Source organism: Boleophthalmus pectinirostris, unplaced genomic scaffold, assembly GCF_026225935.1.
Source record: "Boleophthalmus pectinirostris isolate CB_2022bp ecotype Guang Dong unplaced genomic scaffold, ASM2622593v1 HiC_scaffold_22, whole genome shotgun sequence".
NCBI classification, from domain to species: domain Eukaryota; kingdom Metazoa; phylum Chordata; class Actinopteri; order Gobiiformes; family Gobiidae; genus Boleophthalmus; species Boleophthalmus pectinirostris.
Genome location: NW_026571190.1, coordinates 31,076,605 through 31,220,783, shown reverse-complemented (window position 1 = coordinate 31,220,783; position 144,179 = coordinate 31,076,605). Strand labels below are relative to the sequence as shown.

At 38.1% G+C, this 144,179-nt stretch overlaps 6 protein-coding genes and 1 long non-coding RNA gene across 7 annotated transcripts; 2 read left to right on the top strand and 5 right to left on the bottom strand.

The window, feature by feature from the left end:
• Window positions 1–28,770: 28,770 nt before the first annotated feature.
• cdkn2a/b (cyclin-dependent kinase inhibitor 2A/B (p15, inhibits CDK4)) lies at window positions 28,771–32,653 on the top strand. Its single transcript, XM_020930500.2, has 2 exons — window positions 28,771–29,177; window positions 30,174–32,653. Exons 1-2 carry the CDS (start codon window positions 29,052–29,054, stop codon window positions 30,423–30,425), a joined length of 378 nt encoding a protein of 125 aa, XP_020786159.1. The 5' UTR covers window positions 28,771–29,051; the 3' UTR covers window positions 30,426–32,653.
• On the bottom strand, window positions 30,826–52,122 carry mtap (methylthioadenosine phosphorylase). The gene is made up of 8 exons (XM_020930499.2): window positions 51,975–52,122; window positions 48,381–48,467; window positions 48,231–48,289; window positions 46,669–46,836; window positions 39,330–39,432; window positions 36,798–37,037; window positions 31,238–31,360; window positions 30,826–31,156 (listed from the first exon to the last, which is right to left on the bottom strand). The coding sequence occupies exons 1-8, from the start codon at window positions 51,996–51,998 to the stop codon at window positions 31,118–31,120; spliced, it is 843 nt and encodes a 280-aa protein (XP_020786158.1). The 5' UTR covers window positions 51,999–52,122; the 3' UTR covers window positions 30,826–31,117.
• A 236-nt stretch (window positions 52,123–52,358) lies between these two features.
• toporsa (topoisomerase I binding, arginine/serine-rich a) lies at window positions 52,359–55,997 on the bottom strand. The gene is made up of 2 exons (XM_020930537.2): window positions 55,811–55,997; window positions 52,359–55,401 (listed from the first exon to the last, which is right to left on the bottom strand). The coding sequence occupies exons 1-2, from the start codon at window positions 55,823–55,825 to the stop codon at window positions 53,200–53,202; spliced, it is 2,217 nt and encodes a 738-aa protein (XP_020786196.2). The 5' UTR covers window positions 55,826–55,997; the 3' UTR covers window positions 52,359–53,199.
• Window positions 55,998–56,753: 756 nt separating this feature from the next.
• ndufb6 (NADH:ubiquinone oxidoreductase subunit B) lies at window positions 56,754–59,711 on the bottom strand. Its single transcript, XM_020930593.2, has 4 exons — window positions 59,427–59,711; window positions 58,177–58,269; window positions 57,008–57,052; window positions 56,754–56,896 (listed from the first exon to the last, which is right to left on the bottom strand). Exons 1-4 carry the CDS (start codon window positions 59,604–59,606, stop codon window positions 56,831–56,833), a joined length of 384 nt encoding a protein of 127 aa, XP_020786252.2. The 5' UTR covers window positions 59,607–59,711; the 3' UTR covers window positions 56,754–56,830.
• A 922-nt stretch (window positions 59,712–60,633) lies between these two features.
• Window positions 60,634–62,059, bottom strand: LOC129410329 (uncharacterized). The gene is made up of 2 exons (XR_008632829.1): window positions 61,827–62,059; window positions 60,634–61,744 (listed from the first exon to the last, which is right to left on the bottom strand). It is a non-coding gene; the product is annotated as an uncharacterized LOC129410329 (long non-coding RNA).
• On the top strand, window positions 60,784–70,623 carry prelid1b (PRELI domain containing 1b). The gene is made up of 6 exons (XM_020930551.2): window positions 60,784–60,941; window positions 61,304–61,508; window positions 62,059–62,284; window positions 62,816–62,929; window positions 63,442–63,520; window positions 68,412–70,623. Exons 2-6 carry the CDS (start codon window positions 61,417–61,419, stop codon window positions 68,531–68,533), a joined length of 633 nt encoding a protein of 210 aa, XP_020786210.1. The 5' UTR covers window positions 60,784–60,941; window positions 61,304–61,416; the 3' UTR covers window positions 68,534–70,623.
• Window positions 70,624–72,439: 1,816 nt separating this feature from the next.
• Window positions 72,440–115,573, bottom strand: mxd4 (MAX dimerization protein 4). Its single transcript, XM_020930511.2, has 6 exons — window positions 115,354–115,573; window positions 114,703–114,802; window positions 107,702–107,731; window positions 85,777–85,891; window positions 83,685–83,847; window positions 72,440–77,979 (listed from the first exon to the last, which is right to left on the bottom strand). The coding sequence occupies exons 1-6, from the start codon at window positions 115,418–115,420 to the stop codon at window positions 77,804–77,806; spliced, it is 651 nt and encodes a 216-aa protein (XP_020786170.1). The 5' UTR covers window positions 115,421–115,573; the 3' UTR covers window positions 72,440–77,803.
• Window positions 115,574–144,179: the final 28,606 nt, after the last annotated feature.

Below are 144,179 nucleotides of genomic sequence, written 5' to 3'. Positions count from 1 at the left end.
ATTCTGTGTGAAAGTGGAAAACTCTGTAGTTATATCTTAACAAACATGTTCTGAAATGTCTCTGTGTGTCAGATGCCCTCCCTGTGTGTCAGATGCCCTCCCTGTGTGTCAGATGCCCTCCCTGTGTGTCAGATGCCCTCCCTGTGTGTCAGATGCCCTCCTGTGTGTCAGATGCCCTCCCTGTGTGTCAGATGCCCTCCCTGTGTGTCAGATGCCCTCCCTGTGTGCCAGATGCCCTCCCTGTGTGTCAAATGCCCTGTGTGAAAACACTTTTGATTTTAAATGCAACCAAAATGTTCGACTAGCTTTATCATCAAGTATAAAACCTGTTAATGGTGTCAGTTGCCTGTAGCTTGCTGTGGTGCTTTGTCTCCACACCTTAATCAAAAATATGTGTTAGGCTCAGATTGACACGTTCACACGGTAACCAGATATACTTCATATTTTCACCACGTCAAACTTGTCTCTCCGGACCAGTGATTCACCAGGACGTTTAATTCGCTCCAGTAGCTTTCCTCTCACAAATGTTCACCTCACCAGTACAAACCTGATATTATAGCAAATTAAAGCACAAGTACACACTCAGACACACACGCACACTCACACACATACACACGCACACACACACACACACACACACACACATATATATGATTTGTATACATTTTTTAAAATTTTTTTTTATGATAGTTATTTTAAGCCATTATAAAGAAAAAAAAGTGTAAAATGTATTATCTAAAAATGCTAAAAACTACATAACATTTTTAGAGATTAACCAGGAGCAAACATTTGTTGATGTGCAGACAGACTCTTGGGTGTGCTGACTCTAGTAATAGTTCAGTTTTGAAAGCATTGTAAGTTTTTGCACAGGGGCTAAAAAAAATCACACTCAGAGTCTTGCGACCCTAAGGGACCTGTCACTTTAGACCATGGCAACTCAGGCTACTCAAGACCTACACGCAGATGTACATTTTTATATATTCTGAGGGAAAGAATTTACATTTTTGTGAATCGAAAGAAAAAATGTCACATATTGATCTGTGACCTGACATAGTGCCCAGCTGCATACGACATAAAATATAATGATTACCTCTTTTGGCTGAAATGTTGTTTAGCTCCTCAAAAACACTTGTCCAGTGTGTCATTTTTGTATTTTCATAAAAAATATGCAAACTGTTTTGGCTGAATATTGAATAATATGACCTCATTTGCATAACACAATGTGACTAAAATTTGAGTTTATGAACATATTTGAACTATGATCACCTAAAACAATGTATGACCACATGTGTTTCAGCATCAGTGAAAGAACAAAGTAGAAATTATGTTGGAATGAATAGATAAATTATACCATTAACTGGTAACCTCAAGGATAAGCTAACGCAATCCCGCCTGTCTCGTCTAGAAAGTTTTCAGACAGGATCTTCAAAGCCCTGAGTGAGGGTGTGTGTGTGTGTGTGTGTGTGTGTGTGTGTGTGTGTGTGTGTGTGTGTGTGTGTGTGTGTGTGTGTGTGTGTGCGTGTGCGTGTGCGTGTGTGTGTGTGTGTGTGTGTGTGTGTGTGTGTGTGTCATAGTCTCTGGGTCTTTGAAGTGAGGAACAGAGGTGGATGAAGTATTTTTGATACAGATACCAGAGCAAAGATATACTCAAGTAAAAGTAGAAGTATCACATGGAAAAAAATCTAGTTATATAAAAGTATTAAAGTACCTGTTTAAAAATGTACTTCATGAATAAAGAGTAAAAAGTAAACTATTTTGTGCTGATTTTGAGACATAATAAAACTTCAAAAGTGATTTTTGCTAAAGATTAAGGCTGAATTTTGTTCAACAAAAACAACTAAATACATTTTTCCCTGGCTGCTTTTATTTGTATATTGTTGTTTGCTCAAAGTACAAATGACAGACTTTTTAGCAATTCTGAAACAGTCATAAAACATACTTTTATTTTTCAGTCCTGTTCAAAAATGTAGTGGAGTAGAAAATACAGATACCTACTGTCAAATGTAGTGAAGTAAAAGTAAAAATTATCTACTTGAAAATGTAATTATGTAAAGTACAGATACCTAAGATGTACAGTATACTTAAGTACAGTACTACTACTTGTACTTTGTTATGTTCCACCACTTGTGAGGAATAACAATGTCAGGGCAAACACTTAAGAAGCAAAGGTCTTCTGGGGTCATGTGACGCTGATCAAAGCTCGATCTGTAACAAATAAAACATGAAAGAAAAAGTAATATATCACAATTTCCTTATAGCTAGACACAACCCTGATTAAGGCCACTTCAGGATATGGTGGTGGTCAGACCAAATGTGTTCTTATTTTGTTCCTGCATTTTCAAGTATAGAATTTAGATTTACATTTTTGTTGAAATTTAGCAAAATTTTTAATGCTTAAAGGACCCGTACACTATTTTCTGATCTATGTTATAATGTTTCCTCATTTGTTACATTCACACATGTTTAACTCACAAACCCTGCATATTTAGACAAACAGGTGACACTCTGTTCAACTTTGTGATGTCATGTGGTAATACAGGAAGTGCTCCAATGTGTTTTTAAACTCCATAAACACAAACTAGAATCATCTGGATAATCTCAAACCTGGAATTGCACATCTCAGTTGAACAAAAGGTAAAAGGTAGCTGTTGACTTGAAAATTTCCACTTCATGGCATCACAAGGTGGAACGGAGCATTTTGAGTTTTGGTGATGTGGGCAGACTAATGTAACGGACTAGGGCTAGGATATGGCAGCGATCTGTGCAATCAGAAAAAGGTTCAGCAGGAGGGAAGGTGTGTGAATAAAACAGAACACAAAATTAGTTCAAAGGTATGTATTAATTATATAAATTCAGACTATAAATATATAAGGGTATAAATAATAGAAACTTATTTATATTATATTATTAGTATTATTGCTATGTATATATAGGCATGATTTAACAAAAACAAAATAACACACAAAAAAAAAAGACAAAACCAATAATTGTCTTTTCAAGTCAAGAGTCCAGTTCATAGGCAGGGGTAGAGGGTGATATAGTTCATTAAAGTTATTGTAATCCAAAGAGAAGAGTTATTGTAATTCAAAAGAGAATGTGGGTCCGTTGCTATGGAAAGGTTATTTGTATCCTACCGCCATTTCATGCAGCGTTCTGTAGCTCGCCATCCAGTGTAGTGGTGTTGATGTTCAAGAGAATGATCCAGTGTGGGGAAAAAACCTGACCGTTGAGATATGTTCTGAGGGGAAGGAAGGAGAATGTAGTGGTGCCAGTAAATCTTTATCAGATCCGTGGTGAGGCGTCCATTTCTAACAGTTAGCAGCAGTGCTGTAGCACCGGAGGGGAGGAGCAGGAAGGTAGTGTGTGTGTGTGGCGCCGGAACTTAAAGAGGGTTATCCCGCCACAGTAAGGGTGCCACCGGACGTGGTGTTACGTAATGTGGGTTACACCTTCCCCCCCTGATCCCATGTTCGTCCTCGGACATAGACCAGGCTGGTAACAAATAGTTGGCTGACTGGAGTATGGAAACACATTATCTTCGTCCTCCTGAACAGCAAAGGTGAAGGCAGTGCTTAAGCCATGAAGCAGGGTCTGAATGCTTTTTAAAAGTGGATGACCAGGCCTTGTGTACTGCAGTCGCTCAGGTGGGTTTCTTGTGCGGGCAGAACGTCGTAAGGTTGGCTCAGATTCGGGGCTAGACGGTTCTAATACAGCAGGTGAATTAGGTTCTGGATCAATGCTAGAAGACATGGGAGATGGGGAAGGATTACTTTCTTCCATGACTGAGTCTTCAGCAGGGTTAACTGGTTCAGGTTCAAAGTCAGGTTCAGGTTCTTCTGTGCCTTCAGCAGCCTGAACTTCCCCTTCAGCAACTGGAGGCCCTTCATCCACAGGCTCATAAACCACAGATTCATGATGCTCTGAAGTGGTAGAGGCTTGGGGTGCAGGAGGGACAACAGGTAAGGTAGCAGAGGGAACAGGCAACCGGGCAACAGGTAGGTCAATAACAGTAGAAAACTTTACAGGTTCGTTTGTGGAGGGAATGTACACAGGTAAGATTTCATCTTCTGATTCTTCTTCAACAGGTACTGGAAGAGGTGACGCTGGAGGAGGTGGCACTTTCTTTACAGGTAGGTCTTTGACTTGAGCAGGTAGGTACCCACAGGGCAGGAGAAGATCTCTGTGCAAAGTTCTCAGAGGCTTAGTTTTGCCCTCAGGTTTCACTGTGTACACGGGGAGATTGCCGGCTTTCTTCACCACAATATACACGTCGGATTCCCACTTATCCGCCAGCTTGTGTTTACCTCGCAAACGTACATTCCTCACAAGAACTCGGTCTCCAACGTTCAATGTAGCGGTAGTGACATGGCGGTCAAATCTGATTTTGTTTCGGTCCATCAGTTTTTGGGCATTCTCGATGGCCAATTTGTAACTGTCTTCCAGGTGGGATTTCAACTTCTGGACATACTGCAGGTGAGAGGTTGGTTTGTCCTCACTGAGTGGCAGTCCAAAGGCTAGGTCTACAGGAAGTCTTGGTTGGCGGCCAAACATGAGTTCATAGGGTGAGAATCCCGTGGCGTCATTCTTTGTGCAGTTGTAGGCATGCACAAGAGGTTTAACATGATCTTTCCAATGTCTTTTTTCTTGTTCGCTCAGTGTTCCCAACATGTCCAATAGCGTCCTGTTAAATCGCTCTACAGGGTTGCCTCTTGGATGGTAGGGTGTTGTTCTTATCTTGTGGATGCCAGCCATTTCACAAAGCTCTCTGATAGTGCGAGACTCAAAGTCAGTGCCTTGGTCACTGTGAAGCTTTTCTGGAATGCCATAATGCACTAGGAAATTGTCCCAAAGACACTTGGCAACAGTCTTGGCCTTTTGGTTGGGAGTTGGCACAGCGATGGCATATTTCGTGAAATGGTCTGTCATAACAAGAATGTCCTTGGTTCTGCCATTTGTTTCCACAGACAAGAAATCCATACAGACCAGCTCGAGGGGACGTGACGTCTGGATGTTGACAAGAGGTGCAGCATGTTCAGGTAAGGACTTGCGTCTCACACACCTTTCACAGGTCTTGATTTTATTGACTACATCCACAGACATCCGTGACCAGTAGAAGCGGGAGCGGGTCAAATCCAGAGTCCTTTCGATTCCCATGTGGCCCATCCGGTTGTGGAGTTGGTGTAGCACATCAGCTCGGTACTCTTCCAGTAGCACAAGTTGGTATGTGTGCTCACTTCCCACCTGTCTCCTCCTGACGAGAAGGTTGTTACGGAGCTCCAATTTGTTTGCTTCTCTCAGTAACAGAGGCAAGTCAGGTAGCTGTTCTCTCAGCAGTGGTGGCGGTGACTCTCCACGCTGGAGCTGTGCAATAACGTGCTGGATGGTGGGGTCAGCCCGCTGCTTGGTGGCAATGTCAGTAGTTGAGAGTTGAGGGAGTACAGAGGAGGCGAACTGTGTATCATCCAAAAAACTATCTGGTACACTGTCAGCGTGGATGGACATGGATAAGACAAGGGCTCTGATGGGATCAGCAGTTTCTGGATTGAACACTAGGTGGCGGTCAGAAATGGCTTTAACGGTGAGCTGGTCAATAGAAGCATATTCTGGATCTTGGAGGTGTTGCTGGGCAAATTTCAGTATTCGCTCTTGTTCTTTGCGGGAGAGGGGGTCATCAGACAGCTCCCCATGGGGACGGCGTGACAGCCCATCAGCGTCTGCGTTCTGCTTGCCTGCCCGGTAGGTGATTTTGAAGTTGAAGGTGGACAGGGCGGACAACCATCTATAGCTGGTGGTGTCAAGCTTGGCTGATGTCAGAAGATAAGTTAGTGGATTGCTGTCTGTGACAACGGTAAACTGGGCACCGTAGAGATAATCAGTGAACTTTTCAGAGACGGCCCACTTGAGAGCGAGGAACTCGAGCTTATGAGCGGGGTACTTTGCTTCGCTCCGGGAGAGACCTCGACTGGTGTAAGCCACAACTCTGTTCTTTCCATCTTGTTCTTGATAGAGCACGGCACCTAAGCCGGTGGAACTTGTGTCGGTGTGGAGAGTATAGGGCTTTCGAGGATCAGCAAAGGCGAGGACTGGAGCGGAGGTAAGTTTATCAATGACTGTTTAAAATGCTTTCTGGCACTCTAGTGACCAGCGTCCTCCAAATGGCTCTTTTGGATTCAGGTAGGGTTGTGGTGTGACTTTAGACTTAAACCTTTTCTGTGATGGAGGGTAACCAGCAGTGAGGTTATGGAGTGGCTTCGTAATGGTAGAGTACCCCTGGACAAACCGGCGGTAATACCCAGCGAACCCAAGGAAGGATCTCAGCTCCTTTAAGTTGGTTGGGACTGGCCATGTCGTAAGGGTCTTGATCTTATCTGGGTCGGTCTTTACACCATCCTGGGAAACAACATGCCCAAGATACTTCACAGAGGTCTGGAAGAACATACATTTTTCAACGGACAGTTTCAGTCCAAACTCTTTCAACCTCTTCAAGACTTTTAGTAGTCGTTCCTCATGCTCCTCAAGAGTTGGCGCAAAGACAATTAGGTCATCAATAAAAACAAGGACCTCCTTTAAGTTTTGCTCTCCCATACATTTCTCCATCAACCGTTGGAAAGTGCTTGGAGCGTTGGTCACACCCTGTGGCATCCTGTTAAATTCAAAGAATCCCAATGGGCACACAAAAGCAGTTTTAGCTTTGTCGGCTTCTTCCATCTGAATCTGGTAGTAACCTGACTTTAGATCAAGCACTGAAAACCATTTAGATCCAGACAAGGCAGAGAATGCATCTTCCAGCTTAGGAAGGGCGTAAGCGTCTTTGATGGTCTGCAGGTTGAGTTTGCGATAGTCGATGCATAAACGCACACTCCCATTATTTTTGCGAACCACCACAATTGGGGAAGCGAATGGTGACTCAGACTCGCGGATCACTCCAGATTCCAACAACTCCTGCAGGTGCTTCCTCACAGCGTCGACATCCTGAGGGTGGATTGGTCTGGGCCTTAGCTTGAATGGACTGGGATCAGACAGTTTGATCTGGTGTTTGACTTTGTCTGGCCGGCCAAAATCCAAGTCATGCTTGGTGAAGACTTCAGGTATGCCATTTAGCTGGTTGATGATGCGTTGTTTCCACTGCGGAGGGAGTGGCGAGTCTCCAAAGTCATACTGCAGCTGGGAGGGTGGTTCTGTAGACTGGACTTGGTGATGAATGTTTTGTTCTTTGGAATGGATTGTCTGGAAGGCACTTATCTCCGCGATGACTGCTTTTGCGGGGATGGTAATGGCATGGTCGGACTCATTGGTGACAATGACTGGCAGATGGCATGGCCGTTGTTGGGGAAGGTCAGCAAGACAGGATTTGACAATGAGCCCACCAGGGAGAGATGCAGGGTGTTCAATAACAACTGCCCTTTCAGCTTGCAGCAACCGGGTGGCGAGGAGTCCCTCGACGACACTGGTTTGGCCAGCAGAGATGGTGTATGACTGGTCAGACTGCAGGGGGACTGTGATATACTGTTCATCCATATTTTGATGGTGGCGGTGCTGTAGAATTTTGACGACAGCTTGATAACCACAGGCAGTAGGCTGGAAGGACTGGTGAGGGTGCATGTCAGCATATTTGTTGTAGGCTATGTCAAGAGTGTTAGTGCCAACGAGTATCAGAGGGAGAGACTGCTTCACGTCGGGGACAACAAGAGCCAGAGTGTCCAGGTCAACAGAAGTACCCAGAAAATCAGGTGGGAAGGTCAGGGTCAGTTCAATGTATCCCAGGTATGGCACAAATTGTCCGTTTGCCCCCTCTATTTCCAGTAGATCATTTAGCGGCTTGATCTCATGGTCTGATAGGTAAGTATTGTAAAATGAATGCGGGATTGTGGTAACCTGGGAGCCAGTATCGAGGAGACAGTTGAAATGATTATCATTGATTTGAATTTGACCAGTGCTCTTTGTTCCCACGAGACCTTTTGGCAATGTTGACATGTATGGATGTTTCTTGGGACTGTTCATGGTGGCAGCTTCTGGGCGTCCCTTCACAAAAGCTGCTTCTAGTTTAATTGAGTGTTCTGAGTGTTCTTGTTGGTCCATGCTTGTTGCTTTTGGCGTAACAGTTTTTTCTTTTGCTCAACCAGAGTGGGGTTGGCTGTATTAGTGCAGGAGGAGGAAATGTGCCCATCTTCACCACAGTTGAAGCAGTACCATGGCTTTGGCTTTGCTGCGGACTGAGGCTAGGGGCGGCTGGACTGGCGTGGTGCAGGCTTAGACTCAGTGGGCTTTGTTTTTGACAGAAGGGCAGACATTTGGCGTTGTAGCTGTTGCATTTGTTTTTTCAATTCTTTGAGCTCCTCATTAGAACTTGAGGAATGGCCACATGCACAGGTGCTATGGGACTGGATGTTGACTTTTTGCTTTGAAGAACTGGCATTGATGTGTCTTTTCATTAATGACTCTTTGGCTTGTTGTCTGTCTTCTTCTGTGCGTAATAATAGTAGGAGTTCTGAGAATGAAGGTGGGTTGTTTTTTTTCTGCTCAAGTTGTAGCTTTGTTATTACAGTGTTGTCCCAGCATCCACGCACAAATTGCTTGACAAGATGTTTGTTCATGTCCACTGCCTTGATTCTTCCCCTCTTGACAACTGTATTGAGCATAAGTTGCAGCCGCTGGAGGTATGAAGATGGTTGTTCTCCTGAGTTTTGTAAGATGTTGAGGTATTGGGCATACAACTCCTCTCCGTCCTGTATGGTGCCGAAAGCTGAATCCAGTACACGAAGCAGAACAGTGGGTAATGTCTCTGGGCCCAACCCTTTGACCAGGTCAGCAACGGGTGACAGCAGGCTCTCCATAACGCGTCTGGTGACATGTCGTGCAGATAGACTCGGGTCAGCGAGCAATAACTCAAATTTGTACGCCATGATTCAAAATCCGCTTCATTGCTTGGCTTTGGAATGCGTCCGGAAAATGAGCGGAGTCGAAGTGAACTGGGAACACTCAGATCTGTATTGCGGACCACATGTTCAACAACCACTCTCTGTATTTCTGGGGGGTTGAGGTCATTGGCAGAGAGTGACACTCTTTGGGTGAATCCGGTTTCAGAGGGTCTCGATTGGTGGCTTTGTCGTAGTCGGGCCCCCTGGTGGTCAGTGGTGGAAAGATCAGGGGGTGGAAAAGAGATTTCAGGCACAGGCAGCAGTGGCACTTGAGGTGTATTAATCATGTCCACTGTGGAATCCTCTTCTTCCTCTCCATCATTATTTCCATCATAATCATCATCATCATCATCATCATCATCATCATCATCATTTGCTCCTCTTGTGTTCAGATGTTGACTGATTTGGCTCATCACTGTCTTGAGCATGACTTCAAAACGTATGCCTCTTTGATCGGCCATTTGTTTGAGTCCTTGGAGGTAGTCGGGGGTGGGATTACTGCTTCCCGCTGTGGCTGAGTATTCGTCTGTGAGAGCAGTGACACGGAACTCACGGTTAGCATCAATAGAGGTGTATGTGTATGGTAGAAGCGGCTTTATTGCGATAAAAGCTGTTGCTTCTTCAACAATCAGGTTTTTATGAAAACTGCTAGTGGGATCATTAACAGGCAAAACGTTTTTTAGCGTACCGTATGCGTGCAAGCAATCAAGTATTTCATCATCAGAACTAGAATTAGTTACACCGGAAATCATCACAGACTGTGATATATTAACACCTGATTGCGCAACAAAGTCCATACTGACTTTTTTTTTTTCTTTCACCCAATATACAAATGGATATTTGGATATTCACACACGTTGACTCCTGGCTAGCTCGCCAATTGTAACAGACTAGGGCTAGGATATGGCAGCGATCTGTGCAATCAGAAAAAGGTTCAGCAGGAGTGAAGGTGTGTGAATAAAACAGAACACAAAATTAGTTCAAAGGTATGTATTAATTATATAAATTCAGACTATAAATATATAAGGGTATAAATAATAGAAACGTATTTATATTATATTATTAGTATTATTGCTATGTATATATAGGCATGATTTAACAAAAACAAAATAAAACACACAAAAAAAAGACAAAACCAATAATTGTCTTTTCAAGTCAAGAGTCCAGTTCATAGGCAGGGGTAGAGGGTGATATAGTTCATTAAAGTTCTTGTAATCCAAAGAGAAGAGTTATTGTAATTCAAAAGAGAATGTGGGTCCGTTGCTATGAAAGGGTTATTTGTATCCTACCGCGATTTAATGCGGCATTCTGTAGCTCGCCATCCAGTGTAGTGGTGTTGATGTTCAAGAGAATGATCCAGTGTGGGGAAAAAACCTGACCGTTGAGATATGTTCTGAGGGGGAGGAAGAAGAATGTAGTGGTGCCAGTAAATCTTTATCAGATCCGTGGTGAGGCGTCCATTTCCAACAGTTAGCAGCAGCGCTGTAGCACCGGAGGGGAGGAGCAGGAAGGTAGTGTGTGTGTGTGGCGCCGGAACTTAAAGAGGGTGTGGCGGGGCTCTATTAAAAACTTAGGCAAGATTGAAATTCCAAGTGCAGGTGGTTTATTGTGCCAGTGTCCAAAGTGCAAAAATCCCCAAAACAGTGCAAAAATATTTACAGTGAGCAAAACAGTCCAAAAAGTATTTACAGCAAAGAAACAGGGTCGAGTTCAGCATTAACTGTCCCCTTTCATATCCTTGTTCAGCACACCGACGTTACCTGCTCTGTAACCGGTGGCAGACTGATTAACAGCCAGGAACGGCTCCCCTTTATACCCCCCTGGCTCCTCCCACTGAGCAATACATCAAAATCATTCTAGAGACAAACAATTTCACAATAAACCTACCTTGTCTATGCTATGTTGAGCACACAGTAATACTATACATTTAATGTCAAAAATAATAGTTGAATAACGTGAGGAAAATCATATTACATAACGCGCGTCACATGGTCAGCACCACAGCACGAACAGCGCCTATTTCAACTATCAGGAAATAGTGGCTCGGTTTGGCAGAGGCGCCGCGTCGGAGGAGAGAGAGACTGCGTCATCGGACAGGTAAGAGACAAGTATGAAATAAATTACTCTAACGCGCTCAAGTGTGCACCCTTGGCGAATTAGTAACGGAGGAAAGAGGGGAAAAGGCGATAACAGTAAATACGGCGCAGATGAATGAAACAGCGGGGAAACGGGGAGTGAACTCGCGTGTGCGGGATGAATCAGCGTATGTGTGCGCGGGCACGTCAGTGCAGACCGCGGTTACGTGTAGGGGGAAAACGCCACCTAAAATCATAGACGGACTAGCTCCGTTATCCCACCACAGTAAGGGTGCCACCGGACATGGTGTTACGTAATGTGGGTTACACTAATAATAAAGCGTTACTCAAACATGTGTGAATGAAACAAAACACTCCAGGTATGTCTTAATGAGGTAACAACATTATAACCTGGTTTAAAGTTCACAATAATAAATTTTGCATATTATAGGACCTTAAAATATTGCCAAATTATATATAAAATCATTGTATTATAGTTGTAGTATAGTTCTTAGAACCCCTAATTTACACCAAACATAAGAGCGTGTAAACGGAGCAGCACAGCACACGGGCAGGTTTGAATTTCCATTTTAACCGGTCGGACAGTTTCCACCAGCAGTGGCATAAATGTGTCCAACGGCCGTCATGACGCTGCGCACCGTTCAAAATAGGTTGGAGTTCAAATTTTGCAGCGTCAACAGAGTGTCTCCAGGCTTTTATCTGGAGCAAGACACAGAGCCTCTGCCTCTGGGATTTTAAAAGTATGTGTGTATGCAGCTCTGCCCACATCACATGCTGTTGACATTCCTGGTGTGAATTCTAGGTGACTCACAAGTTTTACAGCAATTGAGGGACTGTTACACCCTCAGGTCTGCAGTTCTTAAATTTTTGTGTGTGTTTTAATTCCATTACTGTCTGCATGGATTCCTACTGTGGGAGCCAGTGCTCATGATTGGTGGGGCATGTCTACACCCACCACACCTGCAGCCACCGCCCCTATTTAAGAACACTGCCAGCATGTGTCTTTGTGGCTAGTGTGCTGTTTTGTGTTTGTGTGTGTAGTTCTGTAGGTTAGTTCTGTTTTAATTAATTCTGTTTTAAGTTAATTTGGTCACTCAATTCTGTCTGTGGGCTTATGTGGTTTAATTTGGTTGTGTTAACTTGTGTTTTAGTTTTGTGTGTGTCCCTTAGTTAATCACTCGTTTTGTGTAAGCCTGCGTCGCCCGTTTTGTGGCACAAAACTTGTCTGTTAATTCTGTTTTGTTTCTTAGTTTAGGTTATTTTCTCTATATATTTTGGTCTGTTTTGTTGATTTACATTTACTTTCCTGTTAATTAAACATTACTTCATTTATTCAATTTTTACACCTTGGTTAATTTTTGTTACTTCCCTGATCCCAACAAGCTGAGTCGTAACAGGGACCCAAAAAAATGGACAACAGACCAACTAAAAAAAAAACTGAAAAAGGAGAATTTATTTTATAAAAAGTAGGATGCAGGCTGGACCAGGTAAGTATCAGGCTGGAGAAGGCTGGGATCGCTGGAGAGCAGAAAAACAGGTAAGTAAAAAATATTCAGTTGATAAAGTAGGGAGCAAAAGACTGAGAAGCCAAGAGGTTCACCGTGTGTATGACGAAAACAATCTGGCAGAGTCTCCTGTATCATTCGTTCATTCGTTTTTCAATATAAAACTATAAATAAGAAAATGAAAAAACAACAGTTTTCTTCGTTATTTGTCTCCAAAACCAAAATGAAAAAACGGATAACGATTCATTTTTTCAGTTTTCGATTTTGTGTTTAAATGAAGAATAGAAAAAACGGATTATGACCGTTTCCCGTTTGCGTGACTTCCGTGACTGCGATGCCAAACTTTTACACTGCATACGGACTGAACCAGGACTGATCCAGGCCCGAGACCAGAGCGGGACTGAGACCGGGACAGACTGAGACCAGACCGGGACCAGAGCGGGACTGAGACCGGGACTAGACCGGGACCAGACCGGGACTGAGACCGGGACTGAAACCGGGACTGAGACCGGAACTGAGACCGAGACCAGGCCGGGACCAGGCCAGGACCAGACGGGGACCAGACGGGGACCAGGGGACCAGACGGGGACCAGGCTGGGACCAGACCGGACCAGACCGGACCAGACCGGGACCAGACCGGGACCAGACCGGGACCAGACCGGGACCAGACCGGAGGCTCAGATCCCACGGCAGAGCTCCCGTGGAGGCTCGGAGTCAAAGCTCGGAGTCCGCCCCGGTCCTCCTCTGGTCCCGCTCTGATCCCAGTGTGGTCTGGGACCTGGATCAGTCCTGGTTCAGTCCGTATGCAGTGTAAAAGTCCGGCATCGCAGTCACAGTTGTCACGTAAACGGAAAATGGCCATTATTCGTTTTTTCCATTCTTCATTTAAACACAAAATCGAAAACTGAAAAAACGAATCGTTATTCGTTTTTTCATTTTGGTTTTAGAGACAAATAACGAAGAAAACAGTTGTTTTTTCATTTTCTTATTTTTAGTTTTATATTGAAAAACAAATGACCGAATGACACACGGATTTCGGTGTGTCATTCGCCCCCCCCCCCCCCCCCCACCCACCCCACACACACACGTACACGTACACGCACACACACACACACACACACACACACACACACACACACACACACACACACACACACATACACAGGGGAAAGGAGCAAGGGGAGCACAAGTTATGACATGCCTGCCCTGCTCCCAGATGTAAATTTTCTTTTCATTTTTCCCACAGAAAAGTGTCAGTCGAAAAAGCACAGTTAAAACACAAGATTCAGTGAAATGCTTTAATAATTTAGCAGATTATGACATTTCAGAAACAGATTTTAAATAAAGTTGTAGGTATTGTGGCCATTAGTCACCATAGAGCTGATTAGATATGGGCAAGCTTTCAAAGTTTAATTTATTATTATTATTATTATTATTATTATTATTATTATTATTATTTATTTATTTTTTTTCCAGGAAAATCTATGAAAAAGAATAAGAAATTTAGCCCCTGGGTCTGAAGGCTGGGCAGTCACTGTTGAGCTCCATAGACCACAGTGGGTGTCTCCTGTTTTCCTGAGTCATCACAAGAATCAGAACACAAATGCTGACTCAAAAAGTAATCTAGCAATATTCAGTTTTTAAAGTCAATCAGAGAAAATCACTAGCACAGCACTAAGGATTATAAGCCCCTGGCCTCAAATGAATGTACAGTGGGTTTCAGCAGTCTGTACGGTCAAAGGGGATTTCAAAGTGCTATATAAGGCAGTTTCATTTGATAACATCATAGGTATTCCCCCATGTGTAACTAGCGGTTTACAAAAACAATGTGGGTGAATACGATTTTACTCGCATATCTTTAGCCACAAACTAAGAAAAAAAAAACCCGTAAATTGACAGCATATTTTCCGTTATTCTTCTGAGCACTTCGTAAAAATTAGATGCTGCGAATTTATGGTGTATATTCTGGTAAATTATGAAACACTTTTCAGTCTAAAATGATGTAAAATTACACTTCTGTATTTAACATATTACAGACATTTCCTTGATGTAAAACATGACTCAGTATTCGTCAGACAAAGAGCACAGACGTGTATTCACAAGTGTCCAACACAAAGCACAGCATAAACAATAGACTGTATATTGAAATGGACGTAACTAACCATGGACATAGGTAACTCGCTCACCGCCGTGCTCCAAGTGAGCATGGACTCACTTCCTTTGATTGTTGTGATACTCATGGTTAGAAATCCAAAGTCACTTCCTTTAAGTGCAACCCTCGACAAGCTTCATTTGACTAGAGTCGAACACTTTGGTTGACATCACACTTACTTAGTTCATTTTTTTAAACAATCTTTGGTGTAAAAGGTAAAAATAAACTAAAGCCATTTTACCTTCAGGTTAATGGAGTTTGTTCAAACTAATCTGGAGTCTTGAAACTTCCTGATAGAAATGTATTGGGGAATTATTATTAAAACATAATAACAACAAAAAGACTGGGCAGGATATTATAAATTATTATTTGTCCTTATCTCTAAGAATCTCACACTATTGGATGTTGAGCATTGAACATCTCCAGTGGAGAAGGACGTTCTCACACAGGAGTTGGCGTTCACCTGAAGCAGTTCTGGACACGTCCAGGAATGAGCTCTTATCATGAAGTTGAGTCAAAACAACTGGACTTTTTCGGCCCACAGTTTCGCTGCCAACCAAGTAGCCTCGTCACGACCCGGTGCCAGTGATTCCAGCAGATGCAGAAATGAAGCCAACAGGTGTCAGGCCCAGGTGATTCAGTTGATTCCAGGGGTGGACTGGTAATCTGTTTGTTCTGAACGGGGTCGCCCCCACCTCCCCGTTCCTCACTTTCCACCGTGGACCAATTTGGCTCCACTGCTGGATCTGCTGGAATCACTAACACGGGGTCCTGACAAAGCTACTTGGTTGGTAGCGAAACTGTGGACCGTAAAAGTCCATTTGTTTTGGTTCAACTTTGTGATAAGAGCTAATTTTCTCAATACTTCGTCCAGAGCTATTGTCCTGAAAATAATGTAAACATATCGCAATTAGATGAAATGACATGTCAGCATGAGCGTGTTTATTCAAATCCATTGCAACATTAGGATATTTCACCACTGCCCTGTGCTGTGGAAAGCTAAACCCATAAAAATTATGGCAACTTTGGTTCCTGAAATCATCATTTCATTTTTTTTTTTTTTTTTTTTTTTAATAATTTTTATTTGCAAACTACATAGATTACAACAAATAGGAACCAAACGACATACAAGATACAAGACAGACATTACATACAAAAAGGAACAAAGATGACAGGGATTGGTGACAGTGTGAACCTTATGTGCGTGTCTGTGTGTGTGTGCGTGTCTGTGTGTGTATATGCGTGCGTGTGTGTATGTGTGTGTGTATGTGTGTGCATACGCGTGTGTATGTATGTGTGCCGGGGGGGGATAGACAGGCTATGCGGATGATTTAATGTTGACCTGTATTATTGTTATTTAATTTGAGTATTGAAAATTTGTTAAGTGTGTGTTGGCATTTTGCCTCAGATCCCCACTGAAGTGGGAGCAGGCCAAGCCACACTCATGCCCCCCAAGGCGGGTGCGGGGGCCACCCCCAGGGCTCCGCATGTGGTCGCCCATCGACCAGGCCGGCCCACCCCCCAATGAACCACCTCCCGGTCTGAAATGCTCCCCCTCCCTGATATATATGTACATGTGCATACATTCACACGCACACATGCATGCACGCACCTGCCTGCACAGGAATGTGCACGCACATCCACATACACACAAGCCTACACACATACTCACACAATTCACACACATGAAACACATTCATCCCTGGTTGACTTGTGATGCATTAAAAAAAAATTGGGTGTGATGCATTAAAAGTATCAGGGAGGTAAGGAGCTTGGGGGTCGACCAGAGAGTGAAGCCAGCACAGAGGGGAGACCCTGAGGGGACGGGAGAGCACGCAACCGGGCACCCGTAGGAGGACCCCCACACCCAACACCCAGGTGACAGCAGAGAGGGCCCAGCCCGCTAGGGACCTGAGGCAGACAACTTCGTGCTGTGTTCCTAAGTCTGTTAAAGTTCTATTTTATATAGCCTGTCTATCCCATCCCTGTTTCTTTATAAAATTAAGCGGTGTGTATGGCATTGTGTGTGTTTGTACAGGTGTGTGTGAGTGTGTATGGGTGTGTTATGTGTGTGTGCATGTGTGCATGTGTATGTACTCTCAGGACTTCATCTATTTTAATGCCAAGCAAAAGGTGATAGGCAACCAGACAAAGAAAAGTGTTAAAGAACGAGGAGGAGAAGAGTAATCAAATATGAAATTACATTTGTAGAAAATGGAGGAAGGTGGACCAGGGTGAGTGTGGTGCTGTTGTGCTGACGGGGGTAGTAGATGTGTATTCCAGAGAGATATGGTCAATGAGTAGGTTTTTTTTTCCAGTGTGTCAGATGTATGATTGTGTCTTGATTTCCAGTTCATGAGGATAGTTTTCTTGGCGATAGTTAGGGCCACAAGGAGAGGTTTATGGTTTTTATTATCTATTCAGATTATTGAAAGGTCTCCTAGAAGACAGAGTGAGGGGGACATGGGGATGCGACAACCCATGAAGTGGGATAGTGAGTCCGTGATTCCTTCCCAGAAGTGCCTGATGGGTGTGCAATGCCAGAAGGCGTGAATATAAGTGTCGGGGAGGTTTTGTGTGCAATTTGTGCAGTTAATTTCTGATGTGAAACCCATTTTCAGCATTTTTTGACCAGTGTAGTGAGTTCTGTGGAGTACCTTATATTGTATGAGTTGTAGATTTGCATTTTTTGTCATGAGATAAATGTTTTTTACAGATCTGGGTCCAGAAGTTGGCATCACGAGTGAGGGAGAGATCTTGTTCCCATTTTATTGACGGTAATGATATAGTTTGGTCGGAGTGAGATATTATTTTATAAATCTTTGAAAGGAGTTTTTTGGGGTTGGGGATATTGCTTAATTCTGAGATTGCAGGGGAAAGGCATAGATTTGCTGTACTAGAATTAATTTTTGACTGTATCGAGGATTTGAGTTGTGAATATTCCAGAAACTGATTACTTGTGATGCCAAACTCCTGGACCAGGTATGGGAATGATACCAGGGTGTTATTATGGAAGATGTGTTTTAAATGTGTGATGCCCTTTTGCACCCAGGAGTGAAAATTAAGTGTTTTTTTGTTGCTAAGAAAATCAGGGTTATTCCAGATGGGGGTGAAGTTAGATAGTGAGATAGTTGAACATGTGATTTTGTGGAATTTCCACCAGGCTGTCAGAGCGGATGCTATGGTTGTTACTTTGAAACATGGATGTCGTTTGATTGATTGGCTGAGAAAAGGGATATCTGAAATCTGAATGTCCTTACAGAGTGTTTCTTCTATGTCTAGCCAGGTGTAATCTGAGTGACTGGGGTGTGTCCACTTGTATATGTACTGTAACTGATTTGACAGAAAGTAATGATAGAAGTGTGGTGCATCTAATCCGCCTGTTGCTTTGGGTTTTTGAAGTGTTGTCAGTTTGATCCTTGGTGGCTTATTTTTCCAGTAGAACTTGGTGATTATTGAGTCGAGGGAGCTGAACCAGGTGCTGTTGGGTTGGATTGGAATCATTGAAAAGAGGTGATTTATTTTGGGAAGTATTTTCATTTTGATTATTGCTATTCTGCCCAGAATGGATAGTGGTAGATTCCTCCAGTGGTATAGATCGTTGTCTATTGTTTTGAGAAGTGGAGTGAAGTTGAGTCCAGTCAGCTCTGACAGCCTGGAGGAAATGTTAATGCCCAAGTATGTGATGTGACCGGTGCATAAAGGAATATGTGATGTATGAGCTGTCGCATCCCATTTGGTGTTGTGTAATGGGAGAATGGAGGATTTTGTCCAGTTTATTGAGTAGTCAGAGATTTTAGAGAATGATTCAGTGAGGGTAATTGTTTCCTGTAGAGATGATTGTGGTGTCTGGAGTGTAAGCAGGATGTCATCGGCATAGAGATTTATTTTATGTTGCATATGAGCTGTTTGAAATCCTTGTATGCGGGGGTTCCGCAAATCATCATTTCATTTACAGGAAAACATCTTGTTACATATCTTAAAAAGTGCATTGCATAATCTTTTATAATCATACTTTCGGGAAAGAAAAAAAAAACACTACTAAATGTTTAATTAAATTTTTTTATTTAAATTTTTTCAACTTTTGACTTCGACTGTCATAGTGACTTCTATTATATTCTAGCTGTCAATAAGTACACTGTTAAGAACATACTAAAATCAAGCTTTCCATACAAGCTTAATAAAAAAAATATATATATATCAGATATTTATAACAAAAAATATCTACAACCACTATTTACATAACTGAAATCGTGCCATTAGAGTTACAAAGAGATCACTGTTTCCACACCACCACTCCACACACTGTCAGAAACACAGAGCTGTTGTTCAGCAGAAACAGCTACAACAGGCTACACCCACTTCAGGTCCTCACTGAATCCTTTAGATTATAGTTTACTACACATTTCGACAAGCTAAGTTACTCACTGTTAGAAAAGTTGCTAAGCGTGACATGGCCGAGCTGACATCAGTTCATCGACTCTCTCCTATGTGGAACGTGACTCAACTTCTCAATACACACTGTATAATAATTAATCCAATCAGCTTTAAAATAATAAAGCTTTATTTAACTCCACTAGTCCTTGTTAAGATAATAAAACAGTCAAATTAAATAAGCAAACATATCAATAAATAAAAAGGTAATTAAAGTACTGTACACAGCCAGTTAGAAAAACCATCTGGGCTACTTCACTACTTTTCATGAGTGAGATTTCAGAGTTGTCTTGCACAGTCAACATATGGCTGGAGCATACAGACGTAATATAACAGAATAAAATGACAGCTATTTCTGCTCTGAATTGGCTGTTTTACACTTGAGCTCTGTTGGGTTTTTTTTTCTCTTTGGAAACCAAACTGTGGTACAGTTAAAATAGTGAAAAAAAATGTATAAACAGAACTCACTTTTCAAAATGAAAACAATTCATTTTAAGGTAGTTTTGTGTCACTGGTGAAGGGCTGACAAAGTTTACTCCATATTAAATTAATAGGAGCACAAACTACGTCCCTGAATCAAATTTCACTTTTATATTATAATACTGAGAGGAGAGTAGAATGTAATGTAATGTTTTTCTTTTTTTTTTTTTTTTTTTTGTCAATATGTACATGCCAGTATTGATTCTACTCAGTACTCAAGTAAAAGTATCACATGAAAAAATCTTCTTATGTAAAAATATAATACAGCATAGTAGTATAAGTACCTGTTCAAATTTTTTTTCAAAGAGTGAAAAGTAAAAGCATTTTGCACAGATTTTGAGATCTTAAAAGGCTTCAAATTTAGTGATTTTGATTCATTTTTGTGCTGAATTTTGTTCAACAGAAACAACTGAACAATTTTTTCATATTTGTTTTTATTTGTATAATTTTGCTTGTTCAAACTATGAACATGTTAAAAATAAAAAGAAATACAGATACCTGCTGTCAAATGTAGTGAAGTAAAAAACTCCCACAGCATATTAAATTAATAGAAGCGCAAACTACATCCCTGAATCAAATTTCACTTTTTTAATATAATATTGAAAGGAGAATATAATGTAATGTAATGTAATTTTTGGTTGTCAGTACTTACACCAGTATTGATTCATAAACTAATACTCTTTATTTACACTGTACAATAAACTGATTTTATAATACTTGTGTTTTTCAGATTATAGATGTGATTAGGGCTGGGTATCATTAAGAAGTTGCCGATACGATACATATCTCGATACATAGACCACGATATGATACATATCTCGATACATAGGCCACAATACGATACATACCTCGATACACAGGCCATGACATGATACATATTTCGATACATAGGCCACAATATGTTACATATCTCGATACATAGACCACGATGCGATACATATCTCGATACAAAGGCCACAATACGATACATATCTCAATACATAGGCCACGGTACAACACATAGTTCGATACAATATATTTCAAATTGATTCAATATGGTTCAATAAAAAATAAAGGTTAAATCATGGCTGTGATACTAAAAGTCTTTGTTAAATCACTTCTTGTGCAAAGTGTATATGAAACACATACATTTTAATCATCAAAAGAGTGAAAATGTCAAATGTGTCACATAAATGAGTTGTCTTCCTCTAAACAAGCAACAAAATTGTAGCACTGTAACAAATAATTTAACGAAATATACAAAAAAATACTCTTGGCGATATATCGATACAGCAGCCTATGATATCAATACTGTATCATCAGATTAAATGATACAATATATATCGATTTCAGTATTTTTGCACAGCCCTAGATGTGATGGTGTCATATTCTCAGATGGAGGTAGTTTTCCCTGTTGCTAGGTTTCATAACATTTTATAGACCAATATTATTTGATCCAGAATGGGCTCAGCTAAAATGAATATAGTGGAATGCAGTTTGTGTTGTGATAAAGTGAGTTCTTGAGTATATTTAGTGACAAAGTACAATATCATCAGTAGGAAAAACTGACTGCTGCCTACCATCTGACAGTATGACATCATCCCATTCGCGAATCTGAAAACCACTGATATCATATTGTATATTCATGTGAAATATCTGAAAGGTAAATTTACAAATATTGAACCTGATCATATTAGTGACTAGACCCAAGAACTTACTGTATCACAACTTAAATCTGTATTTTTACAATATTAATTTTAGCTGCACCCCCATCTGTATTAAATATGATTCATTAAAATAAACTTCTATTTTTCATTCATTTTTCATATATTTTGTGTCAACATAACATATTTGTTTTTTTATTATGATTATGAGGTCTTTTATTAGTTCAGATAAAGACTAAAACATCAAAAACATCCCAGGAAATGTTTTTTAGTTTTATTTAGAATATTCCCTTTCAGAACTTTCAGATACTTGCTCAAATAAGCAGGACGTCTATTTGATTCTATTCTAATTGTCGACAATGTAGAGTTAAAAACATAGTACACTTTCATTTTAAATTTCACATAGTTTCTTGTATAAATATTGAACAAAAAAAAATCCATATTTAGGTGTATTATTTTTGAAGTATAGATCAAATCAATATTAGGTATTTACTGTATATATATCAGATATGCTTATAAAATACAAGAGCCACACAGGGAAATCTTGAATCATAATTTTACTGTGAAACTCATGATACATTATAAATCATGACTTCCATTTGCAGTGGTTCCCTTTACTTCCACCTTTTTCAATCAAATGTCTATATTAACCAGTTCACGTTCTGCGTGGGCTGTATTTTGTCATAATTCATTTTCGTTTTGTCCAGCTTCTGATAAAAGGGAACAGTCACTTCCATGGACATGAAAAATGTTAATGGAAATCTGTGACTCACTTCTTTTCAGTCAAATCAAACATTCCGAGAAGAATCGGGAATTTGTACTCCAAACAAATAAAATAAATAACCCAAAAATTCTAAATAAATAAATTTATTTATTATTATTATTATTATTATTATTATTATTATTATTATTATTATTATTATTATTATTATTATTATTATATGGATTTTTTTGCCTCATTACAAGTCCCTAAATCTCATGTTTAGTGATATCTGCTTCTAGCTTGATTCATCAGCCAGTTTCACTTCGTAGAAACTGTCTGAACTCGCAGTGTTAGAATTTGTTCGCTCAACGGTCGGTGGATACCAATCGTTGCTATTTGATCGTGACGTATGTTTTTTTTTTTTTTTTTTTTATTTATTTATTTCATTCATAAAGCATAAAAAGACATCTACAGTGTCACAACATCAAACACACAAGAAATGAATGAAAAGGAGCAGAAAGAAGAAAAAATCTTATGTTATCTGCCCCCTTTTCCTTTTTCAAGACAAAACATCAACACTGATCGTCACTAAACATTCCTTATCAGTTCAGGCACAATTACTGATCAATTGCAAACAGTAAATCTTCATTATTATACACAACTTAGTTTTCTTTTTCATACAGACACAGTGCATTCGATTTTATATGTTTTTTAAATGTCATCATTGTACTTGATTCTTTTATTTCTTTGTCAAGACTATTCCATAAGTGAACTCCTTTCACAGCGACGCTTCGCTCCATAACCTTGGTTCTGAATCTGGGTTTTTTAAACATGTAGGTTCCTTTTAAATTGTAGTGGCTTGTTCTCATCTCAAACAGTTTTTGAATATTTACAGGTAATAAATTACACTTTGCTTTATACATGACTTTGAGGATACTTAAGTCAACAATATCCTGCATTTTCAACACTTTAAGTTGAACAAATATTGGGTTGGATGGCTCTCTACAGTGACTGTTGGTGATAATTCTCAAGGCCCTTTTTGTAAAATAAATAAAGGTTGTAGGTAAGTTTTTACATGTTGAACCCCAAATTTCCACACAGTACATCAGATATGGTACAATTATAGAGTTATACAAAGTTACTAATGCTGTACTATTTAGTGAGAACTTTATTTTATGCAGAACAGCAATGGCTTTGGAAATGTTGCCTTTTGTGTAATTTATATGAGATCTCCAGTTTAGACCTTCATCAATCATAACTCCTAAAAATTTAGTTTCATTTACTCTTTGAATTTGTATCCCATCTATTTCTAAAGTTATGTTGTCTTTTTCTTTTTTATCATTAAATAAAATGAAATTTGTTTTTTTAACATTCATAATCAATCCATTTAAATCAAACCAATATTTAACTTTTCTTAGCTCTTTGTTAACCTTACTTGTGACCTCTTTTATGTCTTTTCCAGAGTAAAATAATGTTGTGTCATCAGCAAATAGAATTTTCCCAAGCTCGGAAACTTTAACAAAATCATTCATATACAATATAAATAATTTGGGCCCAAGAATCGAGCCTTGGGGCACACCCCATTTAATATCATACCTTTCTGATTCGGTGTTGTTGAGTTGCACATATTGTTTCCTGTTTCCTAAATAGCTTACTATCCACTGATGAGCCACCCCTCGAATGCCATACTTGTTAATTTTCATAAGTAATCTTGAATGGTTTATTACATCAAAAGCTTTTTGTAAGTCAATGAATATACTTAAAAAATAATTACCATTGTCAATTTCAGTAGCTATTTTTTCAGTTAGTTCCATTATTGCCATTGCTGTTGAATGCTCTGCCCTAAATCCATACTGATTATCATTCAGTATGTTCTGTTTTTGCAAAAAACTATCAAGTCTTATTGAAAACACCTTTTCCAATATTTTTGAAAACTGTGGAAGCAATGAAACTGGCCTATAGTATGTAATGCACTGCTAACAGGGCTAACCGGTATATTAAGCTTTTCCCAAATCCCGTAGGAAGAAGGGCAATAACGCTTTTCAGCCTTGATGAAATTCTCCAAACATTCTCTTTATTCCGGCTTTAAATCATTGATCTCGGGAATCGTTGCCAATACAGAATATATGGCTCTTCGCTGATTGGCTGGTGCCCGAACTCGCACTTCTTGGGTTTTTGCGAACTGTCTGTTGTATTCTGATTCCTGACCTAGTCGCTGGAGAGAAATGAAATTGAGCGGAGGCACTAGGTGGCACCAGCCTGGCTAATCTGCTTCAACTTTGACACGTGAATTGTCAAAACAAACTAAATCTGAATCTGCTCTCTCTCAGATCCTCTCTAGGGACACCAACGATACCTATTTTTATTTTTACCCACAAAAAATGTAGGCGGAATGTGAAATCTGACTTTTCTCTGTGTAGAGCTTGTTCTCCATTCAAATTACAGCAGTAGAGACTGAAACTACAAAGTCTCAGCTTCACAAAGAGTCCACTCATTTATCTGTGCTCTAGAGAGAAGCAATTGAGGGTTATCTTAGTCAGACTTTTTAGGAAAAATATGCTGAAACATGAATAGGTTAAACAAAGTAATAATTCACATAATAGACTGAAAGTAGGTGAAGCCCATCTACATAATGTACTTTGTTTAAATGTTAAATTATGTGGTGCTTATCAATTGTGGTATATACACTGCTAATTTATTATATTTTGTATAGTAAATATGATCAATAGTTGGGGGTCCAGCGTAAAAAGTAGGTCAGACACGCCTACCCATTGCTCTGAGTGTGTATTGTGTCTGTATTAAACTTCATGGCTAAATTAAATGTTACAAAACTGAACCCCTCGTGTGGATTATTTGGAAGTGCAACATCTGTCAGGAGTACAGAGGGTGAAAGTCGTCCGAACTAGCTTAGACAAAATGAAGAAAGCTAATAATTACCTTTTTGTGCCATTGCAAACCACATAAAACATTGAATCAAACTCCAAAGGCAGAGAGTGTTTTGATTGGCCGATGATAGAGCCAGTCACACATACGGATGCAGAAGAGTCACTTGCTTTGTCTTTTTTAGCCTTCCTTATTCTCTGCAGCATGTTGAATTACCTTGTGTATGATCGTGTTATACAAATAAACTTGCCTTACCTTGCCTTGCCAGAAGAATCTTGGAAACAGAAAGATTCAAATAACTCAAATGCTCAAAAATACCATGAGGCTGTCGAGAGGCTACAGTGACAGTGCATTTTCACAGACACACACACACGTAGAAGCACGGGGACTTCCACACCACCCCCACACACACACACACACACACACACAAAAAAAAAAAACATTCCCTAGACAGTTTACCTCACTTTTTGAAACGTAAACAATTCATTTTAACGTTGTTTCGTGTCACTGGTGAAGCACTTTTGCCAACTGTGGTCACAAAGTTTACTCCAAATTAAATCAATGGGGGTGCAAACTAACCATGTCCCTGAATCACATTTCACTTTTAAATATAATTCTGGGCAGAGAAACATTGTGAATTTTTTGATTATCACTTTGTATATACCAGTATAAAGTGATAAAAATTTGGTCATTAAAAAAAAAAAATCGAACATTTCAATCTTAAGTTTTATGTGTTTTTTTTTCTACACACGTTTAATAAAAAAAATAAATAAATCCACATTGAGATGTATGAATCAGGTGAGGTATAACTATAATATTTGTTTGTAAAGCATCTTTGAGTGTCCAAAAAAAGCGCTACAAGTCAAAACCAGTCATGCAGTGCGGTGAAAGTCATAATGCACGACTTCTCTTAAATTTGCACTGGCTCCCTACTCCACCTCCACCTTTGTTTACTAACTCGGATAAAACAAAGATAAAAGCTATTATTTCACTATTTCACAAACTTTTCACGCAGAAAGAGTTTTTTTTAGCTGTAAAAATCTTTGTGATTGGTAGATGATGGAGCCAGTGATGCTTACAGATGCAGCAGAGTCTGGAGAATGGTGGAAGAAATAATCTATTTTGTTATTTAAGTAAATGTACAGATACTGGAGCAAAATAAATACTCAAGTAAAAGTAAAATTATCACATGAAAAAAACTACTTATGTAAAAATATAGTACAGTATAGTAGTATGAATACCCCTTTAAAAATTTATTTAAAGAGTGAAAAGTAAAAATATTTTGCACAGATTTTGAGGCTTCAAATGTGGTGATTTTGAGACATTAGTGCTCAATTTTGTTCAACAGAAAAAAACTTTACTTATATGTTTGTATTTCTATATTTTTGCAGGCTCAAATTCTGAACATGTTAAAAATAATCCCTCAGGGGAAGTAGAAAGTACAGATATCTGATCTCAAATGTGGTGAAGTAAAAAGAATCCTACTCCCAAAAGAGTGGTGCTCATATGTGGTTCGAGACCGTGGCAAGACGTTAGATGGATTTTATTTTTTTATTTTTTTTTTATTATTTATGTATTTATTTTGGGCAAGTAAGATTTACATTCTTATACCATGGAACATATAACATAAGTGAAATCATAATAGAAATGAAAATAACCACAACAAATAAATAAATAATAATAAAAATAAATATAAAAAATAATATTATTATTATAATTATTATTATTATTAAATTATTATATATTTAATAATAATTAATAATAATAATAATAATAATAATAATAATAATAATAATAATAATATTATTATTATTATTATTATTATTATTATTATTATTCAATCTTTATTAAGAACACATGATATCTGGTTCATAGTATAAAAAAAAAAAAAAAAAAAAAACAATAGTAAGAATAAAAAGTTAAATACAGTGCATGTTATAACGTATACAGACAAGAGCGCCAGTGTCTCCACAGCTTAGAGGTGAATCTGACAGAGCTCCTCACAGGACACACTAGAGCTTCAATGATTTGATTACTCAGATTCACAGCTCTACACATAAATGAATAAATACAACACCTGATTATGACAGCACAGGGTCTCACATCACAATTTACAAACAATTCACTGGCGCTACAGAACCTCGGCACTTTCAGTAATATTCTCAAAGAGTCGTTATACGCCACTGTCAAACTCTGCAAACTCTTTTTCTTATAGTTACGCCAAAGATGCGCAGTATACAAAGGTGAGCAAAAACATTTAAAAAGTGCAATTTTGACATCACTGGAGCACATAGAGAACTTACGGACAAGCATATTGGCCTGGCCATAAAGCTATAGTATTATTATTATTATTATTATTATTATTATTATTATTATTATTTGCCCAAAAAGGACTGGGAAGAAGAAAACTTATTTAATCCCAATGCTATATTTTGCATTTTTCAAACACTTTGAATTAAACTATATAAATTATTTACAAGTGCAGACAAAGAGTCACTGATATAGCTTGGCAATATAACATAAGCATACCAACAATGGTAAGGTTAAAGGTACAGGCAATGGTAAGAAACAACAGATACAAGTAATGTAATGGTCGGCACATACCAGCAATGGTAAAAAAACCAAAAAAAAAAAAAACCAAACATAAACCAGTGCTACAGAAGGAAGTATTGCTCTAATATTAAGACCCACTCTCTATATACTGTGACCAGACCATATGTTTATATAACAACTTGAATTTATGGGTAGTTTGGCATTGCTTGAGATGTGTATTCAAGGTTAATTATGATGAGTCAGTCTATACCTGTTTAGAGATAATCTTTAGTCGATACCACGTGCATGTACACACACGCACACACACACATACACACACACACCTACACACAAACACACACACAGGTTGGAGCACAGGGGACTTCCAGACCTGTACACCTCCTCCACCCACGTAGGACAATCACATTCCAGTAATGTCTGTCTGTCTCATTAACAAATGTAAATGAAAGAAAAAATAAAAGCATAATAGGAAATGCAAAACACATGCAGCTAAAAAAGGCACTACATATACTATAGCAAGTTGTGCCAGTATACAAAAGGATTGTTTATTAGGATTATTTATTCATTTATTATATTAGTCTGTAATGCAGTTTAAGACTACACTGAAAACTCTTCTCCCTGGCATTTAGTATGAGCTAGTCAGGTTATCTTGGTGTTTTTTATTGTAGTTTTCACATGTTATTTGTATATATACATTTGTAACTGCTTCTTCTATTTTGTTGACTTGTATGTGAAGCACTTTGGTCAGCTGAAGTTGTTTTAATGTGCTATATTGAATTGAATTGAATTATTTGAAATAGTTTGGAGCATTTGTCCTTGAATAAATTGAATAATGCCTTAAACCTGAGCTGTGCATGTGTATGTGGCACCAATTTACATAACTGAAATGCTGCTGCTAGTGCCGTTGGAGTTATACAGAGGCCATTGTTTACACAGCCTCTCCACACGCACTGTCAGAAACACACTGCATGCTCAGCAGAAACAGCAACAGGCTACACCAGCTTCAGGTCATCACCGAATACTTTAGATAATACTTTCAGTTTATTACACATTTCTAACCCTACTCACTGGTGCTCTCATCTACTTCTACAAAAGTTGCTAAGAGTGACTAAGCAAGATTGGCCTGGCATCAGTTTCTCATCCACTGGCTCCAAAGTGACCATTTAGGAATTTGCCTCTGCCTCTCAGTGCCTATAATAAAGCACAGGCTCACAGTCCGTTAGAAGGAGGAATCTGAATGAATCGCTCTGCTCCACCACCTTCTCGCACTGGGTTATTGCCAGAACGGTTTGTGAGGGAAATATCAGAGTTATCTTGCGCTGTTGCGGCGGCCAACCACGCTGTGTACTGTCAACAGGGGCCGGCCGGAGCAGGGCATGCGCATTACGTAACTCTGACGTCGCCCATTCAAAAGAGACAAGCCTAGACATACTCCACGCTCCTCAGCTCGACGGATCCTCAGCTCTGTCAGCTCTGTCAGCTGGACAACAGGCGATGCTCCGGCGGTGCGCGCAGGACGCATGACCGGACACGAGGACCGAGCAGCGCTTTAGAATAACGCGAACACGAAGCGCTCAATGTCATTTTCTGAACTCCTGACACCAAAGGGACAGTTTAATTTGGGTTTTGTCGCCGCTGCCTGTTCTTGAAGATCGCTGGGACGTTATTTACATCTCGCCTAATTATGAATCTCGAGGATGATTTAACGACAGCAGCGGCCACAGGGAACACGGCGGCAGTGCAGTATCTTCTGGAGAACACCGAGGTAAAGGTGAACGGGGAGAACCGCTTCGGAAGAACCGCGCTACAGGTCAGTGCGCTCACCAAATGTTACCGACGCACGAAACTTTGAAGCCAAATACGAAATAAATGTAACAGAGTACAAAGTAAACTCGGCTACCGGAGCCTATATTTTAGCTTCCATGTAGCCTCTAGTAAATAGGATTTATAATTCTGGTGAGGCAAAAGTCTGCTTTTTGTGTTTGGAACCTGGTTTAAATGAGCCGAAGCGTTTTGTTTAAATGTTTGTGGTGTTTGTTATGCGTAAAGCGCTTAGCTTAAGGAAATACATGAAATCTATTTTGTTTCACTCACTGCGAAAGACCAGAAACAGGCCTATTGATTGACGATATTTAATTTAGGCTTGAAGTCAACAATCGACGCTTTAGCAGCTTAATGGCATTTCCCTTTAACATAGACTATTAGACAACTAAACAAAAAACGAATTCAAGCATAATCCTTTTCTTTTAGAGGAGCTCAAAAAGCAGCCCAAATGGGCACAGACCGGCGCAGGCCATGACGCAGTTCTCCTAAATCCCCGTGGCCTATTTGGATATATTTTCATTTTCATACGTGTCGTTTCAAGTAATCGAATAAATAAATTGCCTAAATAAAAAAATATATTTAGTGCTTTGAACTGAGAGTTGAGCGTTTGTGCGCATCCCACTCTTGACTTGTTCTGTGCGAAAATTAAATTATGTTGTTAATGTTTCCCTTTTATGAAATATTTACCTATTTACTGAAATGTTATGTTTAGTTTCCTCGAAGTGTGGGTTACTGATTTTGCAGTGTTAGATAAACAGACCTAATCCCCGTTTAACAGCAGAAATAGCACAGCCTAAATCAAATGGGCCTAAAAGTCACGCACATCAAGTATTTTACTCCGAGTTAGGCCCATTGAGAAAGTTTTAGTGCTCAGACGGTTAAACTGCTGTTGTAAAGCCAGAACACACACCTCAGTAGTGTAATAGTGCGGTGCTGCTGGTTTTTAATATCCTTCTGTACCTCCTCATATTCGTGGGTGCAGGTGATGATGATGGGCAGCCTCCCCGTTGCGCAGTTACTGCTGGAGTCTGGAGCAGATCCAAACGTGCGGGACCGCAGCACCGGGGCCACGCCGCTGCATGACGCAGCCAGGACAGGCTTTGCGGACACTGCGCGCCTTCTGGTCCAATACCACGCAGACCCGAATATCAGAGACAACCAGAACTCTCGACCCATCGATGTGGCCAAACTCGGAGGCCACGCCGAAGTGATCGCTTTCCTGGACACTTTATGAACATTATGTGCCGCTGGTTTGGAGCGGGGAGAGGACTGAGGCCTGCAGGGCCCCCTTCATAATAATAACGCATAGCAATTATTTATTAATAACTGTCCGTAATAACTGCAAAGGCAGTGGAATGCCAGAATGAAAGGAAAAATGTTGCACACATATGCTGCTGGCATTGGCCATTTAGAGCACTTTATTGCAGACTGCTTTGCACCCCCACGTGAATACCAAAGTGAAGAAAAACATTGTAAGTAAATGTAATGTGTAACACAACCCAATTCAAATTTAATGATATCCACGTTTAAAATATGTTCAGTTTAAAATAAGACATAAGAAATGTTGCGTCTGTGCCTCAAAAAACATTGGATAAAAGAAACAGTTAAAACCACCAATAAGACTACGCACACACTGCAAGCTAGATTTGTGTTTTATTTTTATGGAATAATAAACAAACAAAACAAAACAGAAATGGGGACCAGCGTTGGAGGTATAAAGTGGATTGAGAGATCACTTGTCTTAATACAAAATACTGGTTATGGTGTTTTAACTGAAACTAAATAACTGGAAAGTAATTGAAAAAAGTGAATGGGTTATCTAAGGCAAAAATCTAACGGAGTTTGTAAGAACAGTCCTTCAGACGCCGGCAACCAAAAACTAGTGAGCACTTTTCCAGGAGAAATTGTCCAAGTTTTTACACACTCTTAATGTTTTGGTAACATAACTGCAGATTGGGCCATTGACTGGAAAAAAAAAAAAAACAGAAGATTTTACAACACCACATAAACTCACCTTTCATGTTAATAATTATGTGAAATACTTACTTTTAAGGACACCAGAGTCTGTCCCCAGTCCATTTGGCTGATCTGTGGGATGGCTGTGAGGAGGATGCTGCTGGCCTTGTTTGCATTTTCTTTCATTGTCTTGAGCACATTGTCGACACAGACCTAGGAGCAAAATGAGAACGGAGTCAGTACTTTTCATATATTGGGCAATGACTATCAGCCTTAAATCTAAAAAAAAAAAGTATTGCATGAAAAAAGCTACTTAAATAAAACAGTAAAAAAAAAAAAGTAAGTAGTACTTTAAGAGTAAAAAAAAAAAGTGAAGATTTTTAGGTCTTCTGAGGCTTCAAATTCAGCAAAAATCTGTAAAAGCCTTTTCAGCAGGTCTCAATTAAAAAAAAAAAAAAAAAAAAAAAACACTTTTCAGTTCTATTCAAAATTGTAGTGGAGTAGAAAGTACAGATATGCTTTCAAATATAGTGAAGTAAAAAATATACTTGTAACATAAAGCACAGATGTATACTTTATTTGTTTTAACTTAAGTACAGTACTTTACTACTTTTACTTTTTAAAGAATATGCATACATTTTGAAGTAGTAGTTGTATTTTATTTTTATCAGCTATGAATTTAAAAGATCACAAATTTGCAGACATTTTACATAAAACTATGACTGAAGGGGCTGATGCTGAACAGTGTTGGGAAATAACTGAACACATGCCCTGAGGATACGTATTCGGAGTACTAATTTTGTATTTAACTGTATTCCGATACAATTACTTTTCATTTGGTGATATTCACAATATAATTACTTTCCTAAACTCAAAGGAACACATGGCGGTACACACAATTTAATCTTCAAACTGCACAAAATTTGTGACAAAAATATAAAACTCGACTCTCGTGGTGAGGGCATGTGTGTTATTTCCTTCTCTAATCAGTGATAAATAAATGTAGAAGACAAAAAATATGAAGAGTTTTATGCACATTTGTTGCTGCTAGTGTTGTCATGTCTTTGTTGTATATGTGCACTTTTAACATATTCAGCTTTTGTTCCAGTTTGTTGCATGTTATGATCTGTTTAGCTTTTCTACACTGCAAAAAGTAGAGTTAAAATGACTTAAATTAAGACCATTTTACTTTATTTGGGTAGATTCAACTTGACACATTTCTCATCTTAAGTGTAGCCAGATGGATTTTCATATTTTAAGTACAAAAAGTCTTGTTCCATTGGTTGAAAATTTTACTTGTCAAGTGAAATGTACTCAAATCATGATCAAACTTTCTTAATTAAAGCAACCTTACCAGGGCTAGATTTTATTTTTTGCAGCGTGAATATGCTCTGTTTAATCGAAGTACTGAAAGCAATAAACTGTGTGTATGAAAAATTAGCACAAATGTAGAGGCTTCACACAATACAAATACATAATCTGTTAATAAATAGAAGACTGAAAACACTTGTGGTCAGCTTTTTTTCCAACCATTTGCAAATTTAAATCAGAACAGATAATTAACTAAAACTTCCCCACTCGTAAAAAGAAAATAGGATAAATAATGATGCCCCCATAATTATTGCATCATCTAACACACAGTATATTGAAGTCCATATAATAATTAACACGACGGGCCTAATGTACAACTGAAAATATTTGAAGTAAATAAATGTGTGAATCATTTTCATTACAGATGTTATGATTTTGAATTACAATTTGGACTCAATATTTGTGAATTTGTTGAAATGTAACTGGAGGTTTTGTGATTCACTTTTTATTTATTACTACATATTATCTTGTTTCTAGCCTGCACTGATCTTGTGGAAATTATATTATTTCCACAGAAGCAGCGTCCATTACACACACAGCCACACAACCCATTTCCTCAAATTTATCAGATTTATCAAAAGACCATTACCCAGCTGCTCGGGACACACTCACACACCTTTTCCAATTCTGGTCGATATCAGGATATTAGTATATTAGTGCGTATAACAACAGGTCTATATGATTCTCTAATTTTGAGTTATTTTGGTGGGATAATACCTGTTGTAAATATAAATTATAGTTTTCCACCAATCAAAGATATGTTGAAAAATACAGGAAGTAGAGAGTTAGGGTTAGTTGATGAGCCTACGCATAAGTTGCACAACAAACAGTTTTTTGTGATACTCTTACAGACCCAGGTTTGTTTGTCCAGTTTGTTGACTTGGTTTGTGTGCGTTTTAATTTTTCCCTGCTGTGAGAGCCCTGGTCCCTGACTGGTGGGGCACTTCTACACCAGGCCAATCCTGCCTCACCTCCGGCCTCCTCCCCCTGTTTAAGAAGATCCTCCACACGTCTTTGTGGCCGGTCTGCCATTTTGTGTGTGTCTCTCTGGTGCCAGTCACTCGTTTTGGTACTAGTACGTGTCTGACTTTGTTTGTGCTGAGACACTTGGTTAGTTTAGTTCTGTTTTGTGCCTTTTTATTTTGTCACTCGATTCTGTTTGTGGGTTTACTCTGGGACACTTGTGATTTAGTTTTGTTGTGTGTCCCTTTAGTTTAATCACTCATTTTTGTATAGACCTGCGTGACCTGTTTTTTTTTGTTTTTTTTTTGTTAATCCTGTTATTTTATTTCTTAGTTTTGGTTATTTTCTGTACATATTTTAGCCTGATTTGTTAATTTACCTTTTTACATCCCTGTTAATTAAACATTACTTAATTTCCATTCTCCACCTTGTTTTTTTTTTTTTTGTCACTTCCCTGACCCTAGTGAGCTGGGTCATAACAGATACTTTAAACATTATTTCAACTAAATTATGATGTTTTATTATATTTTATTTGTCAAATAATATTATATGTTTAGAGTTTTGGTCCAGCATAACATGTAGGTAACAGCTAAGTATTCCCTGGTAAAAGTAATAAAAAGAATTATAAATTTTTCAAAACAAAATCTTCAATATAATGATCGAAAGTGTGTTTTAGCAAAATGAGTAGTTAAAGTGCCAATGATTATGACAGTTAAAGTAGCACAAGGACCAAAAAAAACTTCATTTTCCTAAAACAATAAATATTATATAACAAATTGTGTTATGTAGCTCTTATTTATCTCTCAACTAATTAGAGAACAAGTTTGTATTAAAAGTTCAAACATTATGAGCTTTTCTAGACTGATGAAAAACCAGTCTTATGACATAAATTTATCACCCCCAACGAGGATATGAGCAGCACAGATAATTTGGAACAGATATCTGATCCAGCAAATTTTTATATGTGATATCACTAACAGTATGTGTATATGTGCATCCCTACCAGCTGCACATCTCCTGTTGTTCACAAATTTTATTCAAACCTCCCACAGACTTTTCAGAGCACCGTACCTTGGGGCAATGAGCCTTCGCCCACACTGTCCCTCTGGAACTCCTTCCCCCTTGACACACAGCTTCAAAACTCACCTTTTCCTCATAGTCATAACACCCACAAATGACCGCTTCCTCATTACTTTGTCTGCCCTGTCCTTGTTTATGTGACAGGGCCCATCACGCTATTTTCTCTGTTGCTATGTTGCTTCCTCATAAAAAACATACCCGGGGTTGTGTTTTGTTTCATTCACACATGCTTCACACACACTCTGCTCCACGTTCTAATGTCACGTGGTTATACCGGAAGTGCTCCACCGTGTTTTTAAACTCCTTTTATACACCTTTACAAGAATAATTTGGAGAATTTCCGTCCTGGAATTTGCAAACTCTACTGAATTAAAGTTAAAAAGCAGCAGTTAACTTGAAAACTACCACTGACACAAGGTGGAGCAGAGCATTTTTAGCTTTGCAGATGCAGATGGACTAATGATAATGCAGGATTACTCGAACGTGTGAAAACAAAACACAACTCTGGGGATGTTTTTGATGAGGTAACAACATTACAACATGGTTTAAAGCTCACAAGAGTAAATTTTGCGCAATATAGGACCTTTAAATAACTGTAACGTGTGAAAAGCACTGCATAAAACCTAAGTATAACTACAAATAATAATCATGAAAGCTGCAGGACATTTATTGCTGATTTCCTAGTCTCCTTGAACTGCTTTGTTTTGCATGTCATGTCTGAAATACAATGTTTTGGAAGGGTCTGTCCGGATTAAGATAGTGACCCGTGATGACTCAACGTGATCTGAATGACTCAATGACTTCCACCGGAGACGAGAGAGCAGCTTCCGAGTGTGGGAGGGTGGGGGGCGGGGGCTGGGGGGGTAGGAAGGGGGAGGAGGGGCACAGGAGGTGGGGTGCAGGAGGTTGGGCAGGAGGTGGGGCGGTGGTGTGATGCAGAGTGTGGGAGGAAGGATGTGGCGAGAGCTACAGGAGGGGCAATGGGTCAGCTGCAGGATCTCGGAAGTTAGACTTATTACGGGTTACACGATCAGTGACAAAAGAGACAATCTCTTCCCCACACGCTGTACACGATGCCAAGTTTATGAGGTCAGACATGAGCACAGTGCAGATACTTGACGGTTAATTATGTAACCACCAGAGGAAGAAAGAGGCTGCCAAATACGATGAAAATATGTAAAAAAGTATGAAAAGTTAAGACGTTTTATGATCGTTGAAACTTTAAACACACTATTTACGTCAAGATTTTCTGATTATTTGTGGTAGCCAACATTAAAGGCGCATTGTGTAACATCTAATGGACGGTCTGCCACTTGCATGTCTCCATGGAGATGTTATTGTGTTGTCTTCAATGTTCCACACTATAGATTAAACCCATCTATCACTATCCCTATTTACAGTAAGAATTATTGTGTTTTTGAGCAATAAAAACACTGGTAATGAATAAATGCTAGATGGATATGTTTAAAGTTATACCAAGGAACATCCCAAACATCTCCATGGAGACAAGCAGATAGCAGACCGTCCACCAGAAAAAATGTGCAGTGCACCTTTAAGAAGTTTTATGATTGTCGAAGCCTTAGACACGCTATTTATGTCAAGATCTTCTGGTTATTTGTGGCAGAAAACATTACACTTGTCTCAATCAGTCATACATAAACCACTGAAACTTACACTTTAAATGTGCAGTGAGGCCTGTCACAATAACGGATTTTGTGTTACAAATGAAACGTTATATATTGCTGAAGTAAATACAGAAACGATAAACAATGATACTGAAACCAAACCATAAAGCAGAATTTTCCTCCAAAAACTATTCTAAATGTACAAAATTGTTAAAAATATAAGTTGCAATAAATAACAGAATGCAACGCTTACATAGTTAAATTGTGTCTGTAATGAGTCATAAAAGTCCATAATTCAAACATCCTCAGATCTTATCACAGTACAGAAAAATAACCAGAATTTTTCCACTAGTAAAAAAAAAAAAAAAAAAGAAAAAAAAGATTGTTCCCTCTAACATATATTGAATAACAAATCAATATGGCCTATGTGAAAGAATACTAATACTAATACTAATACTAATACTAATACTAATACTAATACTATATGGACACTGTGTAAAGTAATATCTCATGCCCATTTTTCACCTATAAACCCATCTGTGTATTCGAGCCGGACAGAGCAAAAAGGAAAGGTAGTGTTCCCAGGACCGTTACAGTCTCCAGCCACTCACCGCCTCCTCGTGCTCCTTCCAACAGTCATAGTCTGTTGCCATGGCGATGCTAGCATAGCACAGGCCGGCCTCTTTGGCGAGTACCACCTCCGGCACCGTGGTCATGTTGATGACGTCGGCGCCCCACTGACGGAACATGAGGCTCTCAGCTCGGGAGGAGAATCTGGGACCCTCGATGGAGATCATGGTCCCTTTGACGTGACACTTTACCCCAAGACCTCGCGCCACCTCCACCAAAACCTGCACCAGAGGAAAGAACTGTCATTATAACACAGTTTGATATTTTATTTATTTTTGTATTTATGTTTATTAAGGACATCACAATCGCATTAGACAAGTCAGATGCATTGCTTTGAGTGTTTTAGCACAAGTGTTAGTTTTCAATCCCCGACCATTAAAAAAATAAATAAAATTTAAAGTACATGCATAAAAACAGATAAGATGAGACACATAAGTTACATTCAGATAAAATATATACAGTTCATTTTCAATGGACGCATTTTTGATAAGAAACAATAATACAATAATTTTAATTTACGTTTAAATTTGTTTTTTTTGGTTTCCAATTTTAAATCATCTGGTAAACAGTTCCACACTCTGGTCCCTTTAGCAGAGAAAGAGACTGACCAAGAGTTTGTTCTGTACATAGGAACAACACAATTACCTCTTCTGTTCGCTCTGTGTACATTTTATGGTCCTGGCAAATTCTGAATACAGTGCTGTATCACACTTAAAAAATAATTTAAGATTATTAAAATTGGTAACATTTTTAAAGGTTATGTTTCTTTAAACTTTCGCAGTTGTGCCAGTGTCTGGGCATTTTGTCAAGGACCTTAACGGCCAGTTTGTAAAACAAACAGAGCGGTTTCAATGTGGCTGAGGAGGCCTGCGACAATGAGTGTATACATGCACATCAGTATCCTGGTTATTATCAGGTTTTTTGCGTATCCCAGTTTCGTCATGGTGCATGTATACACAGCAGCCCGAATACTGCCATAACTAGAATATGGCTAATAACCGGGATACTGATGTGCATGTATACGCACTCAATAAGATAAATGCGGGCAGATCATTGCATTCATGAATAGTTTTGAAGTCTGAAGCATAATATCTTTATGTTTGAAGCAAAAGCAATTGAGCCTAGTTTTAATTTTCTTCATCGAGTATTTTGTGTGACCGATAAATTTGAGAGGCCAAAGGTATTTAACTTCACTGACTGTTAGAATTTTCTCATTGTGAACAGTCACCTCAAAGTCACAGTTTTTTGTTTGTGTACACTGATATACTTCTGAAATAAATATAGATGATGATGACAAGACGAAATGTGTGTTTAATTCTAAGATTTATAAATTGGGATAATTTCCGTGTAAAGCCTGGAAGAAACCACAGACTAGACTTTCAGATGGCAGAAGGGGCAAGGGGGTTCGGTAAAACTAATATTGTTCAACTGCAGACTTTTTCTTGCAATATATAATATATAATAAAATATGGTCTTAGGTCTAGTCAGTAATAGAAATGATCAGGTTTCATATTTGGTATTTTACCTTTCCGATATTTCATGGCAAAGAACAAAAATAACAAAAGTACAGTGTAATCGATAGCAAAAAACACCTCTTGTCCCTCATCACATTTTAGAATCTGAAATCCACCAATTAATTTGAGTTTGTAACACATCTGGCCCATTGTATTTTGTTTGTGGTGTTTTATAAGCCAAAGCTGGGTATATCTGTATGCAAGACACAATAATAAAATAATTTCAAATTCAGTAAAGATGATAACATAACTAATTTATACCACTGACCCAAGCAAATTTAAACCACTGATCCAAGCAGATTTAAACCACAAAACCATTCTAAATCTACAATATTGTCAAAAAATGATGAGCTGCAATGAGTAAACAGCAGAATGAATCACATTAGTGCTTAGTTCTGCATCTGTAATGAGTCATATTCAAGATATTTATTCATACTTTCATGTCTTAAATTTCATCATATAGTCAAAAAATAACCAAAGATTCCCCAGTAGAGCAAAGAAACTGTACACCCAATAAATATTGACCCCAAAAATATATTGTTCCAGCTTTCCTATATTGACAGAAGATAAATATTTGTATTACTATATTTCTATATATTTGATTTTTACTTGTATATATAGATTTACATAATTATGCTCTATTTGACGCTGGTCTCTGGTTATTTTGCTACTTATTTTGTATTTATTATTACGAGTTATACTGTTGCTCTCTGTTATTATAATATATTGTGATGTGTGAGCTACTGTGTCCAGATAATCTCCCTTGTGGGTCAATAAAATTTGTCTAAGTCTAAATCTAAATAACTAATAATATCTCAGTAGTGCAAAGAAAAAGCAGCCACAATACATATTTACCCCAAAAATTATTGTTACAGCTTTCATCTGCTGAGTGATACAGTAGGTCAGTATAGTAATTATTGTGACAGGCCTATACCAGAGAGTAGAGTACAGTTATATTTACATTTAACAGAATAAACAGGATTTAGAAGTAATATCCACCTCTCTTGTTTTGTTGCAGAATGGTTCAGCCATGGGGATGTGGCAGACTCCTGGAGGACTGCTCTGCTGTCCATCGTACAGAGTCTGGGCTCTCTTAGTCGTCCTATTTACACCAACAAACATACATACAATACTTATGTTAACTACATTCATACCATACTCCATATAACTGTACAACAATTCACCTTTACAGTATGTAACAGACGTCAAAGATCATTTTTGCACGGTTTTCCTAATGACCACTTGTATATAGCAGAGAAATACAGTATTTTTATTACCATTTTGCTGTATTTTATTTCTACTTGTACCTATATGTTTATATAATTATGCTTTATTTGCCGTCAGTCTCTTATTTCTGCTACTTATTTGAAATTTATGATACAATTTCTCTTTAGATGTGTGAAAAAACCCTCATTCATCCAAGTAGAATCCATGGCAAAGGAGAAATTCAGGTTGTCGACTGGACAAAAGTTAGTTTGGTCGAATACGTTTCGCAGCTCATCCAAGTTGCTTCTTCAGTTCTGGTCAGAATGCTGGTGGACACTTCCTTATATCTGTCAGCAGGGAGGAGCTAACTACTCTGAAACTAACACACCTACCTGTTTACAGTTTCTGTTAGTTAGCTAGGCCTATTGAACTGCGCTGAGTGTGGAGTCATATTAGCATAACCATTCAGGGCCATAATGGATCCTTTCACATCTTTGGACCTGACATGGCTACAGCTATTGTTCTCTTGCTTATTTTAATTTAGGTCTGAGGATGGAGTTGTAAAGAAGATAGATGGTGTCTGAGGTCTCCATTGTCTCCACTGTCCTCAAAAGAGCGACCTGTGGCTGTAAGATGGAGATGTACAGAAGACTGAGGTCCACTGCTGCTCTCTCGTCTCTGTTGGTACATCCTCTTCTGAAGTAACAGTTTAGTTTCTCCAATGTAGCGTTCACTGCAGTCTTCCTTACACTAAATGGAGTAATACGCTGTGAGCTACTGTGTCTAAATAATCTCCCTTGTGGATCAATAAAGTCAGTCTAAGTCAAAGTCTAATTAATTAAATAATATGAATGTAACAATAACTAAAATATTGTGATATCATATCATCAAAAGTCTCAAAATAATATCATGGGCCATTACAACCAGTTCTAGGAAGTAAATGAATACATGTATGGAGAATATGTGAATGAATGAGACATTAGACAGACTTTATTGATCCACAAGGGAAAGTACTTGGACACAGTAGCTCACACATCACAATATATTACAGTAACAAAGAGTACAAAATATAAAAAATGGTAATAAAACTTCCAAATAAGTAGCAAGAGACTGGTGTCAAATAAGATGTAATTATATAAATGAATGTACAAGTAAGTAATTAACTAATTTTGAGTAACTGTATTCAAGTACAGTTTGTTGGAAAACATTACAATATTTGATCATGTAATTTATGCTTCAAACTGCACATGATCAGTGAAAATAATAGAAAACACAGCTTTGGTAGTGAGTACATGTGTGATTTTTCCATAATTTCCCATTAGTATTAGTCCAGACTACATGAACAAATAAGAGTTATTAAGCATTTTAAATCTTAATTCTTTGGATTATGAGAGAAACCAAAGAAAGGCCAGGGCATTTTAAAAGGAAAGTAGCATATTCACAGTTCTTTTAGCCTTCACAAAATATAGCAATTAATATACCAAATAATGAGGTGCATACCGTGCAAATATCGTACTGATATTAACTATTATTTACTATTAACTAATGCCTTCTTCTGGCACATTCACATGAGTTGGTTTGACTGAACACCAGTTAAATGACGTCTTTTTGAGCTGATGACCTATAAACAGCTGCTTACTGACCCAAATGACCACTTATGACTACTGTGTATTTGCTGTAATGACAAACCATAAAATAATGTAGCTGGAGAAAAAGTCAGGCCGTTAAACCCTGCAGCCATTTGTAAGTGTGTCAGGGGCACACTGGCACAGAGTCTAACGGCTGCCCATGGGACAAACAATACAGTCTGTTCATTGCAAAAAGCTTCCTATTTTGTAAACACAACACTGCAGTATCTCTCACAACTGTATACAACAAATGACCACACAAGTAAGGACACTATTACTGTCACATTCAAATTAGGTATCTGTTTTAAGACTGCACAATATCTAAATATATTCATACTGAAATCAGAATTTGAGTTGCAGCTATTATTACATCGCAAAGGCTGCATTTTTTAGATAACAATGTTCTCTGCCAAGAATACAATATCCAGAATAAAATGCAGGTGTCATGTGAACCATTTCTTAATTCTTCATTTAAAAGTGGCCTAAATGGCACACAAGAATTTAAAAATTTCTATTGCAATCTGTAGCATTTTATATAAATTAATATCCCTGAATGTGGCATCTTAATAAAAGCATTTACTTATATTATTATATCAAATTTAGAGTTGATAAAGTTATTTATTTAAAACATAAGAAAGTAAGGCATTTTCAGGTAGATCCCTGTAATTAATGTAAATGTATTGACCGTGATCATGAAGGAAACCTGTTCTTAGGTACACAGACTGACTTACCATGGCAACAGAGTCAGGATTCAGGTTAAGTCTCTCTGTGACACTAAGCTCTTTTTTTTTTTTTTTTTTTTTTTTTCCCGTTTTTCCATAACCACAAAAAATATGTCATTATAAATGCTGACGCTGCTAACTTTATTACATTAACATTTGCCAAAAAAACTGCTGTAACATGTTGCTGGACAAGTCTGAACAAGCCTGTACTAGGACTTCCTCTTTTACAAAACAGATCTGGTTCCTGATTCTATTTGTTGGGCTTCAGTGTCATGAGTAAACAAAGCATGATGCAGCTCAGTGCATGGAGGCATTCACGCAGCAGGCCACGAAAAAGAGGATCTATTTAGAGTGATCTTTGCACATTAGTCATGGGAGTTTTGGCTCCAGATCTTTTAAGATTAATTTCTTGGAGCCATTCAAAAAACTGTCTCTTTTATTATTTATTTATATGAGAGAAGCAAATGTAAGAACTAATTTTAACAAGAGAGAAATGAAAAGAAACAGAAAACGCACACCAAAATTAATGTAGAGGTGCAAATGCAAGGAGCAGCAAGATAAAAGTGAAAAAATGCATAGCACACTTAGATAGCCAATGTCCAAAGGCTTTTGTTTTTTTTTTAAATAACGTTTTGGCAAAAAAAGCCTTTGTCAGATTCCCTTCTTGCTTTGGACAACAGTACACGAGAAAAGGGTATCTGATGAAGGCTTTTTTTTTTTTGCCACAACATTATTTGAAAATAAAAAAGCTTTTGGATATCGGCCATCTGAGTGTGCTGTGCATTTTTTCACTTTTAACAAGAGAGAAATGACAAAGGCTAAGAAATGGTTCAAACTGAAAGTGGGCAAACCCATTGAAATTATGTATAATCTGCACTGTACTGTGGAACTTTTCTAGTGGAGGATCCGTTACCTCCTTGTCTTCATGGAGATGTTGCATTGTCCAAAATGCTCCATAGTATTGCATTACAGAGTTTCCTGCAGCAAAACTTGAATTTCCCTCTCAATAAAGTAATAAATCTCTGTCTGTCTCTCTCTTTCTCTAAAAAATTAGATTCCAACTGGTCACATTAAAAGGTGCACTGTATAACTTCTACGGTGGAAGGTCCACTACCTGCTTGTCTCCATGGAGATTTCTTTGCCTGGAGTGTTCCACAGTAGGGCATTAAACATATCGCCCTTTCATTTGTTAAATTATAGGTGTTTTATATCTCAAAAACACCTTAAAAACATTAATTCTAACCATGTGCAAGCTTGCTTTTCCATAGATCTGACCTGCCTTCATTGTGATTTTATTTCCATACTGTAGAATAATCAAGGCAAAACAGTAATATCTCCATGAAAACAAGTAGGCTGTGGAAAAGTTACACCGTGCACCTTTAAGGGACCATTCAAAAGAGCTGACTTGTTCACGGCTGTCACATCACTGCTGCACATATTAAGTTATAGTGTGGAATTTGTGCTATCAGCTAAGTGCTCAGGGCTCCCACGGGGCTGGACTTCTAGCACACAATACATAATGGATTTATGTATCGCCTGGGGGCTGTGCTTTGGTGAGAAAAAGTCTCTCCTGCACATTCACTGGATCAAGTGAGGTTAGAGATTAAAAGGCCCATATTACGCCGTTTTCTGAACTACTAGTATGTTATAATATTATTTCTTCGTCACAAACAGACCTGGAGTTGTGGTTTATTTCATTCACTCGTTTCATACAGAAACCTACATATTTTGGCTGAGTTCTTCTCTCAAACATAAAACACTGTGTTCCAGCTTGTGATGTCATGTGGTAATACAAGAAGTTCTCCACTGTGTTTTTAAACTTCATACACCTTCACTTGAATCATTTGGATGATTTTAGGCCAGGAATTGCCAATCGCTATTAAACTAAAAGTAAAAGGTAAATGTTAACTTGAAAATTACTGCTTCATGACATCACAAGGTGGAACAGAGCATTTTGAGTTTTGGAGATGTAGAGCATTACTTCCCAAAGACTGAGTCACAAGAGATTTTTTTGGGGGGGTCGCCTGATACACTCCTGATATGTATGTTGTGCTCTCCTCCTGCATCCCGGACTGGAACACACTACAAAAACGCAGACAGGCCCACCTATTTCATTAGAAATGTTGAAATATAAGGACATGTTTTATATCATTTCTAGCCTTTTTATTATTATTTTATTGACTATTTTGTTCTAATATTGCTGGTTCAATTGAATGTTGAAAAAGAAATGGGCTACATTTAAATGTCCAAATAGGCGCTTTATGGATCAGTTTTTTTACTGGTTTAATTATGGTTTTTCATTGTTTAAAACCTGAGTAATACTAATTGTTCAGAGAGACACAATAAAATATCCTCATTAATGTTCAATAATGGTCAAATCCACCTTTATTTTGTGATTTACGAATAACGTCTATTGACTTGGATCACAAAGGTTTATCACTTTTAAAATATGGGTCAACAGAAAAAAAGTTTGGGAAACACTGATGTAGAAAAACAAATAACAAAGGGTTACTTAAATGTGTGTGAATGACTCCAGGTATGTTTTTGATGAGGCAACAACATTATAACATGGCTTAAAGCTCACAAGAGTCACTTCTGCAAAATATAGGACCTTTAACACACAGGGCAAATTTCTTGACACACATCTAGTAAAATATGCTAATAATTTACGCGCAAATTCTCACACAACAACAAAAGCGGATATGCTATGAAAAATGAGACAGGAAAGAAACGTAGTGGTTTTAAAATATAGACATGCTGGCTCTCTGTTGTCTTGAGGGCGTAGTGAGCTTCTGCCCGGAGGTGGAATGTTACATTGACACTACACAAGCAACGCCCCAAGCTAGTTTGCCACCGCAGCAATATTAGGTTTTAAATGGTTCACACTAAACAGGAAACCTTAAATTTAGCGTAATAGTAATGAAAGTAAACTCTCCTTGCAGTGTCAGTTTCTCACAAAGCAACTCTAAAACGTCAATGAGATGTGTGGGAAGGTTAAATGGAAAAAAATACGAGTAAAATTGTAATATTATATGTAAATAGTTCCTGTACATAACCCAAAAAATAAACTCAGAGTCTCAAAATAAGTACTGATAAAGTCATCCCATAGCTTCACATATGCTATTTGAGATAAGAAGCTGTTCTGGCGATCTAGTCATTTGATAACAATAGCTGGAAACGCCTATGGTGGACATCATGTGCAGACACTGAAATGCTCAGCTGTACAGCACCCGTGACACTGGCCGTCACCCATGGGTTACAGAATTAAGAGTGTTGCGGTAGTGACTGACAATTTAATACAAAATATTATAACTAGTGAAAGAGGTAAAAGTCATCAAATTTATTTTTTTGTTGAATGTTCTCTGCAAAGAATGAAATATCCAGACTAAAATCCAGATGGCATATAAAGACAGTTAAATTAAATTAAATTAGGAAAAGCTTTTGCTTTTAAAATGCCTTGACAAGATTTTGGTGTGAATTATTTCTGTCATAATCCCATGAATTCAAGTAAAAACATATTTCTTCATGTTGTCTGCACTGAAATGAATCATGGGATATGTAGTTCCCTATGTTTATAAGCTGTTGCTACTATAAAACCACGCATTTCAGCAAAGGAACTTGTATTTCAATATATTGTGACAGCCCACGATATTATTGTGAGACTTTTAACGATACAATATCATGATATTTTGCTTATTGTTACATCCCATCATTTTATTTGATACAATTATTTCTTTAAACCATAAGAGGAAGACAATTATTGCTAAATGTCTGTAAATAATGTAAAACAATAATCATGATTAATTCTGTTTCTGTAAAACCTGTTCTTAGGTACACAGAGTGAGTTACCATGGCAACGGAGTCAGGATTCAGTTTAACTCTCTCTCTGTGAAACTAGGTAATTTTTGGCTTTCCATACTCAAGTGTCTAGACTAAATATATGTTTTCACTAAATATATATTTGGAAAAGTTAGTTTGAAAACAGTAATTAACCAAAAATCTGTAATTATAAATGCTGACGCTGCACTTGTGTTAAGGGTTAGGGTTAGTCAACAGACCTGCTGTCACATGCTGTGGGGCAAGTCTGAACAAGCCTGTACATGGATTTTTCAGGGATGCACCCGTGACAGTGGCCAGTCATCCATGGGCCTCTGAATTAGGAGCGTTGCCATAGCGACTGACAAACAAAATATTATAACTAATGAAGGATGTCACATATACCAGGGCACTGAAACCCATCAATAGAAAAGAAAACTGGCCAACATCCTATCGCAAACTTATATTGTTCAGTTATTTATTAAAAACATTCATTCATATATAATTTAACACACAAACCCTGCATATTTAGGCTGAGTTCTTCCCTCAAACTGCAACCACTCTGTTCCACCTTGTAATGATGTGATGTGGTAATACAAGAACAGCTGTGTTTTTAAAGTGAATACACCTTCACTAGAAACATTTGGATAATTGCAGCTCTGGAATTAGCAATCTCAACTAAACTAAAAGGTGAAAGAGAGCTGTTAACTTGTAAACTACATGACATCACAAGGTGGAACAGACTATTTTGAGCTTTGGAGATGTAGACAGCCTAATAATATAGCATTACTCAAACATGTGTGAATGAAACAAAACAAAACTCCAGGTATGTTTTTGATGAGTTGACATTATGATATGACTTAAAGCTTACAAGTATTTTATTGTTCCTGTTATTCATGCTCTATGCACAGACTGAAGACCAAACAATTATCTCAAATGAAAAGTGTCACCGTTAAACTCACTGACCTGTCGATAAACTGATCAATGATGACAATGTCTCCGGGCTGTATCTCCTCCCTGAGTGAGCCGCAGGCAGTCGTCACCAACAGATGTGTGCAGCCTTCTTCTTTCAGCGCCCAGATATTGGCCTGATAGTTTACATTGGTGGGCATTATGGTGTGCTGTCTTCCATGTCTAGATTGAAATGACAAGAAACATTTCAAGGCTTTGTTGTTTTAAGAAATGTAAAGAAATAACAGCATTAAAAAAAATAATAATAAAGGCTGATGGATGGTAGGCTATAATCATAAAATACAATGTTTCACTTAACTTCATGTGAGCTGTAATTATTCATATTTACTTGATTTTTGTTATAACTTTCTTATCTGATCCTAATATTTAATCAGTCTAAAACCTATGGGGATTTATAACATGATAATCTTCTGTCCTATCAATCACTATTTCATCTTTGCACTGTTTTATAGCCGATACATATTTGTATTTCAACAAATGTGTGCAGCTTTCTTCTTTCAGAGCCTATATATCGGCCTGGTAGTTTACATTGGTGGCATTATGGTGCAGAGGAGGGACCAAGTCGTTGTTTTGCAAGTCTCAAGTCTTTGACCTCAAATCCAAGTCAAGTCCCAAGTCAAATACAGGTAAGTCCAAGTTTAGTCTCGAGTCACTGGCCCATAAGTCCAAGTAAAGTACAAAATATAGGTTAGATTTTTGCAATTTATATGAATTTTAATCTAAATTGTACATAAAAATTCATGGTACATGAGTATTTATATAAGAGCTGTAGATGTGCAAATTTTTCCTTTTTAAATGTCTTGACAAGAGTGCAAATTATTACGGTCCAAACAGAAAGAGTTAAGATTTAAAAGTGCTTATTAACAGTTAATTTAAGTCACAGGGCTCAAGTCTGAGTCAAGTCCCAAGTCAATGACCTTCAAGTCCAAGTCGAGTCCCAAATATTTGTCCATTTTATCAAATCAAATCTCAAGTCATAAAAATAGTGACTTAAGTCTGACTCAAGTCCAGACCGAGACCTCCGTTATGGTGTGCTGTCTTCCATGTCTAAATATAAATAACAAGAAACAGGCTTTTTTTGTTAGATTGGCTCAACATGATTAGAATTTTAAAACAATTTAAAGCAAAAAACAAAAAAAAAAAAACAAAAAAAAAAACTTCGAACTTGACTGATCCACAAGGGAAATTATATGGACACAGGAGCTCACACATCATAATAAAATATAATGACAAAGACTAAAACTATGAATGAATCAATATTAATAAGAAATTCAAGTAGCTAAATTAACAAGAAATAAAAAAAAATACAGAAATATAGTAATACAAGTATATCTCAGCTCAATACAAAAGGTTGTAAATAGAAAACAGTGCAAAGATGAACGAGAGAATGACAGAATAGAAGAATGTTTATTACGGAAGGGTGAGTAATAAATCTCTCTGATCTGTTCCTAATATTTAAATCAATCTAAAACCTATTTGCATTTCTAAAAATAGCTCTGCCAACTACTAGTCCTGTCCACTAGATGGCGCAAAACGTACATAAACAAGCGTCTCACCTTGCGAGGAGAACACATTCAACATTCTTGATCTTTCCCAGAATAAGAGCGTCTGAAGGCTGTTGAAAAGGTTAAACAACACAATGATGTAAATGCACCGAGGATAAAATGTTATAAAATTTTTTTATTTAATTAAATCTAAAAACAGACCTTTCCATAGGGAGTGTCCACATATCTCTCGGTGCGTCCTTCCAAAATGTCTGGATCATCTAGACCAGAGCCTCCAATAATTCCAATCTGCAGGATACACAACATATTCAATAATAAGAAATTTAAAGGTGCACTGTGTAACATTTCTCATGGAGGATGTGCATGGAAAAGTTATTCCTTTGTCTAGAATGTTCCACAATATAGATCAAACCTACTGTATCTATAATGAGGGATACTATTCATAGAAGGATTTATTGTATTTTTGAGTTGTACGTTGTAACTTTTCAGCTGGAGATCCGTCACCTGCTTGTTTCTATGGATACATCATTGCTCTGCCTGGAATGTTCCACAGTATGACATCACTACTTTACATTTATTCAATTACAAGTAGTTTAATGGCTCAAAAATACCTAGAAAAAACAGACATTCTGACTTAAGTGGGGTCACCTCTCCACAGATCTGACCTCTTACTTGGCCTGGTTCGGTCTCCATGAAGATAGAAAGTTTTAATGCCATACTGTGAATCATTTCAGATAAAGCAATAACATCTCCATGGAGACAAATATCTTAGACAACCTTTACTGATCCACAAGGGAAATTATTTGGACAAAGTAGCTCAAACATCACAATATAATATAATAACAAAGAGTAAAAAGTATAAATGGTAGTAATAAATTCTAAATAAGTAGCAAAAAAGTAAGAAGTAGGTAGTAAAAGATTATAAAATATAATTATTCCCCAACATGAGCTAAATGTTTAATGAATGGTATTATGCTGATGTCAACACTGCAATAGGATACAACACAAAAGCTCTCCTCAAAATCGCCTTACAGGACCTCCGCCTATTTCAAATACTAACAGTGCAAATAATGTAGACGTGTCTTTTGTTCATCTAGACAAGTAACCCATTCATTCACATCCTGCTCAGAAATCTCACATAATACAGTCTAGAAATGTTCTGCTACCACAAGAGTATCTATGATTAATGAGTGTTAAAAAATATAATGCTGATTTTGATGTAATTTGAGAGCCTCCCACATCTCTCTGCTCATTCATGACTAACGTGAGTCAGTATAGTCGCATTTTCTTTGTGTTTGGTCATTTTTAAGCCGCTTTTCAGTATTTTACCTCATCAAATGACAATGTACGTGTGTATCTCTTTACTGTTGGCAGGTATCAAATTGGTCCAAAATAGGGACACCTGAGACATTTCTTGTATAAAACTGCGACAAATCTGCTGGGACAGGGGACACAGGGCTTAAATCTTGAACTGTCCTGGGTAAATAGGGATGTCAGGTCACCCTATCCCACATGAGAGCACATTGTGTAAGCAATGTAATAAGTGCAATGTAATAAGCTGTCGTGTCTTATGAAGCTGAAATGGACAATAGTAAAGACAAACTTTAAAAGGTGCACTGTGCAACTTTTTGTTTGGGGTTCCGTCATCTGCTTGCTTCTATGGATATTAGGAGTCTGCAAAAATATCAACATATCGATATATCGTGTCATTTAATGCTGATGCAATATCAATGGGCTGCTCTATCGCTATACTGGTATCTCCAAGAGTAATTTTGGTATAAAGATGCAAAAAACCCGAGACATTACAGCATGTATTAATGGACAACTAACAAAGTCTCGAGACATTTCAGTATGACTTTCCACAGGGGACAAAAAAGTTTTGTAAAATTTATTTTTATTTTAACCAGTGAGTGCCTTGTGAGTTTTTTGCATCTTTAAAGGGACAGTTCTGAATTTTGGACATAGGATCTCATTTCCTAGTGAGCCAGAGTGTTGGAGACGTGTGAAGACACTTTTTTAAATATTCTATCCAGTCCTTGTATTTGCAGAGGTCACTGGTGCTAGGGTAGTGCATCTCAATGGCCATAGTTATCCTACCACTAAAAACAGTCTTACCCAGTCCACAAAGCACCTGAAGAAAATCCATTATTACACCAGACTGTCCATGTTTGAAATAAAACGAACCTTGCGCTGCATGAATCGTCACATGTTAAGGGACTATTTTCTCAGCAGCAGTGGAATTTTACTCTGCTCTAGTTAGTTGTGATAATATGAATGTGGCCATATCTGGAACAGGCATCTTTGTGTGCTCTATGTTTCGCTATGGCAGCTGCAGGTAAACAAACTATTACTGAGCCGGTAATACAGGTGCCAGGTGATATCAGTCCGCCACTGCCAAGCTTTCTATCAGGAAGTACAACTCACTGCTGCTGCTCAGACACAAATCCTTCAAATGCAAGGTTGGTTTTACTTGTAAAATGATTCTATCAACACAGACATTTACATCAACAGTCTGGCGTAATAACAGTTTTGCTTCGGGTGTTTTGTGGAGTGGGTAAGACTGTTTTTAGTGGCAGGATAACTATGGCCATTGACATGCACTAGCCTAGCACCAGCGACCTCTGCAAATACAAGGACTGGAAAGAATATTTTAAAAAGTGTCTCCACACATCTCCAACACTCTGACTCACTAGGAAATGAGGCCCTATGTCCAAAAATTCTGAACTGTCTATTTAATTTGATTTCCCTTTCCCAAAAAGCACCACTGTGTTCTATCTATTGTATATTATGCTCTGGAGGTCCAGGAAGCACTCCTTTTGACACTTTTATAGTAATTTTGGTATATTTTACTAAAGTATTTTGTTACAGTGCTACAGTTTTGCTGCTTGTTTAGTAGAAGGAAACTTGTTTATGCAACACATTTGACATTTTCACTGTTTTGATGATTAAATTGTCTGTGTTTCAAGTTCGCTTTGCACAAGAAGTGTTTTAACAAAGACTTTTAGTATCACAGCCATGATTTAGCCATTATTTTTTATTGAACCGTACAGAATCAATTTGAATCGAATGTTGACTGTATCGAGATATGTATCGTATCGTGGCCTATGTACCGAATCGGCAACTTCTTAATGATACCCAGCCTCAATGTATATGTCATTGCACTGCCTGGAATGTTCCACAGTATGACATTACAGAGCTTTGACTTACATTTATTCAATTACAGCTGGTTTTATTGCCCCAAAACACCTAGAGATGAAAGCAGGGTTGCCTCTCTCCACAGATCTAACCTGTAACTTGGTCGGGTTTGGTCTCCATGATGACAGAAAGTTTTAATACCACACTGTGAAACCAGACAAAGCAATAATGTCATGTCCATGGAGAAAAGCGTTTGACGGATCCTCCACCAGAAAAGTTACACAATACACCTTTAGTAACTCAGAAAAAGATGAGAGACAGCGTTGCTAAGAAGTAAGGACACGTGTATTTGACCCTACAATCAAAGTAATACTAAACATCATGCAGCAGCCCTCAAAGATGCTCTGAACTTGCAGATAAAATTTAAAATATGTCACAATTATGTAGGGCATGAAGACCACGTGCCAGCCCTTGTGTCTGTCTCATCCGGTGGTGGGGCATGTGTTTAGTGACTGCAAACTATTGTCTGTTTGCAAATGAAATGCTAATATCTATTTCTCTGTTTTAAATGAGGGCTTGGAGGGTCACACATGTGCATTCCGATCCCAATATAAAACCGCAGACAGGAAACGGACAAGTCCACGCTGTAATTGGTCTTACCTTAATGGTTTGAGATGATGCCATGATTCAAATCGCTTGCTTTTCTTGTTAAAAAAAAAAAAAAGAAAAAAAGAAAAACTAGTTATTTTTCCGTCATGTTCCGGAAGAAATTACAGCCTTTAGCATCCGTTACCCACGTGTCATTTTCTTCCCGTATTTCTTCAAAATAAAAGCACAAAGAATAAGACGCAATGGAACAAACAAAGAGCAGTAAAGGTGTCAAAAATACAATTAATTTGAAAATGTGTTGACATGCTATTAATACATATACATTTAATACATTATATAGATTTCACTAAAATATTTTGATTATAAATTACTACTTCAGTGGTTCAATATAAGAATTATAAAAGTTTACTATCGTTAATAACATCGAACACAAAGTGCAGTTGGATAATTTATTACAAATATAACTTTTTTATATAAACACACATTCTCAGTTAACCCAGACAATGTGAAATAAAACTCATCCCAAGATTAAACAGCTGACGTAACAAAATTCACTGCTGATTTTTCTTTCTCTCACTACTTTAAAATTGTATAGTTTAACTGCAAAATGATCAAATAACGCAAATACAACTGATTTAAAAGAAACAAATAGTTTTGGCAGCATAGATTTGTTTACAGTGGCACCTTCCTTACAGTTAAAATGTCAACTAAAGCGATCATTAAACCACTCCCCATATTATCCGGCCCTAAAATAGATGATGCAACATGTTTGGAACGTAAAGATCATATATTACACAAAACTGATTCTCGTGAGCTTTAAGCCCTGTTATAAATGTTGTTACCTCCTGGAGTTGTGTTTTGTTTCTTTCACACGTTTGAGTAACCATTTATTATTAGTCTGTTTACATCTTCAAAGCTCAAAATGCCCCTTTGACCTTTTGTTTAGTAGCAATAGGAAATTCCAGGGCAGAAATCATCCAAATTATTCTAGTGAAGGTTGCTCAAGATTACAAACAAAATGAGGCACTTCCTGTATAACCATGATATCACAAGGTCAACCAGAATGTTTTCAGTTTGTGAGTTTGTTTGTTAAACATGTGTGAATGAAACAAAACACAAGTCCAGGTATCTTTTTGATGAGGAAACAACATTATAACATAGATCAGAAAATACAGTAATATGGGCTGTTTAAAAAAAAAATTATAGTATCCAGCTCTAAAAAAGGTGATGTAACTTGTTGAAAACTTCTTTTTTGATTGGCGTTCACATTTTAAGGTCAACCCCACAGTGCCTCAGTGTCCAGAGGAGTGGTCTCCGCAAGGTCTGGTGAGGTTTTATTGGGAGAGTTGTGAGTGCTATTGTCCTGAGTCCCATCCGCGCAATTATCACTGTCTATGGTGATGACGTTCGACGCTCGCTTCTCTTTACGCTCACTGCTTTTATGTCTTTTGCTTTTCTTCTTGTGCTTCTTTTTCTTCTTACGGTGCCGTCTACTCCTCTCAGGTGAGTTTTCGGAACGGTCGAGCTCCACATCCTGACTTTTATCTTTGCTTTTTTTCCTGTGTTTTGACGAACTGTGTTTGGTGGAGTCTTCACAAGGTTCCTCCAAGTGCCTGGTTTTGTATTTCCGTTTTCCTCCGGGCTTTTCGTGGTGAGATTTTCTTTTCACGGATGGGGATCGGCTACTGGAGTAGGATTTTGAACGTCCTCTGTCATGTCGCCTCTCTCTACTCCGGCTTCTCGACCGGCTGTATCTACCATGGCGACGATCTCTGTCATAATGGTGATGGCTCCCTGAATGACTGCTGTGTGTGTGTGTGCTGTGGCCATCCCTCCTTTTGTAGTAAGAGTAATAGTCATCTCTGGTACAGTTGGTATGACCCCTGTCTCTGCTGTAACTTTCTGGAGTTCTCCGGTCTCTGCTTCGTGATCTTCTCTTTGCCCTCTGCTCCCTGTTTTTAGATCTATGTGCGTCTTTGTGTGTCTCTTTGCTTCTCTTTTCAGGTGTGTGTGTCCTCCGACTGGTTTTATGCCTTTCTTTTACATTTGTTTCAGGAACATTTGTCTCTTTTTCTGAGATCGGATCGTCAGCAGGACCACTACTTACTGATACTGCGGGACTGACACTTGTAAAACGAATGTGCTGAGGCAAACCGGGCCTTTCTTTATTGTCTTCATCATCTGAGGAGTCTGAAGAAAGTTGAACAAGCTCTGGAGTCCTTTCGGCAGTGGGTTTGACAAAGCCCACTATTACACAGTCCTCACTATCAGAGGAAAAGCACTCATTCTGTGGAGTCTCTGCTTTTTGGTTAAGAGGCCTTACAGTTTCCACAGGAGGCTGAAGGCCCCGGTCTTCTTCCACGCTGCTGTCAGAGTCAGAATCTGGCAGTGAGAGCTGTTCGACCCGGCTGGACTCTGTCTGGGTGGAGTAGGACGGCCCAGGCGTCTCATCGTCCCACATAGAGTGACTCATGTTGGTGGAGCTGGAGTCTCCTGGAGGATCCAGCTCTATGGACTGAGCCTCATCCTCTGATAAAGCAATAACAGAGGAGTTTGAGCTGTTTTCATCTGTGGAAGAACGGCCTTGGTAGTCATAAACTGCATGCTGATCATAGGCTTCCATATTAAATGGCGACTTGGCAAAGCTGATGAACTCGTGCAGAAAGTGTTCAGTGCAACCCTGAAGAAACGGCCTGAGCTCCTCTAACATGGCTCCATCTTCCACATCATAGCGAGTGATGCGTGACATGACAATGTGCTGTACAATATTCACCAAAGAGCCATGTGCACCATACAGCACCATCAGTTCTCTTTTTAGCCAAGGCACAAGTCTGTGTAAGCAGGCGGGATTTCTCCTGTAGAATTCAGCAGATGTATCTCGAGATCGGCCACCATCTCGCACGCCCCGAACTCTCACACCTTGACGGTACAGTTCCTTTCTGAAGTTGATCATTTCCTGTTCTCTCAGATTATTAACAGATCTCCCTTCACTTGCTGCTCTCCTCTGAGCAGCCAGTTTTGTCATGATGCGGCGGATGTAGCGGTCTTGCCTTTGTGGTGCAGGGTTGGTCGAAGCTTCAAACATGACTCCATTTTGAGGAGGTGCAATTGTCCTCTGTCGACTGACCCCTGTGAGAGTGGTGCGGTATCTGAAGCGTACACCCCCAAAAGTCCCAAAAGAGCCGTTGTCTGCAGGCTTCAAGTCATACTTCTTAAAGTCCTGCTCTGATTTGATACTGTGATAGATGGAATTAAAAGGTTGCTTGCATAGTGGGCACTCCGCTTTGTTCTTGGACCACTCGTGAATGCAGCGGAAACAGAACTTGTGTAGGCAAAGGTCCAAGTATGAGATGTTGTTAAACATGTCCAGACAGATGGGGCACTTGGAGTCTGGAGACACTTCGGTGGACACCTCTCCAGATTTTCTCTTCCCACGTCTCTGGTTGTGCTGTAAGGCAATCTTGATGGCTGACATGGTCTGGGAAAATAAATGAAAAAGAAAATAAGTAAAATAATTCCATAACTTCAAGCTTAAATGAACAAAACATTATTTATTTATGGGATAACTTTATATTTCATATATAACATAACATAACATGGACGCGGGGCCGACTCGTGTTATAAAAAAGCTATTTTAAACAAACCAGCTAAGTTTAGAGTAGACAGCCGCGTAGCACTAAAGTAGCTTTAGCCTCAGACAGTTCGTTTGGTTCACGCCTTTTATAGTTCATTTCCACTTAACGTTAGGCCTGTGTAATTCCGCATTTACACTTTATTTTTAAACACTCTTGCCTGTTGTTAGCCATCACAAGTTAGCTGCCGCTGTATTAGCTGAGATAGATATCACTGTTTTTAGACAGAACGAGGGATAAAAGTTCATAAATTACCTCTGATTTCCCCATAAACTTGAATAGTTGATCGTTGTGTGGCTTTCGCCTTCTTAATCAGATGTTTTCTTTCATAATCTCAGAATAAAACACTAGTTTTCGTGCCCAAAGATTGAAGTAAACCTTTCATAACACCGCGCTCTTCTTCTGCTCTGCCACAGCTGTCAACGGAGACTCAAGGCTGCTACACTGACCCCTACCGTCTCCTTACGCGAACTACACTTCTTAATTCTTATGCAGCTTGACATTTAGATTTCTATTTTATTTATTTTTATTTATAATTATTACCTCCGCCAAGGAGGTTATGTTTTTGCCGGCGTTTGTCTGTTTGTTTGTCTGTTAGCAACATAACTCAAAAAGTTATGGACCGATTTTGATGAAATTTTCAGGATTTGTTGGAAATGTGAAAAGAAAGAACTGATTTCATTTTGGGGGTGATCTGGAAGAAATCCTGGATTCTGGATCACTTTGAAATTTTAGTTAACATTGTGGTAAATGGGGCCAAAAATTTTGTTTCTCAATATCTCGGTTAATTATTTACCAAACCCCATGAAATTTGACTCAGGGATGGACAATGGGATCCTCTTTCATATTCCAAAGGCTGATCCGGATCTGATCCAGAAGACTGATTTTAATCGCAATTTATATAAAAAATGGGGGTAGTCCTTGGCGGAGGTCTGCGCTCTCTGAGTGCTTTTCTAGTTTATAATTATAATAAAAATGTCTGTGGTGTTTGCTAATGTGTGCATTGTGTCTCTATGGCAACTGCTGAACATTCCACCATACACATACATGCAGAACATCCCACAGCACGGTGTCACAATCAGTACTGTGCATTTATGATTAGGTGAATGTGGAAATTCATTTTACTACCTAAGCATTATCAGCTGTAAGATAAATAAATATACAGTATAAAGCATGAACAAAGAATAGAACAGCAAGGTTTTGATAAATGTTACAATATTTAATTAATATTCACAATTATTAACAGACACCAGAGAAACGTATTGACAGTGAACTTCAGTGATGGCCGTGGATCTCAGGGAGAGGTGGAACCACTTCACCGGTCTCCATGATTGTGTCACCCTAAAGTCATGGAAGATCGGGAAAATGTCAGATAATAAAACTGACTATTTTTGCACAGTTGATTGTAATTTCGATATTAAAAAAGGGAACATTTTTGATGAATTTACTTACAGGAAAGAGTTTAGGCTTCAGCTCAACAATACCGTATGGTTTTTGCTGCAAGGGACAAACAACAAATGTGATTAGTTGAGAACACATTGATGACACTAAAGAGTTGCATAGATAAAGACAGAAAAATTGCGGTGTTCAAAGGTGTTGCTTCATTAGTGTGACACAGCTTTGATTGAGTGTTATTTTGTCCTTTGGCAAAACACCTTCCCTGTGTAGAGCTGTAGTCAACTAGAGAAATTCTTTGTTGACTAAAAATAGGCCCTGTTAATCGATTAGTCGACCAAAGCTGCATTGGAGTCCATGAAAAAGTTATGCAGAAAAACTACAAAGAAACACTGTATTTATATAAGAAAAGATAAACTTATGAATTGTGAGTTTAAACTTCCTTGTTACTTATAAATATCAATACCAGCTAACTCACTCAGTCACTACCTTCTGAGACTTCAGCTGTCCCATAAAAAAACTTGCTTAATCGACAAATATTTTGGTCAACTAAGAAACTAAGACTCCCTTGACCAATTAATCGATTAAATACCTAAATGACTAGCATGGATTGAATGAATAATCGCTACAGTGTCTGAAGCCTAGAACATGCCAAGGCAGTATTATTATTAAAGGGCCTATATTATGCTATTTTCTGTTCTATTTTTCTGATATTTTGTGTTTCCTCATCAAAGACATATCTGGAGTTGTGTTTTGTTTCATTCACACATGATGGAAAACACCTTGTGATGTCGTGGAAATACAAGAAGTTCTCTACTGTGTTTTTAAACTCCATACACCTTCAGGTGAATCATTTGAATGATTTCAGCCTTGGATTTTCCAAACTCAGCTGAGCAAAAGGTAAAAGCTGCTTCATGATGTCACAAAGTGGAACAGAGGATTTTGAGCTTCGCAGATGTAGACAGAGTAATAATAGGTTTACTCAAACATGTGTGAATGAAACAAAACACAACTCTAGGTATGTTTTGGTGAGGTAATAACATTATAATATGGCTGACAACATAACAAGTGCATAATATAGTTCCTTTAATATTGCAGGTCGATTTACCACACTTATTGGCAAATTCACAAGAAAGTGTAACAGCACATGTGGACCGCGTGCTTGAAGTAACCCAAATCTCAGAAACAAATACAATACAACTCTGGTGAAATGATGTGTTACTTACAGTGAGGTGGTATTTGACATAATAGTGAACAACCCACGCTGGTATGAGTAACCGTGTTAAGGTGAAAACTCCTCCTCTGTATGCCTTGTAGGTCTGCAACAGAGAAAATAAGACATATGTTCAATCTGATACACAAAATGTAGAAATATAGAATAAAAATGAAATTGCTGACATGACTTGATTTAAAGATACTGCAGAGTTAGGGTGACCAGAATTTTAAAATAATTAAACTGGGACATCTTTTTTTTTGGTGGTTGGTGATAATAAAATTGTGAAATGAGTGCGTAATTAAGGAAAATTGTTATGTAGAGACCATTCATGACTAATATAAGAGTCAGTACAGTCATATTTTGTTTGTGTTTTGGTCATTTCAAAGTAGCTTTTCTGTATTTTACCTAAACAAATCATTTATCAAAGAACTGAAACTTTATTTTGCCTCTCTCACCTTTATAGACAACAATAACTCTATCATTGTAAAAGAACTGATCATTAGCCATGAACTCTTAGACACCTGGCACCTCTTTTAATTTAATTTATGTTTTACATTGTCCCTGTCATACTTAATGACTTGACCATTTAACATTGCCGTTTTGTTTGTATTATACTATTTTACATATAATAATGATACTACTACTGCGACTACTACTACTACTACTACTACTACTACTACTAACAATACTACTACTACTAACAATACTACTGCCATTACTACTACTGCTACTAACAATACTACTACTGCCACTACTACTACTACTACTACTACTAACAATACTACTACTACCACTACTACTACTACTACTAACTACTACTACTGCCACTACTACTACTACTACTACTACTACTACTACTACTACTACTACTGCCAATACTACTACTGCCACTGCTACTGCCACTACTACTGCCACTACTACTGCCATTACTACTACTACTAACAATACTACTACTACCACTACTTGGCAGGGATCAAATTGGTCAAAATTGGAATTTCTTGTATACAACTGGAACAAATCACTGGTTTTGGACAAATCTGCTGGTACAGGGGACACAGGGCTCAAAACTGGGACTGTCCGGGGTAAATTAGGGACGTCTGGTCACCTTAAGCAGCGTGTTAGCTTCAAGTAGCTTTATACTAAGTTATGGTTTTGCACACCACGGAAAGTTCAGTAAACATGCTCAAATTCTTCAACTCATTTTGCCACGATTTTCTTTTCAACCCACACTCAAATTCTAGCTTTGCACCAGTCACTCACGTAAATCCTCCACAGGCTCTTGGGCTCGAGAAATCCAGCCCAGAACTTCGCGATGGGGCCCGGAGGCTTCGCTTGGATCACGGGCTCCCTCGGGCTCAGCTCCTGGTCCTTGAGCCACTGCCTCCGGAGCTTTACTAACTGATCATAGCGCAGTTTCTCATCTGGAGTGTACCCAGACATTTCTTTTTCTCAATAGTCAACCTCCAAGACCTACAATGACACCATGGAGGACACTTCCCCGAGAAAAGCACCAAACACCAACCAACGTGACTGCAGAGAGAACACCTGCCGCCGGATGTACTGGGAGCAAATGTTACAGCGACACCTACTGGAACAACACGTACGTGCAATGGCATATACAGTCTATTCCAGACCTGGGCATTGTACAGCTCCGGGGTCACTTTGGTTGACTCTGACCTGCCTTTAAGGTAATTTGGCATTACAAAATAAACATATTTTATTATTTTACTTCATGCATGGACTAAAGCTAGCCTGATTCATTAGCCGGTTTCACTTCGTTTTTCATTGCTTAGTCATAACATAAACTTACCAGTCTTACCAGCTTATCAAAACAATGCTATTTACTGCTTTTTATACAGAAATACAATTCATATTATGCAGAAATTAGTTTAGTATTCTTGCCTGGCCCTCCACAATTTTTTCTGTTTCTCATGTGGCCCCATGGAAAAACAAATTGCTCACCCCTGGTCTATGGTGTGGTGTGAGGGTAAAAATGTGGTCATAATATCATTCTAACATTTTTTTTTTCCTGCTAGTAATGAAACCACACTGGATTATATTTCTGTCATGCATTACCTGTTAGTTGAGGTTTAAAATTGGTGATTTTTATTTATTTATTTATTTATTTATTATTTGTGTATTATTTGTGTATTATTTGTTTATTATTATTTATTTTATTTTTGAGTAAATGACACAAAATATATTTAAATAACGAAAGAAGATACAGGAAATTAAATACCAGAAAATATAGCAGTTGGCACAGTTGTCAGACACAAAATGTAAACAAATAAAACAAATAAAATCAGGGGAGTAATATTTGTAATAGAACAGAAAATAGGTTAAAGTTACAGTGTGTTGCATTTCAGAGGTGACTGACCAATTTTGTTACTTTGGTTTAAGTAATTCAGTTTAATGCAGGATATTGTAAAGCCAAATAATATAACTTCTCAGCTTTTTTTTTTAAATTTTTTTTTTATTAGTTAATGTTTTAATGGTTGTAAAATATTGTTGGATTTTCGTTTTGAATGATTTGGTTTACTATTTGCTCACAAAATCAGTGAATTCTAGATATTATTCTCCTTGGGCTTTTATTGTGAAATCGAAAGCGGAAGTGCTCTCTTGACGCGGTCCGTGGTTCTGTCGGTTCCGTCCGTCTGTCACGTGTTTTCAAAGATAAAGTTAATACAATTTTACACCGACGATTAACTTTTCACCCGCAATAGAAATGTCAAGGGCACATTTGTGACATGAGGCTACGACTTTGTTCCGATTCGGGTAATTTTCTATGTTTCTTCTCACTCAAGTAGTGTTTGAGTTGTTTTTCAATTGTGTTTATGACAGGTTTGTGGTCCAGGCTAGTTTGTAGCTACAGCAATAGCCTATGACCTAGCATTTTAGCACTGTTAATCACTAATAAAGATAAAATGGCTTAAAAGATTAGGGCACTAGCGTAATTATAACGATGATCTTATTATAAGACATTTCACGGTGATAAAAGTAACATTTGATACGTTTGATATTTTTGGGGGGTATTGAGAATATGCAAACTAAAGCTATAATAAGAGGAAGTTACATATTAAGTTCTTCTCTAAACACATCGAAACTAACCTGTCTCTCTTGGGTCTGTGTATGTATAGAGCAGAGCAAAGCTGCAGAGGACTGTGGATGGAGTCAGCACACGGACCTTCTTCTGTAGTTCCTCCAGAAGCAGGAGGTGTTCAGATTCATCTGGTTCATCAGCATCAGAAAGATGGTCAAATATTTCTGTAGCTACACAGACATCCGCAGTACATGGGATCAAGTGGTCTCTGCTTTCTGGCAGAGGTACCCCAACCCTTTCAGGTATCTACAAATTATTATAATACTGTTAATGAAATAGAAACAATTGCAATAATGTGCACATGTGAACAGTGAGTGAGTGTATGGTGGAAGGAGCAGGGGGCAGCAGGTCCGGGCAGGGTTCGGGGTCCTTTCCAACATCTTTTTAACCAGAGCTTACACCTGGGGAAAGTCCTGTCTCTCTGGAAAACTTCATGTGTCATCCCTACACGTCAGAAGACTCCCTTCCCCCACCCCACCTGCACAGAGGATGGAACAGTCACGTCTTTTAAGTTCTTGGAAGTCGTACTGGACAAACTGGACTTAAGTGAAAACACTAACCTGCTCCATTAAGAGTCAGACCAGGCGGTACTTCTTGCGTAGGCTGGGATCTTTCAGTATCTGCCCAAACGTGTCCATCTACTGTACAAATGCTTGTGTAAAAAGTGGTTGTTAAGCGTGCAAAATCCAATACAATTATTATCATGTCTTTGCACATTAGTTTTGACAATGCTGTTCTGCTGCCAAAGTCCTTGTGGATTAACAGCTCACATGTGTTTATTGTTTGTTTCAGCACCCATGTCCTGACAGAGGACGTCGTGTATCGGGAGGTGACGTCAGACCACCGTCTTCTCTCCAGGCGTCTCCTGATGAAGACCAATCGTCTTCCTCGCTGGGCAGAGCGCTTCTTCCCCTCGGGCATGTCTCGCTCCGTCTACATCGTGGAGGACTCCATTGTGGACCCTGTGAACAGGAGCCTGACCACATACACGTGGAACCTGAACCACACCACTCTCATGGTGAGGGAAACTGTACACAAGTCTATATAAAACATTTGAGACCTATTATGCAAAAATTGACTTTTTAGACTGTTTAACCATGTCATAGTTGTTTAACCTCACCATATTACTCAGTTCTATTTGGAGTGATTTGTACATGGGAAAACGCCCACTCCTCTCTGTACTTACTTTGTTCCCTAATTTTGTTTTCTCAATCGGTGATACACGCAGGTTTAGCAGTGCTGTGAAGTCAATTGAAAATATATATATATAAAGCAAGTATAATGGGTCTTTTTTAAAAGGTCATACACCAGAATATTTACATTAACACCTGGCCCAGCAGACAAAAGCAGATTGTGTTTTAATCTATTGTTTTAAAAACAGACCTTTTTGAAGCGCACAACCCCTGAAGCAGAGTAGTTTGTTTTAAAAAGAAGTCTGTGTTGATGTCGACTGTGGCCTTAACTCACACACTTGAATCATTAGGATCATTTGAACTTCTGTTTTCCATTAAAGTGTCAGACATGCGTGTTTATTTGCCTATTTTCCCAGTCAGTGGAAGAACGATGCGTCTTCGTGGACTCGGAGGAGCAGCCAGCCGCCACTCAGCTCAAACGGGAAGCCTGGATTTCTTCAAGCATTTACGGCTTCTCCAGACCCATCCAAGTACATTTTTTTTCAGTATTATATTACAATACATGGACTTGCAATGTTATCAATAATAGTGGACAAAAGTTACATTAACATTCTACACCATTTGATTAAAAGACTGCACCGAATGACCTTAGACTTTTGGACACAGTAGCTCACACACCACAGTATAATATAATATAATAACAAAGAGCAACAATATAAATGGTAATAACAAATGCAAAATAAGTAGAGAAAAGAGATTCATGTCAAATAAGGCATAATTATACAAATATATATGTTCAAGTAAAAATTAAATATGTATAGAGAAATATAGTAATACAATCTTGGCTATAAACAATAGGTGGGTAAGGAGAAACCGTGCAAAGATGAAATAGTGATTGCTGTTGACATTTTTCTCCTCTGGCGTATTCCAACGTGACAATGCCAGGATTCATCTGGCTCAAATAGTGGAAATAAATAGATCGGAACTAAATAACCTCATTACCAAAATGTTAATTCATGTTTTATTGTTTTTGTTGTTCCAGGAATTTGGATTGGCTCGCTTTAAGAGTAACCAGGCAAAGGCCATGAAAGGACTGGAATATGCACTGTCTAATTTACAAGGTATGTAGCATTTAGTAGCACCAGAATCACAAAATAGAAACAAGAATATGGCACAGAAACACCAGAAATGTTGTTGTGCTAGTGCCTCCTCACTATTTTAAAGGGCTTATATTATGCAAAATTGACTTTTATGTGTGTTAAGGTATGTTTGAATTTTGTTAACGCCTAAAAAAATATACCTGGAGTTTTAAAAATATACCTGGAGTTTTATACCTGGAGTGTTTTGTTTCATTCACACGTTTGAGTGATCCAGCATTATTAGATTGTCTGCATCTCCAAAGCTAAAAATGGTCTGTTCCACCTTGCGATGTCATGAAGTGGTAGTTTTCAAGTTAATAGACACTTTTTACCTTAAGTTCAGTAGAGATTGGAAATTCCCGGGCTGAAATTATCCAAATGATTCTAGCGAAGGTGTGTGGCCATTTGAGTTGGTGCAGGTTTTTTACACCATATATGGCAGCAAATGTAGCAGAAGATCTTCCAGTGTTAAAAAAAACTTTGAGGAAATGGGCCATTTTATCACCGACCGAAACACCAGAGCAGAGTCAGAACGAGACCTTTCCTGTTCTGTTCACGTGGCGCCCCCTGGAGGCTGCTGTGATGCTGCAGGACACAGAGCAGGGTCACTTTTGGCTTTTCCTCTCCTCAAACTGGCCTGACATAGATCTGATGACCCTCTCTGACCAGTCCTCCTGTTAAACTGCACTGAGACCTTTGACTGAGACACAAAGGCCACGCAGCTGCAACAGTCTGATGCAGTGAAACTTGAATGGTGTTTTGATTTGAATGGCGGTGCATGCAGACATAGCGGCCTCTTGCTCTCCTAATCATCTACGCATGGAATAGAGAGAAACGTAATTTTGATTCCTTTGTATGGCTGGGTATCATTAAGGAGATGCTGATACGATACATTCCTTGATAAATAGGCCATGATACGATACAAATCTCATTACAGTGAGCTTTCAGTTCGATACGGTATATTTCAAATCGATTCACTACAGCTCAATTATGGCTGTGGTACTAAAAGTGTTTGTTAAACCACTTCATGTGCAAAGTGAATATGAAAAACATTTTAATCATCAAAACTGTGAAAATATCAAATGTGTCGCATAAACAAGTTTCCTTTCACTAAACAAGTACCAAAAATGTAGCGCCGTAACAAAATAATTTAGTAAAATATACTCAAAAATACTCTGTGTTATATATCGATACAGCTGCCCATGATATCAATACTGTATCATCATATTAAACGACACAATATATAGATATTTCAATATTTTTGCACACCCCTGTTCCTTTGTATGTCTAGTGCATGTGAAGAAATTGACAATAAAGCAAACTTTGAACTTTGAATTCAAAAATACAGTGGAGCACTTACCACATGACATCACAAGGTGGAGTGTTTTCTGTTTCAAAATAGCTCAGCCAAAATATACAGGTGTTAGTTAAGATGTGTTAAGCATGTGAATGAAACACAACACAACTCCAGGCATGTTTATGATGAAGAAACATTATAACATAGATCAGTAAATAGCGTAATATGAGCCCTTTAATTAAACAAGTGAAATAAAATCTTCAGCACAGAGACGTGAGCCCCGGGGATTGTCTGAGCTCCCTGGCGCACGGGGCTGTAGTTACACGGACTGTATGTGGGGCTGAGGCAGGGGTCTGTTGTCTGCAAGAACACTGTCTCATTGTTGATTCTGCCTCTGTGTGGATGTGACGCAGGGATTGGCATCAGGCTGGGTGTTGGGTAAGTGTGTTAGCGTGTGTTAGCCTGTGTTATCCTGTGTTAGTCTGTGTTAGTCTGTGTTAGGGTCGGGGCTTTCGTCTGCCATCCCACCCCCTGCTTCTGGCGTCACATGATGCTCTGAGTTGCTTCTCTGTTTCCCCTAGGCACAGAAATCCACTAGCAGTCAAAAGTTTAGATGTGCTGTCTCATTCAGTGTTATTTTTTTATTTATTTTACTACATTCTACATTTTATATACATACAGAAGACAAGTAAATATATGGAATTATGTAGCAAAGAAAAAAATACATATCTTCAAATCCTCAAAGTAACCACCCTTTGCTTTGTTAAAAAATATTTATTATTATTTAACTTTTTCTTTACTATATAATTCCATATATCTTGCTTCATATATTTGATGTATGTGTCTAAAATGCAGGAAATAGTAAAAATAAATAAAAAAAACACTGACTGAGATGGGCTGTCCAAACTTTTGACTGGTTGTGTATGATACCTGTCAATTCGTCAACAGAGTTACAGAAATACGAAGTACCGTGTTTTCCGGACTATAGGGCGCGCTCTTAAGCCTCCAACCCCATCAAAAAACGACTGCGTGCCCTGCAATCCAGAGCGCGCTATACACAAATCCACTCGGATGTCCCAGCACGACTTCAGTAAACTACAAAGCGCTCGCAAACACACACGGAGCAGACAGCGACCATGCAGCGAAAAACACCCACAGACACACTCATCACTCCACGCAGACGAGGAACGTAATGAAGGAACGAACCGAAAAAGCGAGTGCAATGTCCCACTTCTAGCCACAACTGAACAACTGAGTCACTGCGAACACGTCAACAATCCAACGGTCCCAGACAGCACCCTCCCTACACGCCACAACTGAACAAAGCCCAGAGTCACCGTGAATGCGACAAACAAAGTCCGGCTGACTCATCTAACTGTCGTGTTTCGTTTAAAGTCCGGTACATTTTATTTGTGAAAAAAGTAAAAAAATAGACCATTCAATGCCAGTGCGTCTTATAATCCAGAGCGCCCTATAGTGTGGAAAATACGGTATGTATGTAGAAAGTAGTAAAAATAAAAAAAAAAAAACACTGAATGTGATGGACTGTCCAAACTTTTGACTGGTAGTGTATGGGAGTTACAGAAATACAAAGTAACTCAAGATCAGAACTTGCGTAAAATGTTTTAATACACATTTGCATACTCAAGATTGTAGTAGTTGAAGTTCAAGTTGCAGTAGTTGTGGTGTTATTGGTAGTAGTGCAATAGTTCATGCTTTGTCTGTGTGTCATTAAGTGTCTTTAAGGTTAGACTGGAACAACCTTTCCCTGGAGGTATTTTGTAGAATTACTTTCTCCCGAGTGTTACACCGAAAAGCGTTTCATATCCGTTACAGATACAAACATCAGGGATGGTTTTAGCAGAGCGGTGGTTCAGCTGTTTAAATGTTACAGATTGTCGGCCCCTCCATCTGCAGCAGTGAAACCCACTCTCGATCAGCGTAAGAGGGCTGTGGTTTGGCTGTCTGCTTTGTCTTTATCTCGTGTGTATGAAGGAACTGTTGGTGAATTGTTCTGGGCAGATGTGGAGATAGCAGGTTCAGTGTGAGGGCAGACCCACACTCACACACTCACACACTCATTCACACACAGGCATCCTCACAATCACACAGGCTTGTATTGCACTTTTCAGGATGCTCATGTCCCTTTACATTTTTGTGCATTACTGTATTCTTTTACCCCACTTTCCCTGGTGGCGAGCTTCTATTGTAGCCACAGCTGCCCTGGGACAGACCAACTGAAGCGGGGCTGCCAGTGTGCACCGTCAGCCCCTCCGACCAACACACACCAACACACACTTACCACATTCATTCTTGGCGTTAAATTGGATTTCTCTAGTCAACTACAGTTTGCAGATTTGTAAATGTGACAATAACAGACTTTCTTTTTCATAATTATTATTCTGTTTATTTACATGTTAAAGTGTCTCAACTGTTTTGGAATTGGGTTTGTACCTTTATCATAATCTTCATGCCCGACATGCATGACCAGCATGAGAAATACAGTACATCTATGTTACATTTTATTTTCCTCCCATCTGCAACAGTGTAAAACATATAAAACTTTGAGTGACTCCCACTAAGGAAGGTGTCAGTGCTCATGTTTTACACAATATTGTTGCAGCTTCAACTTCATTTTTCATAGGCTTTTTAAGGTCTGAGGAGAAATGTATACAAGTACAGCTTTTGATCTCTCCTTTTATCATAAGATACTGTAAAATTGTAAATAACAAACTCAACTGAAGAGAAAATTGTGGAAAAGGACATTTATTTCAGTAGTTCAATTCAAAGATCGAGTCAAAGCAAAAAGTTAGAAGATTTATATTAACATAAATAAAAATATAACATGATCATGGTATAGCAATGACAACATGTTTAAAGGGCCTATACATCGTAAAGTTTTGTGTAATGTTTCCTCATCAAAAACAGACCTGGAGTTGTTTTGTTTCATTCACACATGTTTAACACACAAACCCTGCATATTTAGGACTGAAAACGCTTTGTTGATGTCACTGAATGGTGATACCAGAAGAGCTCCACTGTGTTTTTAAACACCATACACCTTTACTAGGAATTATTTGAATAATTTGCAGCTCTCGAATTGCCAAACTTTGCATCCATTATTGTTTTAGCTTTGTTGAAACATCTTCACTTCAAGGTACACCAGAAGATATTTACACAGATATTTGTAGCAATCTCAAGTAAAACAACAACTTAGGATGTTCTAGTGTAGAGTAAATCAGCACAGTTGAGGCTAAAATAGTTGTTAACATTGAAAACTACTAGATGATATCACAAGGTAGAGTGGAGCATTTTGAGATTTAGAGATGTAGACAGACTAATAATGCAACGGTCCATTACTCAAACATGTGTGAATGAAACAAAACACAACTCCAGGTATGTTTCTGACACTGCTTAAAGCTCACAAGAATGAATTTTGCTGATTATAGGACCTTTAACTTTGAATTGAACCACTAGAACAATGTCACTTCCTCAGAATTCCTTGATTGGCATGAGCACGCAGGACGCCCTTGTCGCATTGGAGCCTGTGTAAATGTTTATTTGTTGTTGAAACAGGAGAGACGCCCCAGCGGCTGCTCCGGGGCTCCGTGAAGGACGTTTCGGGGAAGGCTAAAGAGGCAGCGAAGACCATCGCTACAGCAGCAAGCCCCCAACAGAAGCCTCAGCAGTATGTCTGAACTCACGCTCCCAGAGTCAAACCAGGAGTCAAATACGCCGTATCTGCTGGACTGGGTTGGGTGAGAGCTCAATGAAAGCTGCTGTGTTTTCTCATCTTTGTTCTTGAATCTCAGGGCTGGAGATTTTGTATGAAATGATCTGCCTTTAACGGACTTTGATAAGCATAAATGAGCTGGAAAACGCACACTGCAACTCAAAGGAAGTATGTTCTCCCATATCGTTTATAGAAGGTTTTTTTTTCAGTTCATTTTAGTGATTTGATAGAGGGCGTACTAGTGATGGTTTGAAACTGGTATTGAGTTTAATTGTTATAATAGTCATAATTAAAAGACCCACCGTGTAAATTTTCATGGAGATGTTATTGCTTTGCCTGGAAATTTCAAAATTAAGCATGATTTTTTTTTTAATGCAGGTTTTTATGGCTCAAAAATCATACATTCTTCTGTGAGTAGTGTTGCGTAGATCTGAGCTGTAACTTGGTCTTATGGCGTCACCTGCTTCTCTCCAAGCAGATTGATTAGTTTAATGCCATACTGTGGAATATTCCAGACAAAGCAATAACATCTAGTAAGAGGCAAAAGGAGAAATTCAATGTGTCAACTGGACAAAAGTTTATTTGGTCGAATACGTTTCTGCTTCTTCAGTTCTGGTCAAAATGCTGGTGGATACTTCCTTATATCTGCCTGCATCTAGTACTAGAAAGTGACGGATCCTCCTCCTGAAAAGTTACACAGTGCACCTTTTAATATAAACAGGTGAAAAACAGCAAGTGACTTTTCAAGACATTTTGTATGAAAGACTCTTAATGGGGGTGAATATATAGCATTTTCTTCTATATTATTTATTATTCTTTGATGCATTCCCATGTTAGAGGAATAGACTTTTGTCATGAAGGTTATACACTTGATTTGCTTTGAGATCCAGAATACAACTTGGTCAGTACTTTAGGACGATATGAGTCTGATCACTGGTCAATCTCCCAGTTTTCAAACAGAGGACGTGACGGAGACGTGGTTTAGTTTGTCTGTATCGAAAAAAAAATAAATGGGAAAAGAAAGAAAACATCACATGGAACTGAAAAAACATAGGGGATTTCCACATAATCACTGAGCGAAGCATTAAAGAGAGAGATAAATTTGTTTTTATTTGTAAATGATAGGTGACCAGTGAGCTCTTTTATTTTCACATGCGCCACTGAAATAAACAAATCTGAAAGGGTGATCGCGTTTGGCCGGGGACTGAGAAGCGTAAAGGGTGACCAGACTGATATAAATCTGTATAAAAAATAAAAACACAGAGGGAAATCATTCTGGATTTGCTCGTTAGTTACCATTTAAGAGACTCACATATCCACTCATTTTATTATTACGGTTTTTCGGGGGTGGGATGGAAAAGGGGGAGACAGTCAGTCAGGACTCACGAACACAAACTGACTGCCAGAAATTAAAACCACAATAAATGAACCACACTATAGGAAAGCTAACCAGCCACAGCAGGTTATAAAACTGTAAGACTGTCTTAAAACAATGTGAAAAAATGTATTTATGTTATAAGTTACACATTTGCATTATCAGAATCTTGTTTTATTTATGCAGGGTTTCAAAACAGTTAAGCTCTTGTCATGCTTCACTGCCGCCTACTACTTATTTGTGTAAAAATTGCTTATTTATGTGATGACTGTTCAGTTTTAAGTTGTGATAGGAAAGACTTGTGTTCGCTTTGATTTGGTTGGTGGATACATGTTTTCCACGGCACATTTAAACAGAGCAGAACTTGTTTTGTTAACTGTACCAAAGTGACTTAAACTGAAGATTTCATGCTTGCTATGAGCCGCTGACTGTTATACTATACTTTTATTGTCATGTAAATTCAGCCAATGACATTCCGTTATGAAGATATAAATAGGAGTTATTTTCTGTAAGACTTGAATACTATATTTAATAATGTTATTTTGATGATTCTGTTTCTGTTTTGAAGTAAAACTGTTCATTGGTTCAGAAAGTGGACAAGAGAGAAGTGACTTATATTGTCTTTCAAAGCTGTTTGTTTTATCTTTTCTTGTTCAAATAAAATTGATTAGAGAATTGTATTTTGTACAGTTAATTTTGCTTCTTTTCACCACATTTGAGCTATTTAAATTTACGGCTGCACAATTTTGGGGAAATAAAAAATCACTTAGGTATGCAATTGTGATTATATTTGCAAATCATGTTTAAATGGGCTCATATTATGGTGTTTTCTGATCTATATTATAGTGTTGTTTGCTCATCAAATCATAACTGGAGTTGTTTTTTGTTTCATTCACATGTTTAACACGCAAACCCCAGATGGAAAGCATTCTGTTCCATCTTGTGATGTCATGTGGTAATACAAAAAATGCTGTAGTGTGTTTTTAAACTCTATACACCTTCACTAGAATCATCACTGCCCATCGCTATTGAACAAAAAAATAAAAAGTACCTGTTAAAAACACAACTAGACGACATCACAAGGTGGAACAGAGCATTTAGAGCTTTGGAGATGTAGACAGACTAGTATTAAGATCCTGAAATGTGTGAATAAGTGAATGAAACAAAACACAACTCCAACATTTTAACAGGACTTAAAGCTCACAAGAGTAAATTTTGCTTGATATAGGACCTTTTAAAAAGCAGGCTTCTTTTCAGAGCACATTTGTAAATAACTCCAGGAGCATTAAAGAGACTTGAAATCTGAACTGACACAAGTATCCCTTTCATTTCAGAGCACGTTTGTCAAGATCTGCACAGGTACAAAAAATATCTCTAACTAAAGGACAGGATATTTAGTTCTTGGCAAAGGACTCTATTATTTAAATAATTGCAGCGTTTGTGGTTTGATAATTACGCCAATTCAAATTATGATTCAGATTTGATTGTGGCATTATTTATGTAACCCTATTTTTATTACATTTTCACAGCTGCACAAACAGGAAGCCATCTGAATGTTCTAAGATACAAGATGCAGATCTTTGACTTATCTTGTTTATATAAACATAGCTGACCACAGTGACAACTTTGAACCTGATTCTTTTAACTATGAAGCGCCTCTTTTTTTTTAACAGTGTAATGGTATTGACGATGCCTTGCAGCTGGGTATTTGATTCTAAAATAAATTCCTTCTTATTTATTCGTTTAAGTCAAATAATTATATGCTATTATCTAGAATGGCTTTCTTCATGCTTTATTAAAGGATAAATGGATTCTTGTGAGGTTTAATCCATGTTATAATGTTGTTACCTCCTCAAAAACAAACCTGGACATGTGTTTAGTTTTTTTCACACGTTTGAGTAATCCTTCTGAGTTTTCAAGGTAACAGCTACATTTGAACTTTTGTTCAGTAGATTGTCAATTCCAGGGCTGAAATTTTCCAAATGATTCTAGTGAAGGTGTATGGAGTTTAAAAACACAGTGGAGCACTTCCTGTATTAACACATGACATCAGAAAGTGGAGTGTTTTTAGTTTGAGAGAAGAACTCAGCCTAAATACGCAGAATTTTTGTGTTAAACATGCGTGAGTGAAACAAAACACAACTCCAGGTTTGTTTGTGATGAGAAAACAACATTATAACAGATAAAAAAAAAAAAAAGTAATATAGTCCCTTTAAAACTATTTGCCTGTGCTGCCAGGTCTAAGAAAAATAAATTAGGCTAAGCAAATTTAGACAACAAAAACACAACCAGCTTTTCTTTTACTTTCCTTTCATGCATTTGTGCATCATTACAATTTACAATAAATTACGTAACGACTGAACACATCTGATCATTTTCAATTTCAGTCTAGAAAATAGCGTGAATGGGCCCTTTAAAGCTAATTAAGGTGCAGTTTTAAAAGAGCATTACCATGACACATTCCCTCACAATAACAACAACAACACCAGTGCAAGATTTATGTATAAAACATTTTAATTACTTTACAATGAGAGAAGAATACACCATACCTTCAAGTGTGTACTATTGTATAGCCAGCACCAGGTACACGTGTAGACACATTCACACAAAATAACACAAAAGGAACTTATATAACATCTTCAGAATGCATATAAGACTTCCACTAAAATAGGAAACATTTTCACAGGTCTCTGGCACAGAACTCTCCCTCCACTTTGCACAGTGCGCTAGCCCGAGCCCCATAGTCCTCTCTCCTCTCCTCTCCTACTCTTATTTGCTGGTGTCATGCGCAACAATGAAGAAAATACTGCATAAAGATGTTCGTGAAAGTGTTGTCGTGACCCATCGAAGCCGTTTAAAGCAAGCAAAGTGGAATTACATTGAGGAAAATAAAGCGTATCCATTTGGTTCAATATTTTACACAGAATTCTTGTTTTGGGAAGTTAGGGTTAAGTAAGGGCAACTTGAAATTCCATATATTTTTAGTTTTATTCTTTTTTATTTACATTAACCATAGTGTAATATACCATGTTGTACGTCTTAAAGGGGTGTACTAAAATATAATCCAAGTATTGTGTTTAAAATATTACATAACTACACCATTTGTATAAGTTGCTTTACAGATGCAAACTTCTGACTTCATAGTGACGTGACAATATTTGTTTAACACATCCTCGCTCTTATGTAATTGTTCTGTGTGCGTTTGTGTTTCTCTTATTGAGTCAAATCAATCTGGATATTATTTATGCGCACTAACATTCCCAAAATAACCCGATGTGCTTCAAAAAATAAAACACACGCTCCGGATAAAATCTCTTTGCAACTTGAAAGCAAAAACCATCTTCTAAGTGCGTACTCAGTCTTTATTTCCCTGCTTTGATCTGTGAAGGACTCCCCACTGGAAAAGCCCAATGGAGATTTATCTTGACATGGATGTTTATAATAAAAATGGCGCCAGCGGCCACTAAAAGAGCTAACAGTCAGAATAATCGGTACAATCTGAGTTTTTTTTTTGTAAGAAAATAACTTTTACCAAGGCACATCATCAAAAGAATTTCCATAACCTCCGTCCATCCCGCTTTGGAACCCGTTGTCGCCGCGTCCAGACCCACTGCATATAAAAATCATTCTTAAAGTGTGCTATGTGTGGTTTTCAAAGGGATGCACCGATCCAGCTTCTTCTGTTTCGATACCGATGTCGATACTTTGGCTTTAAAGGTGCGCTGCGTAACGTTTTTGCTGTTAATTTTATGGATATGTCATTGCTCTGCCTGGAATAATCCACAGTACGACATTAATCCGCTCTTACCTTACATTTAGTCAATTACAGATGGTTTTATAGCTCAAAAATATTATAAAATCAGATGGTCAGGACTGTGAGCGGGGTCGCCTCTCCACAGATCTGACCTGTAACTTAGTCTAGTTTGGTCTCCATTATGATAGAAAAGATTAATCCCATTCTGTGAAACTTTCCAGACAAAGCGATAACATCTTTTTGAAGGACGCCCCACCAGAAATATTACACAGCGCACTTTTAAGTTATACAGTTTACAGTCATAGGCAGTACTTTTTACTGCAAATTCAAGTATTTCTAAGATCGTTGGGCCAATTCCGCCCGAGGACCAATAAAAATGAAGTTTGGACATCCCTGCTTTAAACACAAACAATGTAAAAACTCAAAAAATGAGTTAGTTTTAGGCTTACATCGTCCAGTATATCGTTCTATTACATCAATTTATAATCCTAAATGGGATATCGAATAAACCGATATCTTAAAATGATATCTGATCCATCAAAACTTTCAGTATTGAAGTATTGTATCGGTGCATCCCTGTATTTTTCAATGACGCCACTGAAAAATTATAATCTCATTTCTGGCCCTTGACATTTCATTCTGTCCGTCTTTGACTTTTCTCATCGGGAGGTTCTGTGCAAGAGAATCATCATAATCCATTCAAATTGTTCGTTAAAACTGAAAAAGGACATTGTTTTTGCTACAACAGTCATGTACAAACCCTGGACATGAATGTAAACTCGCATGACAAAACAGCTTTTTTAACCCAAATATTTTGCCCTCCTGCAGTGTATGGAGAGAGTGCAGATAGGAGGAGGCCTGTCACGATAATTACTGCATTGAGTTTGTGATCAATAGGGATGGGACAAGATCTCGTGAGATTTTTTAGTCTACATTTAGATTGGACAATAAAGACTTAAAGGACCAAGCTGTGGTTTCAAAGTTTACAATTACAAAAAAAAAAGTTATTTATAAAATGTTGGACCAAAACTGCAAATGGGATCACGATTTCTTTAAATTACAAAGGTAAAAATCTTGTTTTGTCTCGATCTCGTGGACCTAATCTCGTGTCTGGTCTTGTTTTGTCAAAATTGTGTCTCGTCCCATCCCTAACGTTCAATATATGAAAGCTGGAACTATATTTTGGGGCTCAATATTTATTGTGTATACATTTTCTTTGTAAAATTTGGGAGATTTGGGTTATTTTTGTTGTAATACAATAAGATTTGAGCTGTAGAGGGTCGAATCACTAACTTCTATGGCTGATTAATGGTTCATTTTGCAGTTTTTTGTTTAAATGTGTTTACTGGGATTACCCTGCTTTGTATTTGCGCCATAACGTAGTTGCAATATTATTTAGTACAGTATATCGCTATAGCAATATATCATGCTTCAAAATTCATTATCGTGACAGGCCTAGGTAGGAGGTAAAAAAAAAAAAAAAAAAATCAAAATTAAAAACAATAAAAGTTGGTCACCACAGAGTCAAAAAGCAAAAACAGCTTGTCTTGTCAAAATACCCACCCCATTCCCTCCCTTGAAAGCACATGATGGTAATATTGCTGTGTCTTCTTCAGGATGTAACACTTTTTTGGGGGGGATGGACCACTGGAGGTTGCGATAACGCCGTAAGCTGCCATGGATTGGGTGATTTTTTTATCGCTCCTTTCCCAGTGGACTCCAAACACGTAGGTCAACATGTGGTATCAGTAAAAAAATAATAAAATGATGACAGGGAATAATTTATAACAAGAGCTTCAAGCCCCAATAAAAAGTTTGGATCCCCTTGGTGGACAGTTGGGGGTGACTGGAAGCTGCCATGGGAGATTACCAGTGTGTGGTTTTTGAACAGGTCGGAGGGCGATGCCAAGGGGGCGGGTGGGCGGGGAGTGGGTGATATCGGTCAGTAGAGGTCACTGTCTCATTCCCAAACTCGGATATTCAACTGAGAATCAAAACAACAAAGATTTCACAATCAAAAATGAACCAAGGGTCAGATCTACCACTTCACTTTTGTTATACGCTGTTGTGCACGTCCCTAATATACAACAATTTGAATAGGCTAAAAGTAGGCTATATTTTACACTGCCTCACATGCATTTAAATACAAATATGACTAGTACGAGGCACATTTTTTCACTAGTAAGCAATAAGCACCATAAATTTAAGTAATCAAGTTGTCGGATTCTCAGCTGAATATGAACTAAAGGAATGATGCACAGAATAATACAGGGCCATAGGTGATTTAAGTTTCTCATAGAGGTCTTCTGTTCACACGCCCTCTGCGCTGGTTGAAGTCTTTAGGTGTGGGGAGGGAGGGGGCGCGTTGAGTCTGGTCAGAGCAGGACAACACGGTCGAGGGGGGAGGAGTGTTACCAGGGCAACGACCTGAGCAGGGGGTGACAGGTGAAGAGGAGGATGAGGTCGGAGGAGGAAGGCTCACCAAGGCACAGAATGACAGCAGGAGAGTCGCCCAGAGAGAGGGGCTCCCACTCTCCCTTCAACAAGCCTGGCCTCCTGTCCGTCTGTCTCTCATATATAGATTTATATAGATAGAGATATACATAGATATACTCACTCTTTTTTGTCTTTTCATTACATGAGAACATTTAGGAAAATATAATACAAAATTTAATACAAGAAATATAGACTACACTGGCTAAAATCACTTTAAGTGACAAGTAGCTTTTCATAAGCAACTCTTTTTCTTGTCTTTTGAGTCTTTTGTAGATTTTTTTGTGCAGACCTGCCATGCGGGACTGGCTCCTTTTTCCAAGTATTGGGACGCCAAGCTCTAAAGACTTTCAGAGGCAGAAAGAGCCCTAACAATTCAAAACTGGTCAGAGAGCGACTGAGCGCCTCCTCCGTCAATAGTGACTATTGTGCATTAAAGATCTACATTGGTCATCAGCAGTGCCCAGAAGCTCCAGGAATAGCAGTTATAGCGAGGTTGAAGTCCCATTAGTTTTGCTATAGCATAAAACAACTGAAAACGATTAGTTTGGACAAAGCTAGCTAATAGAGAAGAAATCATTAGAGCTGGCTTCTTTTTTTCATTTTCATGTTTTTTCCCACAGCTTTGACTTGATGATCTGAACAACCACACACTCTGAAAACACGTCAGCGCTGAAGAGAAGCAATCATTAATGGATGAGGGCGAAATCATTTTACAGCGTTTAAAAAAACATCTCCCCGAACGCCTCCTGCTCCACCAGAATCACTCCCAGGAAGCCAGCCCTCCTGTGGCTATTGCTACATCGATTCGCTACTGAGAAGACAAAAAAAACACAAGATCTCAACCAATCTTTAGGTAATAGAGTTTGGCTGTGAGGCCACTCTGCTTTAGTTGACACAGTAGTCCATCCACACCATAGGGTTTTATAGTGTAGTGGTCAGTAGTGTGGATTAGTGGTTAGGCAGTCCAACCAGAGGGAGATGGGACAATTTCGACGTTAAATGTTCTGTACATATATTTACATTTGGATTTCACCGACAGCGCCGCAGTGTTTTCAGTTTGTGGCAGAAGTAGCAGCTAGCTACGCCGCCATTTTGTTAGGAAGACACTTTCAAGGTCTGATAGATGCACGGAGGAACAAAGTGCAACAACTATCATTCTTTCCCCAGACCTAGTGCAAAGCAAGTTTTCATGTCACTGCTTAAACCTGATGTCCTACACACGCATTACTTTACACAGATTAGCAAGTCAAAGCTGTCACCACACCACAGACGTCCCCTTTCAAAACAAAACAAAAAAACAGTCCTCTTGCTTATCTGTCGGGGTTTCGTGAGGGCATCGGGAGGGCAGGGCGTGTCTGGAGGTGCAGGTTGAGGCAGGATACACCAGGGTGAGGTAGGGTGAGTGGTTAAAAGGGGGAGGGAGAGAGGCAGTAGTCAGGGAAGTGGCATGGGCAGCCTCGTGTGCTTCTGGGGGATACTGTAGTACCGCTGTGTTGGACCAGTCCTGACTGGGTGAAGGTGGGAGCGGGCATGGGCATGAATGGGGCAGGGAGGTGGTGGTACGGGTACGGGAGGGGGGAAGCGGCGGTGGGGGGAAAAGGGACGGTGGTCTAACAGTGGTGTGGCTGCAGTCTGTGGGAATGTGTGGCTGTGTAGCTGTCGCTGCTGGAGCTGCTCTGGAGGCTGTAGTGGTCTTCCTCCTCCTCCTCCTCTTCCTCGCCTTCGCTCACACTGTCCACACTGTCCACCTCCACAGGGGTGAACTCCATGCCCTCGATGTCCACCTCTGAAACGTGACAAAGACAGACAGCAGCTTTGATTAGAGCACTATTTTTAACATTACAATGCACCACTTGTGTCTAGTGTTATTATAATGATACTCCAATTTCAAACTCAATTTCAGTGTTAAGGAATAGACTACAACAGTGGTCCCCAAAGTTTTTTGTGCCACGGACCGGTTTTATGTCCGACAATATTTCATGGACCGTGGGGGGCTCTCACTTCAAGACAATATTTTCATAGACCAGTGGCGTGTAGGACGTATAAGACATGGCATATGGGAGGAGACACGGTCCACGCAGCATGGTTTAGTCCTGGTTAAATCCTGATTTAGTCCTCATTTTAGACCAGGTATAGACCTGGTTTAGAGCTGGTTTAGACCTTGTTTAGACCTGATTTTAATCCTGGTTTTAGTCCTGGTTTAATCCTGGTTTTAGATATGGTTTCGATCTGGTTTAGATCTGATTTTAATCCGGGTTTTGAACTTGGTTTAGACCTGGTTTAGTACTGATTTAGAGCTGGTTTAGAGCTGGTTTAGACCTGCTAGATTTTAATCCTGGTTTTAGTTCTGGTTTAGAGGTGCAGGGAACACAGGAAGAGGCGCAGTCCATGCAGAGTACGCGAGAAGACGCAGTTCACGTGGCACAAGAGAGGAGGCATGGTCCACACGGCGTATGGGAGGGGAAGTTCGCCCTTTACAAGACATATTTGAACCCTAAATATATGACCAGGAGTCTGAGTTTTTTTAATAATTGCAAGTGTACATAGGTTAAAGCAATTTTGTGTAAAAACATATTTTAGATAATATGTCCCTTTAAAAGGGCCTCTATTACTCTATTTTCAGATATACAGTATGTTATAATTTAGTTTCCTCATAAAAACATACCCGGAGTGCTCCACTGTGTTTTTAAATTCCGTACACCTTCATTAGAATCATTTGGATAATTTCAGCCTTGAAACTGCCCATCTCTACTGAACAAAAAGTAAAAGGCAGCTGTTAACTTGAACTTTGGACTTTGGAGATGTAGAGAGACTAATAATAAAGACTCACTCAAACCTGTATGAATGAAACAAAGCACAACTCCAGATACACTACAGGTCAAAGGTTTTAGAGCGCCTCACTTTTACCATTTTTTTACTGTTTACTGTTGACCAAAACATATTCTAAATTTTTGATTCATGAAAGTGTCCACCTTTGGCAGATATAACAGCTGAACACACTCATGGCTTGTTCTTTTTACAATAGAAATCAAATATTCTTGAGAAAGTTCTGCCCAAGTTTGTTGCAGCAGTTCCCATAAATGTGTGGCACTTGCAGGTTTCTTGGCTTTCACTTTTCTGTCCAGTTCATCCCAAACCAGCACGATGGAGTTAAAGTCTGGAGTCTGCTGGACACTCCATGTTTTCAAGTTTACCATCTTGATCTTTTTTCCTGAGGTCGTTTTGGCAGAGCTTGGACTTGCGTTTTGTTATTTTTTATCTTTGTTTTAACCTCTGGCTGTTCAGTTCTTACCTTTGTACCATTTCAAGCTCTTCACTGGACTTACACGACTTGAATTGAAATAAATAACTGGAAAAATTAGGGTGTTTTAAAACTTTTGACCGGTAGCGTCTGTTGGTATGAGGTAACAGCATTATAACATGACTTAAAGCTCACAAGAAACAACTGAGCGCAATATCGGACCTTTAAGAATGTAAAGCAGTGCGTGGTGTGTTTAGTTTGACAAGTCATAGTTATAAATGTGTTTTTACAGCAATACAACATCTAACACGCAGGTTCAGCGCTCAGTCCACTAAACTCTCTCTGCCATTTCACTAAATTCCACCGCTCTGGCCAATAGCGGTGGATTAAACTGGGAGTTGAGTGCGCCATTAACTCTGGGCAGGCCTGCGGATCTTTGTGCTCCAACTGCTAATCCTGCCCCATTCATAAACAACGCCATGTGTGTTTACTTCAGCCTGGATTAGTCAATACACAGAATCTGTTCAAACTACACACTTTCTACAGGGTATACACGTTAGCACGGGGGATAACAGCTCTCCCCGCACGATTACAGCAATGCAGATTAGACCATATTTACTCATATACTATCTGTGGATCATAATAAGCCTTTGAGCTGAAATTAAACAGGCAAGAGCAGACACAACCACAAGACAAAGACTGAATCAAGTCGGGAGCTAATATCCGCATGAGCCTGATTTGCTACCGCTAATCTGTGGAGTTAACCTTTGACCTCGGACATCACCTGCAAATACGGTTGAGGCTAATCAGAGACTGTTCACTTGGTCACAGGGGTCCTTAGTTTATCAGGGAAAAGTGAAAAATGTCAACATGCTATGGGGCTCAACAATGACCCACACTTTCTGAATACTAATACTAATATTACTAATAATAATAGAAGTTTGAACGCATGTTTTGGGCTATTCAGCTATGTAGTAACCAATAGGAGTGTGCAAAAATATGAAAATATCGCTATATCCTATCATTTAATGTGATGATACAGTATTGATATCGTAGGCTGCTGTATCGCTATATTGACAAGAGTATTTTTTTGGTATATTTTACTAAATAATTTTGTTACAGTGCTACAGTTTTGTTGCTTATTTAGAGGAAGGAAACTCGTTTATGCAACACATTTGACATTTTCACTGTTTTTGATGATTAAAATGTATGTGTTTCATGTTAACTTTGCACAAGAAGCGGTTTAACAAAGACTTTTAGTATCACAGCCATGATTTAGCCTTTATTTTTTATTGAACCGTATTGAATCAATTTGAAATATACCGTACTGAATCAAATTTTCACTGTATCAAGATATGTATCGTATCGTGGCCTATGTATCGAGGTATGTATCATATAGTGGCCAATGTATCGAGGTATGTATCATATAGTGGCCAATGTATCGAGGTATGTATCATATAGTGGCCTATGTATCGCACCGTGGCCTTTGTATCGAGGTATGTATCACATCGTGGCCTATGTATCGAGGTATGTATCGAATTGTGGCCTATGTATTGAGGTATGTATCGTATCGTGGCCTACGTATCGAGGTATGCATCACATCGTGGCCTATGTATCGACATATGTATCGAATCGTGGCCTATATATCGAGGTATGTATCGCATCGTGGCCTTTGTATCGAGGTATGTATCATATTGTGGCCTATGTATCAAGGTATGTATCGCATCGTGGCCTATGTATCAAGGTATGTATCGCATCGTGGCCTATGTATCAAGGTATGTATCGTATCGGCAACTTCTTAATGATACCCAGCCCTGCTTGTAGTAACCAATGACGACAAGACCAAATTCTGTTTCTGAATCCTTATAAACCGCTAAGTTATTAAGACATTTCTCTTGAATGTGCTTTTTGGAGTTAAAACGACCGTGTTATGGCTGTTCATTACTATGTGGCTGGTTAACATCAGCTATAAAGAGCCCATATTACATTATTTTCTGATCTGCTATTATGCGTTTTCTTCATCATAAACACACCTGGAGTTGTGTTTTGTTTCATTCACGCATGTTTAACTCAGAAACCCTGCATATTTAGTTCTTTTCTCAAATGGAAAACACTTTGTTCCACCCTGTGATGGCATGAGGGAATACAGGAAATATTTTTAAACTCCACACACCTTCACTAGAATAATTTGAATAATTTAACTAAAGGTAAAAGGTAGCTGCTAACTCAAAAACTAACACTTCAATGAGATGCAGGCAGACTAATAATAAAGGATTACTATGAATGAAACAAACACAACTCCAGGTTTGTTTTTGAGGAGGTAACAAGAGTCAATTTTTACCTTTAATATTAAAATTTTTCAGTCTATTGGAAAAAAATATGAAAATTTTACTTCCGAAACCAGAGCAAGAGGTCACTGTCAAGCTCCATGGTTTGGCTGTTGATGATTTGCATGAGGGGATGTACATTGGATTTGCATAAAACATTGTTATTCTGAATCATAACCACATCCAGACCTCTTCCAACAAATGGTAAAGATGAAAAGACGTACATTGTAAACTGAAACTTCAAAATGAGAAAATGGAGGTTTCAGATCATGTTACTTTTACTGTACTCTATTCTACTCTGCGCATTTTTTATTTTTTTTTCACCTAAAGGAAGATCTCAGTCATGGTTTATTGTTTTTGTATAAATTTAGAAGTTGGTCAGAAGATTTGAATCCACGGTTTATATGAATTAGCATAAAAATGACTCAAACCTGTTTTATGTTACGATATATATAAATAGTTATGAGAAAGCAAGAAACAAACCACAAACTTGTATGAATTGGATTGATAGAAAGCCACACTATTGGGAAGCCAAAAACTAAACAGTTAGATTTGACTTTTGGACATGTTTGTGTACTTTGCTAACCATAGTTATTTCAGTATGGTGGCATTGTGGAAAGAAAATGTCTTTGAAATTTTACTAGAATGCAGAATTGTTAATATTGTATTTTGTTTCCAACTTAAGACAGTTTATTTTGAACAAGATTTCTAAAAACACAAGGTTTATGGACTCTGTGTAGCAGTTCCAGCACTAATAAAGACAATAATAAATAATCAAGCTGTCAAAAAAGCAAGAATACACAAAAAACTTAAACTACTAAAATACTGAAACAAGCTTAAACATCAATAATAAAAACATAAATGGGACATATGACTGTTACTGAATAGTTTTAGTGGCCTTCCTCTATATCAGAGCTTCTTTGAGACCACATATATAAAAAAAAAAAAAAAAGATGTGTTCTTTATTCATTAGTGGGGTATTGAAATTTAAGATGAAAGCTGAAGTTGAAAATCAGATATTAAATGATACTAAAACTCGTATCAATACTTAAAAAGTCTCACAGGACAGAAATGGACAAAATTAACCTTTCATGCACAGCTTTAGAATGAACTTGAGCTGTATCAGAACAAGTATGAGAGCACACAGACACTTTTCCTCCATTAAACTCTGAGCCTTCAGAGCCTGAAAATTCTCTTGCATTGCCATCTGTCGTGGTTGTGGCTTTCTTCCAGTTTCCGCCTACTTCTGCGCAAAATTGTGACATTTGTGTAGGTCGATGAATGTGACCTGGCCGTTCAGACTGAAGTCGCATGTCAAAAGATCGGATATATTTCAGTTTTAAGAGCACATATCCAAGTGTCCTGGGTCGCATTTGAGAAAATCTGATCTGTGTCGTTCAGACTGTCATTAAAAGGTCAGATACAAGTCACACAGGGGTGAAAAAAATCTGATTTGGGTCACTTCAGGCTGCAGTCTGAACATAGCCTAGCCCATGGACCACTATGGAACCTACCAGGACCACTGAGGGATTACACAGATATAAGGCCACATGGGAATATAAAAGAAAGTGCTATGATTTAATGTTGAAAATCGCATTCTATTGTGATTTATTATCATTAGCGTATTGGAATCACTATGACGTATTGAGTCTGTTCCTCAGTATTGAAATCAAGTTTGAAATTTTAGTATCGTGACAACACTACTGTAGTGAAGAAAATAGTGTTTTCAATTATCTTTAAGCTATTTATGTCCTGAGAGGGGGTAGTCAGTTACAAAAACATGTGCCTTTGATATTGAAAATCACACGTGTTGATTATTATGATCTTCGTATCAGAATCAGTATTAACTATTAAGTCTATTCCTTAGTATGGAAATTGAGTTTGAAATGTTAGTATCGTGCAAACACTTCTCCAGACACCCACCTTGCTCGGAGTCGGTGGAGATGGTGGAGCCCATGCTGTCTGTACGGATGCGCTCCACAGAGCCGGACACGGACAGTTGCTCCAGGCGCCGTTTGAGGTAGCGGTGCTCTCTCTGCAGCTGCTCCTTCATGTTTAAAGCCTTCCTGTCCTGCTCTTCCAGCTTCTGCACCACACACCCAAACACAACAACAATGTTAAAGGCGTAGAGTCGCAAAAGTATTGAAAATCATAAGCTTATTGATACTAAAACTGATACTGAAACTAGATACTCATTTGTGGAGATACTCATTTTCAATTATCTTTATGCTTTTTATGTCTTTTGCGTAGGAATAATATAGACAAGTGACTCAACACAGGTAATTGCACATACTTTCCCAGAATATATGTACAAAAATAGCTCCATAAAGGCCCAACTCTGCTATATTAAAAAAGAGAAGAGATGGGGTAATTAAATAAAATATGTTTTATTCATAAGTAGCACAAAATAATGATTTGTTTTTGTCCTTCAGCCTAAAATGTACTGATCACTTTCATAATGTAACTCTTCTATTGTGATGCATAAAACTGTATTGCATAATTACTTCAGTTAGTGCAGTTTTTATCATATTTAACTAAATTTGAGTATTATTTTTATTAAACTAACAGTAATGATTGCAATTCTGTAAACAAAAGTGTGATACTGAATTTTTTTTTATGATTTAATGACTTTCCTGCACCTTAGATATGGTTAGATATTTTTGGGCTATGCAATATTTTTTTACCCTTCCACTTCCTTCTTTACTTTATCCACAGAGTAAGTGGTCAAACAGAGACATACGTTTTAAAGTTTGTTCCTAGATACTTCCCTCCTTGTGCGTTGGGGTTACACTGTGCATATTCTGAATGTGAAAGTTCTGGTGGTGAATCAAGGCGCTGTGAGAAAGGCTATAGCGAGAAACGACGCAGATCAGTGTGAGATAAACAGGAAGTGAAGGGTTAAAACGGGCTGCGTTTGAAATTTCCATAGACCACAGTTGCGCGCTGAATGTACATAACTTCACATTGTGTAACATAAGCATAAATTGTCTGAGATTGTCCAGTGTTGGTATGAAATGGCTGTTTTATCTGTTGTGTGTGTGATCTGTGGTGGAGTAAATTTGGCTTAAGTCAAGTGGAGACTGCACTATTTTTAATACTTTGGACATATCTGTAAGACATATTTTCACATATTTGATAAAGTTGTAACATATGCAATATTTTATAAGCGCTGCCTTTTGTATGTTCTAATCCTAATAGTATAATTCATGCATAATCTGAAATGCTATTTTGTTTAAAAAAAACCTGATTCCATGTTTTAACTTTTGCCAAGGCTGGGTTTCAGGTGACATTTTATAGGCCGATAATATTCAAAATAGACTCTTTCAGGCGTGTTGTAATGTTGCTTCCTCCTCAAAAATATACCCAGAGTTGAGTTTTGTTTCATTCACACATTCTTGAGTAATCCTGGTTTATTTTTTACATTTCCAAAACTGTTTTGACTGTTGAAGTTGAGGGTTTGAAAATATATGTGCTAAATATTTAAAAGGTGATTTTTAGTTACCTTTTAAAAACAATTCAGAGTTAAAAATTTCAAAATGAGAAATTCAATAGAATTTAAATTTTCTGCTCTTTGTTTTCTAGTCAATCAAAATAAATCTGGAATTTTGTTTGTTTGATTCACATAAACTCTGCATTTTTAGGCTGAGCTCTTCACTCAGACAGAAAACACCTCCTGTTCCACCTTGTGATGTCATGTGGTAATACAGGAAGTGCTCCACTGTGTTTTTAAACTCCATACACCTTCATTAGAATCATTTACATAATTTCAGCCCTGCAATATCCAATCTCTATTAAACCAAAGGTAAAAGGTAACTTGAAAACTACTGCTTCATGACATCACAGGGTGGAGCAGAGCATTTTGAGCTTTGTACATGTAGACAGACAAATAATAAAGTGTGTGAATGAAACAAAACACAACTCTAGGTATGTTTTTGATGCACTAATAACATTCTGACATGGCTTAAAGCTCACAAGAGTCAATTTTCTTCCATAAAAGTGGTGTTGTTTGCAGTACCTTGATGTGCATCTTGGCCCGTTTGAGGAGGCTCAGTGTGGTGTGCCGTGTGCTGTCTGGACCCAAAGGCACCAGCTTCTTCAGTTGTTCCAAATAGAGCCGGAGTTTGGCACGTCTGTGAACACAAACACACAAAGATGGTGAGTCACAATCTGCAGCACACTCCAAGGCACCAGATAACATCAACCGGTTCCTCCACACCTGATACTTCTGTGGCGAGTGTTAGCATTAGCATGACGTAATTTTACATTAAATTGACATTAAAACGTGGCATGTTCAGAGTTGCAGTGCACATCAAAAGTTATTCTTGTTTATCATCTTACAAAGTTCACAAACTAGATGAAGATTTTGAACATACATATGGTCCCACTCACAGCCAAACAAGCTCAGCCTATGCAAGGTCTTGATCCAAATTAGCTGCATCAACAAGTAAAATAAAATAGAATAAAAACAAAAATGATGATGCACACCAGCGATCCTAAAGATTCTCTTCTGTTGTTTTATATTTTATTAAGAATGGAAAATTGGAGAGGAACACTATATACACATGCATATTCCTCTAAGTTAATTTTTATGTCAGTGAACATAGGTAAATTGTCTCTTGAAGATAAAAACTTGAATAAAGTGAAGTGCTTTTTCATATATTTCATTTGTTGTGTTCTTCACACAGTGCAGTGTTTAGGTCTCCACAGGTGCACAGGCGTTCCCTTAAAGGCCATGTGAAAGTGCTGGCTCTTTTATTTGCTGCAGTCCCAGGGGGTAGTCTGCTCCCTGTCCTGTCCCCTGCACCCTCCAGAACTCTGCCAAATGCAACACAGCCCAGTCCCACTGGACACAAGTGTCCTGTGAGGACAGGGGCGGGGCCACCTTCAACCTGCCGGCCACAGCCACATGAAGCAGTTGGCTTGAGTCCAGGGGAAGCAGAGCACAGGAAGGAGCTGGGGTCTGCGGGGGGGGAGGGGTGTTATTGGGAGGGGGGTCCGAGCTCTGGATGAGTTTCTGTTGAAAAAAGGGTTCTTTGAGTCCAGTGTGCTCAGCTGCACCAGGCAGCGCTACACACACATCATCCAAGAGTAACTTAAGCCAATAGGCACCCATCAAGCCCCCTGCTTCCCTCCTCACTCTTGTGATGAAAAACAAAAACAAGGCGTTTCCCAAATACTCAGTCGTGAGTATAAAAACCTGCCGTTTTCAGCGGCTCATTCATGACAGCCCCACCTGTGTGCTGACCACATATTTTACCTGGCACTCATGCTGACCACATGAGAGGACAGGGCTGCTGCTTTTACATGTGCACAACTGACACTTGTTTTCACTGCAGCTCAAATCAAAAGCAGACATAACCCTCTGAAGGCGAACCCAGCCCCTGCTCCAAAACAAAAGGGTTTTGAGGTCAATGCACTGAGCATACAAATATATAGAAGATGCTAGAACCATTTAGTAGACATCTACATCTTTTGGTCTTCAATGTTTTTCAAATGTGAGACACAACCAGCTCTGTGCAGGCTAGTCTGCATGCAAAGGAAACATAATTCACCAACATGTGCAATACATCGTACAGATGTTATAAAATTATAGGCACCAATATGCAGTTTGCCTAAATCTTTCACCTAAGACATGATTTAAATGGTTTTGCGTAGGTGTGAGCTATTATAGTGAAAACATTTCCCAGCATATCTGTTACTGCAACACAATTATAGGGCTTTTAAAGAGCCTCTGCAGTTGAAAGAGGACACTGTCAGCCTAAAGTGTATTTTGCCATTCACGTGTGGTATAAAAGTGCTTTGTTTGCTAATAATGGGTCTGTAATAGCTACATATAGCCCTTCCTTTAGCTGGCGACACGCACAGCCCAGGCCAGTGCTGGCAGTGTCCCTGACAGGCTGTCCCAGCAGCACGTGCTTCTTCCACACACACTATTCTCCTCCAGTGAGCACACACACACACTATTCTCCTTCAGTGAGCAGCGTGGACCCTCCCTCACTCACGTTTGTTATTCCTGAGCCAAGGCCTGGTCACGCAATGTTTATCAGACTGCCTCAAAGAGCCGTGTCAAATATGGCAGCGCATGAACGTGATGGTGTGTATGTGTGTGAATGTTGGTTGCATGGAGGAGGGCAGACCTGTGTGCTTTCAGATCACAGCACATGTTTCAGGTGGTCTGGACCAGGACCGAGGATGCTCTTTCATGTAGCTTGTACAAATACGGCTACAGTGTGAGTCCTGATTGGTCTCACACACACAGAGCCATGTTCTGTTGGCATAACTGGAGTCACAAGTTCACTTTTTCATGCCAAAGAAACGCCATCTGTTATAATTTGTTTTGTATAAACCTTTTAATTCATTCTGGGGATGTTCTAATGAAGGAAATGATATTAGGTACAGAGAAGCTTATTTTGCACAGTTGAATCCTGTTTAAAGTACATATTTACTGCTAACTTTATGTCTTTTGAAGAAAGTATTTAACACAATGCAAAGCTGATAGCCTACTTTAAGTTTGTTCGGGAACACAACAAGTAAAATGACTGAAATAGCTGTTGTTATTATTGTTGCTGAATAATATTTCTGCTGTGTTAACAAAAAGTGACTGTAAACCTTTCTGTTTTCAAAAAGTGTGCTTCCAAGACTTGAAAAACAATACATCCCCCTCTGACTACAGTTACTTTGGTCAGTCGCAGTGCTCTCACGTGCGTAGTACCACGGGATGATTTGTGTCTGATCTCTGGCCCTCGCCCCCCTCCAACCCCCCGCTGTCATCAGATGCAGGGCGTGCTGCCAAAACAAAGCAAAGGCGCAGGAGGGAAAAAAGAAGGAAAGGAGAAAAAAGTTTTCCTCTGAAAGCTGCACTCTGCTGAAACTGGAACAGGCTATTTAAACTGCTGACTAGTGCTTCAAGGTTAACAATAGATGCACAACTCAAATGAATACTGAACAAGTTGTATCTTAATCTTCTTCAAACATTATCACTATATCTCAGTAAAAATCTAAAACCCCAAAGTCCAGTTTGCATCTGCCTGTGGTGAAAACAACAGTCCTCTGAGGCTTGCTCTGTTTAATGAGCTGCAGTGCATTCTTTCACTGTACGCACAGGACGACTGGCCACGCTGGCAACAGGCCAAACTCACCAAACACATGTCAAAGGTCACCAGAAACACGGCTACAATGCTTCCTGCTAATGCAGGGGCCAAAACGCTAAACTATTGTGAGCCTCCAAGAAAACAACAGCTGATTTGTTTTGATTCATGCATTTCCATGGTTTATTTAATATAAGCACAACAATTAGTCTTGTTTTGAAGTCAATATTTTTATTGGCTGCTAGTTTGCTCGACTACAGTTTCCCTTTTTACTAATAAGCAGAATATCTAGACTAGCTACACACAAGAATGTTAGCTCTGAAAACAGATGCAGTTTGAAAACGTTGCTTCCACTGTACACTTGGACATGAGACCAAAAGACAATGTAGACAGCTCTTATTAATAGTGATCTAAAGCCTTTCCTCTTTCACGTAAGACTAAGTGTTGTTTACTTCTTGTCTGAGAGCTGTGCATAATGTCAAGTGAAAGTGGGGGCTGCGTGGCGTGAGTGCAGATCTCTGTGGTGAGGTGCTGGAATCTGGGGTTGCCAGGGGAGTGGTCCCACATCTGGCCTGCAGCTTTCTGGGCTAATAGAACTCTCATACGGTGGGAGGAGGGGTGGAGGTGGGATCCTATAGCCGCAGGACGGTTAGCAAACACAACATGCATATAGTGGGCTATTGAGCGAGCCTTCATCAGTCTGAGACTGTTTACATTTAACACAGATCTGAAATAACAGACGAGCTGAACCTTGGGCAGGTGCTAAAGTAAAATAAATGGTATCCCCTTTATGCACTTGTTATGTACTATCCTTATTTTCTTCTTTTAGCTGTTTGATAAAAATATGCACCGTCTTAGAAGTGCAAGAGACTGTGAACTGAGAGCAGGTGGTTTGCTACGCTGCCCACACAACAAACTCAGAGCCAGACGAGCGGGGAGACACGAGAAGGAGCTTCATGACCCCGATATGAGATGTCCGTGGTTTGTTTGCCGTCGCTAGGGAAGCCACGCCCCCCGCTGTGAGCAGAGGACACTCATCAGACCATGCAGACAAAAATAAATACTTACATAACATTTAAAAAATAGCAGTAGTATATTGAAATTACTGATTGAATGCAACAGATCTAGTGACACTTTTGACACTGCAAAGTCAATCTGTGTATCACATTTTTTTTCATATTGGAGCATTATTGATATTAACATTGTAGTTTCAATACAGTCATGCCTAGATACTAGATTGATTTTTTAACTTGTCAAGTGGTAGTCGCCAGTCATATCACACCCAAAATATGAAACGTAATGAGTGAAATCGTCTCACCTAACGAGCTACCTTCCATCGGACAAAACAGAAACCATGACAAAAAAGAGAGGGGGGGGGTCTTCACTTTCAGAAAGGCGCTATATTCTGAAGAAGTCCACGGCTGGTTATACAACAGGAAATGTCAGTATTAGCGGCGTTGTTCACTCATCAGTGCTATAGCCACAAAGCAGCCTGGCTCCCCACAAACAGGGCCTGTGCACTTGGGAAAGCCTCATAATTAGATTCATTTGACTTTTTCGTGTACTCAAATAATCCCTTTTGCACTAACGTTTTTTTTTCTTTGCAACTTTGCGCAGAAGTCAAGAGGAATTTAATCTCTCTTTACGTTTTTCTCCTCATGTATTTGAGCAAAATGTGTCTTTCCCTAGTACAGATATATTTTGTAAGCAGGTCTTGAGGTCAGAATAAGCCACCTGTGTGCTGGCTGCATGTAAATATAAAGCATTGCATTTTTATTTTACATCACACCAGGGCATTGCACAGCTTCCGGGCCACATACAGCCATTTGGTTGGACTCTGACAGGCCTATTTAAGCTCATTCGGAATTACGAAATAAACATCTTTTATTACTTTATCTCATGCATGGACTAACGCTGCATTGCTTTTATATAAGATGACTTCACTTTTTCATTGCTTAAGCTACGCTTATATGATGACGGTCTGAACAGACGATGCAAAAATGGCATCGCTTCTTCACTTTTTATACCTCATTTAGACGAGCATTTTCAGGAGGAAATCTGCGTGCATATGGTGATGCAAAAGTGTGTGAAATTTGATTGTGTATGCATGCCAGGTGGCGAGGTGGTGATGTATGTGACGTAAACGCGTACGCAACCTGAGCAGATTGCGTACACAGAGTTTTGCATCTTGGGCAGGGTAGACTGAAACACTACGGCGGAGCGTATTCAACTGTTCCACTCTGGAGGGTGGGTTCAAATTTTTGCATTTTTAAGCCTCCAAAATGCTGTCACCGTCTAATCGAAAGGCAATAAAATATTTGGTCGTTTTTACCCACAAGCGTTCTCGTGTAAGCAGGTGCTTAGTCATAACATAAACTCTTACCAGTCTTACCAGCTTGCCAAAACAATGTTATTTACTGCTTTTTATAAAGAAATACAATTTATATTATGTTAGCATGCTAGTCGTTGTTAACTTTACCATCTAACCATAACCCCGCGTGGTCTGTGAGAGTTGTGAAAAGTGATTATAAACTGTGAAAAGTGCATGTGAAAATCAAGGTGAATAGTTAGTATTTTCTAAAAGCAAAAGGCAAGTGAGGAATAACTTTTGGACCACTGCAAAAAACATTTCACTTTCACTTCTCAAGACAATAAAATGTGCACAAAAGTGGCATTTTTGAATCAGGCAAGTAACAGAGTAGCATTAATTAGCTTTCTGTGTGATTTGCATACAACAGTTTTGAGCGATATTGAAAGGACTAGTAGAGGCAAGTTCTGGAAGTTTGATAAACGTCTACTCCCCGTTTCGACATGGGATGGGACGCTCTGCTTTTATAATGGGGCTTTGTCAATGATTAACTTCATATAATCTAGGCTAGGCATGTAAGAGAATTTGCAGATTGACTATTTACCAAAAACACTGCTGCCAAAAAACGTTAGAGAGTTTCAAAGCTTCGCAAAAAACAGTTCCTAGTTGTGTCGAGCAGGGCTAAATCTGCATTCTATCAATACTCATCGTGCTAGTTTTGTGTGACCCTTATCCTCCCGCTGCTTACCCCCTCCCCCCTGCCCTAAACTGCCTCTTACTTAACTCTACATTCCAGCGCATGTGTGCGTACTCCGCTGACCTGGATTTCAGTTTGTCACCGGAGGCGGACACGTCAAGAATGCTGGGCCCTTCTGGAGCACAAAAAGTCTTTCCTGCATGTAGCTCCACTGTGTTCCTCTTTTTCTTGTAACTTGTAATTTTACATTTTTGAATTTAGTATTACCAATTATATTTTCACTCTTTGTTATTATAATATATTGCGATGTGTGAGCTACTGTGTCCAAATAATTTCTCTTGTGAATCGGTAAAGTCTAAGTTTAACCCAGCATGAGCAATTCTGTGGTCCTTTACTGACTTTATTTTCTATTTTTTATTGCAAAATGTTAGTATTTTTAAATGTTTTTATTGACCTACATATGTATTTGTTATGCTAGATTTTATTCAGTGTGTTAAATGTGCATTGTGTAACTTTGACAGTCCATCAGATGCTTTCTCTATGGAAATGTTATTGCTTCGTCTGGAGTGTTTCATAGTATGGTATGAAACCTTTCTATATTCAAAACCAGACCAAGTTACAGGTCAGATCTGTGGAGAGGCAACCCCCTTCACAGTTTTTTATGTATTTTTCAATCAATCAATCAATTAAACTTTATTTATAGAGCACTTTTCATCCAAAAAATGCAACACAAAGCGCTTTTTGAGCTATAAAACCACCTGTAATTGATTAAATGTAAAGTAGAGTTGTTTAATGTCATACTGTGAAATGACATATCCATAGAAACAAGCAGGTGAGCCAAAAAGTTACATAGTGCATATTTAATTTACTTTATGTGGGTAAAATAAATAAATAAAGTTGGATTGGATTCTGCACTTTAATAAGAATAATGCGCTTTGCCCTTGTAAACCCCCCAAGTTAAGCGTGCATCTTTTAGGAGGGCGTCGTGTACCTCTCTCTTTTATGAGTTTGAGCTCCCGAGGCTGAGTTCACTGACACAGGAAGACGAAGTGACACCTGAGAAAGTGCAGGGACGATCTTGGTGAGCATTAGGTCCGCAACAGTCACTTCTGAAAATAAACGGTTTGCATTGAAAAAGACGGCAAATATATACTTTAGTACCAGTTCAAGGAGCAAACACTGTGTCCTTGTTCTTGCTTTATGCTTCTCATTTATCTGTAAAGTTTGAGGGATCCAAATGCAAAGTAAAAATTAGGAATGGGACAAGATCTTGTGAGACAAAATTGCCGTAAGTCTGTGCACACATCAAAATGATCTTGTGAGATTTTTTGTTCCTTTTTGTTTGGACAAAAAAGGCTGGTAAGTTACATCTCTCACGAAGCTGTGGTTTCACAAAGTAGGTCAACAGTTACAACAAAAACATGAAATACAAAAATGTTAGCCCAAAACTGCAAACAGGATCACACATTTTTAAAGCTATAGAATGTGTGAAAATCTCGTTTTGTCTCATTCTCATGGACCTAATCTTGTGAATCTAGTAAAAACATAACAAACTCCCACTGGTTTTATAGATCTTCAAAGCAATTTCTGACAATATATTGCGCTCGTAAGCCACAATTAGTTTACACGTCACTGTCCTGGGTAAAGGAAGTTTCATCTGGAATGGCATCCAGTTTAAATAATTTCACTGTTACTATGCAAATAACTATAAACTAGAAAGTCAAGTGGAATATTTATAGCAACCTAGAAAGACAAAAGTATTAATCTTCTGGGTGTGTCTTTTACTTTGTTGTGAAGCACTTTGTAAACTCTGTTTTTAAAGGCACTGTATAAATAAAGATTAGTATTATTATGTTGAAACTAAACAAAAACCCAAGTGCAGATTTAAACCACAGAACCATTCAAAAGTAGCCTGATTCATCAGCCGGTTTCACTTTGTAGAAACCGTCTGACCTCGCAGTGTTAGAATTCGTTCGCTAGACAGTGGGTACTTTTTTATTTAACCAATCGCTGCTATTTGGTCGTGACGTATGTAATGCGCCGCTAACGAGGCTAACTGGTATATTAAGCTTTTCCCAAAATCCCGTAGGAAGATGGAAATTCACCAAACATTCTTTTGATTCTGACTTTAAATCCTCGATCTTGGGAATCATTGACAACACTGAATATATGTTTCTTCACTGATTAGCTGGTGCCCGAACTTGCACTTCCAGGGTTTTTGCGAACCGTCTATTGTATTTTGATTCCTAACCTAGTTGCTGGAGAGAAATGAAATTGAGCAGAGGCACTAGGTGGCACCAGCCTGGCTAATTCTAAAGAGCTGCAATGAATAAACTGCAGAATGAAACACCGTGATGGTATCTGTAATGAGTCATACTAGTTACTAATACAACCTTTTACACTCAAGTTTGATCATAGAGCCAAAAAATAACCAGAAATTCATGTATTGAACTATAAGTCAATATAGCATTTATTGTGACAGACCTATCTGGATACTACTGCAGCATAGTCTATTTAACATCAAAACTGTGCACGCTATCATCCCCAGGCCACAAGTTCACATACAATCAACCAGGGACAGAGCTATGGAGTAAATCAATGCTCTGACTGCACACATGAGGAGCCGATGACCCACGGCTGCACAAATTCCACATGTGACCCCGACTTCTCTCTGTAAACACAAACACGCAGACTTGGGCACCAGCATTTACAATCTGTGACTTTAGACATATCAGTGGAGTTAGGATTTTTGTACTTTACTTTATTTGTACTTTTGTATGTTATCATGAACCAAGCTGGAGGTATATGTAAGTTTAACATGATAATAATATAGGTCATATAAGGTTCTCTGGTGTAGAGCGATTGCGAAATGGTATAGTGTCCTCATATAACTGAGGTTGTGAAATGTGTATTGCGTGAGACGGAATAACATATATAATTATTAGTAGCACTGGAAGTGGTATTATTAGTACATTAGTATTAGTATTAGTTGTACTTTCAAAATTACTATCTAAAGCTATATTGATTGTGTGATTGTGATAAAATGTCTCATTCAAATGACGTAAACAGTGACATATGATAGAATTGTATAAAACCACAGCAATGTTGACTAATTTAAAAGGCACATATTACACTATTTTCTGATCTATGTTATAATGTTGTTTCCTTGTCACAAACATTCAAATTTCGCGATTTCGATTTGTTTGTCAAACAATCTCCAAACCCAAAGCTTAATAAAAAGCTTTATTTTGGGATATTTTAAAAAATATAAATAAGTATATTTATTTTATTTTTTTAATACAGACATTGTAGAACAGCTGGATATAAAGTTTATTTCAGATACATTCATGTTTTGCTATGCCTTATTTCATGTTCAAAGTATATCTTATTCCTTATGTTTTATACATGCCAAAACTGCTCACATTTATAGCCTATATTTATTTTCAATTTGAAAGTTTTGCGTAAATTATAAATAATAAAGTGTTTTGTTTTTTGAGAGCGAGAGAAATGCTGAATAAATGCATCGTGTAACTAAAAAATAATCGTTTGAATAATTGTGATCCCAATATTGACCAAAATAATCGTGATAATGATTTTTTTCCATAATCAAGCAGTGTTTTGTTTCATTCACACATATTCAACACACAAATGTAGCATATTTAGTTCTTCTCTCAAACAAAAAAGTCAATAATTTGGATTATAGCCCCGGAATTGTCAACTTTACTGAACTAAAGGGAAAAGGTAGCTGTCGAAAAAATACTACTACTACATGATATCACAAGGTGGAACAGAGTAGTTTGAGCTTTGAGGCTGTAGACAGAATAAATAATAATATAAGATTACTAGAACATGTGTGAATAAAACAAAACACAGCTCCAGGTATGTGTCTGATGAGTAAAAGTGGCTTAAAGCTCGCAAGAATCCATTTTGTGTCATACAGGACCATTAAACTAATGCCCCTTCACATCCTGGTGATGCATGGACCCCTTTGGTTGGACATACAATACAATGTTCATTACTGTAGGTTTTAAGCTTTGCCTGTTCAGGCCTAATGACTTTGGGTCAGCACACTGAAGGAATGTCACTAACTGTGAGACATTTGAGGAGCACAAAACCCACGGTGTAAACAACATGTAAGCACGTGACTGTTACACAAGTTGGTTCAACAAAAACATGTGATTGGACAAGAGAGCTGTAGTGCAATTTAAAGCTACTACATTACGTTAATTGACTCTTGTGAGTTTTAAAGGTGCACTCTTTTTTGGTAGGGGGTACAGTGCAGATGTTATTGCTTTGTCTGGGGGAGTTTCCATGAGTGATATTAAACATATTAAACTGCTTTCATTTTATCAGGGGTGTTTGTATTACTCAAAGACACACTCCTTTGTGAGATAATTAATTGACTTCTCCACAGATATGAGCAGTAAATTGATCTATAACGGCATCTCCTGCTCTCCGGATCTATCGAGACACAATTTGTTTAATGCCATACACTGGAATATTCAAGGCAAAGTAATAAAATCTCCATGGTGACAGGCAAGTACTTACAGACTGCACCTTTAAGTCATGTCAGAATGTTATTACTGCATCAAAACCACACCCACAGTTGTGTTTTGTTTCATTTACGCATGTTTGAGTAAGCATTTATTATTATTCTCTCATAGTTTGTACATCTCCAAAGCTCAAAATACTCTGTTCCACCTTGTGATGTCATGAAACTCAGCCTAAATATGCAGGGGTTGTGCGATTAACATGTGTGAATGAAAGGAAACACAATTCCAGGTATGTTTTTTGACAACAATGGTGCTCAAAGTTGCAGAACGTAATAAGGAACAACCAAAACAAAAAAGTTCAATGTTGATAAAAGCACTCTCTTCTGCTCTTGCTTTCCTCAAGTTTCTGCTGACTCAGAGACTTTTCAGGGGCCGAATGAAGACCAGCGCGTGGGGAGGGGTGAAATACATGGAAGAAAAAAACAGATGTGGCCTTTAGAGAAATAGACAAAAGAGGTGAAGTAACAGGGCTCTGCGTGCTGTTCCCTCCTACCGACACAGAGCAATAACTCAAACAAACCAGCAAGGGCCCAGGCTAGACTTAAAGGTGCACTGTGTCACTTTTCTAGTCGAGGGTCCATCAATTTTGTGATTGCTTTGTCTGGAATGTTTCACTTTAAACCTTAAACCTTTCTATATTCATGGAGACAAAACTAGATCAAGTAATAGGTCATATCTTTGAGCAGTAAAACCACTTGTAATTGAATAAATGTAAAGTAGAGCTGTTTAATGTCATACTGTGGAACATTCCAGGCAGAGCAATGACGTGGGTGACAGACCCTCCACCAGAAAAGCTACACAATGCACCTTTAACACGCACACATATCCTATATTAAGCAAAGGCAAGTGAAGGGGAAAGAGCTCCCAAATAAGTCATCCATCACAGCTGGGAGTACAGGACACAGCCAGGGTAAATTTAATTAGAGGGAAGATCCGAGCGTGACAAACTCAGACCGGCTCCTGTGTCCATGAGGCACGTGGACCGCCACAGATTCACACAGACTACAGTAAGACTTTGTGCAAATGTAAACAGGAAGTAGCAGATAATTAATATCTCCTAAGAACAACAACTTTATTATGGGACTCCCTCAGAGCTCGTCATTTTGCCCAGAGGCGGGAATTAACATCCTATGGCAACTATATTACACAAAATTGACTCTTGTGAGCTTTAAGCCATGTTATAATGTTGTTACCTCATAAAAAACATATGTTAAGTTGTGTTTTGTTTCATTCACACATGTTTGAGTAGATTATTAGTCCATATGAATCTCCAAAGCTCAAAATGTAGTGACAAGTTTTGAAGTTAGCGCCTACTTTTTACCTTTAATTTAATACAGATTGGCAATTCCAGGTCAAAAATCTTCACAGGAGCATCGATAGCATACCCAGAGTTGTGTTTTGTTTAATTTACACATGTTTGAGTAACTCTTTACTATTAGTCTGTCTACATCTCCAAAGCGCAAAATGCTCTGTTCCACCTTGTGATGTCATGAAGCGGTAGTTTTCAAGTTACCTTTTGTTTAATAGAGATTGGATATTGCAGGGCTGAAATTATCCAAATGATTCTAGTGAAGGTGTGTGGAGTTTAAAAACACAGTGGAGCATTTCCTGTATTACCACATAACAGTGACATGACAGTTTGAGAGAAGAAATCATCCTAAATATGCAGGATTTGTGTGTTAAACAAAATGAAACAAAACACAACTCCAGGTATGTTTTGACCAGGAAACAACATGATAACATAGATCAGACAATAATGTAAAATGGGCCTTTAAATGTGCTGCCACGTCTAAGAAAAAAATTAGGTTAAGCAAATTTACACAACAAATACAACCAGATTTTCTTTTACTTTCCATTTATGAATCTGTGTGTCGTTGCAATTTACAATAAATTACGTAACACCTGAACACATCTGATCATTATCAATTTCAGTCTACGTTTACTTCCTGTTTATTTATTTGCTGTGCCAAACCTGGAGTGCCCCAGTGTATGTTTTCATAAAGGAAACTGATATCACCTGACGTCTGTGTGGCGTCTATGACAGGAATAGAAGAATACTTTTCTTTTTTTCATTTTGGGGAAGTGTGTTCACGTACCAGTTAATCACCATTTTGATTTCCTGTAAAAAGGTGGCAAAGAGTTTCATAACCTGCTGGTCTTGCTCTAAAAGGAAGAGTGTGGTTTAGACAGAAGATAGGTACAAATGAGCCCAAAGACATGGTGAGAGCCCAGATTTCATACATAGACTAGATCTGTCACGATATCAAAATTAAAGTGTGATATATTGCTGAAGTAAATAAAGATGATACATTATAATACTGAAACCAACCCATAAAACAGAACTATCAACAAAAACATGTGACTGGAAAATGCCACTGTAGTGCAATTTAATATTAACGCTCCTATATCATATGGGAGCTTTAAGCCATGCTAAAATATTGTTACCTCATCATAAACACACCCGCACTAGTGTTTTGTTTCATTCACATGTCTGAGTAACCCTTTATTATTAGTCTGTCTACATCTCCAAGATCAGAATGCTCTGTTCCACCTTATGGTCTCATGAACCGGTTGTTTTCAAGTCAACAGCTTAGTAGATAATTATACTTGTCATGTGGAATTTACTCAAATCAATATAACATGTTCTTAAGCATCGTCACTTTTTATTTATTTATTTTTTAAGTAAATATAGACGATAAATGGATACTATATACTATGGATATGTTACTACTAGGGGTGTGCAAAAATACTGAAATATAGACATATCGTATTGTTTTTGGTATATTTTACCAAGTATGTTTTGTATTTTTTGTATATTTTACTAAATTATTTTGTTACAGTGCTACAGTTTTGTTGCTTTTTCAGTGGAAGGAAACTCATTTATGCGACTAATGTGATATATTCACTGATTTGATGATTAAAAATAGGCGTGTTTCATATTAACTTTGCACAAAAAACGGTTTTACAAAGACTTCTAGTATCACAGCCATGATTTAGCCTTTATTTTTATTGAACCATATTGAATTATTTGGAATATATCGTATTGAATCATATCGAATCGTAGGCTTACTGTATCGAGATATGTATCGTATCGTAATTTATGTATCGAGGTATGTATCATATCAGCAACTTCTGAATGACACCTGGCCGTAGTTACTACTTTGCCTGTAATTTTCCACAGTATGACATCAGCCAACAGCTCCACTTTACATTTATTAAATTACAGGTGGTTTGATAGCTCGAAAATACCTCGAAAAACAGGCACTGATTGTGAGCGGGGTCGCCTCTCCACAGATCTGACCTGTAACTTGGTCTGGTTTGGTCTCCATGAAGATAGAAAGGTTTAATACCATACTGTGAAACATTACAGACAATGCAGGCAGGAGACCCTCTAATAGAAAAGTTACACAATGCACCTTTAAGTAGTAACTATAAGGAGTAATAGAAGTTTATAATTCAACCTTCTACAGCTCAAATCTTATCACAGTACTGAAAATAGCCAAAATGTTCACAGTAGTGCAAGAAAATGCACACACAATAAATAATGCCCACCAGAAAGTATAAAAAGTACATAAAGTATTGTTCCATCTGTCATGTATTTAAAGATAATATAGTTTTTATCATGACAGACCTAGACAAAACGCAAGCAGCATACAGGCTAACACCGAGTTCAACCTGATAAGGGGGTTGTGTCGGGACAGGGCTCAGTGGGCCAGGGCTGGCATCCACCCAGACATCTCTTCCTGATAACGGGACACAAATATATGCCCGCTCACTGCCGCCAAGCCACCAGCCGTCACGTTTATGAGAGACAAGCAGCATGCAAGCAATCCCACAGAGCTGCCAGCGCCACAGAGAAGCCTGATGAAAAATAGAAAGTGTAGACAGCGTAGCGTGCATACTTATCAGAGCTAAATATTTAAGTAGATGTTTTTATTAAAGGTGCCCTGTGTAACTTTTTGGCTTGGGTCCGTCACCTGCTTGTATCTATGGAAATGTCATTGCTCTGCCTGGTTTTATTGCTTAAAAATGCCTAAAAACAGGCATTCTGACTGTGAGAAGGGTCACCTCTCCACAGATCTGACCTGCAACTTGGTCTGGTTTGGTCTCCATGAAGATAGAAAGGTTTAATACACTGGAAAAAACAATGTCTTGGTAAGTTATAATGACTTAAATTAAGAACATTTTACTTTATTTATTCAACTTGACAAGTAAAACTATCTCCCAATGGAATAAGTGTTTTTCTTAATTCAAACAACATTCGATTTTGTTTCTTATTTTAATTGCCAAAAAGTTGTTGTTTTTCTTATTTTAAATGTAGCAAGATGTATTTTCGAATTTTAAGTAAACAAGTTATATTCCACTGGCAGATAATTGTACTTGTCAAGTGAAATTTACTCAAATCATGATGAAACTTTCTTAATTCAAGTCATCTTAACTAGACTTAACAAGACTAGATTTTGTTTTGTTTCCAGTGCCCTATACTGTGAAACATTTGAGACAAAGCAATAACATTTTAACGGAGAAAAGCTCCTCCAGAAAAGTTACACAATGCACCATTAAGTTAATAATTTTACGTACGATAAAGTGAGCCTTAACTTTTCCTGCTAACACACACACACGCCAAGAAAGCTCATTTGTTATCGTGCAGATGCATGCTATACTACTATTAATATCCTCTAAGATAATTACATTCAAAGCAGCTCATTTTCATTTTTTCATAGCAGCTACTGATACTTTGCAGCTGATGTCATCAACATTCCCTAGAGGTGTGAAGCTGTATGGAAAAGGCACCGCTCTGTTTGAAGCTCCGTTGCTCAAGTTAGACTTAATTTGAGTTTTATTTTAACACAATGTGACCAGAAAGAGCTGATTTGGTTGTAACCACAACGGCTGTGATGATGTGTGCTGTTAGACACGTCTCTCACAAATAAAATTACTGCCACGAGCTAGCAAGTATTAGTCACTTGTTTTTCAATTAGTCACTCTCATCTTTTTGTTAAAAATCAAACACTTAAACAGGATCACGCACGCTCGTATTGATCACAGACTCCTGAAAGTGTCCTGTTTAAATCCTTTTTGTGTTTTTTCTTGAGTTTTCACACAATCTGCTGAACATTCCACCACAGAGATGCATGTAGAAAACCCGCAACATGATGTCACTGCAAAATATCAGGAGGGCTGCGAGATTTATTGTAATCTACATTGAAACTGCTAGTCTATTTCTCAAAACAAACAAAATACCATTCTCAAAACCTGCTGACACTTTGTATGGTCCTTTTTCAAACATGAAGTGAACTGCACGCGATTCTTCTGAGAGATTAGAAGTTCAGTTTTCACTCAAATATTATGTTCCTACTACTGATTTTATTATTTTTATTTTATCTTCAATTCTAAACACCATTCAATACTCGTCAAAACGGTCGGGAATAATCAGGTGACGTAGTTGTCTTTATATTCCTGTCCTTTGCACGAGACAAAAAAAAAAAAAAAAAAGACTCAGTAAACTTTTGTGGTGGTTGTTTGCAGGCGTTTGACACCTGGTCTACCTCGTGAAAATACTGTACAAGGATGCGCCTGTGCGGTCGTAAAACTCCAAAGCGCACGATCGGCACAGACAGTGAGTCAAGCCTGAAGCGCTGAAGCGGCGTGTGTCTGAGGGAGTGACCACGAACAGGTCTCTCCACCGGGCAATCGGACTGGAGATTGTCGAAAAAACAGATACAAATCAATACCAAAACTAGCATCGAAACTAGATACGCATTTGAGGAGGTATCGATACTAAAAAAGGCATATTCACAAGACAGAAATTTAGAAAGATCTTGAGCTGTATCAGAACAAGAATAAGAGTCTATTGTCCAAAGAGAGTCTTTTTTTTATATTATTAAGTATAGAAATCAGTTTGAAATGTTAATATCATGACAAAACTACTGGAGATGTGGATTAAATCATGCATAAAAACATACAAGAGGAACCTAGTTAACTGGTCTGACTGGGGGGATGACTGGTGAGCAAAATATGGCATGACGTAAACTAAAGAGAGATAAAACGTTAAATTAAATAAATACAATCACTTCAGTGTCAATGTACTGTACAGTGATACCTATTCCAAGACATTGTTATCATTTAATACCAAGAAGGCGACGTCAATAACACTATGCCACTGAATTAAAAAAATGCAGTGTCAAGACGATCGGAGATGCTTACTATGTCTGTCTGGCTCCGTGCCAAGGGGAAGTCACAACAGAAAAGTTTAAGTTAGGTCAGGTCTTTTTTTTTTTTTTTTCCACATTTCTTTTTTTTGTTTGTTTTTGTTTTTATTTCAGTGGATAATCAAATGACTCGAAACTGTCTGACACTGTACTGTACTGTACTGTACTGTACTGTATTTCCGTACTGATAAAGCTTGATTTAGGTATGACACATTTGAGATAAGATATGATGAGGTGACGCTGGGCCTCTCACGATCACAAATTCTGAAACACCATATATTGTTACTGTGATTCATGACACTGAAACTACTTTATACCGCTTAAACAAAGCAAAATAATCCCAGTAACATTATTATATTTATATATTTTATGTGTACTTGTTTATATAAATATAGTTATGCCTTATTTGACACCGGTCTCTTGTTATCTTTGCTACTTATTTAAATGTATTACTACCATTTATATTTTTGCTCTTTGTTGATCAAATATATTGTGGTGTGTGAGCTACTGTGTCCATATTATTTCCTTTGTAGATCAATAAAGTCTAAATTGATGTTTAAATATACTGCATCATTAAATGGGGGACATGGGTTACAGAGATAAAAGTTATTTATTCTTACACTTATTCTTATACTTTCTTACATAAAAATGTCAAAAGTCTACCCGCTATTCCAAAGAAAGTGTAGACAAAATAAATATTAAGCCCCAAAATATATTATTGCTTTCATATATTGAACAATAGTCGAAATAGTAATTATGATGACAAACCTACGTGACGCTGTAGTCTGATGTGACAGTTTCGGGCACAACACCTGGATGTCTGTGTAATGACCATGTAATTTCCCACCACAGGTCCAGACAGGGATTTAATCAGGATACAGTGGTTAGCCGAGGATTATAATAATAACTATACAGCAGAAACTATAATTATAAAAAAAGTAGCCATTAAAATGAATAGAGCAGGACATTTTAATGGCGTCTAGCAACAGCGCAAATCCACAAACGAGGACTGCGGAAACTTTTATTTACATGTGATGATCTCAATTACCGAAAACTATTCACACATGACACATAAATGCTGACGGGTTTATTATCAGAATTGCCCGGGGCTTAAATGAGAGAAGAAGAAATAACAGGAACATTTTTAGAACATTGGCTGAACCAGCTCTGTTGTATTCTCACACACCACCACTAGATGCTGCCTATGTTACTGCTGTCTAAAAGTGTGCAAGCTTTAAGTTTTTAAGAACACCAGGTGAGGAGGGGAACAGTTTTGACATCTGAAATCTACTTTTTAAATCAAATAACCTTAAGGATGGTAACTTTAAAGGTCCTAGATTATAGTGGTCCCCAACCTTTTTTTGCACCATGGACCGGTTTTATATCAGACAATATTTCGCAGACGAGAGGGGGTTGGGAGGAGGCGGTTCACACGGCATGGTTAAGTCCTGACTAAATCCTGTTTTAGACCCTGTTTTAGACCTGTTTTAGACCTGTGTTAGACCTGGTTTAGACCTGGTTTAGACCTGGTTTAGTCCTGGTTTAGTCCTGTTTTAGTTCTGGTTTTAGGCCTGTTTTAGACCTGTTTTAGACCTGTTTTAGTCCTGGTTTAGTCCTGTTTTAGTCCCGGTTTAGTCCTGGTTTTAGACCTGGTTTAGTCCTGGGTTACTCCTTTTTTAGTCCTGGTTTAGTCCTGTTTTAGTCCTGGTTTTAGGCCTGTTTTAGACCTGTTTTAGTCCTGTTTTAGTCCTGGTTTAGTCCTGGTTTAGACCTGGTTTGGTCCACGCGGTGTGTGAAGGGGGGGGGGGGGGGGGGGGTTGTGCTTTTGCGGTCTGGTACTATACAAAATGAACTCTTGTGAACTTTTGTCTTGAACTTTTCGTCATGTTGTTATCTCTTCAAAAACTGGAGTTGTGCTGTTTCATTCACACATCATTTATTATTATTAGTCTGTTTACATCTCTAAAACTCAAAATGCTCTGTTCCACCCTGTGATGTCATGTAGTGGTAGCTTTCAAGTCAACAGCTACAGCCTTTTACCTTTTTTTCAGTAGAGACTGGCAATTCCAGAGCTGAAATTATCCAAATAATTCTAGGTATTTAAAAGTTTTAAAAGTAGTCGAAAGTTTAAAAACACAGTGGAGAGCTTCTTGTATTACCTTCCTGTACCGAGAGAAGAAATCTGCCTAAATATGCAAGATTTGTGTGTTAAACATGTGAATTTAAACCCCAGTTGTCTCGTCATTGTATTTTTCCAAGCAAAAAAATCTACGCAATAAGTAGGCGTTATTGCGTATAGTGTGATGTCTGGTTTCTGACTAATTTAGTAATACTAGTAATAACATGATGTAGATTTACGGGGAAAAAACGGAGGAAGATGTAGTCATGCGCAATAATAACGGTGAAGGAAGTGAATGAAGACACTGTGGAACTTTCCGGGCATTTTCAAGTCACCTCGACGAGCTTCGCGACGTCACAACCTGACCACACCCATCACCAGTCACCCGCGACATGCCACCCCTCACCTGCCACCGGATATGGGGTAAACCCTGTGTCGACACCTGTAGCTGGGAATATGTCTCTGCATGTCCCTCTACTCATAGGCATTACTCACTCCTAGAGACATGTGACTATACAAAAGACCAAGCCTCCCCACCGCTGACTGTCTGAGCGTCACGTACTAATGCACAAAACCTGCCCTCAGTCACATCAGCTGTTTCCCAAGTGCTCTGTGGTAACCATTAGTCAAACCACAAGAGTAACTTACAGAATCATGACTTTGGGTGGGAACTGTCCAAGAAATGTGCTCAAAGCTTTCAACATATTACAACATTTTTGCTAATGAGGTTCACCATATGTTTTCCCATGTAAACTTTGCAAAGGAAGGCTCTCTTTTTGATTAGGAAAGTAATTGGAGGAAACCAGCAGCTTTCCACCCCATTCCAAATAGCTCGCCAAAGGATTTTTTAATTATATGCAGTGCGCTTAATAATTAAAGTCTGATGAATTACAATTTGATGTCTAACTTGTGCACTAATAAATGGATAATTTTTTACGTTTAATAAGCAGCTAACTGTACCCTGTCTAAGGTTTGCCATGGCTCTTACACTTTCTCAATTTCTTGTGCCCGCTAAAATTAGTAGCTCTCTGGCATTTTCGTTTCATAAAGGTAGCTCACCAGAGGAAAAAGGTTGGAGACCCCTGCCCTGATTTAAAGGTTTGCTCAGTGACAAAATACACAGAGTTTGTTTTAAAAATATCCAAAAACTGTGCTCAAAGCTTTCAACAATTTCAGTCTTTTTGATTAGGAAAAGTAACTGAACCAAACCTATATTCTTAATGTTTACTCAAATACAATATGATACAAAATAGACATAATTTGTTCGTCAAGATAGGCAAATTTTGAAAATGCTGAACGTTAAAACCCCACTGTAAAACTTTTCCTAAAAAAAATAGACTAGATTACAGAATGACTTGATCCAAACTATCTCAGACTTGTAATATTTTCAAGCTCAAGTCAAACTGAAACAACAAATGGATAATTATTTCAAAACTTGATACTTATGGTACATTGCAAATAATGAAGGGATCCACCAGCTTTTATTTAGCTTCAAGTGTCTGCCACTACCTGATGTCAACTGTGCAGAGACTGAAAATAAAATAGGACAAACCTGCTCCAAAGGTTTTATGTAGATGTTGTTAATCTACAGAAGGAACTACAGCTTGGTGTAAATCAAAGTTCAAACATTATGAAACTTTCAAGGCCAATTACAACCAGTAAATACTATTATTACTAGAGATGCACCAATCCATCTTTTTCAGTTCTGAGACCAATTCCGATACTAAAGCTTTAAATATCTGCCAATTTTAACCGATACCAGCGCATAGACTGAAAATAGCAATACTTTCCTTTAAGCGAAAATAAAATAAGACAAGACAAAACTCATCTTAATGTTATAAAGCAAGTAACCACAGGACAGCTTTGTGTAAATCAAAGTTCAAACATAATGAGACTTTCCTGGGCCAACTACAAACGGTAAAAAGAATCATTTTACTTGTCAAGTTGAATCTACGCAAATATAGGGATATAACGATATCCAAATCTCTCAACGTGATAATTTCGCGATGCAGTGTTTATTGTGATATTTTGTGGAGGCCAATAAAATGGTGACTATGCTACTTTTTCTTTTTAAAATGCTTTCACAGTGCCTTTGGTTCTGTCATAATCCAAAGAGCTCAAATTTAAAAGTGTTAATAACAGCTATTTCTCCATGTAGTCTTCACTGAAACAGAGCAAAGGATCATGGTCTATGCAGTTCTTCTTCTGCGATGAAACTTGTAATTTTGATATTTTCGCCAAGGATATTACTATATTAGACTTTTGGCAATACAATATCACGATATTTCTGTGATTATTACCTCCCTAAATAATCTTAAATCAACTAATTGTAACTACAAATGGCAAGAAGAATCATTGGTAGAGCGGTCGCATCCACTGACCCACAGGTTGGTGTACGATTCCTGCTCCCATAGATGAATGCTGCCATTGTGTCCTTGGGCAAGACACTTAACCCATCTCGCTCCCAGTGTCTGCGGACAATGGTGTATGAATATGTGTGTGAATGGGTGAGTGATTCCTTGATGTAAAAGCGCTTTGAGTGATTCGAAGGTTATAAAAATGTGACCATAATCATTTAGTACATGACCAGGATATTGCCAAAACCTTTTCAGTATCAGCTCCGATATCTGATACCAGTCAGATCAGTGCATCCCTACAGGTGAGGCTTATTAGGCCTATTAGACCCCACCTCTTTCTCTTTACTTTGTTAGCTTCAACCATGACTTGCAGACAGACCTAATCTAGAATCTTATTTCCAGACAAGAGAGTGAAGTCCTTTGAAGCTGACCCGCGATGTGATCTCCAACTCTTTTTTACCACGAGCCAAAATATGTGTGGCTCACCTGCAGCCAACCTCCTCTTGGCTATGTGAGGAATGCGCAGAGGCTGGCCCAGGAGTCGCATACTAATATGACAAAATATGAAAGATGGGAGAGATCAGAGCGCGTCAGCTGTCACCTTACCTGTGTTTTTCCAGCTCGTTGTGTGACGATCTGCAAAAGAAAAACGAAAAAATGTCATAAAATATAGCCATGTCAAATTGCAATGACATGAAGGTTAGAGCATGTGTCGAATTGCTAAACCCGGGTGGAAGTAGACATCTGAAAGCAGAATAGGATTTAAAGGAGGAAAATGTGTCAAAAGATCAAAGCAGTTGGTGACTATAATGCTGCAAGACAGGCCTTATCTAGTTTGTATTCATTGGTCGCTGAAGGGCAGTGTTTGCAGTGGGATTAGGGCATGCACTTTTAGAAGCTTAAGCGCTCATCCCCAAAATACATGTTTTATAATAAGAGTGCAAAAATATAGTTTTAAAAAATATATATAGGGTCAAATAGCGATGATGGTTTTCAAATGGACCATATTGTGACAACTGTCCTTCCAAAGTAGTTTTAGTAAAGTAGGGCTGTACGTCTTTAATCATTTAGTCATTGAATCATGCTGATGTTGTCTCGGTCGACCAAAATATCTGTTGACTAATGATTTTTGTTAGATTTTACGGATTTATATGGGGCAAGAGAAGTGAGTGAGTTAGCAAAAGATTATGTATTGCTGTAAAAAGTCAGAACAAACTCAAGATTCACAAGTATAATCTGTCCTTTTTTACATAGTTTCTAAGCACTTTCTTCTGCCTAAATAGTGTTTTTGCATTAATTCCTGTGCAGGTGAAGTCTTGTGAGTGCAGATATGTAATAGATTTGAGAGCTTTTGTCACAGCTAATCGATTTGAAGAACATGTCTTTAGTCAACCAAGAATTTCTTTAGTCAACTACAGCCCTACAGCCCAAAGTATGAGGAACAGTGTCCAAACCAGCCATTTAACATTTTTAGAATATTTTTGCAAGCATATTCTAGTTTTTCACCTTATTTCCCCTTTCTCCAACATTTGTTCAGATTCTAGGTCAGAGCTTATGCAAGAGTTGAATTCTGTTTACAGAAGTAGAACGTTGACGTCCTAACTTGAAACTGATGTCTCTTGGCTAAGATAGTAGGAACCTCTTGGGATTCACCAGAGGAGCTGGAGCAAGTATCTGGGAATTAACCGTCTGGGAAAATGGAAGGTTAGAATTCCATTGACTCAGGTTTAATATAGTGTGTTGCTCAGATCTATAAATGAATCAAAGTACTTGTGACCGCTACAGATGCCCATGCACATTTGGTACAGACATACTAGTAACTCAGTGTTCGGAAGTATAAATCCTGCTCCCAGCCACTGTCCTTTGGCGAGCCACAACTGAAATTGTGACGGTGTTGGGATCAGGAGCATAGACAGTATATAAATGGACCGTGAGCCACCATGTTCCAAACAGGAAGTGAGTATGGGGCCTCTTCCGGCTCCATCAACGATTCCAATTGACTTTACTTTGAAGAAATGTCATGTTTTTCTCTGAATTTGCTGCAGTGTGCCTCGTCATTTCGGTCTAAAACGTTCATATTAACCCGCTCTACACGATCCTGGTGTTTATATTTTGATATTTTGTCCATTAATAAATTCTTACTCTGGCAAAAAACAACATCTAGCTAAATTGAAATGACTTAAATTAAGAACATTTTACTTTATTTGAGTAGATTCAACTAGTAAAATTATCTACCAATGGAATAAGTGTGTTTTTCTTGATTTTGTTTCTTATTTTAATTGCAAAAAGTTGTCGTTTTGCTTATTTTAAGTGTAGCAAGATGTATTTTCATATTTTAACTACACAAGTCTGGTTCCACTGGTAGATAGTTTTATTTGTCAAGTGAAATGTACTGAAATCATGATGAAACTTTCTTAATTCAAGTCCTCTTAACTTGGCTAGATTTAGTTTTTTTTCAATTCGGTGCCAAAAACTCCTATAACGGCTAGCCTTGTGAGCTTCATTTGACTGGACTGGTTGAAATCACACTCCTTTAGTCCACTTCTTCACAGTCTATGGTTAGGGAAATAGCCACACTTATAATCCCAATTGCACCAAACAGAACTACAATTTGGAAATATCAAGAAAAGCACTATTGGCGTTCCCATATTTCAGTTGAAGTACTACATTGTAAATCGCGGGAGAATAAACCATTCTGCTCGTGCAATTTGAGACAATTGGAAAATTTGTAGCTCCCAGTCAACACTTTGAATCGATGCACTTTGAAAACCATTCACAAAGCCTGCTTGCATTCTAGATGAATGCTCAAACGCGTCCAAGGAAAGCAGTCATCAATGGAACAGATAGGAGCCCCATTTTATACTTAACAAGTGAATGGGGTCTAACCGGCCAAGCTTTTAAACGGTCAGAGAGTGAGTGAGTGCGGCTGGAGCCTGGGCCAAAGAGTCCCAGTGGCTGACAGTCCATGCACTAGCCTCCCCTCCTCTACTGGCTGCTCCCCATAGACATAAACAACCCGGAGAGACGCACACTGTAAAAACTAAAATCTAGCCAAGTTAAGATGACTTGAATTAAGAAGGTTTTTATCAGGATTTGAGTAAATTTCACTTAACAAGTAAAACGATCTACCACTGGAACACAACTTTTGGACTTAAAATATGAAAATACATCTTTGCTACACTTAAAAAAACTACTCTTGCACAAAGTCTAATGTTGCTTGAATTAAGAAAAACACACTTATTCCATTGGTAGATCATCTTACTTAAGTTGAATCTACTCAAATGTAACAATTTCCAAATCTCTCGGTACGATAATTTCACGATATGCGTCTCATTGTGCAATACTTATTGTGATATTTTGTGAAGACTAACGAAATTATGCATATGCTACGTTTTCTGTTTAAAATGCCTTTACAAGCCTTTGGCTCTGTCATAACCTAAAGAACTAAACGTGCTTAAAAGTGCTTAATAACTGCTATTTCTTCATGTAGTCTGCACTGAAACAGAGCAAAGGATCATGGTCTATACCAGGGGTCTCAAACTTGTAACTCAGGACCTAACAGTAGTTCTCCATCCCGTTATAAGTAGCTCGCCAAAGGATTTCTGAATTACGTATTATACTGAATAACTCAAATTTGATTATTTACCATTGTAAATGTGTTCTTTTGAACTTTGTGCCCTAATAAATGGATAGTGGTTTTATGTTTTTAAATCTAACTGTAGAACATCTAAATCTTATCCTCTTATATCCACTCAATTTCTTGCGATTGCTAAAAATGAGTAGCTCTCCAGCATTTTCATTTTGTAAAGGTAGCTGACTAGATGCAAAAGCTTGGAGATCCCTAGTCTATATAGTTCTGTTTTTTTTTTTTAGTTGCTGCTGCACCAAAACTATTCATTTCAATATTCATTCAATATATTGTGATGGCCCATGATATTATTGTAAGAGTTTTGACGACACAATCTCATGATATTTCTGTTATTGTTACATGCCTCGTCAAATAAAGTCAAATATTCTTAACTGAAGTCATTTTAACTTGGCTAGATATTGCTTTTTACAGTGCAGCGGTGGTGTGTACGCGCTGGCCTGAGCTGAGGGAGCAGATAAAAAAAAACGTCTGGAGGCCTGAGACGCTGCAGAATTCCTCAGCGTGTGGGCTATTCCAAGGAGAGCCCTATTATGATGGGAGGGCACAGCAGTCCATCTGACACTGGCCCTCTGTTCATGGGACCGTCATGGATACCACCGAGGCAATAAAAACAAAAACAGGAACAACAAAAGCCCAGGCGGACAACAAGCCTTTTCACATTTTCCGCTGGTTTGAGGGTCCTTGTGTTTGGCCCCAGCAGTAGTTCCCACAGCTGTGTATGACAAGGCCGGCTACTGCACTTGACTATCATGCTCCGGGGTTACTGCAATCTGTGGTAGCTGAGGTTTACTTTACACGCAGGTAGAATAACTGGATTACTGACATCCAACGCCAAACATGATCTTACGTTCACGCCTTTTTTATTTTTAAAGGTCTTCTATTGTGCAAAACTGATCCTCGTGAGCGTTTATCTGCGTTATAATGTTGTTACATCATCAGAAACATACCCGGAGTTGTGTTTTGTTTCATTCGCACGTGTTTGGGTAATCCTTTCTTATTAGTCTGTTTGTATTTCCAGAGCTCAAAATGCTCTGTTCCACGTTGTGATGTCATGTAGTGATAGTTTTTAAGTTACCAGCAAATTTTTACCTTTTGGTGAGTAGAGAAGGGCAATTCCAGGGCTGAAACAATCCAGATTAGTCTAGTGTATGGAGTTTAAAAACACAGTGGAGTGCTTCCTGTATTACCACATGACATCACAATGTTTTTTCAGTTTGAGAACAGAGCTCAACCTAAATATGCAGGGTTTGAGTGTTAAACAAGAATGAAAACCAAACACAACTCCAGGTATGGTTTTGATGAAGAAACAGAACTATAACATAGATCAGAAGAGAGCCTAAAATGAGTCCTTCGAGCAACACGTACTGTTGGTAGTTAAGTTAATGCTGCTAATTAAAGGCAATGTACCTGATTTTTACTGTCTGAAAAACAGAAGTCGCTCATTTTAAAATGTCTGCAACGTGCAAAACTAGTCCTTGTTAACGCATTTATAGCATCCCCATTTACATTTGTATTCGTTTATTTACATTTCACCACTTTGAGGGGCCGTCACACCACTGTGAACAACAACTAGTGTGCTAACAGAGAGCCACTTCTTGATCCACGTCCAATAAAAAAATTCTAGATGAAGACAACACACCATGGTCTTATTTTGAGCCTAAGAGCTGCTTTTACAATCTACTTTTGTGATACAAACTCTACTTTATTTCATGAAGTAAATTAGGTATGTCCTCTTTATCTCACACGTTTTAATATTATTAATACACAACATTATTATATTGCAATATATTGTGAACAACAAAACAGTTACTGCAGGGTTTTTTAGTTGTCACTTCTTAAAAAACAAAGCCATTCTATATCGAAAAGAAAACATCTTTTTCTTTTTTTTTTTTTCTTTTTACCAAAAATTTGATTATACCAACCACATTGGCATTACTAAAGCTGTGGAAACAACTGCAAAAAATTATTCTAAGTATGTGTTAGTCATTTCTCATGGGGAAATAAAAGCAGTAAACCAGGAAATGTGACGGGATATTACATGGAAAGGTACCATCAATAAACCTGTAGTGTCAGCAGGTTGGCACGCACCTGAATGTTATGTAAGAGAGAGGGTAGTGTCCCATGCACTAATCAAGCCACCGCCATTAAACGTGACTTCGTGGAAACTTTATCACCGTAAGTTTTTATTACTTTTTAACCTCTTACTTATAGATGTGGTGAACGCCTAAACAAGAATATTCATGATTCAAGATAGTAAATCACAAGTAGACAAGGAAATTATATCGTGCGGTTTCTTTTTTTTTTTTTTATGTATACCCACGTCATAGGTAAACATTCTATTTAGTCTCAAAAGAGCAGGTTTTGACTGTGCTACTGCATTGTCCTTAACACTCCAGCTGGCTAAAAATACGTCTACAAGATCAAACACGTTTTACTTAAATGCCCCCTAGCATCCTGTTGATTCCAAGGACCAAAATGAGGTGGATTGAGGTGGCAGTGTAAGGAATTAGAGATTTGCATAGTTGGAAAATGTCAAAATAAGGTGGAAAAAAGTGAGTTTGTTGAATGGGTCTAAGTTTGGGCTGGTGTTTGTCATGGTCTAGGCACCACACCCACCTGCCACATCCCCCATGCCCCAGCCAGCCCCCTCCCCCATCCACTCGCTTGTCTCGAGGAATTTTACAACCTCTGTTTTCTGACAAGACAAACACATACAATTACACTGGCTCTTTCATATAACATTTTTGAGCCTGTAATTACTGCAGCGAAACAAAAGGACTAAAGCCGGTGTTCATGTAGTGGCAAAGCTCTGGGGAAAACGGGGTCACACTTAAACATCTTTCAAAGCTGGGGTATTTCTCTCTGACGCAAATTGTGAGCAAAATGTAACAAAAGGTTTCGTACGAAGTTAATAATCATTGTTTTTAGTTAACTTACACCCACTATAGTGACCTACATTGACGTGCAGCACCCAAAGGCAACCCCCCCATCCAAGCATCCGATGATGTCAAGACTGGAGTTAGTTCTTCCAGATGGGATGTGCAAAGTCCCAAATAAGCAATGCATTCCCTACATTTTTAACGAAGTCACGCAATAGATATCAGTGAAATCACCTTTAAATAATATCTACTGAGTCAGAAGTAACACAAGTGAAACTGAAACTGCGTTGTAAATGAGAAGTTAGTGGCTGACAGGTTTGTAGTCAGCATCGCTTTTGCCATTTGCTGGCAATTTAGAGTACTAACAGGGAAATATGTGTTTTGCAAGCTTTGCATTTTGCTTTGCCCAGAGTTAAAGTGGAGACTAGTTGACAAAACCAACAGATCACAGTCTGACAAACAAACCAATACTAGTAAACGTTTAGCTACAGGCAGACTGCATTTCATAGCAATGTTTTTGCACAGCAGAACTGGGACACTTACTATTACTAACAATATACAGTCAAAAATAGCGCCCACTTCTCCTTTGGCATTTTATGGGTAACAATGACAGTGCAAGCAAAAGTTAACATCATGACTTTTGTTGATCTGATTTGCTTCTGGACCGCCAGTGTGAAAAACATGGCCCTGTGGTTATCAACTTGAGACCCCCTGATTTACCACGCAAAAGCGTGCCAACCACAGTGGTGTATTCAGGTCTTTTGCAGAGGTGAGAGTGTTGGTGAGAGATTGGCTGTAGCGGCAGACTGCATGCATGCTCCGGGTTGTGCTGCTGCTGCTGCTGCTGCTGGAGGAGGAGGTGTGCGTGAGAACCGGAGTGGGAGTGGAGGCAGCAGAGTTGACAGTGTACGCGTGGCAGTGTTTATTGGAGGGACCAAAACAGAAAGCCAAGCCCAGCACAGAAGAGCATTAGCAGCGAGAGGTGGCATAAGTATACGAAAGCAGCTTCCATCTCTAACCCACTTTGCACCGGCATCACATGCAAGCTTTACGGCAATATAAATAAAAGTTGCATTTACCTATTGTTCTGAGCTTTTCTGGTAATTGGCGAGGGTTTCGTTTTCTTCCTGGAGAAGTCGCTACTGAATGGTAATACAGATGCATAGCCGTGTTCTGCCTCTGTGGAGTGAGAATAAAAGCGGGGTTAACTTAGTCCATTATTATCTTGACAGCAGGCAACGAAACGACACACGTCTTCGTGAATGTCCGTGTGTCATTAAAATACAGTTTTGAACTAAGCAAATGATTCGTGCACGACTATTTACATCATAAAATATAAAAACACAAGCTAAGAGCAAGCTGTGTGACAACGCGACGTAAGCTTGTTCAATGTCACTCGTAAATAGTCACTTTCAAACGTCTGATAGAAAAATACGACCATCAAACCATATCTAACACATGTCCTAAATCTAACTATTAGTCATAATTAGTCGTTTCAAAATGACACGCGATAAATATATAAAATAAGGCACATTTCTCAGTGGTGTTGTTCTGCTCGATGCAGTTTGCCCCATCGCTTGTTCTATGTCCCATTGTCTTTAAAGTGACATCATACCTGCACCATGGCAAACTTTATTGATGATAAAAACTGTGTTTTAATAAGCCTTTCTATCCGATCACCACAAGAGCCGGCTACTTATCCCCTGACTGATCAATTTGACATGAAATACCTCTGTCTCTTCTTTCCAAGTACTCTGCAGCCTCCAGCAGAATTAAAAGAGAGTTAAATTCCATCATGGTGCCGCGATATAAAAATAGAAATAGTCTATTTACACAAATGTACAGGTAATAAAAGAATGGAATGGGATCAAAACAGCCTTAGAGAGAGCTGTTGGTCTGCTGCTAACCTATATTCTGCTCTGAGTCTTGTCGACTCCAAACTACAGTATCAACAGCACCTAACTAAAACTATGGGACGTGAGTGACTGCACGTCCGACCAATGTGTAAATTGAAAGGCGGGATTTGCGCTGCACCTCAGCCAATCAGGAGTGAGTAAAGGGTGAGCTTCGATACCATTGGCTGAGAGGCGTGAGAGTCATCGAGGACATGCCCTAGCAACAGTCATAAGCACCATCCCCCGGCTGCACATATTGGTGTGATGCGCAGACTGGCTCCTTTCATTGGTCCTGAGAAATCTTGGGCGTGCTTCGTAGTTGAACTTGGGATGTTGTTTTGGTTGACCAATTTGAAAAGCACCAAAAGTAGACTCAGGGGATGTAGAGCGTGGAGTGGACTGTTATGTGTTTATAGACAACTGTCAAGTAGGAATGCTAAAATAGGCAAATTAAATTAGGCACCTTTTTGACTAAAGTCTATAATGGGGAAACCAGCTTCAGCCCCAGCTATCTGTTAAAATGACACATGCAAACTTCACCCACTTTTTCCTGGTCTAGGTTATATTTAGCAGGCTGCATAAACAGTCTGCTATAGTTAGAGCTTTAGCATTTAGTGTTTATTTTATAACACCTAATGATAATTTCCAAAGGTCAACCAAGGTGAGTAGCCAAATTTTGTTTATAGACTTACATCTAATTCCAATGTAAGAGGGGAAATAATCAATAGCAAAGCAATAAATGTTTTGAAATGTTATCATGTTTAATGGGCCTGTATCATAATATTATTAGTACAACGTTGCTTCTTCATTAAAAATATCCCTGGAGTCAGGTTTTGTTTCATTCACACATGTTTAACACATAACCCATGTTTAGGCTTAGTTCTTCTCTCAAACAGAAAATGCTCAGGAAATAGTAATTCAGGAAGTGCTCAACTGCATTTTTAAACTCCATACACCTTCACCAAAATCATTTGGATAATTTTAGCCCTGGAATTGCCTGGAAAACCTACTGAACTAAAGGTAAAAGGCGCTGTTACCTTGACATCACAAGGTGGAACAGAACATTTTGAGCTTTGGAGATGGAGACACACGAATAAACCAGGATTACTCAAACCTGTGTGAATGAAACGAAACACAACTCTGGGTATGTTTCTGATGAGGTAACATTATAACATAACCAAAAGAGTTAATTTTGCATAACACAGGATCTTTAAACAAAATGCTAACTTCATTCTTTTTACGGGGCAGGAGGAAAGCACCCTCACCTGCATCTTTTGAACGTCACAGAAGACGTTGGGGTGTCAGCTGCCAGATGTCAGTGCTGCAGTGGCTTATGGGAAGTGAGGAAATCATAAGTGCATCAGACTTGCAGTGGTGTGAGACTGAATTATGTGGAAAACCCATTCATTCTTCTGTTAAGCCACAGACATTGTTTTTGTTTCCTAGTAATGTAATATGGTAAGGTTTTACGATTTGTATGTTAGTCAAGTTAGACTTAATCAGAGTTTTTTTTAACACATCTGACCAGAAAGACCTGATTTAGCTGGAACTACACATGAGCTGGTTTGTTTCTCATGCACAAAACAACTGCCACAAGCTATAGCCAACAGTTTTTCAGTCACTCTGACCTTTTTGTGGAAAATCAAACACCTAAACAGGACCATGAACGCTCGTATTGATCACAGCCTCCTGAAAACATGTTGTTTAAATCCATTCGTGTTTTTTCTTTAGTTTTCAGACCATTAAAACATTTTGGGCAGGTTTTGCTCATGTGTGCATTGTGTCACCATGGTAACTGTTGAACTTTCCTCCAATAGCTCTGTCAGAATCTACCTGGACGACTGAGGGATTACACAGATTGTCATAAGAAAAAGTGTTTTTATGATCACTGTAGTATTGGAATCAGTATAGAGCAGAAGTAGGCAAACTTTTTGACTCGTGGGCCACAAATGGTTCTAAAATTTGACAGATGGACCGTACCAGGAGCAGATAGATGGATGGTTTCTTGGTAACCCACCTCATAAGAGAAAAAAATAACGTATATTTTCTACATATACCATGTTATTGAAATATCCCATCATTGAAAATCATTACAAAGAACGCTCGTATTGATCACAGGCTCCTGAAAACGTTATTTAAATCCATTTGTTTTTTTTTTTTTTTCTTTAGTTTTCAGACCATTAAAACATTTTGGGCAGTTTTTGTTAGTGTGTGCATTGTGTCACCATGGTAACTGTTGAACATTCCTCCAATAGAGATACAGGTATAACACCCCCAACATGATGCCACTGCAAAGTATCAAAAGGCTATATTGTTATATGGATGTTATGGTTACATTTGTAATATAAAACCTTGTTATTACAATAAATAATGTACCTATAAGCAAGAGGTTTGACCTTTTAATGTTCTGTGTGTCTCAGTGTAACTGTTTGGTGTTTTGTATTTTGTGTAACCTGCCTAGAGATAACAGATAGAAATGATCTTTTTTTGCAATAATCTGACACATTTACACATTTTAAATATAGCTGAGATATTTTCTTTATTTACTTTCTATTTTATTTTTACTTTTTTAATGTCATTGACACCAGTCTCGTGCTATCTTTTAATTACTTTTCTCTCTTTTTACTAACTTACTACTAGAATTTATTATTATCATTTATATTTTTTACAGTTTGTTATTATATTATATTGTGATGTGTGAGCTTCTGTGTCCAGATAATTTCCCTCATGGATCAATAAAGTTTCTCTAAGTCTAATATGCACTGTCCCTATCAAATAAATAAATAAAATAAGAAACCGTGATAAAAAAAAAAAAAAAGTGCTTTTCACTTTTCAGAACCCATTGGGCATTTGTTTCCCAGAATATTCCAGTGCATTCTGTCTGGTCCGTTCTGAAACATTATTGTTTGGACTCAATCTCATGACCAGTCCTGGAGTAATTATAGTCTCGGTTATGCAACTTGTACTTGCCCTTATCACCAGGAGCAGACATACGCACTGAAGGTACTGTGGCAGGCCATTGAACTCAGCTCATGTGTTGCTCATTTAAGATTACAAAGGCCACACTAAGTTTTATGGTGCTGCAGGGCTCTGTCTGCATAGATTCTGTCATGGGAGCATGAGTGACCCCACACAAGGCCACGGAGCGAAAGTTGATCTCGACCCTGTAAAGATCTTAAGTAAGCATTCGTCAGTATGCACAAGCAGGTCACAATTTATAGCACTTTTTATAGTCAAGTCTTAGCGAGGTTTAACCAGCGCTTTGGTGAACTAAAAGCAAGTGTTGTAAATAAATGTCGTAAAACACTCATAGCTGTTTTAAAGGATCTATGTTATGCTATTTTCTGATGTTATGATGTTGTTTAATCCTCACAAACATACGTGGGGTTATGTTTTATTTCATTCACACACATTTAAGACTCAAATCCTGAATATTTAAGCTGAGTTCTTTTCTCAAATGGAAGAATTTCAGTCCTGGAATGGCGAATCTCTTCTGAACTAACTCAAAAACCATTACAAGGTGGAACAGCTTTTTTAGTTTTGGGGATGTACGCAGACTAATAATAAAGGATTACAACTCCAGGTATGCTTTTGAGGCGGTAACAACATTTTAACATGGCTTAAAGCTCACAAGAATATATTTTGTGTAAAACAGGACCTTTAAAGCATCGTAAATTTTCTGGTGAAAGGTTTGGCACCTGTTGTTATGTTATGTTATTGCTTTGTCTGGAATGTTCCACAGTGTAGCATTTACCACTTATCTAGCATTTATTCAATTGCAGGAGTTTATTGCTCAAAAACAGCTTGGAAACTCTTACTTTCTTACTGCGAACGCGGTCACCTCTCTGCAGTCTTGCCCTGTAACTTTGCCCGGTGCTGCCAGCTTGTTTCCCTGGAAATAGATACGTTTATTGTCAACATAGTGTGGAACATTCCAGATAAAGCAAAACAAAAGTTACATAGCTCAACTTAAATGGTCTATGATAAACATTTATGACATAATGCTTTCTCAGCAAAAGATGTATTTAGTCCACTGACTCAGAAACAAAAAAATATATATATAACTAATAGTCTAAATTAAAACAGAAATAGAAAATTGTCAGAACTGCAATATATTATCTATTTTTGATCTGTCATAATGTTGGTTCCTCATCAAAAACATACCAGAAGTTGTGTTTTGTTTCATGCACACATGTTCAGCAATAATACAGAACGTGCTCCACTGTGTTTTTAAACTCCGTACACCTTCACTAGAATCATTTGGATCATTTTAGCTCTACAATTGCCCAACAAAATGTAAAAGGCAGCTTGAAAACTACCACTACATGACATCACAAGGTGGAAGAGAGCATTTAGAGCTGTATGTATGAACGTATGAATGAAACAAAACATAATTCCGGATATGTTTGTGATGAGGTAACAACGTTCAGTTCATTTTGTGTCATATAGGACCTTTAATACTAAGAAGCGATGCTTTGTGCTGTGAAAGAGCAGACATTTAACCATCGCGTTGCCTCATTTAAAGGGAAACAGCTTTTGTCCTGCCTGCTCAATGCTATTTATAGACTTATCATTTGCACACGCTCAGATCGCTGTAGCTGAGGCCTCACTGTGCCGTGGGCCTGACACTGACAGCCAACGGACCAGTCTGTTATCAGCATCCCTGTTCGGATAGCAACTAGCTTTTAGCAAATGTGACAAATTTAAATAACAGAACGATTGCACGTAAGATGCAAGACACTGGAGCGACGCCAGCGCGAGTCATAGTCATACTGTAGTTGTAATATTGCGTCAGATTATCTCTCAGTGCATGAAATATTTAGTATCTGAAAAGCAGGTCAACAGAAACTACCATAGGCGTTTAGTGTATTTATAGATTCCATCATATTGAAATGTGTTCCAGTGGTTTGTTCGTATTATTCTGTTTCGTAAAAGGTTAAATTGTGTTGCTTTACGATGTTATATTCCTGTATTCATTTATATTTTTGAGTACTGAAGAGCTTTTTTTCAAGTATGTTTTGGATTTACGGTTGTCAGTATTGAAAATCAGATACTAATTGATACTAAAACTGGTATCAAAATGTCAAAAAGTCATATTCACAATACGGAAGTGAACCTTTGCTGAATAGCTATAGAATAATCTTGACCTCTATCAGAACCTACCTGGACGACTGAGGAATTACACAGATATAAGACCACGTGATAATATAAAAGAAAGTACTACGATTTATTGTTGAAAATCACATTCTATTGTCATAAAAAGAGTGTTTTTATGATCACTGTAGTATTGGAATCAGTATAGAGCAGAAGTGGGCAAACTTTCTGACTCGTGGGCCACAAATGGTTCTAAAATTTGACAAATGTGCCGGACCAGGAGCAGATGGATGGAGTTTCTTGGTAATCCACCTCATAAGAGAAAAAAATAATAATGTTTTCTACATATCTCATGTTATTGAAATATCCCATTACTGAAAATCATTACAAAGCATTACAACAAAATATCTAGTTTATGGTATTTACTATTTATTGAAATAATTTTTAAAACACAAAAAAGTATTATTATTATTATTCAGGTTCGGCGGGCCAGATTAAAAAGATTAAAGGTCCTCATATGGCCCACGGTCCGTAGTTTGCCCACCCCCGTATGGAGTTTATTCCTTAGTATCGAAGTTTGCAATTTTAGTATCATGCCGACACTCTTAAATGTTTGAGTAGAGCTGTCACAATATTTATTATATCGTTCAATACATGACAAATGGAACAATCATTTTTGTGGGTCAGTTTTTATCGTGGGTAGTTTTTTTTGCACTAGTGGATAACTTTTTGTAATTAGTTTTTTCTTTTCTGAAGATTTGAGCTGTAGATGGTTGAATTGAATGTTAATTAACAATACTGTACAAAAAGAATAGTTTTTTGGGGTTATCGTGTCAGTGGCAAAACGACATTCTGTATTATTGTTTATCGTCTATAGTTTTTCACCCCTATATTATACTTCAAAATGTGTTATCGTCACATTCCTTTGTTTGAGTGAATTTGCAGGATACATTGTGGATGAGATCGTAATGATATACCCGTAAATTGCAGAATAAACGTACTCATTAAACAACCGTGTTCGTGATTGTGACATATTTTATGCCTATAAGGTCATAAAATTTATTGTTTTCTTCCAGACGTAATCAAGATAACCGGAGATAGCGTGTCAAACATTGGCTGACATTGTTGCAGTGACTTCCTTCTTATGAAATTGCTCTGTACCCCTGGCTGCTCACTCATTAGGGCAAAGGGCTTGTTTTGGTCTGCTCTAATGTAAAGGGGATTATGTCTGTATCCGCCACTTAACTGTAAGTCCAAAAGAGGGCAAAAGTCCACGTACACTTTTTACATTTGACCCTGGAGCATTCAAAACCTCTTAAAGTTCTTATATTACGCAAAATTAACTCTTATGAGCTTTAAGCTTTGTTATAATGCTGTTACTTTATCAAAAACAGACCTGGGGTTTTGTTTTGTTTCATTCACATGTTTGAGTAATCCTTTATTATTAGATTGTCTGCATCTCCAAAGCTCAAAATGCTCTGTTCCACCTTGTGATGTCATGAAGAAGTAGTTTTCATGTTAACAGCTTTTTACCTTTTGTTCAGTAGAGATTAACCTTTTGTTCATGGATGAAATTATTTTAAAAAAAGATGTCTAGAGTTTAAAAACACGATGAAGCATACACTTCTTGTATCACCACATGACATCACAAGGTGGAATAGCGTGTTAGTTTGAGAGAAGAACTCAGCCTAAATATGCAGAATTTGCGTGTTAAACATGTGTGAATGAAACAAAACACAATTCCAGATATGTTTTTGGTGAGGAAACTACATTATAACATATAAATAGTGTAACATGGGCCTTTTAAATCTAGCCTAAAGTTATTGTGACAACTGACAGCAAAGACAAGCCCAGTTACATCAGGCTCCAGGTCCACAATATGCTACAGTAGATTTGATTGACAGGGCATGTTGCAGTTTATATAGATACGAATCTGTGTGTTTTTTACAGCTCCACACAAGATACACGCGTGACTACATGGCTGGATCTCTTTAGCGATGTCATGCAGCAGTAGTTTTCGTGTTAACAGCTACTTTTTGCTTTTCGTTCAGCAGAGATTGGCTTTCCAGGCCTTAAATGATAAAATTTTAATGAAGGTGTATGGGGTTTAAAAAGCACTTTGGAGCACTTCCTGTATTAACACATGACATCACGAGGTGGAACAGTTTACAGTTTGAGAAAATAACTCAGCCTAAACATGCAGGGTTTGCGTGTTAAAAATGTGTGAATGAACTCGAGGTATGTTTGTGATGAGGAAACAAAATTATAACATACAGTAGATCTGAAAATAGTATGGGCACTTTAAAATTGCGGAGTCTTATACTGCTCTGTTTATCACATATGCGAGGTCTAATCCAGTTTTCATCTTTCTGCATAAAGGTCACGTTGTCTAATCACGCACCAGTGGTTTCAACAACTCCCTTGTTTTCAGACCTACAGGAACAACTTCAAGGCAGTGTTACTTAGTCACTGAAAATAGGATACCAGCATCCTGTTTGTCAAATGTGGCGTCAAAATTAAAGGTCCCATATTACACAACGTTTTCTCCTGGAAGCTTTTAGTCATGTTATAATGGTGTTACCTCCTCAAAAACATACCTGGAGTTGTGTTTTGTTTCATTCACACATGCTGGAGTAACCTTTTATTATGAGTCTGTCTAGATCTCAAAGCTCAAAACACAATCAATTCCAGGGCTTAAATTATCCAAATGATTCTAGTGAAGATGTACGGAGTTGAACAACACAGTGAGGCATTTTCTATGTTACCACATGGCATCGCAAAGTGGATCAGAGTGTTTAAATATGCAGGTTTAATGTGTTAAATGTGTGTGAATGAAACAAAACACAAGTCCAGAAACAGCACAACAAAGATCAGAAAATAGAGTAATATGAGTGAAGTGTCCAGACATATTCCTATAGGGCGAGGTGAGGCGTGTGCACAGGGGCTGTCTGACACATACTTCTGCAAAACTACAACCCAAAACTAACCTGATGTTCAAGCTTAGGAGTAACACAGTAGTAACACCTCAAGTATGCAGTTTTTCAGCTTTGGTTGTGTGTTAAAATAATGAAACTTATATGGAGATTGAGGTTCAGTCATGTATAAAAGTGATATTCTTTTTAATGAAGAGGAGTTTGGACTTTGGAGGAAGAAATGTGACTTTTTTGTAGTAACGGACAATTATTAAAAGTGTCTTCTTATGAAATATAAGCTTTTAATATTCTTGTGAGTTTTATGCCTTGTTATAAAGTAGTTTTTATCAGAAACCTACCTGGAATTGTGTTTTGTTTCATTCACATGTTTAATTATTAGTCTGTGTGTAGCAATGTAGCAATAGCAATGTTTCACCTTTAATTTAGTCAAAATAGACAATTCTACGGCCAGTGTTGGGAAGGTTACTTTTAAAATATATTCCTTTACAGATTACAGATTACATACCCCAAAATGTAGTTTGTAACGTAATCCATTAAATTACTTAAAGTGAGTAACGTAATCTGAATACTTTGAAATGATTGATATTGTCATGCATATAAAAACTACATGAATGTACCAACCACGTCCTGAAAATTCTTGTTTGTTCTCTTCAAATTGTCTGTTGAGCCCAAGTCTCCATGAACAGACATTTGTTTGCTGTAGAGAAGCAAAGATGAGGACATGTTAACATAAGATGTTTTGTCTGCTAAAAGAAAATAAAAAGCCCAGACTTTACTTAAACATATAAAAAATATTATTGATAGAGAAATGCTTTCTATAGGAGATCACCTTAAATTATGTCCACCCTACTGTAAGGTGTCATATTGTTTAGACCTGGTTTAGTCCTAGTTTAGTCCTGGTTTTAGACCTGGTTTAATCCTGGTTTTAGACCTGGTTTTAGTTCTAGTTTAGTCCTGGTTTTAGTGTGAAATGTGTGTAATGTGAAAACAGAAAAATACCTTAATGTAATCCATTTATTTCAACAAAGGAACTGTAATCCAATTACCACTCATGGAAACACTAACGGTAACTGAATACATTTACTCATAATTTGTACTCTGATTACGTAACGCCGGTACATGTAATCTGTTACTCCCCAACACTGTTCATGGCTAAAATTATCCAAATGATTCTAGTGAAGATGTATGGAAATTAAAACCACAATGCAGCACTTCTTGTATCACCACTCAATGACATCAAAAGGTAGAAGAGAGTGTTTTCTGTTTGAGAGAAGAAATTGGCCTAAATATGCAGGTGTGAATGAAACAAAACACAACTTCAGGTCTGTTTGTAATGAGGAAACAACATTAGTACATGCACCAGGAACAAGTGTAATATTGGGCCCTTTAATAAGTCAGGCCCCGGGGTCCAAAAGGTTAAAAAAAAAGTTGCTTTAAATAACAAATATAAGAAGACATTTTAACATACAAGGTGTTTTCGTGACATGTTTTTCGATCCAGTCCTAACAATCAGTCAATTCCTGCTTCATTTTCTTCACCCAAGCTCCAATTATGTTTTACTTTCTGAGCAGAGACGCATGTGAAAAACTGAAAATTGTGTATTCCCCAGGGCTACTAAATATTGGTGTCAGAAGCATGCTTGAGCCTTTCATGTCAGGATCTGAAAGTGCAACATATTTTCCACTACCACAAACTTCATCAACAGTTCCCCTCTCAGGTTGTCATTGTTTTGTGTCCTGGGGAAATACTTTAATTGCTGTTCCATTATAGGGCAGTTTTCTCACTGTATGTGTGATATGAGCAGGAGCGTCGGACTTGATGGGGGGGTAAAAGGTACTGTTTAACCGTTGCCTAGAGCAGGGACGGGGCCTTCACATAATCTGTAATATGCAATTTTCATATAGAGAACATGGACAGTACACTGCAAAAACTAAAATCCAGCCAAGTTAAAGGTCCCATATTACAGAAAATTGACAATTGTGAGCTTTAAGGCATGACAGAGTGTTGTTACCTTGTCAGAAACATACCTGGAGTTGCGTTTTGTTTCATTCACACATGTTTCAAATGTTTTGGTAACCCTTTATTATTAGTCTGTTTACATCTCCAAAGCTCAAAATGCTCTTTTCTACCTTGTGATGTCATGTAGAGGTTGTTGTTTCCAAGTTAACAACTACGTTTTACCTTTTTTTCAGTAAACTGTCAATTCCAGGGCTGAAATTATTCATACAATTCTAGTGAATGTGTATGGAGTTTAAAAACACACTTGAGCACTTCCTGTATTAGTTTGGGGGAAGAACTCGGAGTAATTTGAGGAAATGTTTGATATTTCATGGTAATGTTTCAAGGTAATGTTTGATCATCATTCAGTTATGGATGTTTCATTGTGTTTTAATCTGTGTTTAAATCAAATGAATATAATCCATTGTGTTTAAATGTTTTTTTTTTGTTTTTGTTTTTTTTAATGCACAGCGATAATGTTCAATTTTAATGCATTCATAAGGTGGAGGCTTGGGTTTTTTGCCTCTTCCAGCACCTATTTTTTATCTAGTGTGTGTGTGTCTGTGTGTGTGTGTGTTTTATTGTTATGTTATACATGCATAAATAAATAAATAAATAAATAAGTAAATATGCAGGATTAGTGTGTTAAACTTGTGTGAATGAACATGACTTCAGGAATGTTTTTGATAGTAGATAAGCAAATGACGTAAATATGGGCCCTTTAAGATAATTTTATTTAAGGAAGTTGAATCATGATTTGAGTAAATTTCACTTGACAAGTAAAATTATCTACTGATGGAACAATACTATTTGTACTTAAGATAAGAAAAACAACACAACAACTTTGCACTAAAAATAAGAAACAAAATCTTATATTGCTTGAATTAAGAAAAACACACTTGTTCCATTTACTTGTGCCAGCTGAATCTACTTAAATAAAGCAAAATGTTCTTCATTTAAGTCATTTTAATTTACCTAGATTTAGCTTTTTGCTGTGTATATGGTCACACCAAGATTATTTCTACTCATGGCTCAGACTTTTTGTACTACACCCTTGGATATGTGCTGTGGTTTTTCAGTTGCATGTGTGGAAAAATGGCTGGTGTTAATACAGCTTGGGCATATTAATTTGTATGTAATCCTAAAAGCCTGTTTATGATTGGATGTTTCTCTCCACAGTGCTAACGGCTGCTCTTGCACGCACACTTTTTGGCACTTTTAATGAGTTCTGTCTGTTTGCCCAAAGCTCCTGGGTGTTTGACTTCCTCTGCCATCCGGCCATCATGGGGTGAGGTCATCTGTTCGAGCTGTTGTGACACAGGCCTATAGACAGAAGCCTGTTATTTGACTCAGAGCCATGTTTGGTGTCATTTGCATTTGAAGAAAGTAAAAACATTTCCACTGAGCAAATGTTTGGTCATGTTGTGAAGATGCAAACCTTTTCTCAAACTGAAACACCAACATCGCTATTACTTTTAATGAATTTAAAGGAATTGAAAATCAGATATTAACCCATATGAAAAGTAGTATTGAAACTACATTCTCAATTTGAGCAGGAATCAGGACTAAAAGTCACATTCACAAGACAGAAATGAACCTTTCCTGAATAGCTTTAGAATGATCTCAGAATCACATAGACGAGCACATGGCCATGAAACACTATGGAATCTATTGGCATGACTGAGATCACCTGCTCGTCTCCATGGTGATGTTATTAGTTTGCATGGAATGTTCCACAGTGTCACATTTAACATATCTATTTCCATAATGACAAAGCAGGGTTATTCCACCAGGAACCAAATTTGTTTAGGACTTTGAGAGGCTGATCCCATGTTTAAACTAAGAACATTTTACTTTATTTGAGTAGATTGAACTTGACAAGTAAAATTATCTACCAATGGAACAAGTGTGTTTTTCTTATTTCAAGCAACACAATAAGATTTAGTTTATTATTTTTCGTGCAAAGAGTTGTTGTTTTCCTTATCTTAAGTGTAGCCAGATGTATTTTCATATTTTAAGTACGAAAAGTATTGTTCCATTGGCAGATAATTTTGCTTGTCAAGTGAAATGTACTCAAATCATGAAACAACTTTCTTATATAAAATTATCTTAACATTTCATTCATTTAACATTATATACATATATTATGGATAAACATTACAATATTGTTACAGAGACACAGAGCAGAATAACCTAAGTTTCAGGTTAGATCTGTGGAGAGGCAAGTATGAATGCAAGTTCAAACGTCTTTGAGTGTCCAGAAAAGTGCTATATAAGTCCGATGTATCATTATCATTATTATTAGGTTGTGAAACATTCAAGGCAAAGCAATATCATCTCAATGGAGACAAGCAGGTGGCAAACCCTCCACCAGAGACATTACATTAAAGTGCATATTTTTCCTCATCACAAACATCCCTGAAGTTGTGTTTTGTTCCATTCACACATGTTTAACACAAACCCTGCATATTTAGGCTAAGTTCTTGTCTCTAACACAGTAGTAATGGTGGTAATCGGGGTAATGCTCCAGTGTGTTTTTAAACTCCATACATCTTCACTAGAATCATTTGGGTAATTGCAGTCCTGGAATTTCCAATCTCTGCTGAACAGTAGGGCTGGGTATCATTTAGAAGTTGTCAATACGATACGTACCTCGATACAGTGAACTTATTTGATTCGATACAATATATTTCAAATCGATTCAATACAGTTCATTAAAAACTAATGTCTAAATCATGGTTGTGATACTAAAAGTCTTTGTTAAACGACTTCTTGTGCAAAGATCATATGAAGCACACCCATTTAATAATCAAAACAGTGAAAATGTCAAATGTGTTGCATAAACGAGTAACAAAACTCAACAAAACTGTAGCACTTTAACAAAATAATTCAGTAAAATATATAAAAAAAATGCTCTGACTATATATCGATATAACAGCCCACGATATCAATACTGTATCATCCCATTAAACAATACGATATACTGATATTTAGATATTTTTTCACTCCCCTATTGAACAGACGGTAAAAGGTTGATGCTAACTTGAAAACTGCCACTTCATGAAACAGACTAATAATAAAGGATTACTCAAACAAAAAACAAAACACAACTCCGGGTAAATTTTTGAGTAGGTTACAGCATTATAACATGGCTTAAAGCTCACCAGAGTCAATTTTGTGTAATATAGCACCTTTAATAAATTTTAAAAAATGAACACACAAACAACAAAATCATCAAATTTAATGGAGTGAAAATGTGATATTTATTTTCAAAACATAATGCAGTATAAAAGTATTGCCAACACAGCAGTCTGTTGACATGAGATTAAGGAACCTGCATACGCGAGAAGCCTGTTTATTGTGACCAGCCGCAGTTGTTATGATTTTAGCATCAGTTAGCTTTTTAGCATTCTCAGAGTTACAAATCGGGCCTCTTGAGTGGGAAAGTGGATCCTAGCCTTGATCCCTGCAGCTGAGACGGAGTTTAAGATGTGCCATTCGTGTGAAATCATTAGCAGTTGTTTATAGCATTTGTTTAAAGTGGATTGTGAGAAATAAACCGTGGTGATTCAATGGAAAACACGGACGGAAAAATACCAGAGATTGTAAAGCAGCAGCAGCACAGTCGCAACACCAATGGAGATTTCAGGGGGCAGGGGGCTGAGAGGGCAAGGAGCGGCCTCAAATAAAACAACCATATCCGTGACCATGGCAACTGGCGAATTTAAGCTAATTCATAGGCTCAAACAGCGGGTCTGTAACAACAAACATCCTCTCTATAAATATGCAAACCAAGGCCTATGTGCAGCGCGGGAGAAGGACAGTGACAGACCACCCACCTCCGCCTGTGAATCCTCTGATGATGGAGCTGAATGGTCAAATACGAGTAAAAGCATGTCTTGTTCAAAGCAGAAGTGACCATTTGTGTCTTTAAGCGGCCCATATTACGCAATTTTCTGATCTACTTATGTTATAGCATTGGTTCCTCATCAAAACCTGGAGTTGTGTTTTGTTTCATTAGAACATGTTTAACACACAAATCCTGCATATTTAATATTTAAGATGAGTTCTTCTCTCAAACTGAAAAAAAAAAAAAAAAAAAAAAGGTAATACAGGAAGTGCTCCAGTGTGTTTTTAAACCCCCTACACCTTCATTAGAACCATTTGGATGATTTCAGACCTGGAATTTCCCATCTCTGTTGAGCTAAAAGTAAAATGTAGCTGTTAACTTGAAAACTACAGCTTCATGACATCACAAGGTGGAACAGAGTATTTTGAGCTTTGGAGATGTAGACAGACTAATAATGAAATAATTAAAAGATTACTCAAGCATGTGTGCATGAAACAAAACACAACTCTGGGGATGTTTTTGATGAGGTAACAACATTATAACGTGACTTAAAGTTCACATGAATCCTTTTGTGTAACTTAGACTTAGACTTAGACAAACTTTATTGATCCACAAGTGAGATTATTTGGACATGGTAGCTCACACATCACAATATAATATAATAACAAAGAGTGAAATAAATAATATAATAATAATATAATAAATAATACATTCTAAATAAGTAGAAAAAAGATAGCAAGAGACAGGTGTCAAATAAGGCACAATTATATAAATGTAAATGTTCAAGTCAAAATAAAATAGAAATATAAGTAATAAAATATAAACTCACAGCTTTATACAAGAGGTCATAGGAAGACAGTGCAACAATGATATGATGATTGACAGAACATATGGTTATGCTTTACATAAAGGTGAGTTGTTGTACAGTTGTAGGGAGTATTATCTGTTAAATAAGGGTGAGTTGTTGTACAGTTGTAGGGAGTATTATCTGTTAAATAAGGGTGAGTTGTTGTACAGCTGTAGGGAGTATTATCTGTTACATAAAGGTGAGTTGTTGTACAGTTGTAGGGAGTATTATCTGTTAAATAAGGGTGAGTTGTTGTACAGCTGTAGGGAGTATTATCTGTTACATAAAGGTGAGTTGTTGTACAGTTGTAGGGAGTATTATCTGTTACATAAAGGTGAGTTGTTGTACAGTTGTAGGGAGTATTATCTGTTAAATAAGGGTGAGTTGTTGTACAGCTGTAGGGAGTATTATCTGTTACATAAAGGTGAGTTGTTGTACAGTTGTAGGGAGTATTATCTGTTACATAAAGGTGAGTTGTTGTACAGTTGTAGGAGTATTATCTGTTACATAAAGGTGAGTTGTTGTACAGTTGTAGGGAGTATTATCTGTTACATAAAGGTGAGTTGTTGTACAGTTGTAGGGAGTATTATCTGTTACATAAAGGTGAGTTGTTGTACAGTTGTAGGGAGTATTATCTGTTAAATAAGGGTGAGTTGTTGAACAGCTGTAGGGAGTATTATCTGTTACATAAAGGTGAGTTGTTGTACAGTTGTAGGGAGTATTATCTGTTACATAAAGGTGAGTTGTTGTACAGTTGTAGGGAGTATTATCTGTTACATAAAGGTGAGTTGTTGTACAGTTGTAGGGAGTATTATCTGTTAAATAAGGGTGAGTTGTTGTACAGCTGTAGGGAGTATTATCTGTTACATAAAGGTGAGTTGTTGTACAGTTGTAGGGAGTATTATCTGTTACATAAAGGTGAGTTGTTGTACAGTTGTAGGGAGTATTATCTGTTACATAAAGGTGAGTTGTTGTACAGTTGTAGGGAGTATTATCTGTTACATAAAGGTGAGTTGTTGTACAGTTGTAGGGAGTATTATCTGTTAAATAAGGGTGAGTTGTTGTACAGCTGTAGGGAGTATTATCTGTTACATAAAGGTGAGTTGTTGTACAGTTGTAGGGAGTATTATCTGTTAAATAAGGGTGAGTTGTTGTACAGCTGTAGGGAGTATTATCTGTTACATAAAGGTGAGTTGTTGTACAGTTGTAGGGAGTATTATCTGTTACATAAAGGTGAGTTGTTGTACAGTTGTAGGGAGTATTATCTGTTAAATAAGGGTGAGTTGTTGTACAGCTGTAGGGAGTATTATCTGTTACATAAAGGTGAGTTGTTGTACAGTTGTAGGGAGTATTATCTGTTACATAAAGGTGAGTTGTTGTACAGTTGTAGGGAGTATTATCTGTTACATAAAGGTGAGTTGTTGTACAGTTGTAGGGAGTATTATCTGTTACATAAAGGTGAGTTGTTGTACAGTTGTAGGGAGTATTATCTGTTACATAAAGGTGAGTTGTTGTACAGTTGTAGGGAGTATTATCTGTTAAATAAGGGTGAGTTGTTGAACAGCTGTAGGGAGTATTATCTGTTACATAAAGGTGAGTTGTTGTACAGTTGTAGGGAGTATTATCTGTTACATAAAGGTGAGTTGTTGTACAGTTGTAGGGAGTATTATCTGTTACATAAAGGTGAGTTGTTGTACAGTTGTAGGGAGTATTATCTGTTAAATAAGGGTGAGTTGTTGTACAGCTGTAGGGAGTATTATCTGTTACATAAAGGTGAGTTGTTGTACAGTTGTAGGGAGTATTATCTGTTACATAAAGGTGAGTTGTTGTACAGTTGTAGGGAGTATTATCTGTTACATAAAGGTGAGTTGTTGTACAGTTGTAGGGAGTATTATCTGTTACATAAAGGTGAGTTGTTGTACAGTTGTAGGGAGTATTATCTGTTACATAAAGGTGAGTTGTTGTACAGTTGTAGGGAGTATTATCTGTTACATAAAGGTGAGTTGTTGTACAGTTGTAGGGAGTATTATCTGTTACATAAAGGTGAGTTGTTGTACAGTTGTAGGGAGTATTATCTGTTACATAAAGGTGAGTTGTTGTACAGTTGTAGGGAGTATGGTATGAATGTAGTTCTGTTTGAGCGATGCTGTTGGAGAATGAGCTCCTTTGTTGGAACCTTTAAAGGTGCGGTGCAAAACTTTTCTAGTGGAGCATCCGCTACCTGCTTGTGTTCCAGGAGATGTTATTGCTTTGTCTGAATGTTCCACAGTCATAAAACATGTCTATCTCCATGGAGACATGCAGCTGACACCACTAAACCAAGTTACAGGTCAAACCTATGGAGCGTCAACCAAGCTCACTGTTAGTTTGCAAGATATTTTAAAAACACTTCTAATGAAACATGTGCTAGAGAGAGATACTGGGGAACATTCCTGGCAAAGCAGTAACTTCATGGAGACAAGGAAAGTTACTTAGTGCACCTTTAACCTTTTCGTTTAAAGATTCTAGGATTTATGTGATCTTTATGATCCATGGCGTGCGTTTGCGTCTTAACTTTTGCCATTTGTTTACCCTGCGTTTCCCTTCATTCATCTGAAGCGGCAGAATCACGCTGCACCTACATCCTCTTTGTGTTGCCGCGACAACCCCTGTGGGCCTGGGAGATGGCTACTGCTGATACTGAACATCATAGTCAGCTTTGATATTTACGCCTGTTGGATTTATGGGTGTCAAAAGAACAGGAAATCTGATTCTGATTGATGCTAAAATAGTACATAAACATGATACACGTTTGAGCAGATTGACACTAAATAGTAACATTTACAAGACAGTAATGAACCTTTCCTGAATCACTTTAAAATGATCTCGAGGTGTATCAGAACAAGTATAAGAGCACATAGACTCGTATATGCCCATGCACCACTATGGAACCTGCCTACTGAGGGACTACACAGATATAAGGACACATTCAAATTCAAAAATGTTTATTGTCAATTCTTCATATGAAACACATGAATCGAAATTGTGTCTCTCATTCCCAAGCATATAAATAAACAATAATAAATGGAAAAGTCCAAGTGTTCTTTGGAGAGATGCAGATTCCAAGCTTCCTTGCTGCCTGGTGATTAAAGAGAGGAGAGAGTTCAGCATCCTAACAGCCTGGTGGATGAAACTGTTAGTAAATCTAGTGATGCAGGAATGGAGGCTCTAGTACTTCTTCCCAGTGAGCAGAAGGCTGAAAAGATTGTGTGCGGGGTGACTTGCACCACTCTAAACTGTGATGGCTTTGTGGGTGAGGCGGGTGGTGTTTATGTCTTGCAGGGAGGGGAGTGGTGCACCAATGATCTTCACAATCTTCACTTTTGAAGATTACAAAAGAAAGTACGATGATTTAATGATGAAAATCACATTTTGCAACTTTTCTGGAGGGTCTGTATACATTTTTGTCTCCATGGTGATTGTTTTGCTTAGCCAGGCCAGTTCCACCTAGTGCCTCAGCTCAATTTCATTTCTCTCCAGCGACTAGGTCAGGAATCAGACTACACTAGACGGTTTGCAAGAATGCCAGAAGTGCGACTTCACGCACCAGCCAATCAACGAAGAGCCATACATTCTTTGTTGGAAACGATTCCCAAGATCGAGGATTTAAAGCCAGAACAAAGAGAACGTTTGCTCAATTTTATCAAGGGGAAAGACGTTAGTGCCCTTTTTCCTACGGGATTTGGGAAAAGCTCAATAAACCAGTTAGCCCCGTTAGCGGCGCATTACATGGGTCATGACCAAACAGTAGCAAATGATTAAATGATAATGCTGCGAGGTCAGACGGTTTCTATGAAGTGAAACAGGCTGATGAATCAGGTTAGGTTTTGCTTGGAATATTTCACAATATGGTTTTGAACTTAACTATCTCCATGGAAACAAACAGAAGAACCCACCAGACCACAATACTGGTCAGATCTGTGCAGAGGACGGCCCTCAGACTGTAGGTGTGCATGTTCTTTGAGCAATAAAAACATCCATAACTGAATTAATGGAATATAAATAAGTTTAATGCTTCACTATGAAACATTTCAGGTAAAGTAATACCATCTCTATGGAGACAATGCACATTTAAGTATTCCAGAGTATCGAAATCCTGTTTCATTTCTTTCTTTTATTTCCTTTTTTGCAGCAAGTTGGACTTTAAAGTCCATTAACAGTTTGAACAAATTGTTGGCAATTTGAACTAAGATTTTACAAGGTTCCCTGTCATATTTTACGTTTAAGATTTATTGTCACATAAATCTACTTACAGTCTTGCATAGACCTGTAAGACTGTAAAAGATATTATCAAGAACAGTTGGATAAAGGTTTCTCATATTTTCTAACATAACAAAATGTCCTCAGTAGTAGACGTTGTATTCACTGAACCAATAGAATCCTACATTTCTTGTTTGTTATCTTTATTTTTTTTTTTCTTTCACTGGCAAGCCTGAATTTCCCTTTTTAGATGAGTTATTTTGGGAGATTTTTTCCCTTTAATGGACAGAGTGAATAGTGGGTGTGAGACTGGGCTCTGTCAAGAACTGGGCACAATTGGCAATACTGTCCCCAGAGCTATTTAAAAACACAGAATTTAAAAATAAGACCGAAGTGCTAATGTTGTGTAGTCATGGTGATAATGTGGAAAAGAACCATCAACGCCTGGCTAATATACTGTAATAAAAATATTTTGTTATGTACAGTAGTTAAAACGCAGTAGTTTAAAGTCAAATGTCAAGTAGGACCAGAATGACTCATCGTTGGTAAATTGGCCGATGGGAATCAAAACAGAAACTACCAAAAATACAAAAGCACCGTGAAAGCTAGTTTGGTTTTTATGTGGCTTCTCCAACTCTACTCATATACAATAATCAAAATATACTGTACTTGTCCCAAACAACTAGGCTTTGATGACTAGTTCTAAAAATAGCTGTGTCAGAAATATCAATTTGAACTTTTGTACATAGAAAAAAAAAAAAATCTAGCCAAGTTAAGATGACTTGAATTAAGAAAGTCTTCTCATGAGTTAATTTCACTTGACAAGTAAGATTATCTGCCAATGGAATAAGACTTTTTGTACTTAAAATATGAAAATACGTCTTGCTACACTTATCTTTGCACGCAACTCTTTGCAGAAACAAAATCAAATGTTGCTAGGATTAAGAAAAACACATTTATTCCATTGGTAGATCATTTTACTTGTCAAGTTTAAGCTGCTCAAATAGTAAAAGTAAAACGTTCTTAATTTAAGTCATTTTAACTTACCTAGATATATACTGATTCGATTTTGCACTCCTGCATTGGAAAAAAACAATATCTAGCTAAATTAAAATGACTTAAATTAAGAACATTTAACTTTATTTGAGTAGATCCAATGGAATAAGAGTGTTTTTTAGATTTTGTTTCTTATTTTAAGTGCAAAAAGTTGTTGTTTTTCTTATTTTAAGTGTAGCAAGATGTATTTCCACACTTTAAGTACAAAAAGTCTTGTCCCACTGGCAGATAATTTTACTTGTCAAGTGAAATTTACTCAAATCATGATGAAACTTACTTAATTCAAGTCATCTTAACGTGGCTAAATTTTGTTTTTTGCAATGTGTTTTATAACTGTACGTATATTTTATTGCATTTTAAAATAATGGACCTGCGGAAGACTAGGTGGGGACTTGCAAGTCATGACTTGGACTCTAGTCAGACTTGAGTCACTATTTTTAGGACTTGAGATTTGACATAAAATGAAACTGACTTTGGACTGACTTGTACTTGAAGGTCAGTGACTTGGGACTTGACTCTGGCTTTGAGGTTTGTGACTTGAGAAGACTTGAGAAGCACTTTTAAATCTAAAATTGTTCTATTCTGACTGTAATGATTCACTCTAAGATCTTGTCAAGACATTTATAAAAGAAAAAAAATGCATTTCTACAATTCTTATACACTCTATAAATACTCATATATAAATATACTATGACTTTATAAGTACAATTTATCTTAAACGTCATATAAATTGCAAAAATCTAAGCTATATTTGGTACTTTGGTTTAAAGACTTGAAATTACTTGAAGCTCAGAGCAGACGACTTGGACTTTACTTGCACTTATAAGCCAATGACTCGAGACTCGACTTGGACTTGCCTGTATTTGACTTGGGATTTGACTCGGCCTTGAGGTCAAAGACTTGAGACTTACTTGCAAAACAATGACTTGGTCCCACCTCTGCTAGTTGCTACTAATGAGTATCCATATAAGCAAATAAAAAAACATAGCTTTTTGCAGTGAAGGAAGTTCATCTGTCTTTACTGCATCATCTTTTATTTGCTTATATTCACTATGACGCAGCAAGCCACCGATGCGTGTTGATAATGATCGTCTGGCGTGAGTGAATACTTGATGCAACTCCAACACTCTACTCATATACACTGAGTGACGACAAGAATACTGAATACCTGCATTAAAATGTTTTTGTTACGTATTCTGATACATGGACCAATCAGAGTGCTGTATTCTGAATACTTTGAATACTTTTACATCAAGAGGAATTTAAATGGCAGAGTAAAGACGCAACACTGCATTATGATGGAAAACATCACACCTATCCTCACCACAAGAGCAGTATTTTCTATTTTTCTTTCTATAGTTTTGCACCTGAATACAAATGTGTACTCTGAATGTGTATAGTATTCTCAGTACATTTATTCAGTTACTTACCAACACTGTGCAAAATGGTCAAACATATTTTTTCCCAAACAACTACAGGCTTTGATAAGTGGTTCTAAAAATGTCTGTGCCAAAAATATCAAATTGATCTTTTACACACAACATCTCAGATTATTACTACTATCTCGTCGCTTATTTGCATCATTTGCCTTTGATGTTAAAGCAGAGATCCACTGATGCCTGTTGATAATTACGGTGTGCCATGAGTGAATACCTGCATAGCTGACATGTCTACTTAAGCTTGTCATCAGCTCCATCACAAGTGGTCTCGAGGCGTGTCACGGACAAATGTGGAGAGAGGCATGCCACTGTAATTACCGCCATCTCACGGGGACCTATATACAGATCCACATGTGTTTGGGGGGAGGCTCGCGTGTGAGGTGTTGTTTATACACGCTGTCATTGTTCTATATGTGGACGTGTGTGTTTGGGTGTCTGTGTCTGTGTCTGTGTCAGTGTCCCTTATTTTGCCCATCTGGCATTTCAGGCCCACAGCTGCAGGAGAGTAAAGGGTTCAGCGCATATCCGCCGCTGAGCTGGCATCGGGAGCGGGGCAGAAAAGGAAGGAATGGTTAAAGGAGGTTTCAGTGTAGTTTTCCAAGACTGAAAGGTTTTCTGAAATGTTAATAGGAAAAAAAGGTGTTTGACCAGCCAAAACTACACACTTTGACAAAACTTTAAAATTTTTCTGCGTTCTCTTATGCTTTGTCCCTTTAATAAACAAACACAAATACAAAAACAAGTGAATCTGGAGTCATATTCTGTTTCCCAGATTTCAAAGGGTGTGATTGACAGGCAGATTAACAAATCAAAGAGACACGAGGTTCGTTTGTGTCAAAACAAACATGACTGATTACTAGGGGTGTAACGATATCCAAGTCTCAGGATACAATATCATCCTCATGGTACGATATTTATTGCGATATTGTGGGAAAACTCATGATATGGTGGAGAGGCTCACGATTAGGGATGTAACAATATCCAAATCTCTCTGTACGATATTTTCACGATATACATCTCACAATACGATATTTATAGGGATGTTTTGTTGATATTTTGCTACTTTTTCCTCTTAAAATGCCTTGACAAGACATAACCTTAAAAACAAAGACTTAAAAGTTCTTACAACTGTTATTTCTTCATGTAGTCAACACTGAAGTGGAGCACAGGATCATGGTCTATGTAGTTCACTCGGTCTTTTTTTTTTAGCTGTTATTGCACCATAACTCTTAATTTAAGCAAAGAGACTTGTAATTCGATATATTGTGATGATCCACGATATTACTGTGAGAACTCTGACAATATGATATCACAATAGTTCGTTTATTGTTACATCCGTACTGATTACATGTAAAAAAGGGATAAAAGCAACATAAAGGCTTGAGAAAATAACTCATATTTTTGCAGAATCAACAACTGAAAGAAAAATCAAACCACTAAACTATTATTTGTCTCAGTTAAAAATATATTACATATTTTATTTTGAATATTACAAGATATTCGAGATCAGATGTCTTCCGCATTTGAGAGACACGTGACATAAATTAGCAGTTGTGACTGAATCGTCTCAAGTTCGGATGGAGTATTTTCTCTGGCTATTTTCCAGTTCAATATCCTTCTGGTTTTAAAAAGAAGGATGGACTGGCTGGTCAGACAAAGAAAGTACAGGAATAACTAGTCTAGCAAGTAAACAAATTCCAGAGCAAGATTCAGGGAATAGCTCCTCCCTCATTTGCAGGACTAATAGCTCCCTCCCATTAATGCAGTATAAATTCTAGCTTCTCAAACTAATACCTTCAGACTGAAAACACCCAGATGGCAGATGAAATGTTTTAATTCCTAAAACATTGTCCAGATAACCTCTTCAGTTTCTAACTTATCTTTGAATGTTTATTGGGCAGTTTGAAGGCTTCTGTGGTGCAAACCAGTGTGTCAAATGTTTTCAGACACTGTATTTTTCAGAGCGAGAACCCAGAGGAAACCCACCCAGACACAGGAAAAACTACACTGACAAGATCCACCACAGTCCTGACCTACTTGCTGAGGCAGAAGAACCAAAAAGCCACTGCAAACCAAGATGTAGCGATGGCCTGAAAATACTCATCATGATAAAATAACTACCTGGTGTCACAATACTCTCCCAGTACAGTGGATAATCTTCCTCAAACAACTCCTAAAGCACCTACATTGCGCAAAATTGACTCTTCCGAGCTTTAAACCATGTGAAAATGTTGTTTCATCATAAAAAAACACACCTGGAGCTTTGTATCATTCACACATACTTGAGTAATCCGTTATTATTAGTCTGTCTACAACCCCAAAGCTCAAAATCCTCCGTTCCACCTTATGATGTCATGTGTCACATTTTCCAAATCCAAATGACTGATTTTCTGTTTGAGAGAAGAACTCGGTCTAAATATGCAGGAGTTTTGTCTTAAACATGTGTGAATGAAACAAAACACAACTCCAAGTATGTTTGTATTGAGGCGTATTATAACAAAAATCAGAAAACAGTTTAAAACGGGCCCTGTAAGGTTACGATTGGAAATATGTTCTCCGCATTTGACCCATCCTGCAGTGTCATCCGAGCTTAATACCTGCTCAGAAGTATGATATATGCACCACCACTGGTCATTCAGGGCGGACCTCTCCCAGCTGCTTTGGGTGTGAAGTGGGCTACACCTTCAAAAATCATCAGTTAGTCACAGGTTTAACAAAGACACATAAGCCTCTTTTCCTCCACTCGGCGATATGGCGATGTTTGAGTCAGTTGGGTTGGCACGGTGTTCTATTGTTAACACAAGAGGCTCACACCACATCAGCGGTGGAGGGACGCCTTCTTTGTGACCTGAGATGTCAACAAGCTGCAGAATACAGCATTAAAGGTCCTATATTTGGAAAGTTGAGTCATTACCTTTGTCGTAACTTTCTCAAGAACCTGGAGTTGTGTTTTGTTTCATTCACAGAAGTATATAAGTAACCATAATACTAGAGTGACCAGATGTTTCTATTTACCCGGGACAGACTCAGTTTTGAGCCATGTGTCCCCTGTCCCAGCAGATTCATCCAAAACCAGTGATTTGTCCCAGTTTTACACAAGAAATGTCCCACGTGTCCCTATTTTTGACCAATCTGATCCCTGCCAACAGTAAAGAGGCATAACTTGTCATTTGTTTAGGTAAAATACAAAAAAAAAATCTTAAAAATGACAAAACACAAAGAAAATGTGACTATACTGACTCACATATTAGTCATAAACGGTCTCTGCATATCAGTTTTCCTTAATTGCGCACTCGTTTCACCATTTTATTATTACCAAGCAGGAAAAAAAACAGGTTTTTTAAAATTTGAAACTGAAAGGCGCACCATGTGACTACCTGTTCGTCTCAATTGAGGTGTTATTGTTTAGGAATGTTACACAGTATGACTTTGTACTTGTTTATCTCCATGGAGACATGTGAGCAACACTACCAGGTCATGTTACAGGTCAGATCAGTGAAGACAAAAAACAAAACATAAATACGTTTAATGCCATACTGTGGAACATTCCGGGAAAAGCAATATAATTTCCAAGCTGAATTTGAACGCTCCACGAGAAAAGCATCTTTAAAAACGTGGATGACCGTCGAGCCCTTCAACAAACTCGAGATCAAGGGCCCTTCAGGAAACTAATCTGAAAAGTGAATTAGACCAGCCTGCTTAATCGTTTTAGACATATAGCGGCAAGTTAACTTCAAAGGTTTACGTAAGTGATCTCTGGTTAAATAGATCCTAAGATGGTATGGGATGCAGACAGTATAGAGCCTTGAACATGAAGGACAACATAGTGTGGCTGGTATACTGCAAATTTCTCTGATCTGGCCAAGATTTTAAAACTTATATCAGGTTATTCATCTTGTTTATAGATTTATTATCTGCTTACTAGTTCTGAGACTGTTTAATCCAATTCAAATTTCCATATGAACATACACAACTGGTCAAAAGTTTTAGAACAAGACACTTTTTCCAGTTTTTTACTCTGTTGACCAAAAGGTATTCTAAACTTTTGATACATGAAAGTGTCCACTTTTGGCAGATATAACAGCTGAACACACTCGTGGCTTGTTCTTTTTACAATAGAAATCAAATATTCTTCAGAAAGTTCTTCCCAAGTCTGTTGCAGAAGTTCATATAAATGTGTGGCACTTGTAGGTTTCTTGGCTTTCATTCTTCTGTCCAGTTCATCCCAAAACCAGCTTGATGGGGTTTAAGTCTGGAGACTGTGCTGGACACTCCATGTTTTCAAGTTTACCATCTTGTTCTTTTTTCCTGAAGTCGTTTTGGCAGAGCTTGGACTTGTGTTTTATTATCTTTATCTTATTTTTAACCTCTGGCTGTTCAGTTCTTACCTTTGTATCATTTCAAGCTCTTCATTGGACTTGCACGACTTGAATTGCAATTAAAAACTGGAAAAATTAGGGTGTTCTTCAAATTTTGACTGGTAGTGTATGAAAATTTTAAATTATGTCTTCACTCTCAATCTTCTAAATGAAAAAACAATAAAAAAAGGAAAAGTCCAAAGTCGCAAACTTTAGGGAGACGCAGATTCATAGGATCGCAGATTTTGCTTTTCCGAAACTCTAACAGTGCCTTTCGACTGAATTTATATTCCAGTGTAGATGGATGAGAAAAACATTCAGACATTTTTTTTGACTAATAAAAACACAGCTCTATTTGAGAGCAGAAGGCCATTGCATCTATTCCTGCCACCATTCAAATAACTAATACTAGTCTAGAGGTACTTTATTTTAAGAAAACTTGTCAAGTAAAATGATCTTGTTGCATGGATTTCACTACTTTTAAGTCATTTTCTGATACATTTAAGTGTTTACATCTCAAATTTTGGCCAAGCTTTTTTTTGCAGTGTATAATGCATTTAGCCACCTATTTGTTTGTTATTTCTCACTTGACCTTTCTGGGCCACCGTACGGAAACCCTGGGGAAAATGTCATGTGCTGTGACAGGTAATTACCTCCTATGTTTATATACAGAGCCCAGCGTGGATGTGCGGAGAGTCTGAAGGCAGCAGCCAGCGCGCTTTCCAACAAACTCATATTAGTGTCACCTACTGATACTTCAGAGCTGATGTCATGAACTTTCCCTGGGGTGTGATGCTAACTATAGGCACTGCTCTGTCTGAAGATCTATTACTCAAGTTAGACTAATATGAATTTAATGTTAACACAATCTGAATAGAAAGAGCTGGCATGAACTTCTTGTTTTTTGTTTTGTTTAGTTTTTTTTTAAAGACAATACTGTAAAGTGTATTTAATTTGTTGACAATGTTTAGGCTGCTAACTGGAAGCCATCTTCAGAACTGTCACCGGTGTTGGTGGTCACGTGTCGTATATCAGATGTTGTTATTTCCTGGAGGCGTAGTCACCCTGATGGACCTGGCAGGTCGCTCAGACTGACTACGCCTCCTGTCGCCCGGTGTTCTCTGGAGGAGGGTGTCGCAGGTGTGTGAAAGGAGGAACGCTCCGTCATCACAATTAATGCTGTCCCTGCCTCATTTCCATTTTTTCACTGGCCTCCCTGATCCAGTCTGAGTGACCTGCCAGGTCCATCAGGCCTACAGGAAGTATCAACAGCTGATATACGACACGTCACCACCAAAACAGGTGACACCCTGTGTTCAATTATCCTTCTGAATCGGTTTTCCGAGGAAGTTGCCTAGTGACACGCGTGACATGCCCCTTTTCCTGGGAGGTCGCAGCTCAGACCTCGGTCGTGGAAAAAGTCGACCGAGCAAGGATTCCAAGTCAGAATCCAAGATGGCTACACCCACTGTGAGGTGTAAATATGAACTGTTTTCATTGTGTTTGGACAGTTTGGTGGTTTAAATGACAGTTTCAGTCACTCTCACTGCAGTACTTTACCGCGTTCATATCACTGCCTATGGGTTTGATAGTTGGTGTTGTGGTGAGGCCAATACTGAACAAATACTTGATTTAACGGGCATTAACGTCCCTAAGGTTGAACGGAAGAGAAAGCATAACATAAAATGAAGTAAAAAGTAAATTTAAAAAATGTAATTAATGAAAGCGGCAGCATTTTCATAAATTGAGGGAAGAGTCAAATTCATAATCCACGTAGTCCAACACGCCAAACATAATATGCTTCAAGTTCAGACGTGACGTCAAATCCGAGGTCTAAGTATGAGTTGAAAGATAATCGAACGCAGGGATACTTCTAAAGATGACTTGCAGCTAGCAGCCGAAACATGTCAACAAGGTAAATACACTTTACTGTATTGTCTTTAAAAAAGAACCCAAAAAGTTAAAGTACATAAGAACACAAAATGAACATCTTTGGCTTAAGAGCTGACTTGGTTGGAGCTACGACAGGTGAGCTGATCTGTGCTCTTAAACAAGTCTCTCACACATAAAATCACACCTACACAGTAACATGAACTCTTGTATTGATCACATGGTCCTGAAAATATGTTGTTTAAATCCAGTTTGTCTTTTTTTCTTGAATTTGCAGACAATCTTAAAACTTTTTGGGCCGTGTTTGCCAGTATGTGCAATGTATCACCATGGTAACTAACATCAACATTCAGCCGATCGACGTACACGTAGGACACCCCCAGAGCGATGTCACTGCAAATTATCAATCAGACCACAGCAGCTCAGAGCAGCTCAACACACGCTATGATAATTCAGGTCACACATCGTCCATTTTCCCGATGTGCATGAAGTAAACATGCAGAGAAGCTGGCCAGTGTTTTCAGTCTGTAACAATGGCAGAACCACAGACATGCCACGGTCTGAAGGGAAGCCTCCAGGGAGAGTTTATGAGGCAAGCAAAAGAATAGTACAGAGAGGAAATGAAACAATATACGTCGGGCGATGCAGTCTGCACCAGCTGCGTTTCATTTGGGCCTGTCGTTGAGCTCATGATGAGTAATTAGTCATCAACTCCAGGAGTAAAGTTATAGTTGCTGCATTGAATTAGCTCAGGCTGCATTCACACTTTTCATTTGGTCCTGGCTTGAGCTCATGTTGGTTGCTGTACATTTGGTTTGGTCCTGGTCTAGTCTGGGTCTAGTCTGGGTCTAGTCCAGGTTTAGTCCTGGTTTAGTCCTGGTTTAACCCTGGTCTAGTCTTAGCCCTGTTCTAGTCTTTGTTTAGTCCTGGTGTAGTCTTGGTTTAGTCCTAGTCTAG

Excerpts from the sequence above, each read along its gene's own strand:
- ndufb6 (XM_020930593.2), bottom strand. The coding sequence starts at position 59,606 with ATGTCTGGGTACACTCCAGATGAGAAACTGCGCTATGATCAGTTAGTA. Across the intron at positions 58,270-59,426 it reads AGAGCCTGTGGAGGATTTAC|ACCTACAAGGCATACAGAGG; the intron begins GTGAGTGACTGG and ends TCTCTGTTGCAG. Across the intron at positions 57,053-58,176 it reads ATGTCAAATACCACCTCACT|CAAAAACCATACGGTATTGT; the intron begins GTAAGTAACACA and ends TGTCCCTTGCAG.
- cdkn2a/b (XM_020930500.2), top strand. The coding sequence starts at position 29,052 with ATGAATCTCGAGGATGATTTAACGACAGCAGCGGCCACAGGGAACACG. Across the intron at positions 29,178-30,173 it reads TCGGAAGAACCGCGCTACAG|GTGATGATGATGGGCAGCCT; the intron begins GTCAGTGCGCTC and ends TCGTGGGTGCAG.
- prelid1b (XM_020930551.2), top strand. The coding sequence starts at position 61,417 with ATGGTCAAATATTTCTGTAGCTACACAGACATCCGCAGTACATGGGAT. Across the intron at positions 61,509-62,058 it reads AGGTACCCCAACCCTTTCAG|CACCCATGTCCTGACAGAGG; the intron begins GTATCTACAAAT and ends TGTTTGTTTCAG. Across the intron at positions 62,930-63,441 it reads GCTTCTCCAGACCCATCCAA|GAATTTGGATTGGCTCGCTT; the intron begins GTACATTTTTTT and ends TTGTTGTTCCAG.
- mxd4 (XM_020930511.2), bottom strand. The coding sequence starts at position 115,420 with ATGATGGAATTTAACTCTCTTTTAATTCTGCTGGAGGCTGCAGAGTAC. Across the intron at positions 85,892-107,701 it reads AACGAGCTGGAAAAACACAG|ACGTGCCAAACTCCGGCTCT; the intron begins GTAAGGTGACAG and ends TTGTGTTCACAG. Across the intron at positions 77,980-83,684 it reads CTCCACCGACTCCGAGCAAG|AGGTGGACATCGAGGGCATG; the intron begins GTGGGTGTCTGG and ends GTCACGTTTCAG.
- mtap (XM_020930499.2), bottom strand. The coding sequence starts at position 51,998 with ATGGCATCATCTCAAACCATTAAG. Across the intron at positions 48,468-51,974 it reads CATCATCTCAAACCATTAAG|ATTGGAATTATTGGAGGCTC; the intron begins GTAAGACCAATT and ends TGTATCCTGCAG. Across the intron at positions 37,038-39,329 it reads TCTGCAACAAAACAAGAGAG|GTTTTGGTGGAGGTGGCGCG; the intron begins GTGGATATTACT and ends CCTCTGGTGCAG.